The sequence below is a fragment of the Bombyx mandarina genome, chromosome 11 (genome assembly GCF_030267445.1).
Source record: "Bombyx mandarina strain Sakado chromosome 11, ASM3026744v2".
Taxonomy (NCBI): Eukaryota; Metazoa; Arthropoda; class Insecta; order Lepidoptera; family Bombycidae; genus Bombyx; species Bombyx mandarina.
The window spans coordinates 15245453-15368548 of record NC_143218.1 but is presented as its reverse complement, the minus strand read 5'-3'; the positions used below and the strand labels follow the sequence as shown (position 1 = coordinate 15368548).

Genomic DNA, 123096 nt, shown 5'->3' with positions numbered 1-123096 from the left:
TTTTGCCAGAACAGGCCGTTAAGACAGCAGCAGAATTTTCCTTGCGACTTTTGATTGACTTAAAGTCAAGCTACCCGAGACCAACATGTGATCTTTTTGACTTGTCAAAGCATCAAGATTAATATGACAGCTTATGTTTGTCAGAATCTGGTCAGCGCTAATGTGGAGATTGACATGCCCAAATCAGGGCGAAAAGGCAACCCTGTTCATGAGCCATTGCATTGTATATTTACAGTACTCAAAAAAATAATGTTTTTGATTTGTTAATTGTCTATAAAATAATATATATTTATAAAATCGATGTTGCCTATAAGGCTCCGAAACGACTGGACCGATTTCGTTGATATTTTCAGGAAATCTTCGGATTGGTCTAGCGGGTGAAGCTTGGTAGCGGTGGTAGTGGTGTGGTATGATACCACTGGCAAATCAAAGATTGGTCAGCGAAGCGGGTCGGGTTTACTGGCTACATATCAATGAGGTAGTGAGATTTCTAAAAGAAAAGTAAAGGTTTCATTCTAAATTCATTGCGAATAATACTGCAGACAACACCTAATGTATTTCTATATATCATTACGATGATGTGCTATAAAAATATAATAAAATTAATTCAGCTACAAAACCATTCGAATTTTTTTCACAAGCTAAATGTAACTTCTTCGAGCAAGATGAATCATTATAATGGAAGAGCATCGAAAAATTTCCGTCCGTTTATCAAGTCAATCTAATTTACGTTGCACGGTTTACATGGATTTGCGAGAATTCTGTAGTCCATAACGACCAGACAAACAGAACAAATTCGTCTGGACGTTTAAAACCTACGCTTTAATACATATCGGTTGATTATTTAGAGATCAGCCTTGTACTATTTCAATCCTTGATCAAGCCGTGGTAAAAATACGTATGAAATTTCAAAATGTTCGTATAAAACAGTCAAATAAAGCCCACCTGGAATCGAGGCGGTTTTGGATGTTAGCCAGCTCAAAAGATCCCTAGCTCGATACCGTTACCTTCTCACTGCACCAATTTCAAAGAATCTCCTATATTTTGTTAGGTGTGTATGTGAAGATTTTCCGAACCTGTCACTACTATTACCTTCTTTGTGTTTTAATAATGTATTGGCTATTTCTTATGAACATATGTACTTTCCCGCTATTACTATAAAATTTTTGAGTTTCAATGCTGTATAGTTTCATAAAACTGCTATTGAATGTTCAACAGTGAAAAATGCATTATGTCTGCATCGCCTGAAATCCTCGTGAGAGCTGCCAACTTTTGTGCCATGAATTCTTTGGATTTATTCAGCGCCAACATTTAATTTTGTTGTGAGAATAAACAATGGAAAAACAGTTTTATTATTCTTTAAGCGCTACTTTCGACAGTCACAAAATAAATCTGGTCATCGCGCGAGATATATTAACTATGATGGGTTATTCAGAGACGTTATTGTATTAGGCGATCTTTGTATCGATTTTCAAATGAATTCTTTTTTCTTTTTTTTTTAATTTGTTCTTTCTTAAGTCTTGATAATTTCCGTAAATCGTTTTTTTTTTCAGCAATGCATAGTTTGATTTAAAAAGTATTAAGACCATGGAGGTGTTGACCGATTATATATTCTTAAATAATTGTACCATCCTTATTCTCTTTTTGAGATTATTCCAAGGAAACTACACGCTTTAAAGTTCAAACGGTATAAATAGTACGTAACTATTCGCCTAAGGGGCTAAGACCGACCATTCCATAGACGAAAACATTCACGTTCTCACTTTTCAAACATATATATTTACACAAACACGTATTCCGTTTACATTTTCTGTGAAATGATATACAAAACACTATTAATACGGCATGAGTTTGTCGATGCCAAGAATCATATAGAGTTTAGTAACGTTTTACTTTTAGTTTCGAAATTTAAGTGAAACCTGTTTACAGTATATCGGCGAATGGTTATGCTCTGTACCATTAAATATAGGAATTGGTTTTGTTTGAAATTTTTAGTTACAGAAAGCAATAATTCCAAAACCAATCCCAATATACCTACAATATATACAATACTACCTACTGATTTAGATAAAAAAATAATTAAAACATTTCTATTACAGAATACCCTACAATTGAAGACAACGTGAATACACTTCGTTAAGGAACGAACAATGGCGTTGAAGAGAGAATATAAAAGTTCTGCATAAATTTGTCTTTTTCCGCTTTGCTGCTGATTTTTTTCGTACGTCAACGGCAAAGTGAAAAGGTCTCCTTTATGAGAACTGGCACCGATATCCAGCTGTACCATTCGGTAGAAGAAAAACATAATAATTTTTAGTATCTATTCTGTTGACCTCGAGTGGTCATGCTAGATTCACCGAACGGTAGGTGAGCTCACGGGGCTCTAACCAGGGAGTTTGCTAATACTAGCCCTAGCAAGAGCAGTGCTTCGCAGAATCTACCACCGGATCGGAAACACGACTCATTGAGAAAATCTGGCGAGAAACTCAGTAGGGCTGTGTCTGAGGGTTAATTTGCTCGCCGAGCCCTTTGTCGCAAGCAACGAGTTCAACGGGAACGGTGACCCACGCTTGAGGTACCTAAAAATAAGAAAAGATAGTGGATCGGGAGGATCCGAAATGACATTGAAGATGTTCAGTTTTAGAATTTAAGAAGCTTTGATTATCGTGTTATCTAACCTAACCAAAGTTAAGAAGTTTTTTTTTCTTTTTCTTTATGGCAATAGCTTTCACTTTATGCAAAGTTAAGAAGTTCAATTTTCAGCTTCGTGTTTATGGTATGGTCTATATTTAATATGGTATTATCAGGATAGCCACGTAAGGAGTTATCACTGACAGCAATCTAATTATGCTACATAAACACAATAAATACTTACTTCAGATGGAATATGTACTTTGAGACACATTAATTTCTTATCTAGTTTAGTTACTTTAAGTTTTAAAATCGTTCATCATTGAGGACAGCATAAAATAAACGTTACAATGATCGAAATGTAGAGTATAGATCTCCGTAAGCGTATCTTTTTCTATCTTTAACAACAATTAACTAATTAAATTAACACTGCTCAAGATATGTTCGGCATTTAGCTTTTGAAATGAATATTATCAATTATTGAACAATCTTAATCCAGAGAGCGCATACTATGTAGTATAAATATATCGTCGATATTTTTATAATACTTCGTACCAAATATCTTCGAATACATGTTTTAAAAACACACATAAAGGCCTCAAAGTATTTTTGTTTTCGTTCGTCGGAATCATCTTATATGATTTGTCGGTATCGCAGCTCTTTGGTTATAAATAACGGGAGATTATGATTTATGATACATGATCTGTTTAGAGTTATATATTATTATATTTTCGGATTTTACCGATATAGAAAACTATATCAAGGCTGTCTGAGTGATCTAGTCGGCACTCATAACTATCACGCTGATTTTCGTGAAACTAGTATTAGGTACATATTTTGTGAGCATCCGTTGACAAAAAAAACATATTAAAAACCGAATAATTTATGCTACAAGGTTTTCGAGAAACGTCATCAGATAATGAGGTAGTAAATAAAAAATTCACTGGTGGTAGGACCTCTTGGGAGTCCGCACGGGTAGGTACCACCGCCCTGCCTATTTCTGCCGTGAACCAGTAATGCGTTTCGGTCTGAAGGGTAGGGCAGCCGTTGTAACTATACTTGAGACCTTAGAACTTATATCTCAAGGTGGGTGGCGCATTTACGTCGTAGATGTCTATGGGCTCCAGTAACCACTTAACACCAGGTGGGCTGTGAGCTCGTCCACTCATCTAGGCAATAAAAAATAAAAATAAAATGAGTGAATAAATAAAAAATAATTATTATTTTAATGTTTTGTAGAGCAATTTCGAGCAAGTAACATTGCGCTCGGTATTTTCGCATGTTTTATGGAACGCAAATTCTGATTTGTCTGCCTCTGGCTGTCTGTAACCGCTCAACATCTGGTCAAAGGCTATGAGGATAAAGAACAGAACGCTAATTAAAAAAAGCACACAATTTTTCAAAGATCTAAATCTTCCGTATTAAGTCTACAACTGTATGGCGAGATTTAATCATATTTCAATATTATCGTTATTTACATTATACCTAGTCGATATTATACCTAGCTAACGTGACAATTTTTTTTCGTCTCAAAGCGGGACGCCTACGGAATCTCGAAATATAAATAAATACAAATATAGGGTACGTTGGGGTAAAATGTCATATTTAAGTACAAAATAAAAAATATGGTTTAAAAAATGACTTGAAATAATTTATTATGGTATCTTACCCTCGCTGGCACCTTAATAATTCTTACACCAACTTGCCCTTCAAATAATATTTATAAATTATTGCGCATCAAAAAACTACTTTTCTACAGCAAAATTAGAGTTACTTTAGTATGCATTTTGTAATACAATAAGGATTTGAGATAAGTAAGTATTCGGTAAGTTTCTAATAAAACATTTAAACTTTTTAACAAACATGCACAACAGATAAATCCTAACCCATGAATCAGCTCGCTGAGTTTCTCGCCGGATCTTCTCAGCGGGTCGCGATTCCGATCCGGTAGTAGATTCATTCGCGACGCAGCTGCTCTTGAGTTGTTAGGTCTCCTTCGGAGGCGCTCGAGTAGCTGTTAGCAAATCCCACCCCTTCTGGCTGAGCCTTTGCTCGCCCACCTGTCCTGGTGAAACTGGAAAGGCCTCCGGGCCACCAGTAATCCTTCAATCATAAAAAAAAAACAGATAAATGAAAGTGGGACATTTTTGTTCTCGTTGGGGACAGCGGGACGGACAGCCTAAAAGCGGGACAATCCCGCCCAGAGGGACGTATGGTCACGTTATACCTAGCCGATATTATACCTACTCGATATTATACCTAGACATTACGAATGGCATTATTAGTCATCTAACGGTGGTAAATATTTCAATGCGCGTTTGTTGTAGAGAATCGTCTTTAAATTTGGAATGCAATTAGTTCACGGAAACGGATGTTTACTATTATGAAAGGATGAAACTGGAATGTTCCCGGTAATCTCGTTTTATGTTTAATATTGTATACTATTTATTAGGTATTACTTGCGAACTATTTTATACGTGAACTTGGCTCTGCACTTTGTTTATTTAAATAGTTCCTTTAAAATATGTTTTGTAGGTACGAAATATTACGGTTCTCCAAACGACCGCGGTACGGAGCACTGTCAGATATGATAATAATTGAGCTCTGGGTCCGAGCTGATGTACCGCTTTTCACAAATTATTATTTAGCATATTATAAATATGTGTAATAGTTTAAAACTTAAAAAAATGCGCTTAAATAGCAAACCCAAATAACAATTAATCTTGATTAAGTTTAACCTGTTAATCCCGGTCAGGGTATAAGAGGGAATTTAAAAAGTTATACCTAGTATTGTCATCTGTCTTAAGGGTACAGGTTTTTTTAACAGCTATTTTGAAGTCAGTGAAAATGATGTTCGAAGATTACTCAGTAGAAAGATAATAAAAGCGTTTTACAAATCATTTTATGGTTTCTAACCAAAAGACATCTAGTGTTAATATTACGGTATTTCATTAAACTAGTTCATAAGCTATTCGAGATTCGACTTTCAGGGAGTCGGAAAAATTCAACGTTGTCACCATAGAGCCAGACCTCGCGGGCTGTCAATCGCAAATTCGCTACTGATAAGAAAAAACAAACTTTTTGTCACACGTCTTACGATATGTTTTTTCTTTTCTCCTTATAGGCAGACGAGCATACGGCCCACCTGATGGTGAGCGGTTACCGTCGCCCATGGACTTCAGCAATGCCAGGGGCAGAGCCAAGCCGCTGCCTACCGCTTAATACTCTCCTATCTCTCCTCCTCATAATGTTTTCGACTTATACTAGCTCTCAATTTTGAGTATTATTTTTTTCTGAATAAATCAGTATTTATTTTATACCGGTCCGTGAGTGGCTGGAATAGGGTTGGTCATTTGGTTAGAGCCCCATGAGCTCACTTACTCGCTAGGTTATGCTGATATAACCCTCTAGGTTACCTGCTTAGGTAGGAAAAAAAGCTGGAAAAGCTCTTTAGGCTAGCAGCGATTAGGTAGGGAAAAAATTTCATCCAATTTGTTTTTTTTTAGTAGTGTTGCAATTTTTCGTAGCCTCATGGTATTGTCTCTTTCTTCTTTTCAATATTTCTAGCCTATTTCTGCCGTGAAGCAGTAATGCGTTTCGGTTTGTAGGGTGGGGGGAGCTGCCGTTGTAACTAACTGAGACCTTAGAGCTTATATCTCAAGGTGGGTGGCGTATTTACGTTGTAGATGTTTATGAGTTCCAGTAACCACTCAACACCAGGTGGGCTGTAAGCTCGTCCACCCATCTAAGCAATAAATAAATAAAAACTCACTTTTAACAGAGCGATCGTGATCGTCATGTAGTGTTAGAAGGGGGTAGGGGTGATGCGTCTCACGATGTCCCGCCATCTCTCCCTGTCCGGTCATCGTTCTCGTCGAACCCGTCGCTTGCGACGAAGGGCTCGACGAGTAAATTAACCCACACACAGCCCACTGAGTTTCTCGCCGCATCTTCTTAGTGGTGTTAGGAACGTCGTCGGGTTTGAGCCCCGTGAGCTCACCTACTAGTTAAGGTTACGCTGAAATAGCCTCTCAATAGTATAAAAAAAACTCCCTCCCACTGCATTGTTGCTTAAATAACTTAAAATAATCAACTATTTTAGGGGGAACCTAATATAAATCAATTTCTCTATTTTAGTCTATAAATATACAGGGCTCTTAACTTAATAAGAACCTTCTTGAATTTGTTATTTTAAAGTAAATTTATAGATCTATAATACATTCATAGCTATGTAATTAGCGCGGTGTACTTACAGCTATTTATCGGTAAAGTAAAACCGAGCACTTGTCTTAAATTAGCGAGCGCGTCGTAAATCAAGGGATCCAGGCCAACATTACGCCATAAGAATTCCACAAATAATTCTGTAACTACGTGTTTATTAATTTGTATCTTCCCAAATTGTTTGATAAATATTTTTGTTCAGTATAAACAGTTACGTAATCTAGTCCACAAGACTTTAAGCTGATTTATGTTTATTTAAATTAATCTTATTCGTTTTAAGTATACAAACGAATGTACCTATTTACTGTACGATACTGTTCTACATTGCCTGCCTATTTCTGCCGTGAAGCAGTAATGCGTTTCGGTTTGAAGGGTGGGGCAGCCGTTTTAACTATACTTGAGCCCTTAGAACTTGTATCTCAAGGTGGGTGGCGCATTTACGTTGTGGATGTCTATGGGCTCCAGTAACCACTTAACACCAGGTGGGCTGTGAGCTCGTCCACCCATCTAAGCAATAAAAAAAATTAAAAAAAAATTTTTTTACCACATAATTGATTATGACCTTAGACTTCCTAAAGTTCGTTAAAAGTTTTTTTTTTCTCCGCCTTATCCCACTGGGTGGGGTCGGTACAGCTAATTTTTCTCTTCCATTCTCTTCTATCAGCCGTCATCTCAACACTCACTCCTCTCTCTCATATCGTCATTCACATACTCCATCCATGTCTTCTTTGGTCGACCTCTTCCCCCTCTACCTTGCACTACCATTTCCATACATCTCCTAGTCACATGCATCTTCTCTCTACGCATCACATGTCCATGCCACGCTAACCGTCCGCTCCTTAATTTGTTGCTTACCGGGGCCACTTTCACACTTTCTCTGATATACTCATTCTTTATCTTGTCCATTCTTGTCACTCCACACATCCATAAAAATGAGACACATAAAATGCATAGCGTTCCGGAAACACCTACCTCATTCCATAGTTACGGAGATTGAATAAAATTGACCCTAATTCATTACTTTCAAATTGAACTATAATAAAGCATTCCTTAATATAATTTATTCAAACATGGGCTTCATTTTCCTATTGCAATTGTTACGCTTAAAGAAACGATTTATAAATTAATATCCAAATTTTATTTAGGAAATAATCTTAATACGTATTATGCATAACCTAATTCGTTTATTTCATATATTTCTCTTAGTTGCACTAATAAAAAAATACATAGGAGAAACAAGGATAAACACATGTATCACACTAGCTATTCAATGTTCGTCCAGATGGGCGTATACTCTTCTTAGCTTCTCTCGTTTGTTTTTGTTGGCGTGTTTCTTCTCTTGCTTCCATGGTTTGGTTACCTGTCTCTCTGCTGATTGAGCACCGGTAACTCTAAAAGCAAACAAATGATCTAATCGTTAACATTATGTCTAGAACAGCTTCAAAACAAAATATTTCAGCCGTGAAGCAGTAATGCGTTTCGGTTTGAAGTCGGTTCGGGCAGCCGTTGTAACTATACTGAAACCTTAGAAATTATATCTCAAGGTGGGCGGCGCATTTACGTTGTAAATGTCTATGAGCTACAGTAACCACTTACCAACCAGGTGGGCTGTGAAGCACGTACACCGATCTAAGCAATAAAAAAAAACATGTTACTATTATTTAAAATCTGAACTGACTCATTTATTCTAGTAAGCTTGGTCATATTATAATAATTATATCGAGGGGTGAAAAGTTGGTTGGTTTAAGCAACATTTTTGCAACTTTACACGAGGGCCATTTAAAATTTGGTAAACATATCATAACAAAAAAACTTCTTCAGCTATTTCAATGGAGTAAACTTAATTGAAGCTCAATTGAACATCGAACTGTTGATACTAATACCAAATAAAATGCATCATTAATCACAAAGACAAATATCGCGTGCTGGTGGTAGGACCTCTTGTGAGTTTACTGATGGTAGGACCTCTTGTGAGTCCGCGCGGGTAGGTACCACCATCCTGTCTATTTCTGCCGTGAAGCAGTAATGCGTTTCGGTTTGAAGGGTGGGGCAGCCGTTGTAACTATACTGAGACCTTAGAATTTATCTCAAGGTGGGCGGCGCATTTACATTGTAGATATCTATGGGCTCCAGTAACCACTTAACATCAAGTGGGCTGTGAGCTCGTCCACCCATCTAAGCAATAAAAAAAAAAAGCATTAAGCGAAATGTCGCTTAAACCAAATAGCATTTCACTCCTAGATATTATCAAGAAAGACTTCTTTACGTTGGTATAAATTAGCTTAAAGTATTCAATTACATCCATAATAATATAAATAAAGGTACAGATCAAGCTAAGAAAAGCGCGTTGAAGACTTGAGATGTCAAAACAATTTCGAGTTCCCAACTGGGAATTTGTTTCACACAATCGAACAAAATACAAAACTACCCTCCAACAGCCAAACGAGAAAGTTCATCAATTAACGACTGACTCGCTGGTGCAGTAGTTAGAGGCTCGGACTGATGCGCCGAGGGTCGTGAGTTCAATTTCCACATCGGCCAAACATTCGTGTGATGTACAGGTTTGTATGCTCTTCGTCTGAGTGTTTATCATCTATAGTCTCTAGTGCCCATAACAGAGGGAATCCTAATTTGAGTTTTTTTATTGCTTAGATATGTGGACGAGCTCACGGCCCACCCGGTGTTAAGTGGTTACTGGAGCCCATTGACATCTACAACGTAAATGCGCCACACACCTTGGGATATAAGTTCTAACGTTTCAGTATAACTACAACGGCTGCCCTACCCTTCAAACTGAAACGCATTACTGCTTCACTGCAGAAATAGGCGGGGCGGTGGTACCTACCCGTGCGGACTCACAAGGGGTCCTACCACCAGTAAGGATGACCAGATGATCTTGCATCATTTGTTCTCAAATATTAGTTATTTTTTAATAAGCTACATATCTAAAGACGGTCGACAGTTCTGTTTTACCCAACTACGAGAAAAGGACGTGATCTCAGCGGTTTATGTAAAGAGGTTTCTTTTCTGATTTTCTTGAAACTTTTTTCGGTGTATAAGTAATGTACTAGATATAACACAAGAGTTATTCCAACACATCCGTGTTCGTTATCAGGGCAATCTTAGCGACCGTTGACGCAACCGTGTCGTGCGGGCAAGTCAAGAGAAACTTTATGAATTAACACTTGGCTTACATCCAGTCGTTTCGTTACTAAGTTTATTTAGGCTTCCCTTCTAATTGATAATAACGATATCTTTCATCTCGGACGTTTATAGAACGTTTTATTTTCGTAATGCACATTTGAAGGTCGGAAAATTTACGTCACACATGTACATTATAATATGAGGCCGCTGTATCGATTCTTCTATTCTATTTCTAACGTATAACAACTGACAGATAATAAAACAAAAAAATAAAACAACAAAAAAATATGTTATGACGCCGTGTAAAAGACGTCATTCATTGAAACATTAAATATTGAAGATGGGCTAAACTTGAAACTTATTACCGGGAAATGTTAATATTTCCTACAAATTTCGCGATACGTAGGCATAATAAAAACTTTAGCAAATTAATTTTGCGTTTTTAAATTTCTCAGTATAAAGTGGTTAAAATACGAAATTGACGATTTGTACTGAAAAATTAAAATTGTTTTTTTTTAAATTTAATATATTTATTTAATAAAAATATCTACCATTATTATCTCTATACAGTGCTGCCATCTAATAGGAAGGTCATTTATGCCTTTGCTATAGAACTCTGGTGATCTAGATTCTACAAACTGTACAAAAGTATTTTGTACTGCCTCCTAGGAAGAAAAGTTATTGTCACGTAGAAAATTTACCAAATCACAAAAAAAAAAAAGGTAGTCCGTTGGAGCAAGTTCTAGCGAATACGGATGTTGACGAATGGTTTCTAATTGCAGTTGATTTGATTTGATTTTGATTTGATAATGTGATATGCTCGAAGGTGTGGTAAAAACGATTCAAGTGTCATTAAGTAAAAAAAAAAAAAAAATTTGTAAATACCCGCTATAGCTTCGTGGTCGTCCGCATGAAATATAGCAATTTACTACTTAAAAGATTAATATATTCAACTATGAGGGTAGGATATCAGTTAAAACAATATGATTCCCAGTCATGTCTCAAGATGGGTGGAGGTATTTATGCTGCCAGTTGTCACCTAAATTAGCTTGTATTAGCATCGAGATTAGCCGATGTCACTTCTTTACTTAATTCAAAGAAACATAATTCATCGATACACGCTATCTTTTGATGGCATGCATTGCTATGCGGATGATAAATAGCACGGGGGATGCGCGCTATATCGGCCATCAGAGTCTCTCTCGAAGCGTTGTACACGAGAGGCGATTAAAACTTGTGTCTGAAGTAGAGAACTCTCTGGGCCGGGTCTCCAAGTGTGGTGAACTGAATTCAGTTCAGCTGAATCAGGTGGGCCGTAAGCTCGTCTGCCTACAAAGGCAATAAAAAAAGAAGAAAAAAAAACCGGGAACCATTGCGCTCATAGGCAGTGCGTTTTCAAAGGCTATTTGAACTACGCATTATCCGACCGGCAATTCCTTCCACGGTGTGTAATGAACGATATGACATGTCCTTCTTCAAAAGTCGTTCGAGATCAGTCCCGAATGAAGGTTATAAACGACATCCCGCTGTGCATCCCCGTGAGAATGCACTGCCGCCATAGTACCACTGGTAACCGTAACGCCATCTATCGCCGAATAGTCGAACGAATGTCTAAGGATCTAGTAACATCTAAAACGCTCGAGAAGTAAAACCTCATCTATTGTCAGATAGCGGAAACACACATCGAAAGTACTCTACTTGTGAGGAATGTTCTCGATGATTTTAGGGATGTCGTATCGACTATAAAAGCGTTGCAGAGATATTACGCAGTTAGTCAGTAATCGGAACTACTCGAAGCGAAACAGTGAACGGATCACCTGAAGCGAATTGAGAATTTTAATGTGTTTGTGGAGTGTTTTAAGTGCAAATACAGTTTTAATTTATACTTCGGTAGAATTTTTATTTATCCCGAACCCCAAAGCGTAACAGTACTTATGTTCAGAGTTCAAAGTGAAATAATTATATAGCATATTTTCCAGTAAAGAAAATTGATTAATTCAAGTTGCATTTGATACGTGATTAGATTCGAGAATCTAGAAAATTCTAAAATGAAATAAGAACAAATTAGAAGCGTTAAGGTTTGCGATTTTCAATATTCGCCCTTTAATCTCCCTAATCATTAGTCTAATTTTTTTTTTATTAAATTAAATTACACTACTCACGAAAAAGTCGTCGTGGCCTAAAGGATAAGACGTCCAGTGCATTCGTGTTGAGCGATACACCGGTGTTCGAATCTCAGGCGGGTACCAATTTTTCTAATGAAATACGTACTCAACAAATGTTCACGATTGACTTCCACGGTGAAGAAATAACATAGTGTAATAAAAATCAAACTCGCAAAATTATAATTTGCGTAATTACTGATGGTAGGACCTCTTGTGAGTCCGCACGCGTAGGTACCACCGCTCTGCCTATTTTTGCCGTGAAGCAGTAATGCGTTTCGGTTTGAAGGGCGGGGCTGCTGTTGTAACTATACTGAGACCTTAGAACTTGTATCTCAAGGTGGGTGGCGCATTTACGTTGTAGATGTCTATGGGCTTCAGTAACCACTTAACATCAGGTGGGCTGTGAGCTCGTCCGCCCATCTAAGCAATAATAAAATAAAAAAATAAACGGACCGGAAACCTTTGCCTGGACGAGTTTCGTGAATAAACATTAATAGCTGTAACAAATGTAGTTAAGTAGTTTGAAAATTAGAAACACATTCGTTAGGTCGTTCCGTATCGAACTTTATAGCTGCCGGGAGTCGTTAAACTAATGGTAATATTGTTCATCGCCGCATATATCACGGTACGAACATATGTTGGCTATTTATTTATTTATTAGCTTACCAGGCAGACTTCGTAGTGCCTCAATCGATAAATAAAGGACCTAAACTTTTGTATAAAATAAACTTAAAACAAACAAAAGGAATCCGTCCGACGGGGGACACATCAAAGGGAAAACAAAATTGTTATTTTTATTTAATTCCGAGCATTTTCATATTTATCTACCTTTTAAACCTTCTCTGGACTTCCACAAATAATTCAAGACCAAAATTAACCAAATCGGTCCAGCCGTTCTCGAGTTTTACTCGTTAAAACTAACGAACAGCAATTCATTTTAGATATAGATTACACTTCATGTAAAACTTACATCGGCGGACTTAATGCCTAAGGCCTTCTCTGCCAGTCACCCAAAGGTAGTGCACAGTAAATAGTGGTAATTGCAATGAAATTTATATTAAATTACAAATACACAAAAAATATGTATGTACATATATACACAATCACATATTCATACATACATATAAATAGTTTGTAATTAGTATTAAAAGTAATGTATTAATAAATTCATACAGGCTTTGACACATTTTTTTTATCATTATACAGTGCCCGACTATAGATATCGCACATCGACTGATTTATTATAAGTTTCGTATAACGTCATCTTTGTCGCACACTACACGTCACGTCTGTCAGTAGTTGTTCAAGTAAAGCAGTGTGCAGACCTAACCGATACCACACTGTTAGTGATTCGTGCGACAGAGGTAACGCTCTAGGAAACCGAAAATAGACGATTGTCTCTTTCCATAGGTCGATGGGCGACATTTATTGCCGGGTACTGTACACGCTTTTATTTAACGTATTCTTAATACGACGCAGATTGTGTACCTATGAACTCATGAAATGTGAAAATCGTGGTAAGAGCCGATTACGTAGCCGTTAAATATATAATGTGTTTAATGCTGATAAACGCGAAAGTTTAAAACAACATTTTTGTCAAATTCAAATTAATGTTTGAAACGATGAATCTAATTCCAAACATATCTCATATATAGGTACATTAACTGACATACACAACTAAATTTGTTCAGCTGTTGATTGAATGGTTAAATGGCAGAAAACCTGACAACAAGCATATACACATTTTTATCTTATATGATTCAATTTTACTTATAATATTAAATATATTTTCGTGCAAATTTTTTAATGAAGCATCGGTTAATAATTCGAATATAAAAATGGCAAAGAATTTCGAAATTTGCATTAAATTTAAATTAGTTTATTTGATATAGCGAGTATCAAACAGTGTTAGTACCACGTGTACTGGTACAAGACTCACCCGATAATAGGTTTTCCTTTAACGTGCGCTGTACTTTTCTTCATAGCGAAGAAAGCGCTGTCTATCTCTTCAGACTTGTTTCGCCAACCCTGTTTATTAATTTTTAATTTATTTATAATTATTGTCTAATTTTACAATAAATTTCAACAATCATCCCGACATGGAATTTTAAAATAATAAAATTGTTTTTTTTACTGCACAGATGGGTGGACGAGCTCTCAGCCCATCTAGTGTTAAGTGGTTACCGGAGCTCATAGACATCTACAACGTAAATGCCGCCAACCATCTTGAGATATTAGTTCTAAGGTCTCAGTACAGTACAACGGCTGCCCCACCCTTCAAACCAAAACGCATTACTGCTTCACGGCCGAAATAGGCAGGGTGGTGGTACCTACCCGCGCGGACTCACAAGAGGTTCTACCACCAGTAATAACGCAAATTAAAGTTTTGCGGGTTTCATTTTTATTACACGATGTTATTCCTTCACCGTGGAAATCAACCGTGAACATTTGTAAAGTACGTATTTCATTAGAAAAATTGGTACCCGCTTGCGGGATTCGAACACCGGTGCATCGCTACATACGAATGCACCGGACGTCTTATCCTTTAGGCCACGACGACTTCAGTCTGCGTGAAACGAGCTACAAGTACACCGCACCTCGACCATCCTGGCTTCCATGGGCGTGGGCTTCCTCTTCTCGTTCCTCCTGTCTTCTATGAGTTGTTCGAGGGGAGGCGGCTGGTAGCCCGGCGGCAGCTGCTCCCACCTGAGGCGTCCGCTGGCGGCGTCCTTGAGCAGCAGCCGCGCCGACCTGGACCGGTCCGGCTGACCCGCCGCCGTCATGAAGCCGCGATTGTCTGGAAATTAATGAGTTTTAGGCGACATTTGTTTTCAAGAACAGCTTGTACGAAACATACAAACAATAAATAATTTTATAGAAAATCTATGATAACTAAAAAATGGAAAACAAATTTTAATAAATTTAACTTAAGAATAGTGTAAGAAAAAAGCGTGGCGGGCTTTTCAGGATATAATCAAAATAACCCTTCTACTCATATCTGTTCATAAAATTTTTATAACTACTGATACCATGCACCCCACGCTTTTTTTTTTACAATAAAATCATTTTTTCTTACACTATTTTTAAGTCAAATTTATTAAAATTTATTTTCTATTTTTTAGTTGGATTTTCTATAAAACCGTATTTTGTTCGTTTTTTTTAACTATTATTTAATTTTAATTTTTTAGGTGAATTTCGACGTTCTGAAGGGGGTCAAATCATGTTCAAAGATTCCGTTACATACATAAGTCTGAAGCTAATAAAAGCGTATTCAAAACGATCCTTGAATTTGTTTCCAATGTCATCATTCTCCTGCCCTTCTCCCAGTCACCTGGGGTCGGTGCAACATGTCTTCTCCTTCCATACTCCTCTATCGTATACCATTTCTTCGCCCACTCCCCGCTTACACATATCGTCTTTCACGCAATCCATCCATTTCTTCTTAGGTCTACCTCCACCTCTATATACTTCCACATTCACAGTTAACCATGTCCATACCATCCTAAACGCGCACTTCTCAACTTCTCCGTCACAGTTGCCACTTTCAGACTTCCTCTAACATATTCATTCCATATTCTATCCATATTCGTTACTCCACACATCCATCGCAACATTCGCATCTCTGCTGCATGCAATCAATCGCCTTTCATCCGCCATTTTAGTGGTCCAACAAGCTGATCCATACAAGACGACAGGCCTTATTAAGGTTTTATTTATTTCGAAATATTAAACTTCAAATGACTCTCCTAGAATAGAATTGAATAGAAATGTAAAAAATATAATAGAATTGTAAAAATGTCGCTTTCACCCCTTGATATGTATTACAATAAATTAGCGGTTAGAAGCGCCGGCCAACGTTCTCGTTGAACCTGTCGCTTGCGACGTAGGGTTCGACGAGTAAATTAACTCACAGATACAGCCCACTGAGTTTCTCGCCGGATCTTCTCAGTGGGTCGCGTTTCCGATCCGGTGGTAGATTTTGCGAAACATGGCTCTTGCTAGGGTTCATGTTAGCAACGTCGTCAGGTTTGAGCCCCGTGAACTCACCTACTAGTTAAGGTTACGCTAATATAGCCTCTCAAGGTTCTCAGCTTAGGTAGGAAAAATAAAAAAAGGTTAGAAGCGGTTAGGTAAACTCACAAGCGTGCGCGGTCAGTATCTGTTTGTAGTCGAGTTCGTCCGCGTCGTCGGTCCGCGGCAACAGCAGCCCGTACTTCTGTTCGAACGTGAACTTGCTCACCAGCTGGCACAGTCTCGCCATCGCCGCGTCATGGGAACGCATCTGTTTTACATTTTCATTCATTTAGAGAGAGAGAGGGGGAGAGAAAGAGAGAATACACTTTGTTGCACACCAAAACACATTTTTTAGGGGATTTTATGACCTGGTAACTAAGACCTTTAGGTCAGTCTTATTTTAATTAATATTCTTATTTTTATGAAAAATGGTAATATGGAGTGAAATGAAATGAAATTAAATGAGATGAGATGAGATAATATGGGATGAAATATAATCTCAGTAAAATGAAGGTCATTTACTGAGATTTATTCAGTGGACTATTTGGAGGATCCCAAGAAGTAACTCCAGCGACTTTGTTTAATTTTTCCACATTTGTGCATTTTCACAGATATTACACAGTTAATAAACCTGGCTAGATTTTGGACTATGACTGTCGGCTGAAGACTAATTTTTTGTTAGTCATAGTGACCACGATAACTAACTAAAAATGAGTCTTCAGTTAAGTGTCAACATAATAATATGATTCTTTAAGTAAAGTTCTTTAAGTAAACCTTTGTATTACCGTGTTCAAACAAATCATGAATTATTACCTGGTCAATCGGTAACACGGCCGTTAGTAGTAAATCTGGTGCAACGGCGTACGCGGGCAACACCAATCCGGGACAGTCTAAGAGTTCAATGTCATTGTCAAGGATCAACGATTGTATGTGCCGTGTGTGACCAGGCATTGAGCTCACGCTTACCTGAAATTCGAAAATATTGTTATGCCAGTACAGGTAACGCTATCTAATGTTAATTGTTTTAACGGTAGGCAGCGGCTTGGCTCTGCCCCTGGCATTGCTGAAGTCCATGGGCGACGGTAACCACTCACCGTCAGGTGGGCCGTATTCTCGTCTGCCTACAAGGGCAATAAAAAAAAAATCAGCCAAAACGGATAACGAAACAACTGAAACATATTTCGAATATTATGGAAAAAAAACCGAAAGTTCTAGAACATAGAACAGTTTTATCAAGTTGCTTCCTAGTGTTCTAATGGCCCTGAGAAAGTTCTCGTCATACGCAAGATGAATATAGAACATTCCCGAATATTCTAGTTCTATCGCGAATATCCAGGAAAAAACGACTATTACAGCATTACATAAGCGATTTCAAGAGAATTGTATTCGAAGCCAAGTGACGAAAATACCATAATTGTTGTAATAATTGAATTGAATTTTAATAATAATTTGAGTAAAGCGTTCCGATCGGCTCATAACAATATTAATGATGCTTCTGTGATGCAACTCACATCTATTTTAGAAAAGTATGAACAACTTATTTCTATTATTGACTTTATGTTATAAATATTTTAGAACACATAAAATATGTCATGTTATAAAAAAAGTTAGAGAACATTGATTTTTACTTTTTAAGCTGTAAGTAGTTTACTTCTACCTTGCTCGTAGTTCACATGGAGACAAATTGTTAATTTAGGGAACTGATTGACAGAGAAATAAAATGTTTTAGCTTCTAAATTCATTATCACCTTACCTTCTTAGTTTGCATAAGTATATTAACTGTACTAGATTTCCCCACATTTGGGTAACCAATCATACCGACATTCAATCTAGGAGGATCTTTTAATTTATCAACCTCAATGCTCTTCAATAATTCCAACAATTTAGTTCTGTCATATATTTCATGTGTATTTCGCATTTCAGTTCCAAATGAATCATTTTCAACTGTTTCTAAATCAATTTTGGGGTCATTTTCGTTTGTCGTTAGTTCTATAGATTTACCAAGTTTAAAATTCTCAAGTACTTTATCTAATGTTTCTTGTATCCTATTTAACTTTACAGCTGTATCTGATACTGCCTTATCTATTTCACTGAGTTGTTTCTTGAACAATTCAATATCATCCTCCGTAGTTTGGAGTAAATCAATTTCTTCAATACCTTCATCTTCAGAACTGGCCGTATCTGTGTCGGAATTATTTTCATTTTTTACTGTTTCATTCTCGGATTCAGATATTTTGCGCTCATTCGTAGTTTTGGCGGCCGAAAAAAAGACTATTTGAATGTTCTGAAAGCAATTAATTTTTAGTTCGGTAGCTACATTTACCTTGTGATATCTATGGACTCTGTTAACTACTCAGAGGCGGATTATCCGTAAGGCAAACTAGGCACGTGCCTAGGGGCGCGCGAACTCAGAATTTTTAAATAAATAAAGAAAATAACATATCGACGATTAAGAAAGAAATGCTGATCTATAATCTAAATCTATAATAGATTATATTGCACAAGCATCGATATACTCATATTATGCAATATTGCGGGTTTGTTTGTATTTCATTCGCGCATTAGCGTAAGTACAAGGCTCCTGGTCTACTAAAGTCTAGGGTTTGATGATACAACGTCATCGTAATTGCAAAAACAACTAGTAAACATTTAGAGTATTATGATGGCCATTTATGGCCGGTACAGGGGCGCCGATAAAGTGATTGCCTAGGGCGCTCTGGACCTTTAATCCGCCACTGTAACTACTTAATTAGGTGGGTGCAAGATCTTTCTCGCATAATCTTAAACATATAAAAAAGTTTAAAAAAATATTACCTCCTTATTGAAATATTCAGCCCAACACTTTCTTTCATATTCACTTGTAAGATCAGCTTTGTTCAGCAATAATATACTTTTGCATTTTTGTTCTTTCGCATACTTTTCTAGATCCACACACCTGATGATAATTTTTTTATATAATTATTATTATTTTTGCTTCGCGTATTAATATATAGATTATTTATCTACTCGCATTGTATATAATATATATTATGTCTGTATTATGTATGTCTGTGTTGCTGTTGTTGTGATGAGTGTTCACTAGCCAAGAAATATTTGCATTAAAACAGGTGCAAGCTTAAAAAATGTATGCGTTGTTAATGAAATTGAAAACATAGTAAGCCAACATTATGTATGATGTACATACTCATATATAATTATTAAAATTAATAGGAAAATAAGTTTTAAGTAGCTGTAAATTGAAAGTGGTCATTCCAGTGTATCAAATCTAAAATAAACGACATTAAGTACCAAACTATAGAGGCACAATATTCTACATAATACCGAATTTCTATTATACCGATCTCATTCGGTATGAAATAATATAAAACGGAGCTCTATATTCACATTATTTACAAATTAATTCACCTACAAAATAAAAAAGGGGTCACTGAATATCTAGACCTAATGTAATGTCAAGATTAAAAAAAGGCTGTGTTCGTATCCACAGAAATAAAGTGTAACATGAATGGATGATGAAATAAAGTTTAGCAATTTACCTAAACAATAAGGGATTCCTTGCATCTAATAATATCAATACAATATCAGATTTTTCTAAAGTCCTCCACAACTGCTTCCAAAGTTCCAAGTTTCTCTCGTAAGGTGTCACTGCTGCACCAAGCTTGGCTTGAAGTTCATTCAAATGCCGACGCCAATCTAAGAATGTTTCTCTCTCACGGTTGAGCTGTTCTTCAGCTGTTACTCCAGGGTGCCACTGGGGTCTGAACAGTAAAATTTTACCTTTAAATGTTATTGACGAATTTTTAAGTATTTTTATTTTAATAAGATTAAAATGGCCAGAAGAAATTAAAATGAGCCTACTAGATTTTAGGCCAGACCAGAGCACATAGGTACTCGAATGCCCATTTGTCCTGATCACGTCATTACAAATCTTCCCGATCGATTAACGGTGCTTTTAAGTATCTCAAGCACCGGTCACCGTCCTCGCCGAACCCGTCGCTTGCGACGAGTAAATTAACCCATAGACACAGCCCACTGAGTTTCTCGCCGGATCTTTTCAGTGGGTCGCGTTTCCGAAGTGGTGGTAGATTCGGCGAAGCACTACTCTTGCTAGGGCCAGTGTTAGCAACATACCCGGTTTGAGCCTCGTGAGTTCACCTACACGTCAAGGAGAAGCTGAAATAGCATCTCAAGGCTATCAGCATAGGTAGAAAAAAAAAAAACACCTTAATATTAAAATCTCAACTGTATTTGTATTACAACTGTTCTACCTCGAAAGAGTTTTAAATATCATATCTGTGAAGGTACAATAGGCCATTAACTGGTAACCACTGAGGTCGAGAAAGGGCTGTGAGGCTGACGGCACAAATTGATAACCCGTATAATAGAGTACATGATAAACATTGGTGTTAAAAATAAGGTGATTACCATAAATAGAGCAAGTGAGAATATGTTAATGAAGACACTGCCATATCTTGGATAATAAGCCATGAATGAAACTAAGGTTTACCTTCGTGGAACAGTGAGAGGCTCGTCAAAATCAGGTTGTGATGTTATAATGGCTACTTCACTAGGTACAGATTTTACATATTTTAGATTAAGTTTCTCAGCAGTGAACTCTCTCTGTGCCAGTTCAGCTGTGGAGAGAAATTCTTGGAGTGAAGACTCCGCAGTTACTGACTGAAGATTCAGACGTCCCCAATCATATCCATCATTCACCTCTGTAGTGTGGAGCTGTAAGTATTTTAATAGATCTATTTGACACTGACATACTGTTAAATACATAGATATGAATATTTATTAACATACACTACTGTTTAAAAGTTTGGAATAACTCATGTTTTAATATGAAAAAGGACATCACCAACACTGTGTCATCAAAATATTTATTGCGATGTTTTAAGTTTTCTCACACAAAAACAATAGGACTATCATTTAAAATGTTCAAGTTTTAAGGAATTCCTTTACTTTTCGAAGCATGTGTTTTATGTCTTATTCCATGTGCTGCTTTCTTTTACGCAAGTGTCTAGTGTTATTGAATATTTTTGCTAATTTTAATTTTTTTGGGCCCTATTTAGTCACACACTTGGAACATTGGTATAATATGATGGTTGTGATTTAAAATTATCTGTGTTCAGAAGATTTTGATTACTACTTTGACCATACTAGTAGTGTACAGTAGGTAGTGTGTATCGACAGTTTGAGTGCATCTTTGTAAGTAAGTACTACAGTTATTTAAAAAAAACAGCACCCTATTTCCTCTACCAAATTTCATGGGAAGCTGATTTTGTCGTAGTCGTGGCCTAAAGGATAAGACGACCGGTGCATTCGTATCGAACGATGCACCGGTGTTTGAATCCCGCAGGCGGATACCAAATATTTCTAATGAAATAAGTACTTAACAAATGTTCACGATTGACTTCCATGGTGAAGGAATAAAAAAGAATAAAAATCGTGCAATAAAAATCAAACCCGCAAAATTATAATTTGCGTAATTACTGGTGGCAGGACCTCTTGTGAGTCCGCACAGGTAGGTACCACCGCCCCGCCTATTTCTGCCGTGAAGCAGTAATGCGTTTCGATTTGAAGGGTGGGGCAGCCGCTGTGACTACACTGATACTTTAGAACTATATCTCAAGGTGTGTGGCGCATTTACGTTGTAGATGTCTATGGGCTCCAGTAACCACATAACTCCAGGGGGGCTGTGAGCTCGTTCACACATCTAAGCAATAAATAAAAAAAGAAATACAAATTCCTTGGAGAACATTTTTATTAAATTTTATTTAAATATATTTCGACAGCCCTATTGTAATGTAAACATTGGGCAAGGTATCTTTAGTTCATAACCTATTTCGAAATAAAAATAATTTGAAATCAAATTTCACGAATTCATTCCACCGATACCTTAACTTCAATTTTTTTTGGCATGTTAGTCCATGAAAGGAAGCTGCTAAAATAAATAAAAATATAAAACAAACCATGGTATTGTCTTCGACATGTTTTTTGTTGCGATTTTTAGAGAATCTATCTTTGATGAGGGCTCTCCCAAGAGACTCTTTATTCTTCTTGCCCATTATCTTAACTTACACTACAAAACAGGGAGAGATACAACTTCCTTTAACTTTTCTATTAAAGTATAAACAGTTCGAATAGAACACATGGAATGGATTTCTTTGACATTAACAGCAAAGACACATGACAACAACCTTTTCTGTGACAGCTTCAAACAAGAAAGTTTTTTTTTTAACTGAGTGAACAAAGAAAAGTCATGCCATTAGTCAGGTTTCATTTCGGACTTATTGGTGTGCAACGCAACGACATACCCCGAGAACTATAAGCGTGTGAGTAAGCTGCTTGTTTGCTTTGTGTAAGCTTACTTCCGAGATAGTTTCGGTTTTTACACAAGCTAAAAGCAATAAAAAAAATTTTTTTTTGCAAAGTGAATACTTTATGGATTCCAGAACTCTGTTGCATAGGTACCTTTATCATGAAATTATTGTTTAATGAACAATTTAAGCCCTTAATATACTAAATGAAGGTACTGAAATAATGTATAGTAAAAGGAATTAAAATGCTACTGTTAGTAATCGTTACTGACTATAAGCCGTTGTCTTAGCGAATCAATATTGTTTTGACAGTATTTTATAAAAGTTATGTCAAACGGAACGTACAACTCAACAAGGATGAGCAAAATATTCGATTTTTGTTGAAATCTAAATTTCCAAAATATTCAATAAAAACTTATCTAATATTGTGCCTACTTATGTTTAGCCAATTACTGACGAAATTATCGTAAGCCGAATTTAATTTCTGTTATGATGTCGGAATATTATGATCACTATCATCGTTGGGAGCCACTTGCAGAATTTCATTTTAGCATTAACAGCGACGACGAATATGATGAAGACAATTATCTGTATTGTCTCTGTAGTAGAGCTTTTATCAGGTAAGCTTTCAACAATTGTTTTTTTTTATTGTGTTTCTTTTCTTTAAAGTGGTGTATAGAAGGATGTTAGTGGTCAATGATCAGTTTTAATCAACACTCGTGGAGTAAACACGTTTGAGAACATAAACGCAGTTTACAATTGTGTGGTTTAATAATTATAAGGTAAAATATTACGATATATTTTTATATTAATGAACAGAGTATTATGTTCATCTTACTCTTGTTTTTTGTTTCGTGAATTCTCTAAATAAACAACTAAAATTTACATAAATACATTATTTGATACACATATTATACATTAAACGTAATAAATACTCATGCACTATGCACAATACTATATTAAATACTGAAATATCACAACAGAAAAAATAACACATACATATCTCTGATATCATACATCAACAACAACATGTGTTTTTAAAAGGCACCTGTTACCCATTTTCGTTTTTCAAAATGAAAAATAGTTAATAATATAAACCATTTTGTTTATAAAAATGAGTTTCTATGAGTAATTTTGACTGATGGCATCAAGAAAAGCCTTAAATACACATAGTAAAAATACCACACAAAATAAACAACAATACAGTGTTTCATTTATGTATTTAAGTATAAAAGACACTTGCAAAATAGTTATGATTGTTGATCTTACTTAACTGTTGATCTGGAAGCCAGTTTCACCCCTAAGATGGATAAGTTTCCAAACCACACATTGCACCTCAGAAAATTTACAAACTAAATACAACAATATTTATATTATAAGATAAGAACTATTAAAATAAATTATAATTTTCATCACCATAACTAGGGATTCTGTTAAAACATACTACATTGAAAAAGAAGATGCAAGCGAGAGTGAAACAGAAATCCTAGACTCCCAGGATGGAGAAGATCATTCCCATGTACATTTCTCTGTAGATACATCTTATAAAGTAAAGTGTGAGGTAAGAAATCTATACTATTTGCTACAACACAAAAGTAAAATATTGACATGGAAATGCAAATGTAAGCTTCTAGAGGTTGGTTCACATGAACATCAGAGATGCCAGGGGCACAGATAAGCATCAGTTTAAGATATATATATTCTACCTACCCTGATTTCTTTTTGGATTTTGGTTTCTAAATTCATTGATTTTTAGTTCTTATAAATGAACACTGTCATCTAACTTATACTACGAAATTACAAGGGTCATTTATTTTTGCCAGTTGGCAAATAGACCATTAAAAATATCCAATTTAGAATTTTTATTAATTTGAATCTCAAATTCCACAGAAAGACGAAGGTGCCAGCTGTTATTGTAGTGCTTCTCACACTGAAAACTACTGTTCAACTGATGAGCATGATCCAACTCAAATTCATGGTATTTCAAATGCTTTACAACCTAGCGACAGTGGTGCTGATCTCACATACCAAGATTATCATTCTGATTACATTTCTCATGATAAACTCGAACAGTTGGACCATGATACAGAAGCCCTAATTGAAAATGAAAATTATCTATCAGAAGACACTTGGGAAAAGTTTTGGGCTATCCATGGTGAAAGACTTATCTGGGCATCTTGGATAAAGAAGTACAGTAATTACATAAATCCTGCTTTCTTAAACGAAAACAATGATTTGACTATGGATGAGAATGGTGTACCAACACAACACTCAGAGGATATATACAAAGAAAATATAGAGAACACCCCTGGAGCTGATGGCATACGTGAGAGGAAATTTTCATATGATTCAAAAGTAAATCCATACAAAAAAAACAGTGCTATTGAAAAAGTAACAGAAAAGACTCCTTCAGTTAAAGACGACCAATGGCTACCAATAGCCAGACGTCGGTCCTGTTCTGAGCATGATAGAATATTGAGTCCGAGAACAGTGACAGGTACAGATTCAATGACTAATGTAACAAAAATTACCTTATCGAGTTATGATATAGGCTCCAGTCATGTGACTTCAGAATCAACCCCCACCGATGACTACAGTATGTCATCATCTTCAGAAGATCAATCCAATGATCAAACGAGAATTGCCACTGTTTATGACAGTTTGGATAATGTGCCAATCACTGAAATGGACACAGAGCAGTATTGGCAGTTTTTGTGGAAACAACATTTCGGGGAGCAGTTTGCTGCACATTATGCTAATTATATTAACAAACACGGTGAACTAAACAATGATGACCCTCCCATAAACTTAACATCCATGGATAAAGGAAAACTTGAGAAATCATTAGACATAGAGTGTGAGAATAGTGAAGGTAATTCACAAGAAATGCCAACAGTTATTGAAGTGCAAACAAAAGTCGAACAGATGAAATTAGATGACAAACCAAAAATTAAGAAGCGCAATAAGAAAAAGAGTTTCCGTTATTTAGATTCTGTAGGTGTTTTACTACAAAATCTAATCAAAGATGAAGAAATAAAATTGGAAAATGAAACAACAGTGGAAGTAATAGAGGCAGGTGATGAAATAGAAAAGAAATCAGTACCTGCACAGTCCGATTCTGGAGAAGGAATTCATATAAACAGTTATCAGCAGTCCGACAGCAATACTAGTTTTAAATCTTACAGCTACGACGATGGTGACGACGATCCGCCCGAAGAAAATCCAATAAAATTAAAACGAAGGTACAGTAATTTTATTCGATTCACTCCAACACCAAGATATTATAATCTGTTATTTTATAACTTGAGTAAAGTAGTGTGAGATTAGCAATATACCACAAACATTCACAGGAAATTGTTTTTTTTCCTAATAATTGGTTTAAACAAAAGAAGGCAAAAGTACAATAGTCTTAATTCTTAATGTAATCGTTTCGACAGTAAGGATATTTTGTGTCAGAAGTATGGTGGTACTTCCAGACAAGTAAAGTCGTAAACCAAAAAATAAAATATTGCAAACTTGAAATGTTTGTGAGCGAATAATTAAAACATTTGTAATACTTACTACAATAATACTACATAATACATACAGTAGAGTAAATAGCAAAATGTATTATTACATACATGTAGTCTATACTAATATTATAAAGCTGAATAGTTTGTTTGTTTGAACGCGCTAATCTCAGGAATTACTGGTCTGATTTGAAAAATTATTTCAGTGTTAGATAACCCATTTATTGAGGAAGGCTATAGGCTATATAACATAACGCTAAGTCCAATACAAGCGGAGCACCAATAAAGAATATTTCAAAATCGGGTTTTTTTCCTTTTGAGAGCTTCCGCTGCGTGCGCTGCAGAAACGGTTAAAGTCTCGCTAAAATAATGCATGACAGAATTGTTCCCCTTTAAAATATGTAAAAAAAAGTCCGCGACGGCATATTTTTTTTTTTTTTTTTTTTTTTTTTTATTGCTTAGATGGGTGGACGAGCTCACAGCCCACCTGATGTTAAGTGGTTACTGGAGCCCATAGACATCTACAACGTAGACGCGCCACCCACCTTGAGATACAAGTTCTAAAGTCTCAGTATAGTTACAACGGCTACCCCACCCTTCAAACCGAAACGCATTACTGCTTCACGGCAGAAATAAGCAGGGCGGTGGTACCTATCCGCGCGGACTCACAAGAGGTCCTACCACCAGTAATTACGCAAATTATAATTTTGCGGGTTTGATTTTTATTACACGATGTTATTCCTTCACCGTGGAAGTCAATCGTGAACATTTGTTGAGTACATATTTCATTAGAAAAATTGGTACCCGCCTGCGGGATTCGAACACCGGTGCATCGCTTCAACACGAATGCACCGGACGTCTTATCCTTTAGGCCACGACGACTTCAATATGACTATATGTTAAGGGTTGGCTCACTATAACGTTTTTTATGTTAACCAAATTTGTTCTAAAATAAAGCATTATTTGTGAACTATTCCACGTGGACGAAGTCGCGGGCAAAAGCTAGTAAATATAGTAAAATGAATGTACCATATTGTAAGTAAACAGATTGTTTTTTTCAGCCATGAATACGACGACGAAGAGACAGCTTCAGAGACGATTAAATCTACATTTGAGATAATGGGTTTCTGTTTGAATTCCGATAAACTACTGAAAGGTCACATGGTTTATAGAAAACGATTGGCCCGCTTACGTCCCCCCAGAAATAAGAAATATGGAACTGGAAAGAAAACATACTTTGACGATGACGGTAATGCACTCAATTTGGATGAGGTGAGCCATTAAGATAACACAAACCTGTAATCTACATAATTTTTTGAACGTCTATGAAACGATATAGTAAGTTAATTAAGATTCTTTAAATGGTGGTAGGACGTCTTCTGAGACGTAGCACGGGTAGGTAACACGATCCTGCCTATTTCTGCCGTGAAGTAGCTATACGTTTCGGTTTGAAGGGTGCGGCAATCGTGGTACTTACTGTAAAAACTCGAGACTTCATGTTTCGAGATGGGTGGCGGCATTTACGTTGTAGATGTCTATGGGCTCCGATAACCCCTTAAAACCATGCGAGCCGTGAACTCGTCCAACCACCTAAAAAAAAGAAAATAATTCTGAAAACATGGAAAGTTTGAAAGGTTGTTTTTTACTTTATTAATTATTATTTTTGACTGTTCAAATATTTTGTAGTGTTATTTCACTAACAGTATGCATCAAATTCCGAAAGAAGGGTTGTTTTAATACCATCTTTTACTTACCAAAAGCCTAGAAATAATAAATCCATTCTTATTCTTGGTAATATAACAAATGCAAAAGTGAGTTTTGTTATTATGTTTTCACCTCACAGCTATTCAACCGATCACCATTACATTTAGAATATATCTACATTGTCAATGCACAGAGTTACATATAGTACCTGATATTATAAAAATAAAAAGTACTATATCTGAGGGATATATATTTTTTTCTAACGCGATTAAAGCCACTCGCAGAAGCTAGTAATAAGATTTATTTATTTTATAGTATGAAAAACAAATGCAGCATGTCGAAGAATGCACTCAAACGATATCGGACACAGAGAGAAAGAGCGAACACGATCCTTCAGAAGTTATTGAACGTAAGGACGAAAAAGACAAAGGATATATTGAAGGTTCGGAACTTGGGAGCCACGTGGAAAGCAGAGTTTTCGAACGGACTATGAAAGTACAAGATACGTGTGATGCTGCTGAGATGCCACAGGATTCAGAAGAACAAGTAGACGATAATTCAGGTATACTTTATCTACTGACACTGAGAAATTGCTTTGAACGTTTACGAGTAAATTAGCCCATGACCTGGTAATAAGTTGGCATCGGGGCCCGTGAGCCTTAGAACGTTGAGGCGAATACGCGCTTCACCGCATCATATCACCAGTTGGAATGTTATTATCAAATAACGTGAAGATATTAACATGATTTAATGGTACAGACGTGGGAGCAGCAGTTTTTAATACGCTTTTATTAGCTTCAGACATGTATGTATGTAACGGAATCTTTGAACATGCTTTTGACCCCCTTCAAAACGTCGGATTAACTCGAAATTTGGTATATTTATTAAGGACCGATGACAATTCAATATTTAAAAAAAATATTGAAAAAATTGAAATTTAACAAAAAAATAAATAATAATAAAACTAACAAAACACGCTTTTATAGAAAATCCAACTAAAAACTGAATACCCTACTGATAACCCTTCTACTCATATCTGTTCATAAGATATTTTGATAATATCCTGAAAATCTTCCCACGCTTTTTTACAATAAAATAATTTTTCCTTCCACTATTTTTAATTCAAATTTATTAAAATTTATTTTCTAGTTTTTAGTTGGATTTTCTATAAAAGCGTATTTTGTTAGTTTTTTAAACTATTATATTTATTCAAAGCTGGGGAAACATACAAGTAAAAATTATTATTAAATATCCCTAATCCTCTATAATTTTTCCATTAATTCGAATGTCTCATTTATCAACAGTAACACAACAAGAAACGTCGAAACGTAAACGACGCCAGAAAAGATATTCGAGGGTGGAGGAGGATGCATCCGAGATGCCCCAAGAATTACAGGACGACCCTAAAATGTTTAAGTATTGGAAGAAAAGGCATTCTCTGTTTCACAGGTATCTTTTGTTTCATCATATTAGATTTACGGTAGTCGAGCTCACAGCCCACTTGATGTTAAGTTGGTAACCAGGAGCGCATGGTCATCACAAGTGACACATATCACAATCATGACTTCGGAGTATCTTTAGCACTACTTTTTTTTATTACTTAGATGAGTGGACGAGCTCACAGCCCACCCGGTGTTAAGTAGTTACTGGAGCTCATAGACATCTACAACGTAAATGCCTCACCCACCTTGAGATATAAGTTTCAAACCGAAACGCATTACTGCTTCACGGTAGAAATAGGGAGGTTGGTTGGTAGAGGTCCTATCACCAGTAATTACGCAAATTATAATTTTGCGGATTTGATTTTTATTACACGATGTTATTCCTTCACCGTGGAAGTCAATCGTGAACATTTGTTAAGTACGTGTTTCATTAGAAAAATTGGTACTTGCCGGAGGGTTTCGAACACCGGTGCATTGCTAGACACGAATGCACCGGACGTCTTATCCTTTAGGCCGCGACGACTACTATTGTTCCTCTATCTTTATATCTTTATCTATCTATCTATCTATCTATCTATATATATAAAAATGAATTGCTGATCGTTCGTCTCGCTAAAACTCGAGAACGGCTGGACCGATTTGGCTAATTTTGGTCTTGAATTACTTGTGGAACTCCAGAGAAGGTTTAAAAGGTAGATAAATATGAAAATGCTCGGAATTAAATAAGAATAACAATTTTGTTTTTCCTTTGATGTGTCCCCGTCGGACGGATTCCTTTTGTTTGTTTTAAGTTTATTTTATACAAAAGTTTAGGTATTTTATTTATAAATTGAGGCAATACGAAGTCTGCCGGGTCAGCTAGTCAACAATAAGACCACGGTGTCTACCTGTGCGAGCTCATAAAGCGCCTTAATGTCGATAGTTAATAACAGTGCTTAAATACAAAATCGAGATCGATTTACTTCCACAGATTCGACGAGGGTATAAAGTTAGACCGGGAGAGCTGGTTCAGCGTGACCCCTGAGAACGTGGCCCGTCACATCGCCGCCAAGTGCCCGTACGACACCGTGGTGGACGCCTTCTGCGGCGCCGGCGGAAACACTATACAGTTCGCCAAGACTAGCAAGAAAGGTACTGACGTCTTCGACTCTTGTATTAGCTGATGAAACGACCTTACGTTGTTACTTGGTACTGGAGCCGACCTGAGAACCTCTTCAAATAATTTCACCCTCGGCAACAGTACAAAAAAAAAACGTTATTTTTTCTGAAAGCTGATGATGACAGAATTTTATCTATAATGCCCGTTTTATTTATTGCAATGACGGGCCAACGACCTTATAATCCTCTATAATAATGTTAAGTGGTTATAGAATACCATAGATATCATAACGTGAATGCAGTCATCTTAGGAGATTTTGTCGAAGTGTCCATTTGCGCATAACAGCTGCCCCACTCTTCAAACTGGATAGTATGACTGCTTCGTGGTACAAATAAGCAAGGTCGCTGTACCTAATATTGCGGACTCCTAATTTTCATGGGTTTTTTTTTTTTTTACGATGTCATTACTTATTTTTTCTGCTTATTCTAATAACCTCGAGGGGTTATTCTCGATTCACCGAGCTATTAGGTGAGCTCACGGGGCTCAAACCGGAAGTGTTGCTAACACTGGCCCTAGCAAGAGCAGTGCTTCGCAGAATCTACCACCGGATCTATGGGTTAATTCGATACTTAATCGTTAAAGTCGCTCGTCAAAATTCGGTACCCGCTCATAAGAGTCGAACACCGCGCGCCTTATCTTATAAACTTCTGTTACAGGTGGCGTGACAACACCACGATGACTGTCTATACTAATCTTCTCATTCATATCTAAAAAAAAATTATTGCTTAGATGGATGGACGAGCTCAAAGTTCACCTGGTGTTAAGTGGTTACTAGAGTCCATAGACATCTACAATGTTAATGCGCCACCCACCTTGAGATATAAGTTCTAAGGTCTCAAGTACAGTTACAACGGCTACCTCACCCTTCAAACCGAAACGCATTACTGCTTCACAGCAGAAATAGGCAGGGTGGTGGTGGTGGTGGCGCGGACTCACAAGAGGCCCTACCTCCACCAGTACGTGAAAGTGAAAGTGAAACATCTAATCTAAGGTTATATTTTTGTTTCCAGTCATAGCGATAGATATCGATCCGTTGAAGATAGAGATGGCGATGCACAACGCTCAGGTGTACGGCGTGTCGGATCGGATACAGTTCATCGTTGGCGACTTCTTCGAGCTGGCGCCCCAACTCGCGGCCGACATGGTGTTCCTGAGCCCTCCGTGGGGGGGACCCAGTTACTCGAGCGTGAGTCGTCGTTTCTTTGACACGTCATGCCGAATTGCGGCGAAACAATGGACTGCGTGTCTACTAGATAATAATTACTGGTGGTCCTACCACCTCTAGTGAATCCACACGGGTAGCTGAAGCAGTAAGGCGTTTCAGTTTGAAGGGTGGGGCAGCGGTTGTACTGTTAAAAGTGAGACTTTAGAACTTATCTCTCAAGGCATGCGGCAGCATTTACGTTGTAGGTGTCTATGGGCTCCAGTAACCACTTAACATCAGGTGGGCCGTGAAGAAATAAAAAATTGGAACGAGGGATTACTCCTTTACTTCCCTGAATAGATGGCGTAGTAGTTGTTGGTGGGGACCTTTCTCACGTCGGATGAACTTTCATGTGACGAACAAATTGGGTTGCTCTTTGCCGTATATATACGTACTATATATACGTACATAAGTATGTATCCTTTAATATAACGAATCCTAGTTTGGAACCAGATAACCGCGTGTCATTAATACAAGATCTTTTTTGTTCCTTCGTTTGAATTTTACTGCTTCACGGCAGAAATAAGCAGGGCGGTGGTACCTACCTGCGCGGACTCACAAGAGGTCCTACCACCAGTGAAACAACAGTCCTACAACCATTCTCACGGACTTTCGCATTTATAATATTCAGCAGGATTGATTCGATGTAGAAAGGGCTTGTTGTGTTTGACAGAGCCGCGAGTACGACCTGGAGACGATGCTGGAGCCGAAGCCCGCGTCCGAGCTGATGCGCGTCGCCCGCAGCGTGTCCGCGTGCGTGGTGCTGTACTTGCCGCGGAACTCCCGGCCCGACCAGGTGAGAGAGAGTGAGAGAGAGAGAGAGAGAAAGTATTCTTTATTCTACACCAAAAAACAAATAAACAGTGCGATACATTAAATACAAAAAGTACAATTGGCGGTCTTATCGCTAAAAGCGATCTCTTCCAGACAACCTGTCAGGTGGACAAAAATCATTTGGAAACGAGCTACGCGCGGTGTCCCAATCCAGTGAAATACACCAGTGACATATGTACACATACATATGTACATATATCCGTAAATATACATACAATGAGCGCACTACTCCTCCTTGCGACGTTATCTTCATAACTGACGGTCGTGACTCTCCCACTGCATCAGTTTCTCCCGTGCGATTTCCTCCATCTGCTAAGATCCTTAGCTTCATGAAGGGCGTCGTGGAAGTTGATGTTCAGAGAAGATCGTATTTGGTCCGACCATCCCGTGGGACTGCGTCCTCTGGGACGTTTGCCATCTACCTTTCCTGTCACCATCAGCTGTTTTAAAATGTGACCCTCTTTACTACGCACTACGGCTATTAGCTTTTTTTATTTTTTTATTGCTTAGATGGGTGGACGAGCTCACAGCAAACCTGGTTGTTGAGTGATTACTGGAGCCCATAGACATTTACAACGTAAATGCGCCACCCACCTTTAGATATAAGTTCTAAGGTCTCATTATAGTTACATTGTCCCTACGTAGGTAGGTAGGTGAGCTCACGGGCTCAACCTGAGAGAATTTGCTAACACTAGCCCTAGCAAGAGCAGTGCTTCGCAAAATCTACCAGCGGATCGGAATCGCAACTAATTGCGCGAATAGTTTAGCAGTTTAGAAGTCGTCGTGGCCTAAAGGATAAGACGTCCGGTGCATTCCTGTTGAGCGAAGCACCGGTGTTCTAATCCCGCAGGCGGGTACCAATTTTTCTAATGAAATATGTACTTAACAAATGTTCACGATTAACTTCCACGTTGAAGGAATAACATCGTGTAATAAAAATCAAACCTGCAAAATTAATTATAATTTGCGTAATTACTGGTAGTAGGACTTGTTGTGAGTCCGCACGGGTAGGTAAAATCACACTGCCTGTTTCTGTCGTGAAGCAGCAATGCGTTTCGGTTTGAAGGGTGGGGCAGCCGTTGTAACTATACTGAGACCTTAGAACTTATATCTCAAGGTGAGTGGCGCATTTACGTTGTAGATGTCTATGGGCTCCAATAACCATTTAACACCAGGTCGCTGTGAGCTCGTCCACCCATCTAAGTAATAAAAAAATAAAATAAAAATAAAATTCGGATAATATTTTTTCTCCTACGTTAGTTCGTTATTGCTTAAAATTGTCATTATTTGCGTACAATAAACATAAACGCATTAATGCCGTTATCAATAAGCAATATGATTAAGTCGTAAATAAATTGTTTGCGCGTTACTGAATATACCTAAAACAAGGTTAAGGTTTTTATTTTGTTCTCAGATAATCTCGTTAGCAAGAAGCATGCGCGGCTCATTGGAAGTGGAACAGAATTACCTCGACAGAAGATTTGTTGCGATAACAGCATATTACTATTGAAATTCAATAATTACATTATGAAATTGTAAGCAATATTTAGATTAGTCGATGCTCAAAGTGAGAATGTTATGTTACTCTGTGTATTACCGATTGTTCTGACACAAAACGTCAGTTTTAAAAATAATGTTCACGTGGACGGCGTTTATTTGTTAGTTTTAAGTTGAGGTGAATTTATCCGTTTATAAAGAATATTTTGATAAATATTGAAATCATAATTTGATCGTGTTTGCTACAGATTTTAAATGATTATGTTTTTTTATGTCCTTTATGTACAATAAATTTACTTATTTCAAACCTTCGATTTGTGATTATTATTTTCGATTTACCTAATCCTTTTCCGGAAATGTAAATTGATTAAATGTTCAGTAAGTAGTATTTTCACATTACAAGATACTATATAAAAGTTATACACAACAGTTGAAAAATGTAAACAGTGGTTATTGGTATTTCAGGGAAGGTTCATAGTACTACAAAACAACGAGAGGTGGTGCTCGATTACTTTTAATAAATGGGTATTTCTCATAAATCTGGAATTTATCAACAACTGCCTGAACTCTTCCATAGCAGGCCTAACACATCAAGAGCAGCTGTTTCGCTAATGAATCTATAACGACATTGTGATAGCGATCCGCTGAGAAGTGCCGGCGAGAAACTCAGTGGGCTGATGCATTCTCGCTTTACTGTCGAAGAAGGTGTTTTCGACGCTGTTTTTATCCTCTCACAAGTTTGATGAATATTTATACCTCGGGCAGACGCTGCAGATGGGTAAACACAGCTTGGAGAGGGAAGTCAAGAGAAGGATCCAACTGGGCTGGGCGGCGTTCGGCAAACTGCGTGGAGTCTTTTCATCGCACATACCACAGTGCCTTAAAACGAAAGTTTTTAACCAGTGCGTCCTGCCGGTAATGACTTACGGAGCCGAAACGTGGACACTCACAGTAAGGTTGGTCCGTCAGCTCAAAGTCGCTCAGCGAGCCATGGAAAGAGCCATGCTCGGAGTTTCTCTGAAGGATAAAATCCGGAATGAGATTATTCGACAGAGAACTAAAGTCATCGACATAGCTCAAAGAGTCAGCAAGCTGAAGTGGCAGTGGCCTGGCCATATATGCCGTAGGACTGACGATCGCTGGAGCAGACGGGTGCTCGAGTGGAGACCGCGCAGCGGAAGACGTAACGTGGGACGCCCCCTGGCTAGATGGTGCGATGACCTCCGCACGGTGGCCGGCAAGAAGTGGATGAGGAGAGCAGCAGACCGGGCTCAGTGGTGTAGATTGGGAGAGGCCTATGTCCAGCAGTGGACGACTGTGGGCTGTTGATGATGATGACAAGTTGTGAAGATTTCAAACCACATCTGTCTTCAGCGAAACGGTATCATCTTGTGCCGAGTAATAGGCAGATTTTTTGAACAATCTGATGAAACCATTTTATTCATTACAGTGATTTTATTATGTTACCCACTCACATTTTAACAAATACTTATACAAGACAAACAGAGGGATAGCATTTTGGCGTGATTAATCGATAAGTATCGGCTACACGCACGAAAAAATGTCACGTTACGTCTGAGCGTGCAAGCGAGAGCAGGGAACAAGCGATAGAGAGGCACGATCGGCCCAAGTGTTGGCTTGTGACACATTTATGTCGCGTGACGTCAGAGCTAGCAGTTCGAATAGTGAATAGTTCTGCTACTGACGTTAACATGTAAAATTATCGTCCGTAAACCGACTTTACAGACAGCTGATAATTTTTTTTTAGTATTCCCTGACACCAAGGTACTGTTGTCTCGCGATATGGACTATAAGAATTTCACAGCCATCCGTGCACGAAAGACTAATGTAGGAGATCAGTTTTTGAACTATCTTTAGGTCGTCTCTAAATATGTTCCAATGCTTGTTCACCGACATCCACAATCAATAGCTTATCCTGTAGGCGTTCAAAATAGATATGAAAATGTTTATAAGTTCGTAATTCTAAGTGGAATGCGGGATAAGCATGAATGAGATAATATTACTATCCTGCATTCTGTACCTCATGCATCAAGGCTTAAGATGAGTGATGATTTATGTAGTGGGCTATGGCAACTACTTAATACCAAGTAGGCAGTCAGCTTTTTTCTTCATCCAGAACAATAGAAAGTGAGAAATTCGCAAAATGTAGAAGTGTAAGCTGCAGGAGTTTTCTATCTCGTTCTCTCACAGACTAGACCCTATAAATTAATATGCATCTCTTTTTAGTGTCAGTTCTATAGCTTTAACTATATTAAATTAGGTTGTATTATTTACTTTTCAGTTTCAAATCATAACCAGAATGAAAACCAAATTTTTTTTAAATGAAAATGGTTTTTGCGAAACTTTGAGGTTGTGTTTTTAAACGAATTTGGAATCTAATACCCAAAGGCCAAAAAAGAGCAAGAAGGAATGGGATAAAATAGATTGAAGATTTTTAATAGATTTTTAACATATAATTTTCAATATATTTCACTGTTTTCACATGCTACTTTTTTGCAAGGACAATATAAATTGCAAATCTTTTCCTGTAAAGTTAGTGTTGAGAAAATAAAACAAGGTTATGGTGAAAATTTACTTATAATTAATTATACAAATTATGGAATTCATGCTGAAGAGGTTGTTTCAGACATAGTTATTATAAAAAAAAAGTATTAAAGTTGTTTCATTTAAACATTGTATAAAACAATAGTTCCAATTAACATTTTTCTCCTCAATCATTAGTATTTCGGGATATATACCTAAGGTAATTTTACTGCTAACAGAGTAATATGAAATTTCTATTTTTTTGCTTAAAATTTCCCTTTTGCCTGTTATTCTTAAGATAATTCCTTATTCTAACTTATGTAATAATTACTAATTATTCTTTCATTTCTCCTTCTTCATCTTCTTCATCAGCTCCTCTTACATACAAGACATTATTGCATCTTATTAAAACTTCACCTAAATTACCTGAAAATAAACCCAATACTTAAATTAAGTAGCGTTGTTAATTTAGTGCTTTGTATGTATGGACTAACAGAACTAGTATTCAAAACAAATGCTGTTAAAGCTTTACAGAACTCTGCTGAAGTGACTTCATTAAGTTTGATATAACTTGGGACTGAATTACAACAAACTATAGATTCATTAAAAAATAAAAATTCCCAAAAAATTTGAAAATGTTAATAATTGATTTTTAAATTTTATTTTACTAATTTAAATTAATTAAATAAAGGGTCCAACACCAGCGCGCAAGTCACTCAGTAGGGCGCTACTGTTGAAGATCCGTCAACGGAGCAATATTTAACAAGACTATTCACAACCAAAAAGTTTGGTTTGCATTCTTGTAAGTGTCAAGTTGTCTCTTTATTAGGTATGTTTTTAGGCATTCATTGCAAGCAAGTAGTTTTTTTTTCTTTAAATGGGCAAATAAACCCTGTGACATTTGGTGTTAAGTGGCTTCTAGAATTTATAAGCTTATTACAATATGAATGTTAAATCTACTCTTCAAAGCAGAGAAGAAGTCGTCGTGGCCTAAGGGATAAGACGTCCGGTGTATTCGTGTTGAGCGATGCACCTGTGTTCGAATCCCGGGAGGGTACCAATTTTTCTAATGAATTACGTACTCAACAAATGTTCACGATTGACTTCCACGGTGAAGGAATAACATCGTGTAATAAAAGTGAAACCCGCAAAATTATAATTTACGTAATTACTGGTGGTAGGATCTCTTGTGAGTCCGCGCGGGTAGGTACCACCGCCCTGCCTATTTCTGCCGTGAAGCAGTAATGCGTTTTGGTTTGAAGGGTGGGGCAGCCGTTGTAACTATACTGAGATCTTAGAACTTATATCTCAAGATGCGTGGCGCATTTACGTTGTAGATTCCATGGGCTTTAGTAACCACTTAACACCAGGTGGGCTGTGAGCTCGTCCACCCATCTAAGCTATAAAAAAAAAGAATGCATGAAAGCTTTGAAGTCGAAATGGGTGCAGAATAGTGTACTCATAATAGACCAAACAAACAATGAACGTCTCACTTTTAATTCAATTTTGGTCCAGGTCCACTACCAGTAGATCCTAATCTCTTGCTATAATATGTTTTCGGGATTACTTAAAGTTGTTGAAATAAATACTAACCTGTACAAGTTCCATCGACAAGTTCTTCAGTATTAGCAAGTTGCAAATTCATGTAGCCATCTGTTGATACTAACAATCCTTTGTATTCATGACCCCATTTTAATTTAACTAGCACGGATTTACCCGTTAGACTATTAAGAAATGGTTTGGGGTTTATTGGCATAGCAGCCGCCATTTTTGCAGATTCTAAAAAGAAAATTGGATGTTAATTTATTTTCAAACCACTTTTATTGTTTTCATTGCTTATTTAAGAAACACCAGTACTTACTTTAGTCTCGGCTAACAAGAAATACAAAATATAACCTCAAAACTTATCGGCTTCGCTTCGAAGTTCGAGTTCGACGCTCAACGCTAATTTGCTAATTTCTACTCTTTTTTTTTAAGGGACTTTATGACCTGGTAACTAAGACCTTTAGGTATTTCTACTCATACATAATACACTACCATAGATAAAACATAATATAATGGGGTTGGCCGGTTAAAGCTTTTCTCAGATGTCGCCAGCGTAGCTTGTTCCCTTGTCACAGAGAGCCGCCATTTTGTGTGTTTTGCGTTCGTGATATTTCGGCATTTTGTGACTTTGATACGGTTCTTATTACTTTCTAAGTAGTGCTAAACAATTTTACAACATGTATTCCTACTGGATAGTTAAAGAATTAAAGGAGGAGTTGAGAAAACGTGGTGCATCTTTACGAGGAAAAAAAGTGGATTTTGTCGAAAGGTACAATGTTGATGTTTTATTTTAACTTAGAAAACTTCTCTCAAACTGTTTCCGGTAGCTATTATAATAATAATATTAAATTGTGTACCTTAGGAACTTTATTCCTTGTAGCATGTGCAAAAAGAATTGCTCATATTACACACATTACCTACCAACTAATGTGTTATTTTACTTTTTTCAGATTAGAGCTATATGACCAAAATTTTAATTTTGAAACAAAATGAAAAAATTGCTCTAGCAAAATATGCTAATATATACGATTTGCTAGTGGAGCCATGTGGCATTTTCATTAGCCAAGAGCGCCCATATCTTGCTGCATCTCCTGATGGTGTGTTGGGCGAAGAAACTATAATTGAAGTGAAATGTCCATACGCTAGCAGAAAACATGAAATAAATATAACAACGGTGCCTTACTTAGAACAATGTAACGGGATATTGTCTCTAAAAAAAACCTGCCCATATTATTATCAAATCCAAGGGCAGTTATACTGCTCAGGCAAAACATACTGCAACTTGGTCATTTACACCTACAAGTACATCAAAGTGATTTATGTTGAAAAAGACAATAATTTTATAAATAATATGTTAAATAAATTAGATATCTTTTATGAAAATATTTTCAAAGAAGCATTGTATGAAAAATATCTGTATTATAACTATACACACTTGTCCAAATAAAAAATCAGGAATATTTTATTGACATTTCCTTCTCTAAAATTACATAACATTACACATATGAAATTAATCGTTCTATGTGAACCCTCTGACTAACTAATTTTTGATCTATCTTTAACTGAACACCTGGGATTTGTGATTTACCTTTTAAAAAAAATATGGGATATTTATACTAATTCCTTTAGAGGCAAACAGATCCTGTACATTAAAACCTCTGTCTGCCATAATACTATCTCCATATATTTTTATGTTTATAAGAACTAAATGACGCTTTTTGAGCATCAGGTTGACTAGGCTTCTGTATGCCCATTTCAGTCCCATCTATAATCACCCTTGTGGAGGGAAAATGTGTTCTAAAACAATTAGGCATATAATAATTTACTAAGCTGGCTAGGCCGAATGTCAATTAGGCTCTAGATATCACTGACAAAATTTATCCATGTTACAACAATATTAGACACTTCAGTTTTACTTACACCGAAAATTTTACTTAATTCAAAATCTGTTGTGTTTCTTCTAAGCTTAATTAGTAACATTAAAAATTGATCTTCTATTGATATGCCAACCACTCTACTCCAGCAATACCTTATATCATTTGCCATTGGCAAAGTGTGATTAAAACTAATGAAAACTTAGATGCTGTTTCCAACCCGGTGTAGTATTGCACTGTCTCATCGTCTGCAAGTAATAGCTCTGTAGAGAACAATCTTAATATATTGGATGTTTGAGTTCCAATAGTAATATGATGCTTTGTAATTGTTTCATCTATACTAGAGTTATTATTTTCTATTAGAATTTCTTGAGAGACATTTGAATCAAAATGCAAATTGCTGTGTTCTACAAGGGGTACTATATCTTCACAGTATTGGGAAGTGTTGGGCAGGCTAAACAAGGGGTACTATATCTTCACAGTATTGGGAAGTGTTGGGCAGGCTAAAAAGTTGTTTTTTAAGGTTACGAGTTTGTAACCTTTATTCTCTACTTTTTGTTTCTTCAGAAACTGGTTTCATATTCCATGAAAATATAGATGGTACAGCACCTTTCTTCAGATATTTATGTTAATGTTTGACACCTACAACACAAAAAAAAACATTTAAATATACTATCACAAGGAAACCTGACCATAGTTTCAAAATATTTGTTATTACAATGGATGCAGCGATTTAGATAGAACTTTCAATAGTAACAACTGATAATGAACAACAGCTCATGAGGAATGTGTTTCCTCCAGTCTGATTTTGTATTTGTTAAAAGGTTCCTTATAACATAAATCTACTTGCAAAATATGTTAGCAACTAATACTTAGTGTGCCTAACTAATTATTATTGGTTTTTTTTTATTAAGAGAACAAAGATGTGTGCTACACCTAGTCATGCATTATAAATATTTGACAGAAAGAAGCATACCTGTGTATTTACTAATGTTTTCATAGTAAGATTCCACAAAGTGTTTACGACATAACCTAGAACTTTTTGTGTGAGTACTTTTTTCGCGTCAAATGGCCTTTAATCACAGTCTTCCAATTTTCTTGTCCTTCGGGAATTGATGTACTCCAATTTCTGAGCATATTGGCACAAAACAACGCGTCATTGTGTTTAAAATAATTTTTAATCAAAAATTTCAATACAAATAATGAATGTTATGGGAACAATGCACACCAGCGCCACTTTGACAGTTGCCAACCCCATTGTCTAGAATTTCAGATAAATTAGTAAACTACAGCAATGTAGTTTTTGGTAGATGCCAGTTAGAAACAGATTCAGATATGCAAAGGGAACGCATATAGCGCATTTGTTATTATGATTGAAGCCCAAGTGAAAAAAAAAATCTACAGAAAATGGTAATTACTTTCTTTAATTTCTATAAACCTATAGTTCTGAGAACCTTTCTTAGAACTTTATATTAACATTAAAAATATTTACGTAAGTTTTTTTAATTAAAGATATATGGTATGAATGTATATCAACCAATTGAAAGTAGGTTCGTTTTTTTTATAAAATTATTTTGGTGAATAGATAACGAAAACTTCAACATCGAAGCGCTTATGCTGAGAGTAGAGCTATAACACCAAACCATTTTAAAGACAAAATGTACATATTGTTAAAAGAAATGTTAAATGGATTTGAATAATTGTTTTCGGCTTAAAGGACCATAATTCAATCTATCATGAAAAATACAATTTCCAAAAACGTCATTTAACGTCAAATCGTCAACGTCAAAGTTAGTATTGCAGAAGAGTAAAAATTTGATATGAATCAGTGTTGAATTAATGAAAATCTCTATTTTTACATTTACGATTTACCTATGAGTTTTGCAGTTTTTTAGATTAATGTACCATAAATGAAAAACATAGCCCTGACATATCTAAAAACAAATGAAACATGTCACAATTTACAGGCTTTAGTGAAGATGACTTGGAAAGAATTAAATCTGGCGAAACTGCCGACGAGAGTAAAAACAGTACGTGGAGTTTAAAATATCCTTTTTTTTTAACATATCAATAGCTGAACGCTTATTCAGAATTTTAAATAGTAGCACACGCGATAAGAATTCGAAATATTAATATCTCAACATATATAAGTAGATCTAAGAACGATTTTTGGGTATAAATCAAAGCTTCTTCAAGAAAATTAGCCTTATTCTAAATAATAAAGATGGCCAAATGATTCTAAGAGTTTCAAGAAAAATTATAAATGATAAAAGTCACTGAAGCTAAATCGTGCAAGCAAAATTCAAAATAATAATAAACTAAAATTGATCACAAATCTGCTTCTTTATTACAAATGTCAGTGAAGCATAATCGTATCTACTAGATATCTATAATTTCTACTTCAGTAACAATTGGACTGGCCTATGTCAGTGCCTTGCACCACCTTATTATTAATGGTGTGTGTAATGCAACAATTTTTACTGCCTATGAGACAGTCTACATTTAATAACAACTACCATTTTAATTACAGAGTACATAAAAAATTCAAATATAAAACGAGTTAAATTATCAATGAAAACCAAGCCATATGAATATAAGACAGCCATTAATCTGAAACAGGATTCAGACGATGGAATAGACAGCATAGATTTTGATAAATGTAAGCTTAGTTTAAAAACACCAACGTCACCCTCCAAAAATGCTAAAATGGAGGAGGACAAACAAAATCAAGTTATTTTACAAAATAATGTAGAGGGAAATGATGAAGTACAAGTAGATACTATCGAAGCAGACAAGAGTGATATGACAAGTAGTAGAAGGAGTAGTACTGCTCCGGACATAGTGAGAGGTGTTGATTTTCAATATACAGAACATGAACTGGCCTCTCACAAAGTGAAGTTAGGAGAATTGCAACTCAAACAGAAGATTATGGAAGAACAGAATAAGAAAAGAAAGGAAATGATTGCAAAAGCTTTAGCTGACAGGTTCGATTGATGAATTAATTAATTTAAATTCATATTATTTATGAATAATTATGTTTAACAAATACTTTTAATTTTAATTTAACTTAATTTTTGGGTACACTTGCATTTTTAAAACTACAAAAAATTTACTAGGAAATTCTTTTTTAAAATTGAGCACTATAATACTTATGGTTGTGTCAATTCAATGCAATCAGAAATCTGTCTGAATGTCACCTAGTTATCAGTTATCAGAACTGAGAGATCCATTATCAGTGTTGAGATACAAAACAAGATAATTGCTAAACAGATGTGTACAGTGCATATACATTTTAAATTGCTAAATTTATTTTATTTAAAAAAAAACATTATTTTTGAAATGTCTTAAAAAAATGGTGAACAAAAAGTTTTTCCAGCTCATCACTAAAACAATATGGTATGTGTCATGTACATTGCCAACAGTGTTATAATGTGAAGTTGTGATTTCAATTTAGAATTATGTTACAAACACATGCAGTGATAAGGGAAAAATTACATTGAAGTTGATAAAGTTTACATAAATGTTGAAATGATGAAATATAAATGTTTTTATAAATTTTTGCTTTTTGCAATGAAATATTAGTGTTTTAAAAATGTAATATAATAATATATTTGTTGAATAATGTCATTTAAAAAAAAGTACACATCAATGTTAATCATTTAAACTATGAATCATATAAGTTAATATATTTTTAATATTTATTTATTAATGATACTAATGTTTACATATTTTAATATTTATCATTTTATTGTTATTATTTTCTTACATAGACACTTTTTTTGCTATATTCAATACTTATGCCATTTTCTATGATTTAGGTATGCATTCTTATTCAGGTGTGAGCTGTTCAGTAATAAACGGTTTTAGTCAGTTCCACTCTGACATGCCCTGCCTACCACCTCTAATATGGAGGCAGAAAGCTAGTTTTTATCTTGACCTAAAGAACATTCTACACGTAAATCAAGGTGTATTGTTTTACTAGCACAGAGTAGTCTGCTTAATTACAAACTACTGCAGAGTATATCTTTCACAAGAGTAACACAAAAAATTATTCCAGTAGGTGTATTGAAAAGAAAGACAAAACAATTTACACAGGTATCAAATTAAAATTTTAGGACGAAACAGACAGAAGAAGAAGTAATGAAACTTGAGAAAATCAAGAAAGAACTACAAGTATTGGACAGTCAATTTTCACAGGATGTGTCAGTATTGAGGAAGAAAATAGATCAAGCCTGCTTAAGTTATGCTGATGCTGAGTTAGTATTGATTTCTTATTTCCAGAAGGGTTAATTAACAAAAATCTTCTTTAATATTATATTTTTACGACCTACATGCAATAATCAATTAATTCTGTTTAAATATGTTTCAGGAAACAATACTTACGAGTTGAAAAAGAATTTCTTAATGCGAAGATTCAGCTGCAAAAAGAAAAGGATAAGAAAGAGCTGCTCACAGAACATTTATGCGCCTTAATAACACACAACGAAATGAGGAAGGCTCAGAAACTTGAAACGCTCATGCTCGAACTTGCTAATGAAAAGAAAAATGAAATTAATGAAGCATTAACCCTCAATGACGATAATCCAGTTATAATCGATGGTGTTGATGAGAGGACAGGTAAGATGGTCGAAATTAATACCAATAAATCATAGCATAATTATGAAATCAATAATTCATTACCAAACATAATTAGTTTGGGTAACAGAGAAATTAAAAATTCAAAAATATAAAATAACTGAGATGTCAATTAATTTAAAACTCATTGAAAATAAAAATGAATTTAGAGCCAGTCAATTTCAATAGAGGCTCCCGATTGTAGTATTCTAGTAATTTTTCTTGTTTTAGACTTATCATATTACCATAAATTTAATTGTCAAGGACACTTGTGTCAATAGTATGACGTTTTTGGTTCTCTCTTTTAAGTTAATCTTTTTTATAAAGTATGTCTTCCTAAGATTTGTGAACTGCATGCATGAAACTCGATATTTGATTATGAAATCATAGGAGGTTGAGGTATATTTAATCTTTGATCATTATCACTTTCGTTCAACTACCAACTACGCAAAGTGGACCCAGTCTAATATCTAATGTAACCATAGACTTACATAATCTGGTAAAGTTATTTTGTATCAAGCCATGATTCCTTAACATTTTTAATTGATTACTATACTAGAAACATAAATTATAACAATTGGTTAAAAAATTCAAATATAATTTAATTAATAAGATCGCATAGAATAAAATTATGTATTAAGTATACGCTAGAAACTATTTAATAATTTAAAATGTTAGAGATTAACAAATGATTAAACGCAAGTAAAGTAACTATTTTTCTATTTTTACAAAAATAAGTTTAAGTTTGTTATATGTGCCTTATGTATGTGCCTTGTTGATAATTTAAATCCATTAAAGATAAGTAGTAATTATTATATTATAGATCCATTATAGATAAGTCGTGTTGAACATGACAATAATCTTAATTAAATAATGTTTCCTATTTTTTGTATATTATTATGATTGTCCAGTACTTTTCTAATATTAAATGGTGTTAGTTCACATTAGAACTGCCAAAGTTTTAAAACGATTTTATAAAAATACTTAAAGTACTTACCTAATAAAACGAAAGTTTATAGAACAATGTATATTTATTTCTAGAATATTCGTAACTTGAAGGCATTTACAAATTGGAAGTATCTTTAAAATACTTTTTGAATGCCTCGCATACTCTTAATTTTCTTAACCTATATCCCCTTAAAGTACCTTTGCATTTGCCATCACTTTGTACTCAATATTACAAATATTTTCGTGATCTTGAAAATACTGAATGTGAAATTCACAAACCCGCTTCATCCATTTGGGTTTTTTTATTGTGCTTGTGACGTGTGTGACCATTTTCTTCAATATTGATGAGATTTCAACTATCAATACAGTACTTTGTTAAAAAATTCCTATTGTGGCGGTAGCCAACGTAGAACACAAGATATTTGACAGATGCCTGAATCTCGTTGACTACATTTTCAAGATAATCTTGCATATAAGTTCTACTGAGCAATATCACCCACCACTTCGATAAAGCGGCACGATATGAGAACCCTCTCATCGTGGCTGCCGGTAATTACATTCCCGATCCTGCGGAAAGAATGGAAAGTAGTCGACGTCGCCCCAAACACGTCATTTTGGATCCTCCCGATCCACTAACGGTGCTTTTAGGTAACTCAAGCACCAGTCACCGTTCTCGCCGAACCCGTCGCTTGCGACGAAGGGCTCGGCCAGTAAATTAACCCTCAGACACAGCCCACTGAGTTTCTCGCTGGATCTTCTCAGTGGGTCGCTTTTCCGATCCGGTGGTAGATTCTGCGAAGCACGGCTCTTGCTAGGGTTCGTGTTAGCAATGTTCTCAGGTTTGAGCCCCGTGAGCTCACCTACTAGTTAAGGTTCCGCTGAAGTAGCCTCTCAAGGCTATCAGCTTAGGTAGGGAAAAAAAATATCACCCGCTTGGTGGAAGATCTTGTCGTCGTTAAGCATTCCACGCTAATTCAATCGCAGGAACAACGAAATGCCGTGGCAATGATAATCTATATTTTGCTAAATTGAAAGCTCGACATAGTAATATTCCAGTACATAGCCTTATTTAATTGATTTTTGTTACAAGGAATGGTTCGAAGTCGGGATGTTTTAAAAGTTTGGTCACAGAAGAACGTTCACCTACGTTTCGTGAAGAACATTCTTCTTCCCGTATGCTATCCCCAGTTCCAGTATGAATATTTTTTATCATCATGATCTTTGAGTATAGTTCTAATTTTCGTGTCGGCGTTTATGAGTTCCTTTCTTGTGTCTCGTTCCTGTCTAATAAGTTCAAGGCCCCGTTTGGCAGCGCAATGGTATCTTTGGCTCAACGATGCTTCCGATCCCTTGATGCGTGGTATATGGCCCGTGTAGCCAGCTATTGGTGGAAACTCGGGCGATATTGTGTTTTCTGAAATTGAATGTAATTTAAAAAAAAGTGTACAGCTTTGATAATTGAGCAGTAGAATTTCTATAGAATTTGTTCGATTTTATTTCGAATTAGAAGTTGTCGTGGCCTAAAGAATAAGGCGTACGGTGCAATCGTATCGAGCTTTACAACGGTGTTTGAATTCCGCAGGCGGGTACCAATTTTTCTAATGAAAAACATACTTAACAAATGTTCACGATTGACTTCCACGGTGAAGGAATAACATCGTGTAATAAAAATCAAACCCCGAAAATTGTAATTTACGTAATTACTGGTGGTAACTTCTTGTGAGTCCGCACGGGTATAAACCACCACCCTGCCTATACATTTCTGCCGTGAAGCAGTAATGCGTTGCAGTTTGAAGGGTGGGGCAGCCGTTGTAACTAAACTGAGACCTTATAACTTATATCACAAGGTAGGTGGCATTAACGTTGTAGACGTCTATGGGTTCCGGTAACCACTTTTGACCAGGTGGGCCGTGAGTTCGTCCAGCCGTCTAAGCAATAAAAAGAAGAAAAAAAAGATTTGGAATACTTAGCACTTAATAGTATTCTACTTGTCTTTTTATCCTTGGTCATTTACATCATCATCATCATCATCATCAGCCTTTTTCTGCCCACTGCTGGACATAGGCCTTCCCCAATGCTTTCCACATAATGCGGTCCTCCGCCTTCCGCATCCAACGACTTCCCGCCGTGCGCACTAAGTCGTCAGTCCACCTGGTTGGAGGACGCCCCACGCTCCTTGTACCTTGTACACATCATTTACATAGATGCGATTAATTTTTTCCTACCTATTAGTTGTTAGCCTAAAGGGCTATGCCAGTTACGCTCGAACGGGGAGACGCGAAGCGCTTAACCACAACGGTAGTGGAGTAACAACCGACGTAATGCAATCGGAAATATGTACAAATTAACGAGAGTGCTGAGTTAGATAATACATAACGTATGCTATTTGGAGGTTACAATGTAAAAGCTGATGCTAAACCTAGTTGGTCAGATCATGGGATAACCTCTAATATTAAATATGTACATTTTGACTGACTCGGTGGCACAGTATTTAGCGGCGCTGATTGTTGCGCCGAGCGTCGTGGGTTCGTTTCCCGCATCGAGCCAATATTATGTGATGAACAGGTTTGGTTGTTCTTTGTCTGAGTGCTTATTATTTATATATGTATATATTTAAACGTATTTAAGTATCTTTGTCAGTCTCTAGTATCCATAACACAGGGAATCCTAAATTGGGGTAAGATTATCGTGTGTGACTCGTTCCCAGTTGTTTATATTATTTATTATTTAAATTTATTATTTATTTATTATAATTATATATTATAATTATATATTATTATTTATTATTTAATTTATATTGACTGGTCATAATCTTACCTTTATATTTATTAATCTCCCGGAATCTACTAAGATCCCTCCGTATTTCGTCCCTAGAATGTACAGTTTCCATTTTCGGTGCACTTCTTGATCTAATATAGCTTCTGTTCAAATCAGATTTACGACGTAATTCACGTTGGTTGTCCACGAAATTTTCCATGCAATCGTCCGCTGTTCGTCCATATGACTTGCCGTAACTGGTGAAGGAAATTATAAATAACGTACATTTAATTGTTTTTTATTCTAGGAAGAAAAAAATAGAATAAGAAAAATATTGCTTAGATAGGTGGACGAGCTCACAGACCACCTGTGTGCTTAGTGCGAGTTTTGTAACGTTCTCGATAGCGAGCCAGTTTGCTCAAATTTGTATGCAATTGGAACAGCGCCCCTAGCGGCAAACGTACCCGGTGTTATTTTGTGAGTGCAAGTTCATATTAACGCTGTGATCACGTAACCGAGTAATTTTACCGAAATGAGTACCACGAATGACATTTGTGCGAGTGCGTGTTACAAATTAGTGGATTTTAACGTTTCGATCGAGTATTTCTTTAGTAGTTCTATTTTTCCAACTACAGAGGCAAAAGTATCATGCCATAGAGCCTAATCTTTTTTTATGAAAAATGATAATATGGAGTGAAATGGATTTGATTAATTTGAAGCATTAATCTATTGGCATGGAATGAAATGCAATGAGATCAGATAATATGGGATATAATATAATCTCTGTAAAATGCTGATTATTTACTGAGATTTATTTCAGTGGACTTTTTCGAAGACTTCGAGAAGCTACGTCCAGCGGTTTTGTTTAATTTTTTTACATTTTCGCACTTTCACAGATACTAAACAGTTAATAAACCAACGTTATTTTATTATTGCATAGATGGGTGGACGAGCTCCCGGCCCACCTAATCTTAAGTGGTTACCGGAGCCCAAAGACATCTACAACGCAAATGCCGCCTCCCACCTTGAGATATTAGTTCTAAGGTCTCAGTATAGTTACAATGGTTGTCCCACCCTTCAAACCGAAACGCATTACTGCTTCACGGCAAAAATACGCAGGGTGATGATACCTACCCGTGCGGACTCACAAGACGTCCTACCACCAGTAATTACGCAAATTAATTTTGCGGGTTTGATTTTTATTACATGATGCTATTCCTTTATAATGAAAGTCAATCGTAAACATTTGATAAGTACGTATTTCATTAGAAAAATTGATACCCGCCGGCGGGATTAGAACACCGGTGCATCGAAAGATACGAATACACCGGACGCCTTAACCTTTAGGCCACGACGATCTCAAAATTACACTTATACACGAAGAAATATTAAATACGCATTAACTAAGAAACATTAAATAGACAAAATAAAACAATTCACACAATTCAGCTCTTCGCGGTCCCTCCAAAATGTCTTGTCATCTTTTTTTCCTAGTTGTTCAATTGTAAATAAATAAATCAAAATCAAATCGAGTTTACGTTCTGTACGGTGAAAAATGAAGAATTGTGAGTGTGAGTTGAGATATGCTACTCGATTCGCAGGGCGTTTATTCACCGAGAGCAGCAATATTATTATTTCTCGTATATTGGTAGCACATGGTGTTTTGGCATTAGACCGTCTAAATGAAATACAACGCATTTTAACAGTATTTTAATAGGAACCTACTACTTTCAAAATTATTCGGGTAATGTCACGTGTTCAATACTATTTTGTACCTTTAGAATTAAAGTGGCTCAACCCAAAATTCTTATTTTCTGGTAAACTTCAATATTGTAATACAATAATTGTATTTTTTTAGTTTTTCGGTTTAAACACTTTAAGGCATGCCATTTTATTTGAAAAAGACAGAAAGAGTACTTTGTCCTTTTCTAGACTAAAAGAGACTGTTTAATTTTATAAGCTGATAGAATAATATAGAAAAGAATAATAGGATACCCTCTAATCGTCACATTGGAAAAAGGTATGGCTTTATCATTTTATCATTTAAATTATTTTGTATTGCACTTATAAAACTAATTTAATTTACAATATGTAACTATATCTATAACTAATCCGTACTTGTCAAAATCCTCATAAATTGTCAATATTCTTAATAAAATTCCTATTAATAATATACAAGTGCAAATGTTGAGCTGCTTGCCAGAAATGATATAATAGTGCTTTGTTTTTTTGTTGTTTCCTTGTAAGCTACCTGTAATAATCTAAATCTGTGTGAAAGGCAATAAATGATTTTATTATTATCTACTAATGGTAGTCCAGTGGTCGAAATTAGACCATAATTTATTTAAATTTTAAGTTTGAACATTATTACAGTTCTATTGTCACCTTTCTATTATCATCATTTCTATAATAATCATTGCTCTATGTCGCTAAGGCTACATTATAGAAAAATAATATTAAAGACAAAAAATATTAATCTATTCACAATTTGCCACAGATTGATAAATCAATAAACAAAAAACGTATAAATGCATGTGTTTGTGTGTGTCAATACATGGTATTGTGTGTAAGGTTTTTTTATTGATTTAGTTTATGTTTTTATTGTTTATACACAATTAAAAAAAAAATTAGCAATCTGCACTACTTCTCTATATTCTCTATAAGTGGGAAATTTCATACTTCTCCGTCCGCGCAATTTTCGTAAAAAGGGGTAAAACATTTTTGCTTCATGTATTATTTAAAATGTAGGTTCTTAATAATAATACATAAGTGTTTTGAAATATAAAACTAATCTTAAATTTTTTAGTTATACCAATTCCATTCTAAGGGTGCTATTTCGTAAACAAACTTTGCCGTAATGGCCTAACCTTTAAAATACACGAAAACTGCCCAGCATAAACATAATTTTTTAGTAACTTTAATAGAAGTATTAGAATTAGAAGTTTATTATAGAATTTAATTAATTGTAATGACATATTTAGACATAGGTACTTAACATAATTAATCTTGGAATAGGTAATTAATTATTTCAGCTTTTTTTTAATTAAAGAATTTATGTTTTATATAGGTTTAATCGTTTACCCGTTGAACGTTTATAAAATGATTGTATTTACGGTAATAGTGTTGATGATCTTCATTAGGTGGCCCAAATATACTAAAATTATTACGAGCATCCATCCTTATTTATAAATGTGTAAACAAAAATGTGTAAAGCAAAATTATTATTACATTGTTCAAATTTCTATATAATTTATAAATATATATCTGTACGTATGTATGTGTAAATATGTATATGTGTGTGTGTGTGTGTGTGTGTGTGTGTATGTGCGTGTCTGTTTGTGTGTGTGTATATATTTCAATAGATAGGTACACAGTGTGCAATTCATTTCGAAATTATTCTTGCCCATCTAATGGTTGTCTGGAAGAGATCACTCTTAGCGATAAGACCAAGAATTGTACTCTTTTTTTTTATTAATATTGTTTCGCAATATTTATTCATTTTGTGTACAATAAAGAATACCTACTCCATCTCACTCTCTCTCTCTCATCAAACAACTCTCTAAAAAAAAGCAATGATTTAATAAGAATTAAATGAATGAGCAAATAATTAATATGTATTTACAACTAGCTAGACGTCTATAAAATTTTCTAACCGAAAAAGTATATGTGTATATTGTATTGTATTGTATGTAAAAGTATATTGTAATAATAATAATAATAATAATAAAGCCTTTATTCAGACAAATACATTTTCTTTTTTTTTTTTTACATAATATACGTACAAGTGGTATTAATATTAATTAAATTTTTTTTTTTTTGATTATTTTTTTTGAACCATTATAAACCATTAGAATAGATAAAACCTTAAAAAACAACATTATTATTAAAAAGGAAAGAAAAAAATCTTGATATTGTATTGGTTTCACGGCAAAATTTTTAGTGACTACTTAACTTGCTTGAAAGTGAAGAAATACTCTCAAAATCCATTAATTTGCAACTCGCACTCGCACATACAATAATCGAGAGGCTCACTTCGGTAAAGCTATTCGATACATGAGACAGCAACATAAACAAACCTTCTCTCTCCCACAAAATGAGATTCATATGCTTACCACTAGGTGGCACTGATACAACCTCACACAAATTAAACATAACATTAACATCGACTGAGTAATTAACAAAACTCGCACTAAGCACAGGTACATTACCCATTACCCGACTAATTATAATTATCGTTAGAAAGCTTGGCATTTCAATTAAACGCCTTAAAAAAAACCTTACGTGCTACCAATATAAAAGAAAAAATTATTGCTTCTCAAGATGAATAAACGTCCTGCAAATCGAGTAACTCGCACTCAGAGCTCCGCACGTTTCACCGTGAAGAGCGTACACTCGATGCGAGTCATTCGATTCGATTTTTTAAACTCGCACTAAGCCTACTGGTATTAAGTGGTTACTGGAGCCCATAGACATCTACAACGTAAATGCGCCACCCACCTTGATATAAGTTCTAAGGTCTCAGTATAGTTACAACGGCTGCCCTATCCTTCAGACCGAAACACATTACTGCTTCACGGCAGAAATAGGTAAGGCGGTGGTATCTACCCGCGTGGACTCACAAGAGGTTCTACCACCAGTAATATATACCACCAGTGTACTATATGCTTGAGAGGCGATATCAGCGTTACTCTAGCGTGTAGGTGAGCTCTCGGGGCTCAAACCAGGAGGTGTTGTTAACACTAGCCCTAGCAAGAGCAGTGCTTCGCAGAATCTACCACCGAATCGGAGACGCGACCCTCTGAGAAGATACACGTCAAGGAGAAGCTGAAATAGCCTCTCAAGGCTATCAGCATAAGAAGGGAAAAAAAGAAAAAAAAATGAGCGCCAGTAGTCGCTTAATCAGGTGGACGGTACACTGAAGCTGATCTGTATTACTAAGTTAGCAATTAAATTATGTACATCTATGCACTAAGTTATACCTAGTCAGGTCATAAGTATTGTCACACAGTAAAAACGTTTCTTTTAGAATGCTGGCCACAAAAAAGTTTATTGAATTCGAATTTCGAATTGTTCATGAAAATAAAAATGTATACTTTTAGAATTTTACTCATTTTTAAATATGGAGTGGACGCTTAAAGAAGACCGTGTTGCAGTTATTGCGTTGCAACGTTGCGGTTACGCGCCAATTTAAATTTTTAACATACTGAAAAATTTGAATATAACCAAAAGATTCGTTTATCGTACCATCAAACGATACAATGAAGACTCTAGTGTAGATGACAGGTCAAGAAGTGGTCGCCCTCGGTCTGTTAGGACTCCAGCAGTGATAAAAGCTGTGAAGGCGCGAATTCAAAGAAATCCCAAACGTAAGCAGAAACTGTTGGCCCTTCAGATGGGGTTAAGCAGAACCACGGTGAAAAGGGTGTTAAATGAAGACTTAGGGCTTCGGGCATATCGAAGAAAAACAGGACATCGTTTGAATGCTCGTCTAATGGACCTGAGACTGAAGAGATGCCGCGCTTTGTTGAAGCGGTACGCGGGAAAAAAATATCGGGAAATTCTTTTTTCGGATGAAAAAATTTTTACCGTAGAAGAGAGCTACAACAAACAAAACGATAAGGTGTACGCACACAGTAGTGAAGAAGCGAGCAAACGTATTCCGTGTGTCCAACGAGGTCATTTTCCATCCTCGCTCATGGTATGGTTGGGAGTTTCTTATTGGGGCTTAACAGAGGTACATTTTTGTGAGAAAGGTGTAAAAACGAATGCAGTTGTGTAACAAATACAGTCCTGACGAACCTTGTGGAACCTGTTTCTCATACCATGTTCAATAACAGGCACTAGGTATTCCAACAAGATACGGCGCCAGCTCATAGAGCGAAGAGCACACAAGACTGGCTGGCGGCGCGTGAAATCGACTTCATCCGGCACGAAGACTGGCCCTCCTCCAGTCCAGATTTGAATCCGTTAGATTACAAGATATGGCAGCACTTGGAGGAAAAGGCGTGCTCAAAGCCTCATCCCAATTTGGAGTCACTCAAGACATCCTTGATTAAGGCAGCCGCCGATATTGACATGGACCTCGTTCGTGCTGCGATAGACGACTGGCCGCGCAGATTGAAGGCCTGTATTCAAAATCACGGAGGTCATTTTGAATAAACTTAAGTGTCATAAGAATCTATGTTTTGTTAAGTTCATTTTGGTATATGAATGGTTACATAATGAATAAACTTGTTTCAATTATTTTACATTAAACATGTGACAGAATTTATGACCCGACTAGGTAACACGTTTTATTGTGTATAGGTCGTGATTCAAGATTAAACTAACAATATACCTACACTACAATTCAAACAACAATCAAATTTAACAACTGCGAAACTTTGTCAGTGAAAATAGTTCACATAAATTTCTTACGTAAAATTCATTCCGGGTACGTATCCAGTGTATCCAGTCACATGTGAGGTTTGACGGTTTCCTATTCCGTCGTAGGTATCTCGTTGCGGAGCGTCGTGTCGCGGTAATTGGTTCAACTCGTAATGGTCGCCGGTGCGGTATTGGAATGGTTTACTAGAAAAATAATAATTAAGGTAGTTTATTTAAGATGGAGAGAGAAGGGTAGACCCTTAGCCTGCTGGGAAGATGATCTGAAAAGGTCAACTGGCATAAATTCACTCTTCATAGCACAAGGCATCTTTGGAGGAGGTATTTACACAAACCGGGATTTCTCGTTAATTTATAATTATTTTAATACACATACTTATATTACTAACATAATTTAAGCTCTATTACATAAAAAAAAAAAAAATTTAATTCCAGAAAATAGAATAATCGATTATTATTTAAAATCTCCAAGGAAATAAATCGATTAAATAATTTTGATTATTAATTTTTACCAAAAATGCCAAAACAATGGCACAAATAGGTAATGGATGAATAGAATTTCTTGAATTATCAATTAAATAGAAATTTATTAATTAAGAGAATTCATTAATTAAATTGAGCAGTCTTGATAAGGCTAAAAAATGTTTATTCACTTTAAAAAATTTGCCGTCCTGAGCACTTGCCCTGACTGTCCCTAGTGTAAATCTTCCACTGCCTAGGGGGCACGCAAGGTAGGTATGTGGGACTTGACGGTCTGCAGGTGTCTGGAGCAGACCGCGGGTCCTAGGAGCCTACGGGACTATTCCAACTACGCGCGTACGGGTAGGTCAGCTCAGGAATTTGCTAATACTAGCCCTAGAAAGTGCTTGGCACAATCGACCATCGGATCGGAATCGTGACCCACTGAGAAGATCCGGCGAGAAACTTAGCGCGCTGTGTCTATAGGCTAGGTTGCACGTCGAACTCTTCGTTTCCATGAGAGTGGTCACTAACGGACTAATCATGGCTATTAAGATTTTTTCGCGACTGTTTTCAATTGAATTAAGTTTTTATTACTTTCCGGTTACTCTAATTCCAGAGATCCAAAGTTCCAGAATCTTGTTTGCCACGTACCATCAGACTTTCGAATGAGCTCCTCTCCACGGTGTTTCCCGAGCGCTATGACATTTCCTTCTTCAACCGAGGCTTGTAGACAGTATTAATCGGTAGGCAGCGGCTTGGCTTTAGCCCTGGCATTGCTGAAGTCTCTATGCGACGGTAACCACTCACCATCAGATGGGCCGTAAGCTCGTCTGTTTAGTTTCACCTCGGATGACTAGACGTGTCCACCTTTCTAAGATATTAAAATTGAGCAGTTCATACAAAATGCGTAGATTGCAAAATCTCACTTGAAAAGTCCTTTGGTTCGGATTTCACGTAGAATTTGTCGTGTGTTATCACCGTAGCATTTCCCGTAACGAAACTTCAACATGGGACAGTGACCAGTGTATCTGTAATCAAGAATATATGAGTTAGAATTTAAAAACTACAAAACAAAACTGTGATGTCGGTTCTATCAGACCAAATCGGGTCCTTAAAAACGGTAGAGTTGTGTTTATCGGCTATCTGCATATTGACGATGGCAGTTATGGTGAAATGATTAAGTATGTCTACCATCACCCTGGTAGTAGTGTCTGGTCTTTATTTATTTATTGCATAGATGGTTGGAGGAGCTCACCGTTCACCTGGTGTTAAGTGGTTACCGAAGCGCATAGACATTTATAACGTAAATGCCGCCACCCACCTTGACATAAGAGTTCTAAGGTCTCAATATAGTTACAACGCCCCACCCTTCAAACCGAAACGCATTACTTCTTCACGGTTGAAATAGGCTGGGTGGTGGTACCTACCCGTGCGGACTCAAGAGGTCCTACCACCAGTAAAAAGTGGTCTTGTGAGCCACGGAATAGATATCTATTAGGTGTTGTGAGCTAACGTACTTATGTTGCAGCGTAGATTGCTGTGTCGTCTCTTATTTATCGCGACTAATCTCCGTAATCACCCTAATCCACCCTATTAGGGTGTCAGTGACAGTAAAGTAGTTTATTGAGATAGGTTTTTTTTTTTTTTTTTTGTCAGTAGGAAATCACCGGACTTCCGCCCTCCGCTGGGGATGGAGGGCGGGGCATGTCGGAGTTGAACCGACTAAAACCTCCTGTCGCTCAACAACCAACGTCCAAACCTCGCATGAGACAGAACTCATGAAAAGGCAAAGGGGGGAAAGTGAAGCGTTTAGTGCGGAGCACATCTCTCCCATCACCCTCCCCCTCGGGACGCCGGACTGGCGGTCGTCGGCGCCAACCAGCGTGAGTTGAGGATAGCCGGCCTTCCATCACCCGGACGCTCTTGCATAAAACGCGTGCAGAGCAGCTTGCACGTCGTCTTCTTAGGTCCCCTTCGTCGGTCCCCAGGCCGACATGTGAGAGAGACCCGAAACACTTAGAGGGCCAGGGCTTGGGCGAAATCCGCCTCCCTGGCCCCCGCTCGACGGCGGCGGGCCTGCGCGTCTCGCACGCGCCCCGCCGCCTCCTTCTGCGAGATGGTGCACTCGCAGAAGTCGAGCATCGCCTTCCACGACTCGTCGTCACCGAGCATTGATGCCACAACACCCGGCAACGACAAGTCGTTTCCTATTTTTGCGACAAGGACACGGCGCCACCCCTCCCATGCGGGGCAGGCGATGAGCGTGTGCTCCGCCGTGTCCAAGTCGCAACCACAATGGTGGCACTCTGCCGTCAGCTCGGCTCCGATCCGGTGCAGGAACTCACCGAAGCAACCATGCCCAGTGAGCACCTGCGTGAGCCGGAAAGTGAGGCGTCCTCTGTCACGATTCACCCAATTCACAAGAACCGGGCGAATCGCCTCGACGGTCCTACGACCAGCCGAAGGATCGGCCAGCCGTCTGGACCATGACTCCAGCACGGACCGCCGAGATTGGGCCCTCCGCGCTCTGACCACACTGGGGCTGGGACGTGCCACGCCCCGTGCACGAAGGTCAGCCCGCCACTGATAGTCAGCGGCGAGCGCCTCCGCTTCCAGAACCCAAGGCGGCGTCCCAGCCAGTACACACGCCGCCTCGAAGGAGATGGTGCGATAGCCGCGGATGACCCTGACCGCGATGGTGCGTTGCGGCCGTTGCAGCAGCTTCGCTACCCCCACGGCCAGGGACTGGCCCAACACGGGCGCCCCGTATAGGGCCATTGATCGCACCACCCCTGTATAGAGACGGCGCGTCACCTGGTCAGGCCCCCCAACGTTGGGAAGAAGCCGGCTTAACGCGCCGGCCACCCCCTACAGACGAGGGACCAGATTTTGAAAGTGAGCACGGAAGGTCCAACGACTGTCCAGAATGAGGCCGAGGTACTTCAACTGCACCCCGACCCCGATACGGACGCCTCCAACCACGATCTGCAGCTGCCGAGGCTGGAGACGCTCCGTGATCGGGGGGGCCCATGGGCGCATTTTATTGCGCACCATATGATAGGGCCGCCCCCACGGATCCTCATCCAGCGTCTCCAGGAGACCCTCCATGTGTTGGTTCTTGGCTCTTCTGATGGCCAGCTGCAATGCCCTCTGCGCGACGCGGAATGCGCCGTGCAGCCGGGCCTCTGCCGCCGCGAACTCAACCGGATCATTGCGCCGCGGCAGGCGGCGGCGGCGATGCCTTTTTTTTTCGGGTAGAGGGCCGAACCTCCTACGAGGTCCCCGCGCAAAAGGGGCGCGCGGGGTATGTGAGACTCAACGATCTGCATGGTGTTGTGAGCAGACCGCGGGCCCAAGGATTTTAGAGCCCACCCACTAAACGACTCCTCTGCACTCTTACACCCGACGTCCGATCCCCTCCGAGGTCAGAACCCGGATGAGGTAGGGGGGCTACCGCGGTCAACTTTACAACCAGACGGCGCGGCTCACCCCAAGGACGCCCAGCCGACGGAGCCTTCGAGGCGAATCGAAGGCTCTGAAACGTCGGCCGTCTCGGTACGGCAGCCCGTCGGGCCGCCCAGACGGTGCCGCTGGTGTCCCGGAATACCCCGCTGGACCAGAACCAGCCTGCCGGGTCGGGACGCGATACACCGTCGACCGGTCGCTCTAATCACTCCACGGCAGCGCGCTAGAGTGGCGGCGGCGATGCCTGGCACACTCGCGCCTCGCCCGAACGCACTCCACGCGGAGTTGCGCAATTTCGGGCGACCACCAGTACGCCTGGCGATTAGGAAGTCGAGGGCCGATCCGGGGCATCGACGCATCACAGATGCGACGCATCGTGTCCCGGAACCACCCTGCCTCTCCCTCGACCTCCACCGGGTGTGGACGCATGGGCGCCCACGCCGCCACCGTAGAGGCTTCCATCAGGAGCTCCTTATTCAGGCGCTTCAGTGCCCACTTGGGGAATGATCGGGACGCACTACGGGGGTGGTCCCCGTGGACGTCCGCGACTGCGGAGCGGGCGGAGAGATCAAACCGAATATATCGGTGATCTGACAGCGTCTCCGCCCCCTCCAAAACCCTCCAGTCGCGGATACGGCGCGCGATGGCCGGGCTTGCGAACGTAACGTCCACAATAGACTCGCCCTGCCACCGCACGCACGTCGCAACCGACCCTCTATTCATCAGACAGAGGCCGGCCGCATTCGCCCACCTCTCCAGTAGCCTACCACGAGCGTCCGAGCGGGGCAGCCCCATGCGACAGACTTAGCATTGAGGTCCCCCGCGAGAATCAGTGGACGAGGAGCGAAGCGGCGAGCAATCGCCCCGATCCCGTCCAGGAAATGCCCGAACTCGACGGTAGGCCTGTTCGGAGAGAAGTACGCCCCGATCACGACGGTTCCTTCCACAAAGCGCAATGTGGGTCAGCCGTGCAGGACGCCGCTTTATGTCCCGGCTGCCCGCAGCGGAAACACAAACCGCTGCGGTCAACCGAGCTGGTGCACCTAGCGAGGCCGTGCCCCGTGCTAAAGCAGCGGAGGCATCGCCAGGCACGTGGTTCTTGGAGACGCACGTGGGCCGCTATCCAGCCCACGCGCAGTCTCCCCGGATCCCCCGCCGATCTTCCCGGTGGAGGAGTGGCAAAGGAAGTGGCTGCCTCCACAGGGCAGCGCGCCCACGCCGACCTGGCCCGGAGTACCCTGAGCGAAGTTCACCGACGGTCACGCTCTCCGGGGCACATCCCCCTGAGCGGCTATCGCGGCTGCCACCTCCTCCTTGGTGGCGCAGTCGTCCAGGCCGGTGATCCTAATCTCTGCCATCCTCACCGGCCTGTGCACGCGCACCTCTTCCTCCGGCAACGCCACGCGGAGCGTCGCCACTAGTTTATCCGCGATGCCAGAACTATCGGCACCGGGACACTCCAGTAGCTTCGCCCCATTGGCGGTCTGCCGGAAGCGGAGGCCCTCCTCCTCTGCTCCAATTTCTTTGAAATTTACGGCCGCGCGCGCCCGGGCCATAACCTCATTATAGGTGAGGCCCTTTTCGGCGGCGGCCGGCAGCAACGTCACTACAACGGCAGCAGACCCCGCTGCGCGCGGCTTCTTCTTTTTGTTTTTCGTCTTGCTAGCGACCGGTGCTCGACCCTCGCGGGGAGCAGCCACGGCCGCCAGCGCTGTGTTTCGTGCTACAGCAGTCGGCACTCGACCTCCTTGAGGAGCTGCCAGAGCTGCTGTTTGTCGCCATGTTTTGGTGCCCCGCTTCACCACTTCCGTCCAGCCCTCGTCCATGCTTGACGGGGGAGGAGGAAGGGGACGGGGCTGTGGTTGGGATTACGGGGCGGGATTCTGGGCACCCGCACCTCTGTTATTCCGGTTCCGGCCTCCACGTCGTGCCACCCTCCCGGGTGGGGTACAAGTTAAGGTCGGCTGGGCAGCCTGGTCGCGTGGGGCGGTCGCGGCTGTTGGCACCGGGACGCAATTTCTGAAACTAATCGAGGAGCGGAGCATCTCCTCGAGGCCAGCAAAGTGTTTGCCGACTTCAACCGCCACCACCCGCGAGATGCAGGCCATAATTTCCGCTCTGCTTGGGACGTGATCCACCTCCCTCTCCTCCCTCTGCGACCCCACAGCACGTGGGGGTGAAAGAGGCGGCTCCGCAGGCCTAGGCCGCGGCAGCGCCGGCCACTCGTCTACCATCCTCGCCAGTGGCGAACGAATGTCCTCAGCCTGCGCTGGCACAGGCCTTAACCGTCCTGTCTGTATGGATGCCGATATCCGGGGAGGCGGCGCAGGCCTTAACTCAACCCTGCGAGGGGGGCGAGGGAGCGCGGGAGTAGGCACTCGTGGAACAGCGGCCACAGAAGTGGGCGCTGGCATGGGCGCCGCCACACTCATCACGGCCCGCGAGGGCACGCTGGTGTCCATCTTCCTCACAGGCGGCTCAGAGCGTGCCAGCCTAGGCATCGGTGACAGGGGAGTTCCCTCTTGCAAAGCCGGGGAGTCCCCCAGACTGCGACTCTCCCTGAAGTCAAGCTGCGCTACAAGTTTGGTCATGGTGGGAATCAGCTTAGTCCTAACCATAGCCGCTCCCTCCCGGAGCCTCTTCCGGTAGCTGCTGCCTGGCTCGGCGCCCTTGGTAGCCACGGTCGACAGCAGCTTAGCCAGATTGACCAGCGCAAGGTCGAGGTCGCGGAATGCCTCGTCCCCGCTAGCCAGGGACGCGGCCGACGTCGACATCGACTCCACTGACGTCGCCGGTGACACTGCGCCCCTCCTCCTTACTGGTGCCCACTGGGGAGCGGGCATCGCGTCTTTCGTTGCGGCAGGCCCCGCAACCACTGAAGCCACCTCCTCGATTGTCATCGTCTTTTCCGGCACCTCGGTGCTGGAGGATGACGCGCCGCCGTCGTCGGACGTTGGTAGTGGGGTCTTCCTTCGTCCCCTCTTTTTCCCCATCGATAGTCTGATAGGGTTGATCACACCCGAATCGCTGGCGAGCGCAGAGCGCATCGAGCCGGCGATCGGGGAGTGCCTCGGTTCGACGGGAATTCCGCTGCCCGTCGCACAGCCTCCTTCATCGTGGCAATTGTTGCCCCCCCAGAGTACGTGGGGCAGCGTGCTTCCACCGAGGTGGAAGCACGGAGGGATTCTCCGCCCGACTCGCGGGTGGTACCCTCCTGGGGTATTAACTTTAAACAATTGGCGATCATCATGAGATCCTTTTTTATTAACCAAGGGTTTGGTCCCCTGGGATCTATGACACCCTCGGGACTGGAATCCCTCCAGCCATTCATCCCATCGCCGGGTGTCGAGCTTGGGATTGGGGTATTTTTGAAGAGGTTTGCGTCCTCGCGGCTCCGACCAGTAAAGGCAGGAGCCCCCGTTCCCCATGACTGGGGTTTACGGTTTGGCCGACGGTGGCCGAAGCCTGTCCGTCGCCCATAACGCGGTGTGGAGCCACGCCGGCGAGCCGGTACCTCCCATATCTGGAAGGCTTTCCCCTGTAGCCAAAGCCGGGGACATGGCAACCCGCAGCCGGAAGACACAAAAGTGCCGCCAGCTCATCAGGCTCCCGGAGAGCCAACCCCTCATCCCCTGAATGCCACCCTTTGCCAGTGCAAAGGGCGTGGGGAGAAGGTCCCTCGCTGTCTCTCAAGGCAGCACCCCCTGAATACGGAGGCAACCGAGGAGAGCTGGGCGCAGTTCTCTTTGTCGCGCCATCCCACACAGATTCCTCTGCACGCGATTTTAGGGACGCACGCTTAAGCCCCACCGCCACGACAAGGCGGAACTACATTCGGTGGGGTATTGAGATAGGTACACTAGATGTTGCCGGCGGAGCGTACTGTCAAGGATTTATTTAAGATGGGTCTTCGCTATCAATTAAGTCAGTATGGCCTCATCTGTTGCATCCTTCTCGGACTTTCTTCGTAAAAAATCAATGGTCAAATGAAATGTAGAAATACTTGTAATATAGGTACTAAGTATTATTAAAACATGTCCAATAATTTGAGAATCACAAATAAGAAGTTATATATTTAAATAAATGAGAAAACTAGGTAATAAAATCCCCAAGTAAAGAAAAATACATTTATTTTACACAAGGAAAATGGTATAATCCAAAAACCTCCGATACTCCGAGGTAAATTCCATTTTCATTTATTCGGCATAGCGATGGAATTGTTCAATATCAAATTAGGGACAATCTTCAAGTAGGAAGCAAAATCCAGAGCTTGGATGCAGGACTAGGGGGAAATCGCAGTCACATCGCGACCAGCCGCAAATTATTCCTAAAGAAATAGAGACTGGTTCATCACAGGTCCTTTGTGATGGAGTCGCGCGACATTCGCTGTTGACGCGGTGCATGTTATCGGGACATTGTTCTACACCTGGAATTTATTAGAATTTTAAAGCTAACCTAAAAAAAAATTAACTTAAAATTTTATTGAATTGCTGTGTTCTAGTATTTTTAAGCGAATTTTACGAGTATTAGTGTCTTGATTTAGATTTTTCAGCCTCGTAAGTGCAGTAAATCACGCCAAATTGTCAACTGACAAAGAACTTGTGCTAATTATGAATGTGCATTTAGAATCGAAATATTGCTTACGTCAAGATGCTTGCTATAATAAATAATATATATTTTGTTACGTAAATAAAAATAGGAGCCAGATTAAAAAGAGCCCTTTTAATTTAACTTTACCCTTTGCCGTGTTCTAAATAGACATATTTCTGGCGTTGAATGTTAAATTTATAAATTTAACTCACATGTTCCATTGTAACTTAGACAACCACGTTTACCAACATTTCCATAGTAAAGGGCACTAATGCCATGCATCATCAATATGATCAACATTAAAAAGTTCATAACGTCTTGCCGGTATTCAATATTGTTAAAATGAATTGAAAATGAGAGCTATTGATGTGACGATGCAGAGTTTATCAATACTTAATGTTGCCGTTCAATCTTTTGTACATATTCTGTTTGTTTGTTAAACATTAAGTTTCCTATGTTTGCTATAAATCATTTCCTTCAGTAGGAGGGTAATCATTTTCAATTTTATATACAGTGTACGTATCACGCACGTTATTGCAGTGTCGGATGAAATGTTAAACTATTTTTAGTTTCTTTTTTTTATAATTCTATTTCCAAAAGTCTATTTTTATTTAGACTTATTGTTCCAGAATATTAAGTCCCTACTTATTTCCTTTAAATTGCCGAATGCTATATTTTAGATATATAAGCTATATATCTAAATGCTATATTCAGAAAGAAAAAAAATACATGTGTGCAATTCACACGTGGTAGAAGTGAAACCTTCCAAAATTAAAATACAATTATCCTAAGCGTCTTAAGTATATGTAAAATTTTGTCATTAGTAAATAATTGTAAGGTAGCGCCCTCTGTGAATTGATATTTTAATTTCACGTATAATCCTAAATCAAAATTCACTACAAGAGCTTTCATACACACGTTAGTATTAAAAAATCTCACAGATGGCGCTGTATTAAATAGTATGTATATTTCTGTCTCATTCTTTGCTGGCTTCATCCTACACATTTTTGTATTTGTGTCTCTTACCTGTCGTTTTTTCCGTTGCATCCGGTTTGAAATCACAACGATTCTATAGAAGTTTTCACTTCAAAAGTATTTTATATATGAGTCGTCTATTATCAAAGGTGGCAATCTGTGCATTTGGACAAAATTTTTTTATTGATATGTCAATACAGATTGATTTGAATATAATCGTCTCCTTCAAAGAATACGGTTCAAAACCTGCACTAAATAAAGGTTAATAGTTAACCTGTTATTTATCTAAGATGTCGTTCCGAAGAGTTTTGTGACTGCCAATGGAATACAAAGTCAATAATTCGTTTTTCTGATTTACCAATCATTGTCCAAAAGTCAGATTGCCGGCTTTGATAATAGTCGACTCATATAAAAGAAATTCTCTCAATCAATTTAAGGTAACCACCCATAGTATCGAGAGATTTCTGCCAGCGCAGATCCAATAAGTTTTGCATTAGACGCCTTCACTTCTAACATTAGGAGCAGGATTAGGGAATCTGGTAACCGTACCGGTCGAACTGGAAGAGTTCGACGTACAACCTAACTCATACGTTGGCCAGCTGAGTTTCTCGCCGGATCTTCTCAGCGGGTCGCGATTCCGATCCGGTAGTAGATTCATTCGCGAAGCAGCTGCTCTTGAGTTGTTAGGTCTTCTCTGGCGCTCAGGCAGCTGTTAGCAAATCCTACCCTCCTGGCTGAGCCCGTGCTCACCCACCTGTCCTGGTTTAATTGGAAAACGCCTCTAAAAAGGCCTCCGGGCCAGAAGTGATCCTTCTTTCACAAAAAAAGCTATGTTCATTATTATTGTATTTTATTGATTAATAAACAATATGTCATGATAGACAGTTCACTTTTTTAGGTTTATCAGTGTTTTCTGTTTTTTTTTATTGCATAGATGATTGGACGAGCTCGCGGCCCACCTGGTGTTAAGTGGTTACTGGGGCCCATAGACACCTACAACGCAAATGCCGCCACCCACCCTGAGACATGAGTTGTAAGGTCTCAGTATAGTTACAACGGCTGCCTCACCCTTCAAACCGAAACGCATTACTGCTTCACGGCAGAAATAGGCGGGGCGGTAGTACCTACCCGTGCGGATTCACAAGAGGTCCTATTACCAGTGGTGACCATAAAACGTAAGCTGGGCCGTGACTACCTATCCATAGTAAAAAACAGAAAACGGGCCCACATTTGCCCATTGTCTCTTTTGTAATACGAACTCGGTCTACAACTATTCTCATCCACTTTCTGACGGGGAATTCTCATGCTTGATGCTACGTTAGCCGATTTGCTGTCTCCCTTTTGCTGAAATCGGCGTTTACTCGGCAAACACTGTTACTACACCTAGCTAGTTAGTTATGTTGGTGAATTTTGTTTGTCTTCTATATGATTTCGGTGAAATTTAAAAGGCGATAAGAGGAACATAAATTACTAAAGGCAGGCAGCCATGTTTGATGTTCCATTTAGCTTACTTCCCTTTCTTGAAGTAAACAACAAAGTACCTAGGCCATGATGATTATCTCTGGTTTTGTTTTATTAGATAAGTTTAGATTTATTTAGATAAGTAATTCAGAGTCATAGATACTTAATGCAGAGTAGGTAACCTCGTCAGTACCAACGTGTCGAATGTGAATCTCTACATGGGTAAATGATATTACCATTAACAAAACAGTGAATTTTTTTATGCTATTAGCAAAACGTTTATCTATACTTCTATACTAATATTATAAAGAGAAAAACTCCAATAATGTAACTCAAGGTGTAAAAAAACACCTAACATATTCTTTACATCGCGTGCCCTGCGTAAACTATTGATGATAGCATAAAATAATGTACTACGGCTTTGTAGAACACATTATTATTTACAAAAGGTGTCGCGACAGCATATGTCTAGCTATTGTAGTTATGCCGCAATAAGTGTTCTTATATAAAAAAAAACAACGTCAAATATCGTTGAAATTTTTGTTAAAGACCCGAGCGCAGCCGAAGCGGGCCGCTAGTTATTTGATATACTTAATATCGACAATATATTAACATCATTACACCGGTCACTCACATGCGCACGAATACGCAAACCCGCAAGTGTAGGACGACATTTGCAAATGAATATGCAAAGTTTTCGCTACATTCGTGGTTTTCCAAGCTGTGTCGGTTTTTTAACAGACATCAAAGCGCGCGAACCGCGAACCTTCGCGTAGTCTCCCACACATTCGTTTGCCCAGTTGCGCCCAGTTGCGCCGACGATTGCGAAGGTAACGGACGTATCGCCATTTTCATAGTTCGTGACGTCTACTGTGTAGCGTATCTTCATCAAAAGAAATCCCATAAAAACAGCATGGCTGTTAATGATGTCTGGGAAAGAATTCAAAACTCTTTTTCTCTTTAATGTTCTATTGACGAATTAAAAAGGAGGAGAAATTCGTGAGACATTCGTAAACAAGTGTAGGAGGAAGCGCAAACGGGTTCGCAAATTGAGTATGCGAACCCATTTGCACAGCTGCTAAGTTTGCGAATGAATGTTTGACGGCCCTTCACATGCGCGCAAACATTCGTACAATGTACGAATATTTGCCCGCATGTGAGTGGCCGGCATTAGAATCAGAGTTTGCATTTCACGAAGAAGCTCTAACGATTGCATTCGTAGTCGAGATTCTCCAATTGGGTTCTAGTTGGGTTAATAGGCAATTTCAGTTATGTGTATATTTGTATTTGGACAATGATTTGCCGAGATATCCTAGGTATGATAAAGCTGCCGGTGGCTATTGTTATCGGAGTTTTCCAATTTATCATTACTACCTACTACTAATATTATTATATTATTACCTACGTCACTATGTACTCTTTGAGATAGACGCACGCATATGGCAGATTTACAGATTCAGTAATCAGATTTTATTTCGAAACAAAGAAAATCCTCATAACTCTTATAATTTTTTTTTATTACATTTCCCAAAAACACATATTTTTCCTTATTTTGTTATCCAAATATCATAATACTAAAACTAAACTATTCACATTTGTCGGATAGGATTGTCTTCATCATTGTCAACTCTTAGATTCTTTCGTAACCCGTAAGACTTTCTTGATTTAGATTTTTTAGATTTGACATTTTTAAGTTGGCAAGCGTCCAACTCAACGCAAAGTCCTGTTTCTTCGTCTAGTACCAAATCACCATTGCAATCACACCTAGACCATCCACAAGTATAACCTAAAAAAATTAACCACTAGTTAACGAAGATTATGTAAATAATATAAACTATATATTATAACTAATATCATGTCACTTTTTTCCCACGTTGGTAACTTAAGGGGCTATTCCACCTACACGCGGACGAGTAGGTGAGCTCACAGGCTCAACCTGAGAAAATTTACTAATACTAGCCCTAGCAGATCAGTGCTTCGCAGAATCTACCACCGGAGTCGCGACAGACTGTGAAGATCCGACGAGAAACTCAGTGGGCAGTGTGTATGGAGATGTCATTGAAACGACAGGTATGCTATGCTAAAAAGCGGAAAATCAAGAGGAATTATGTAAGCACCCGTGAATGTACTTAGTGCCCTAATCTGGAAATGCAATAGATCATACGTAATTTTGCTAATAGCTTTGAATACAACGCTTAATTTTTGAAAACAAAGTGTTTAAAATTATTAATTTGAAGTTTTTTCTGATTTATATCGTTACCATACACTACCCATTTCGTAAATTTGTGGATTGTCGCAAGTCCTTTGAGAAATTGTGTTCGCATCACATCTTGTGTGATACGGATGCATCAAACGTGGACAGTACGATACGCCTGAAAATGTAAATAATAAAAATATTTATTCCACCCACATAAACAATAAAAAAAATATGTTTTTTAGCATTTTGTAATTGACCGTTTTGTGTTAAACGCTTAAAGATTTTTTAACGCAAATTTTAATTTACAATAGCTAGGTACTTACAACGCTTGTTATACAATAAACATCGCTGCTGATAGTTAAACCCATTCACAAGAGATAGCAAAGAGATGAGACCAACGACCTGCAAATCCATTGTGATGTCGTCCGCGTAACACGAAGGTGAAAACAATACGAATTATTCCCACAGTCGACTCCGAATCAAATTTACCACGGTTGCGATTAACGTTTTCAAAACATTGCCGTAATTGTAGACGTTGAATCCTTATTCACGAGTAAAACTGCCTTGGTTAATATAATTATTCCGAAAACGTTGTTGTAATATTAAGTTGCTTTTTTAATTTATTGCGATCAAAATTAGTGTGTGATTTAAGACGATTTTAAGACAATTTCCATCAAAATTAGATGTGATAAAAGAATGAGTTTATAAAATAGTTAATGACAATAAAATTTCATTATACGAATTCTTTATTGTCATGTAATTATAAATACCTACGGTTATAGTAAACGAGTCGGTTATCATGTCTAGTTTCAAACTTTTAAGGTTATGACATAAACTTTTATCATAGCCTAAAGTTAATGCAAAAACGAGCTGTAATCACGAAATTACGACCTACTTAACCTTTGAAATTAATATAGCAGGCGGTTACGTCGTGTATTACGAAGTTCAGAATCGTCCGCGGTAGGGAAATGTGCCTGGCACGGAATTCCTCTGCGTGCGGCCTAAACCGCTTCGAAAGATAAGGTTCTATTCATTACCACCACGATTACTGCTGTCAGATTTTCCTATTGCATATTACAAAACCGTTTAAGTCAAAAGCCCCAAAACCTTATAGTTTCATTTCTATTTTTATTTTGGGTACCTACCTATTTAAATACTGCAAATTTAACATCGTCAAATAATTTTCATAACGTTCATGTCCATATTGCTTATAAAAATAAACAAACTTATTATATAGCCGCTTAACACTGGGTGTGGCGTGAGCTCGTCCACCCATCTAAGCCATAAAATTAAATTAAAAAAAACTGATTGGACGAATTGCGTAGATTACTATATATATCACGGAAATACAATCTAAATGGATTCACCACTATTGACCTAGTTCTACTTACTTACAAAGCAGGCACCGTAAGCTATTGCGGAGGATTGTTTTTGGGTCTTTACTTACTTATGAGTCTCATTTGTTAGAAAGCGATGAGGTATAGGATTAAAAAACACATTAGGTTTATTGATAAAAACCTTTTTAGGATAATTTGTTCAGCTCCGGTAACTTCAAGTGCTGCAAGAGATCAATTACGTCATATTAAAAAATAAAAATAAAAATCAATCATTCTAACAAGGTTAATGATATTTTAAATATCTAAAGGTTATAGTGTCAGGACATGATTATTAAGATACCGTTTACTATCGTGACAGATTTGAGTTAGGAACCTACTAAAAAACAAACAGTACCATTTCTGACCTTGACCTCTTTTAAATGGGTGATTTTTATGTTGCGCTAGGGTACGCTCAGCATTTTTTTTTATTTCATCGATGGGGCAAAGTGATTGCCGTAGTCCATAATGCCTGATGGTAGGACCTCTTTTACTGATGGTAGGACCTCTTATGAGTCCGCACGGGTAGGTACCACTACTCTACCTATTTCTGTCGTGAAGCAGTAATGTGTTTCGGTTTGAAGGGTGGGGCAGCCGTTGTAGCTATACTGAGACCTTAGAACTTGTATCTCAAGATGGGTGGTGCATTTACGTTGTAGACGTCTATGGGCTCCAGTAACCAGTTAACATCAGGTGGGCTGTGAGCTCGTCCACCCATCTAAGCAATAAAAAAAATGCCAATGGAAGCCAGACGGCTTAGCGGTGAACACAAGCAGGGTTATGGTTTCCACGGAATTACGGAAAGTTGAATTTTTAAAACACGATGTTATTATTTCACGATTAAGTATGTATTCCCTTAAAAACCGGTCACCGAATTACCCCATAGACACAGCCCACTGAGTTACTCGCCGGATCTTCTCAGTGGGTCGCGTTTCCGATCCGGTGGTAGATTCTGCGAAACACTGCTCTTGCTAGGGACAGTGTTAGCAACTCTCCGGTTTGAGACCCGTGCCCCGACTTCAGATTTCAGCTTCAGCGATTTATTATTATTCAGATTAAATTTTGTGATTTTCAATGATTGGCCGCCTAAGAAATACAAACACCAATACAAAAAATAGTTTAAACTCATGAAACAGAATACATATAAATAGAAGAAATGAAGTTACTAAAAGAATTCACTATTGTTCCAAGTTTTCAGTTTTGTACATTATTGTTTAGGAAAAAAAACCTAATATACATATAACGCAGGAACAAAAGGCGTGAGTTAGTAGGCACTTAGGTATTAGGTATTTTTATCTACTAAGATTAAATTAACATATCGCATGAACAATATCGAAGCCAAATAACTTATTGACATGAAAGAATTAAATTTTTTCACGAAATATAAAAACCGTTTTTGATTTCAAGCTAGAATAAGCATGAACAATTGCTGTAATGAAATCTACGACCGTCGCGTCGGCGATAAAATACAAAGTGATTTGTATATTAACGAGGCGACATGAATATTATGTGACGTCAGTTCAATAAGTTGAATAAAATAAAATTTTATTGACTACCTACTTCTATTTTTTTAATTTTTCATTAGTTAAAAATAGAATACCTACGTATTTAAAAAAATATATATAAGGATTCTGTGCAACGGCGTCCTGCGACAAGCTCGAACCGATATTGACGGGCGATTGGCAAGTATGTACCTATGTACGTAAATGTAAAACAATTCAACTGTCCAGATTTTTTCTCTAAATTATACGGTCTACATCTACCCATTTTGTTTTTAATTCCCTGTTGTCTCTCTTATCAGATATCAAAGACAAGTGACGAAAGCACTGCACTAATAGCCAAGTAATACTAACTTGGAACGGCGTTGAAATAGGGTAGACCGAGGTGAATCGGATCAAAATTTTTTGAGGTTATGTAAATCATACAAAAATGTAATTTATGAACTTTTATTGATATAATTGAAATCAGCAACAATCCAGCTACCCGATAAACATTTTAAAACTTAAATTGTTCATAAATTCTTTAAATTATAAACTAAAAACTTGAAACACAGAAATATCCGAATCGCCCCAATTCTCGGGGCGAATGGGATCGTGCGAAATAAATATTTAAATTAAAAATTTCTTAAGACTATGAGCTTTGGAATCATATATTTTTTTATAATAAATAATAAGAACAATTAGTCATTACTAATACATAAATCACATACATTGCGCCTTTCCCCCCTCCTATATAAGCACATTTTTCATGGCACCATTCTTCGTATGCATGGCACTGAATCCAATCTGCTGATGGTGGATGAATGAATTTTTCAGTTTATTAATACAATGCGAATCTCTCTGTTTTGAAGATAAACCTTTGATTTTTATTCTAAGCGTTCTGTTATTCTTCTCCTTTACATTGTCATCGGTCATTTTTTCTTTATCCACAGCTTTTTTGTCAGTCTTTTGTTTACTGTTAGCGTCTTATTCGAGGAAATTACTCTTACTCTGGGGTGATGTCAAATGTAAAATTTATTTTGTAATTTTCTCGTCGACATTGTACAATCATTCCAGACTTCCTTTTAAATTAGTCTTGTATAATACTGTTTCCAGCCTTATAGAATTCAGCTACTTTTCCCTTTTCATGCCGTCTATTCTTGCTCTTGACAATCCTTCTGGTTTCCGAAAAGTTAACTCCTTATTTATTTTCATAAAGCGATGAAACCAGTCCTGACCAGCCATTCCTACTTATTTGTTAAATTTGCGTTGAATGTTCTGACGTTCTGCGAATTGAAACAAATATTTATGAACCAGATTGGTTGTAATTCGAAAGCCACAAGTCGCCAAGTACAGTAAACGGCAGCTAAAATCTTTTCAGCATCTTCAGCAGTGTCTCATCTCAGATTGGCTGTCTACCACGTGTTTTAGTGGTATTGACACCCCCGGAGAAAGAAACTACCTTTTGTAAACTTGTGTATGGTTATTCGTAAATCATAGCAGCCCGACGTAACGTGAACTCTTTGGCCAGGATTTTATTTGCAGCTTCTCTCAATTTACTTGGGACCATTCTCCCACATTTGTCTTTATTGTATACCTGCGAACGATCTACGATGAAATAAAAATGTATCTATTAACTTCATTTAAAAAAGCGATCCAATTCGCCCCCGAAGACGTGATCCGAATAACCCCATATTAAAGACTTTTAAATGCGTATTTTACACATTAACCAATGACATTGTGCTTAAAAACTATATTTTTTTCTAAAATAGAACCCGTTCCCAATCAATATAAGCCATAAAATTCAAAGTTTTAATACAAATCCATTAATACCAAATTTTTTTAGTAAGTACTTACCTTAGATGAGCGCGAAAATTGTAACGCACACAAATACCTTGCTTAAGCGAACAGAGCTGACACACTGATGTACTAATTTAATCAAAGCACTACCGATGGTGGGAGATGCGGGATGGTAGAGGGTCAAAAAACAGTAGTCGCCTGTATTCTATTTCAACGCGTTATCCTAAATATTTAAGAATTTCTTATTTTGATCCGATTCACCCATTGATCCGATTCGCCTCGGTCTACCCTATAGGGAACTCATTAAAACTAAAAATCGTTGTAAGAACACATTAAATAATAATATTTTTCGTTAAACATGTGTCGGTGAAAAACGAATGTAGTCTAAATACATTTAATACAACAGTATTTTTGTGGAAGCCCTAAAACGGAACTCTGACAATCGTGGCGCATTACTCGCCAAATATAAAATCACCCCCTCTGACGGTGCGTCCTGAATTTCGTAATTTATTATGTCAACAATATTCATAAGGTCGGCCTTGGTCATGATATCATACCAGGTTAAATTGCTAAGATAGCTCGGTATTAGTGTTAGGTAACAACTTGTGTATTTATTGTGTTCCACAAAACAAAGACATTACAACTGGCATTATTCAAACAGTGCAAAAGAAATTTACATTTGAATTTCCTACAGACATTTGTTTTTTATCAACTGTTACTATGTTATGTCAATGTGTCAGGTGTATTACCTATCTAGTTAAGTGCACCGCAGAATCTCTCACATATATTGGACTTTTTCGCGGGAACACGAGGAGTGAAGTTGTGTGTGTGATTTGTTTTAATTTGTCTATTTAGTGTTGCTTCAGGCTTAAATGTGTTCCAACGGTAGTTTATTAACTGCTTAATATCTGTGAAAGTGCAAAAATGTGGGAAAATGAAACAAAGCCGCTGGACGTAAATTGTCGGGATCCTCCAAAAAGTCCACTGGAAAAATCTCAGTACTGAGATTATATTTCATTCCATATAATCTCATCTCATTTCATTTAATTTCATCCCAGTTGATTAATGTCTCAAATTAATCACCTTCATTTCATTTCACTCCATAATATCGTTTTTCATAAAAATAAAAATTTAAGTAGATTAAAATAGCACATGACCTAAAGCTCTTAGTTACCAGCTCAGAAAATCCCTGAAAAAAATCTCACTTAGATTAAGTTTGTAATAATCTATACCTGGGAATTTCATGCAGCGTCTGGCTGCTCTCTTCGTGTTAAATTTCGGGTCCACCAAATATGTAATTCATGAGAACTGTAACGGTCTTACCCACAGTTCATTTTCTTTGATCGCCATAGTTTTCGCGAATAATAGACGTAATTAAAAGTACTTTCACTTAGTTGTTCGCTACCACGAAAACTCGCTCAGGTTTTTGAAACGTTGGAAATAATAACATAAAAAATAGACCCGATATTAAATCATGAAAATCTTTATCTCATTTATAATTAGCTTTCTGCTTGCGTGAACTTCACTTTATTACGCGTGGACGGTTACTGGCAGCAGTACGAAATATAGCCCATATTATTATTCTTTTCAAAGCTTGATTCTATTTCCATACAATATATCATCAAAATCGGCTTAGTGGTTTTTCAGTGTTGATTTGGTCAGAGCGCGTGAAAACGTAACAAAGTTAGTTTGGTATATATAAAATTAGTATGGGTAAACTAACGGATCTTTATTAAATACAGATGGTGTTATGTAATATCAACACTTAAGGCTTCGTCAAACAGAACGCGTAATTAGCGCGCGTCAGACCGCTAAACTGACGCCGCGCTATGACGCCGAGATGTGTTGTACTACTATGGTAACATACCGTCAAACAGAACGCCAGCGCTATAAGCATAGCGTAGTCATATATAAGCGCTACGCTATAAGTCATAGCCTAGCGCTCTGACGCGCGCTAATTACGCGTTCTGTTTGACGAAGCCTTTAGCTTAGTAACGGAATACTGTGTACTTTATGTATGTAGTTTATTCCCGTTTCAACTTCGGGAATTACATAGTTAAGCCTAGTAGACCAATAGTAGGTCATGTCATAACCTACCTACTTGATTACCTTATGCAACAATACGTAAAAGTAACTATAATTTAACAATCACGGGATTTGAACACGTAGACAGAGAGGTTTTACCCCAATAATTCCCAAAATTAAGACGATTAGAGTAGATGACCATTGAAGGATTCATTTCCTTAAAAATTATCGAAGTTAAATTAATTTCAGGTGACTTCTTTTTATAAATCTATACTAATATTATAAAGAGGAAAGATTTGTTTGTTTGTTTGTTTGTTTTTGTTTCGAATAGGCTCCGAAACTACTGGACCGATTTGAAAAATTCTTTTTCCATTAGAAGCCGACATTGTCCCTGATGAACATAGGCTACTTTAAAAAAAAAAAAAATTTTTTTTTGGTTTCATTTGTGTTTTAATGTTTCCGAAGCGAAGCGAGGGCGGGTCGCTAGTACTTTATAATATAACAATACTCCTTTCGTAATTTTATAGTAAATTACTTACTATTATTGTACAATTTTATGATGTTACGTGATCTTCTTCAAGTGCCATCTGATAATGAAGGTCGGCGGACATTGATGCTATTTGGATAATAAATGCTTTAAACATATTTTTCCAAAATATTGATGCAGGTTTGTCGGCCACAATATTCTCCTTCTCCCTATGGTCCAAATTTTTATAGCAAGGTCTTGGATTACCAACTATATCAGCTTCTATTTAGGATTTTTCATTGTGCCCTAATTACCTACCTACTACAATTTTCGACGCTTATGCCGAGTAATTCATATTTTAAACGTCGTAATACTTTCTTATTCGTGACCACGATTTTTTGGCATCCGTGTTGAAACCAGTGTGATGGACATAATATTATATACGCAAAAGAATAAGCTCTGAGTTTTTGCCGGTTCTTAGCGATTGAAAAACTGCTTAGGTACCAAATAAGTCGTTACATTAAAACGTTACAAAAGCTTTTTGGAATATATATTATATTTTAAATTTTATAGTAATACATACTATCTAGAATATTTAATCAAAGTAATAACATAAGTTTACACGATTTAATACATTTTATATTAATTTAGCATCCATTTACGTAACCATAGCAACGTATAGCGAAGGGCGGCGCTTAATCACTAAGGCTTTGTAAAATTTCAATAGGTAGTCCAAGGATGTTTACATTGAAACACGGCCTGTGTTTTACTACAAAGTTTAATGGTAAACATTTTCTCAAAACAACAAATTCGGCATTGAAAATTCTGTGAAGCCTCAACGGTGTTTCTTTGAAATTGTATTGTTTCAATCATAATTGCTACATACCCTGTTTTAAGATAATTATAAACTTTCGTTGTTTTTGTTTTATATATAACATAAAGTTTTTTGTAGTCGATATATTGTGAAAATATCCAATGTACTTTGCAAACAGCGATAGCTGAAGGAAAACACAAAGAATAATAAAAGGAAAACATGATAATTTGATTGTTCTCTTGCTTGTTTTAATATACACACACATATCAACAACTTTTACGGTTTTGATTTCGAATTTTTACTACCCATTTCATTTTTATTTTATTTTATTTTACTATCATTATAATATTTCTGACATACTTTACACATTTCGTGGAAATAAACGAAAAAGATGTTGTTATATTCATCGACACTTGACTATTGTGCTAATCAACGTGTATTGATCTATCAAAATGAAAAAATAATATAATATGTCTATTACAAATAATATATAAATAATAGGGTGGCCGCTATCCCAAAGAAATTGTTTTTTTGTATGTGTGTTGGGCTTGGACAGATAATATATTGTAAAATAATATAATACCTATACTCTATAAGCTCTGGTAACAAGTCAACATCAAGTGGGCTGGAAACGCGTCTACCCACCCATCTATACAAATAAAAAGTATTTGTCCTCAGGAAGTATTTTACACGATCTACATAGCACATTTACAAAATTTCTTCTGCAAAAACCTTTCACACTCACGAAACTATGCTAGTAATATTATATGTAATAATTATAATGTAAACTCAAATTTAAAACTCTATGAATCCAAATCTAAAAAAAAGCTTGCCCGCAATCAAACACAAAACAACTTTCAACAATTCGAGAATTAACCGATACAATACTTACAATGCGTAAAATAGAAAGTAAAGTGAGACGTTGAAAAGTTTTAAAAATACTGGTGTCTAGATAGAGATTTATTTTTAACTATTTAAGTACCGTATTATTTATTTATTTTTAGTGTTCACACTATGCACCAAAGGAACAATAATAAAATTCTTAATATTTGTTAATGTTAAATGTTTATTTAATTATTTTGTGTCGTATTAATCTTTTCCAAACAAAAGTAATATAACTTTCTAATGAAGTTTTTTTCCACTCACCCCGGTATAAAACATCCATTTGTCTGCGTCATGTAGTTGTGCTTTTCGCGCCCACTCACATCTACCCACATGTTAGTTAAACTTGTTTTGAAACATTAATGGTAGAGGCTCATTTTGCACTGCGTCGCGCCAGTCGGTTCACTACGAGACTGACTGAGTGCTATGAATGAAAGTTCTTTTACTATTGTACATGAGAGAAAATTAGAACGATAGATTGCGCGCGCAACATTTTAATGAAAACAGTAGGAAAAATAAATCATTCTAATTGGAATCTTTTATGAACACCTACCCTATTAATCTGTGGTCAATTTTAAAAGCTTACTGGAAATAAATTATGTATGAAATATAGCAGTAGGTAATTTCAGATTGTAGTATGTAAAATTTTAAATTTGAGGAATACCAAAATAATTATGTACATAATATATATTTTTTTAAATTTTAGTATTACGCGAAATATTTATATTCCACTAAAAAAGTATACTTTTTTTGCACGCGTAGGCCATATTAAATTAATATTGTGTGCTCGATGTTCGATTTTAAGATCTTTACATATCCCTGAACATCAAGGTTTAATATTTAGTTTTATTCTTCAAATTTTGAAGTAAAACCTAATTACTTGCATAAAATTTGTTTTATTAATGTCACTAAAATCGGCAATATTCAATAAATATAAACAAAGAAAATTGGTTGACAAATATAACCAAAAATGGTATTTAAATATTTTTGCTTCAATATTTATCATCTTCATAATCTAAAATTATATTTTTGGATATTTGATAAGATAAGAGAACATCGTTTCTATTAAAATTGTGGTAATTTTTTTTATTTGGTTATTTGATGTGTTGCTAATGTACAGATAATCCTAATTTTTTTTAATTTAAAGCTTACACCCGTAAAATGACGATGGGCGTGTAATATTAAATTATTTCGCTCACGCACATCGATCCGTAGTTTCACTTAATGAGACCCACAGTTCTGACTTCAATATTCATTCACCATAAATTTTAATTGTTATGGTGGGAAAATGACTTCACATTCCACCTGATGCTATACAGATACTGGAGCTCATAGACACTACAACGTGAATACCGTTGGATACATCAATAAGATTAGTCTGATTTCTTTTTAGGTATTGTGACACTGTAATTTACTCTCTGCATGGTAAAATGGCAAATGGTACCCACTCATCATTTAGGTTTGAAGGGTAGAATATCAATATTGATCAATATCGACTGTACGCCTCAAGCGACAGTTACGTTGTCTATGGATTTCAGTAATCACTTAACATTAGATAGGTCGTTAACTCTTATCCCGTCTCTTTATTCTATCTACACATACACATAGCATTTAGTCGAAGGTCTACAATTCAAGTTAATTAAGTTCGGTGTTTTTTTTAAACTGCTGACCCACCAATTCCTTAGTGTCAATCGTCTTGTCAATAAAAATAATGTCAGTGTATTGTCAAATTATGTCAAAATTCAAATGTCAATGACATTTCAGCAGTTTTGTGAGTCAGGCCAGATACGAAAGGCACAGAATTTATAATCGTTGAAATCATATAGGCAATTGTGAAGTAAAATATATTTCAATGCTTTTGGAAATAATGTAAAATGGCTATAAACCTAGATAAACATAAAGAAGCTTTAATCAGTGCGTGGAGAGATGTATTAGACGAAAAAACCGAAACGAACTGGTAAGTGTACATAAAATGAATGTGGTCTCGTCCTAATTGGTGAGGAAGTTAAAACATACGCTCATACGATTTAAGTAGCGAATTTCGAACATTAATTACCATGACCATTTATGAACTCACAGTGTAGATTGCCTTCTGACTGTGTAACTAACTGTACATCAAGTCACTGGAGTAAATTATTTTAAAATAATCATTTGCAGTCTAATAAACTTGTATAGTTTAGGTTTTTTGTATTGTATATGGAGGTTTCAAGAATCAAAATTTTAACATAAGAAACCTCTCATTTTTATATTTTGATTTCAGGGCCTTGTATGGTTATGAAGGGCTCACAAATGATCTCAAGTTCGTCAGCAAAGGAGATGGAGGCTTAACTGAGTTGATTGATGACTTGAATAGTGGGAAAATACAATATGCATTCTTAAAAGTGGATGTACCAAATGGAAGCATATCTAAATATGTGCTTATCAACTGGCAGGTATAACTTTCCCATAGATAAGACGTTAGATAAAGTACTTTGTCAATATGCTTAGTCTCATATTATTTAAAATATTCTGTATACATATATTTTATCTTAAATATTATTTAGAATTAACGAGGTTCAGCTTAAAAATCTGTTAGAGAATTCCTAGAAGTTATAAGAAAGATAGTTCTAGAATTTTATTATGACAAAATTTTATTATGACTTCAATGATATCTGAGCTTTCATCAAAATATATTTTAAGGTTATACATAGATTTAAAGCCTGTTTAAGGGCATATCATGAGGCCACGATAAATTTGGAAGGCCTCAATTATTTACAAAATAAATTTAGAGATAGTTAGAAGGAAAACTTAGGAAAAGTAGGCTTTCAAAATGGACAAAATTGGGAAAAAGGGATGAATAAGGGAAGACAATTGCTAGAATCCTCTCTTCTATAAATTCAGTAAGAGTGGGGTTGTTGCTTGCATTCAAACTGCAGGATATTTGAAAAATAAAATTAAATGTATATATTACGTAAATATAATGTAATAGTGTGATATACAGGGAAAAAACATGTTACTATAACTTTATATTAACATATTTTTTCCCTTTTTATCTACCTAATCTTATACCAACCTACCTTATACCTAAAAAGGTGAATGGTCTATCCTGATAAATTGTTTTTTTTTATTTTTATTGCATAGATAGGTGATCAAGCTCACAGCCCATCTGGTGTTAAGTGGTTACCGAAGCCCGTAGACATCTACAATGTAAATGCGTCCACCCACCTTGAGATATGAGTTTTAAGGTCTCAGTATAGTTACAATGACTGCCTACTACCAGTAAATACGCAAATTATAATTTTGCTTTTCTATTACACGATGTTATTCCTTCACTGTGGAAGTCAATCTTGTAAATTTGTTAAGTATGTGTATCATTAAAAAAAATGGTACCAACCACTGGTGCATCGCTTAACACCAATGCACCAGAAGTCTTATCCTTTAGGCCATGACAACTTCAAAAACTCTATGAAAATCATTTAATTGTGTAAATCTTGTTAGTTATCTAATAGTTTTGCATGTTCATGTTCAAGGGTGAAGGTGCACCAACTGTTAGGAAAGGAACCTGTGCAAATCACATTAAACATGTGGCTAATTTCTTCACCGGTTTCCACTTGACCATGCACGCAAGAACCGAAGATGACTTAGATGAAAAGATAATCCTAGACAAACTGGCCAAAGCTGGTTCAGCATTTAATTTCAAGTCGAGTAGACCCGAGGAATTACCGCCAAGTGGACCAGTTGGGACTGCATATCAGAAAGTTAATCCGGGTAAGGGTATAGAAGACCAGAAATATCAATAAGATAATTCCATATTTTCACGTATAAATTTTATCAACAGTAATTTATATCACCTGTTTATGGCAATGGCTTTGTTTAGCTTTCATAAGATTTCTTGATGCTGTAATAAATTACTGTTTAGTGATAAGACAAGATTTAATCAAAAATCCTGACCAAACTTGGTGATATTGTTTACAGTTCATACTGATACTGGATTACAATTTATTATTTTTTTATTATTTTTTTTACATTTATTTTAACCAAATTTTGTTTTTTTTAGTTAAAGAAATCAATTCAAAAGAGAGAGACCAGTTTTGGCAGAAAGAAGAAATTGAAGAGAAGAAAAGAATAGAAGCAGAAAAGAAAAGGAAAGAGGAGGTTTGTTGACTATTTAAGTACTTTCTTGTCATTTCATAAAAAAAGGAAAATGTTAATTGACATGTATGACAATATACTGAACTGCACCCTTGCTAAATGTCCAAGTGAACTACCACGAGTTCCAAAAAATACCTTTTTAAAGATTCAATTTGTACAGTGGGGTGTGAGGGATATCAAATAATGTATCTGAGACAGAGATTTATTTTTTCCATTTTTATTATTATTTTTTTGGACGGAACACGTTCCAAGGACGTCTGTAGGCTGATCGAGCGAGAGAGAGAGAGATAACTATTTATTTCGCAGAGGAGCTCAGAGCCCACTTAGTTTTAGAGGTTATTGGAGCTCATTGACATCACAATGCGAATTTCGCCACCCATGTTGAGGTCGTACTCTCAGTTGTATTTAAGGGCTCACCTGGAAACTAGAACGAATCCCTTTTTTTCTTTCTTTCCGCGGTTCCTTTCTTTCAATTATCACATGATTCTGGCCTTGAATTCATCTATTTAACAGGATAAAAGAAAAGCCGAGGAAATGGTCAGAAGAAGAGACGAGTTAGAAGCACAGAAAAGAGCCAAAGCCGAACACGACAAGTAAGTTTCAAAAAATTGCTTCTTTTTTTCCTACCTAAGCCGATAGCCTTGAGAGGCTATATCAGCGTAACCTTAATTAGTAGGGCTTAATTAGTAGAGCTCACGGGGCTCAAACCTGACGACGTTGCTAGCACGAACCCTAGCAAAAACCGTGCTTCGCAGAATCTATCACCGGATCGGAAACGCGACCCACTGAGAAGATCCGGCGAGAAACTCAGTGGGCTCTTAATGTATGGATCAGCTTATTGGACCACTAAAATGGCGGATGAAAGGCGATTGCATTCAGCAGATGCGAATGTTCTGATGGATGTGTAGAGTAACGAGAATGGATAGAATATGGGATGAATATGTTAGAGTCTGAAAGTGGCAACTATGACAGAGAAGTTGAGAAGTGCGCCTTTGGGATGGTATGGACATGTGATGAGACGAAATGAAAATGAGGTTGGTAAGAGAGTGCTAACTATGAATGTGGAAGAATATAGAGGAAGAGGTAGACCTAAGAAGAAATTGATGGATTGCGTGAAAGACGATATGTGTAAGTGGGGAGTGAGTGAAGAAATGGTATATGACCACCATTTTACTGAGAATATATTATATTTCATCCCATATCATGTTATTTCATTTCATTTTGCTCCATATTATCATTTTTCATAAAAATAAGAATATAAATTAAAATAAGACATAACTTAAAGGTCTTAGTTACCAGGTCATAAAATCCCTTAAAAAAAAAGTAAATAGTGGTAGCTGCGAAAACAGACATCACGCAGTCTCTGACAGTGGCCTAGTCACTCATGCGCGTTCTGGCTTGTTGTTAAGCAGAAGTCCAGTGGAAACTGTGAGTCCTACCGGGGTGAGTGCGAGCGAGGCGCTCCGGCGGCAACGGTCTGCGGAAGCGAGACAGTTGATCGGCTCCTCCACCGCTGCTGCACGAGCACTCTTCCAACAGAACTTGGCTCAAGGACAGATCAACACTTCAAGGTCACTACTATACAGTAACATCTGTACTAATATTATAAAGAGGAAAGATTTGTTTGTTGTATTGAATAGTCTCCGAAACTACTGAATCGATTTGAAAAATTATATTATTTCACTGTTTGGAAGCTACACTATTCCCGAGTGACATAGGCTATAATATTTTTTGAAAAAAATTAGAGATCCTTATTAAAACTCCAATAATGTAACCAAAAGGTGTAAAAAAAAACCTAAAAGATTCTTTACATCGCGTGCCTTGCGAAAACTATTGATAATAGAATAAAATAATGTACTACGACTTTGTAGAACACATTATTATTTACAAAAAATGTTGCGACAGCATATGTTTAACTGTTATAGTTATGCCGCAATAAGTGTTCTTTTATTTTTGAAAATAAAACAACGTCAAGTATTGTCGGAATTTTTGTTAAAGACCCGGGCGGAGCCGAAGCGGGCCGCTCGTTAGATAATATACGTATACTAGCCGTACTCGCCCGCTTCACTGGACATTTAAAATTAACATTATTATGTATTTATTGTCATTATTATTAGGGAGTCCAAATACTCATATAAATATTAGCCTATCCATTAAATACATGTATTTTCTACATGGATACCAAGTTTCAAATCAATCGGATGCATGGTTCGGTAGTTATAACGGAACATCCGTAAAAACCACTGTAGATTTATGTATTAGTATAGAAGTATAGATTAAGGCAGTGTCAACATTAGAGGCTATTTTCGCTTGCACCGTTTAGAAGTGAAATTTCCAGAATTAAAACGTGACCTAGTGAAAATAATATAATTTTTTAATCATAGACGAATAATTTTTATGATCATGAATCAAGCGAAAAGTGTTGGATGTTTTTGTTAAATTGTAATAAACTAATCTCGTCATACAGATAAATGCAGAGAAGATGCAATCATTAATCTCATTATTTATCTAGACAACAACTAAGTGATTAACTATTGATGGACACTATAAACGATTTGACAAAAGCTTTGGTGCATAATACAAAATTAATTGAAAAAAAAACATTTCAGATCAAATTCGATCCCAGAAAAGCCAGTACGTAGTTCAGTGATCGCGCAACGCATCAACACGTTCACGCGAGGTCAATCACCCCAACCGGTTTCGCCGGTCAAAGCCCCTACGAAATTGGACACGAACATTCCGGAAGTCGGGGGGCAGCCCGAAACGAGTCCCCTGAAGAACATCGATAAGATCAAGATGAGCCTAGAGAGTCCTTCCCAGATTCAGTACGAGCCGATCATCGACCCGTCGGACTTGAGTCCCAGCACTGACGTCGAGCCGGCCTCGTTCGGTGACGTCACGTACGCGGAATGCAAACGTGACGACAGCTACCGGGACATCGGAACGGACTCTTCGAAGCAAAGCGAGCCGATGATAAAGCAGAACATTCTGGAAAACGACATGTTCGACGCAGCGTACTCCAGTTCGAACGAAAACGACGATGACGATAGTGACAATAAGTTCAGCACGATCAAACGGTCGCCGTACAGCAAGAGTAGTGCGGCCGAAGACACCGGCAAGGAGCTCAGCCGACAGAACACAGTCATAGAGAATGTTAATTACAAAAAAGAAGCCAACGGTACCTTAAATGAAGGTAAGGCCTGTCATTTTATAAAACTCCCAAAAAAAAATTTTTTTATTGCTTATATGGGTGGACGAGTTCACAGCCCACCCGGTGTAAGTGATTACTGGAGCCCATAGACATCTACAACGTAAATGCGCCACCCATCTTGAGATATAAGTTCTAAGGTCTCAAGTATAGTTACAACGGCTGCCCCACCCTTCAAACCGAAACGCATTACTGCTTCACGGCAGAAATAGGCAGGGCGGTGGCACCTACCCGCGCGGACTCAAAAGTCCTACCACCAATTTGAAATTCGACCTTATTCACTGATGCCTAAAGATTTAGATTCGTTTATGTATTAAATTGTCTTATTGTTTTGTGATATGCAAGTGATTAGTAATTCAGATTTTTAGGTAAAGAGATTCTTGAATTATCTGCAGATGCATCTCCTGAGGGTTTAGAAGAAGAGGGTACAATATACGAAGATCTCAATGAAGATCCTGGACTGACCGCTAGGGCGCTGTACGATTATCAAGCTGGTGAGTTTACTTGTAAGCAGCGGCTTGGCCCTGCCCCTAGCATTGTTGAAGTCCATGGGCGACGGTAACCACTCACCATCAGATGGGCCGTGCGCTCGTCTGCCTACAAAAATAAATAAAATAAAATTCATTTAATTCAGACCCTCTTAAGTCCATATGTTGTAAGTAGAATAATACTTAGAACTATGTTAGTAAAATTAAAATTAAAATTAAAATTAGCAATTAAAACATTTAAACATTTAATTCATAAATCTGCGCTGCTTTGAGGCACCTGGTATATGGGTATGTATATGAACCCAGTGTCTCAAAACAGCACATTCGGGTTTATTACCTATAACCATGAGGATATTATTAGTACTCGCACGAACCCCACGCATCAGTGAGGCCGTTCGTTTGCGGATGATTGATGAAAAGTCATCCACGTGAGCATCCGCAAACATACCTGATGCGCTACAGTACCGCGGGAGCCCCAACAACACCCTGAAAGCATTATTATATTGCACTCGGAGAGCATTGTATGCCCGCCGCGCATATCGAACCCACAGGGTACAGGTATATATGGACTGGCAAAAGGCCTTGAACAAGGTTACCTTAACCTGTGCGGTACAACGGTAGAACCTGCGGGCCAGCATACTGCAGCGGACAGCCAACGCTCTCCGTTCCCTTTCAATATCTGCATCATCTTTAACAAAGGCAATAACTAAAAAAAATAATCACTGTCTGCGTTCTATGAAATTTATTAGATCTATCAAAAATATGTAAAAAAAAAGTAATATAATGAAATTATAACTGACTTGTTTTTTATCATTTACTTACATTAAATTACAACAACGAAAGCCGATATTATAATTGAATTGTTTTATCATAGGTTTACCTAAGACATAAACAACGTCATATTTGCGGCATTTATGGAGATGCTCTCTAACAGTACCTCCTGGCAGCTGAATTAAATAAATAAATAATAATTAAAAAAAACTTTTATACACATAACAGCGGACGAGTCTGAGATAACGTTCGACCCGGGGGACATCATATCGCACATCGAGCAGATAGACGCGGGCTGGTGGCAGGGGCTCGGGCCGCGGGGGGAGTTCGGCCTGTTCCCCGCCAACTACGTGGAGCTTCTGCCGGCGCACCCCCGCTAAACACCCCACCCCCCAACCCCCCGCCTACCGGTGGTAAGTCACCTCAGACAGAATGTATTAAACGCTCCCATACATATGAAAAAACAAAGCGGATTAGTCACGCTTTTTTTCCCCTACCTATTCTTGTTACCTCGAGGGATTATTCTGGATTCATCGAACCGGGAGTGTTGCCAACACTGGCCCTAGCAAGAGCAATGCTTCACAGAATCTACCACCGGATCGGAAACGTGATCCACTGAGAAGGTCCGGCGAGAAACTGTGGGCTGAGTCACGCTATCAAACACGCTGTGCATCACGCGGTCTCGTGAGGTTAAAATCAACGATCAACTGTGGTTACTTTGCGGTATCGTTCCTGTCAAAATTCAACACATGACTCAATGCTAGTATTCAGACAGTATTTTATTCGCTTACATTTTTCTACAATGTGTATGGAAATGTTTTAAAGGCATTTGTTAGGCATTGTATAAACAAAGCAGTTTATTATCGATGTCGTAACATAGTAAAACCGTTTAAAGTTCAATGCCGAATACAATAACGAGACAAATGTTTCTACGATCATAACGTCGGTTGTATTATAAGGGAAAAATATCGATAAATTTGTGACCTTGTCAACTAGCGGTTGAACAAGGTTTGATTGATTAAAATGCTTTGAACGATTTTTAAATTTTTATTGCTCCACAATGGGAGTTTTATTACAACGACCGATGAAACTCTAGGATTAAAAGTTATCAGTTTAGTTGATATTATTTTTAATCTCCGTCAGTACATTCTAACTACTAAATTAGATTGAATGTGCCTTATCATAATGATTGCGATAATGTTCCCTTCAATATTAAAAAAATATATCTGATATTTGTAAAACATTGTAAACGGCTTATATGATTCTTAAATAAAGACTGCTTTAATTGGTATGAAATTGAAAGCACATTATGGAAATAATTGAAACAATTATGATACGAGATGTAAGTTGCCCTCCTCCTTCGTGTGGAATTAACTAAATAGTTCAGATAAGGGATGGGCACTTGAAAATTAATTAAATAACAATATTTGAGTGGTATAAAAATTAATAATGTCAAATGCTATGTCAATAATTTTTATTTGAGTTATCTTACCACAGAATATTGCGTTAATTATTTAATTAATTAACATTTTGGAACTTTTCATTCTAGATTTATTTTTGTCAACAAAATATTCGAAATTTTGATTTAATTTGGCCAGCATAAAAGTCATTGAGAATTAAATGTATGAATATTTTCATAACTAAATATAATAAAATTGAAAAAACTAGTATAAAAAATGGCCGAAATATGTAACATTGGAATGCATTGGACTGAATTATTGTGCATTTCTTTAGTTTTAACTCTAGTAGATCTCACTAGTAGTGCAATGTGAAAATTAGATTATTGTCGATTTTGATTTATGTAAATGCACATATTTTTTGCACACTTGAACTTAAAATTGAAAATGTAATAATGCTTATACAAAAATATTTCAATCAGTTTTGTGAGTTTGATCATTTCTATTTGAATACAATCAATAATGTGTTAATTTTCTTTAAGTGAAATTGTAACTAAGCTCACATATAATATTGTCATTTTGTGTCTGTCCTATATGATAAGATTTATAGGAATGGACCTTACCAATGTTAAAGCGATATTTTATTCATTGTTTATAGTTAGGTGATACAGTGATGCTTCCATGCTTCAGTATAATGTGAACTTATTTATAAGCTTGGAATATGTATCGGAAGAATTATGAATAGTGACTAATTAGCATACTAAAGAGTATGATGCATGTTTTTTTATCTTTCATATGTCGGTCGGAATTTGAATATGCATAAATACATTTATTAATCTATTTTAGCGATGGTAAATAAATTTAAGTGAATTTTTTAACACTTATTATGAACACTTTTGAAAATCGCATTATTTACAGGAGTATTTCCTACCGTTATCTGCATATTAACGTCTCTCTCAATATATATTATGAAGTGTCATGTGTTAAGTTAAAACAATAATAATTTTCCATTTTAATTCCGAATCTACATTTATTATGCTTTATTTTTGTAATCATCGGCTTTATTATTCGCTTTTTTAGATTTAGGTACTTAGAATTATTATGAAATATGAAGCAATATGTAGCTAATTATATTAGTTTACGTTTATACATTTGTTCTGATTGTTTTAATGTCGATTTTACTTGTGTATGTACGTAGCGCCATATATTAAATGATTATTAAAAAATAATAATTTCGGACTTGGTGATATTGTCGTAACAGTATTAGAGAATGCTGGGAAATATTCAATGTAATATTACAGAAATACGCCAGACAGATACGCCTTATAATGATATTTTCTTGTGTTTCTTGTAACGCTATTTTAAAATATTAATAACTAAATTGTCAATATAACATTTAACAAAACTGTAGTTTCCGGTATTGTGGTAATAGTTTGTTTTTGTAAGTTTGCAAATAACGATAAGAATACGTAATTTGCTACCTGATATTATCTCTATTAACCTAATTAGCGCCTACGGCTAAATTTCGGACGATAGTCTAACAAGAATCGATGTCTAGAAAAGCCCTTTTAATAAATTAATGGAACAAAAATCAAGTTTCATATTTCAAATAACGTACTTACGGCACGACCGAAATGATTGTATTTTTACAATAATTTGACGTATTTAGAGCATACGTTAATTTTGCCATCAGAGATGTCGATTCTATTTAAAAAAGTTATAAATAATAATGTGGACTTTTTGTAATTTTTTATTAAGGGTTAGTGAAGCCCGGTCGTGCTCCCCTTAAGACAGAATTCTCTAACTGTGCGAAAAACATAGGTTTCTGGAAACTACTCGCGTTGTATGACAGAAACTTTCTCTGCAGTGCCAACAATACCTGTATCAAGTTTCATCAGAATCATATGAATGGTTTTAGAACGCATAGATGACAAACATACTTAAAAAAACGAACAAAAGTTCATTACTTTGATGGTCCGAACACTTTATAAAAAGTTTATCTGTTCTTATCAGTATAGGGGGCTTGTAATATGTACTATCAAATAAAGACGAAAGAAAGATGAGATACGAATGGCTAATGGATTTGACGAAATAGTTTTGTGACACCGACGGAAAATTTGACATCATCAGAATTCAAGTCCATGATGAATTTTAAAGAACTTCACAAAATTTTGTAAATTCCCAAAAAAAAAAACAACCGATCGATATATAAATATGCGTGACGTATCTTATTCATTCGGCACCTTGCATTTTACACTGTGCCTGTTTGTTATAAAATAGTCAATCGATGATGCTAAAAATATCGTGTGCTATGTATGATCCTAAATGCCTCATTCGTAAAAACCTAACATTACACCTAAATAAGAATTGATCGATTAGAAATTAGATTAGTACATAAGAGAAGAATGTGAATATTGGTGGGTGATTGTAACTCTACAAAATAGTGTCTTAATAGTGCCAATTCATTAATCAATTTTACTATTTACACTAATAAACAATAAACTGTGAATTTTGATTCATTTTAAGTAATGTAAAAATGGTCACAAACTGAACCTTTCTTAAAGAATGCTATAATTTTAGTAAGTACTGCACAGTCTCAATTCTCCACTACGGAGATATTTTAGCACTTACAATACTCAAGGCGATGTCTGAATTTGCCCCAATTTAGATGTTTAAGAATAATCACTTGAATATACGTTCAAACAAATATAAACGAGCAAGAATGATGTTATAGTGACGTTATTTGTATACTTTTGTACTCGAAACTAGGTATAAACAATCTGTTGCCGATAGCTCATAAAGTTACAGAAGTTTAGTGTGACCAGGAATGTGTACCTCTACAATTGCAGTAGAACTTTTGTATGGTGCTCCATTGTATTATGGGTTTACATATTGTATCCGATTATGAAAATAAACAAGTCCTATAGTCCGTAATAGTTGTTTTATTGGTTCAGATCACTCTTAAGTGAGTCGACTATTATCAAAGCCGGCAATCTGACTTTTGGACAATGATTGATAAATCAGAAAAACGAATTATTGACTTTGTATTCCATTGGCAGTCACAAAACTCTTCGGAACGACATCTTAGATAAATAACAGGTTAACTATTAACCTTTATTTAATGCAAGTTTTAAACCGTATTCTTTGAAGGAGACGATTATATTCAAATCAATCTGTATTGACATATCAATGAAATTTTTTTGTCCAAATGCACAGATTGCCACCTTTGATAATAGACGACTCAAGTGCTCTTTCACGCGCCTTACATCTTATTTTTAGAATTAATGGGACATTTTGCAACGTTGCTTTTGTGTAGGCGATGTTAGACGAAAAATCAATTCTAGATTTTTTATTATTACTAGGCTGCACTAAAAGTATCGGGAATGGAATATTTCCACTGTTCCTGTCATATTAAAATCTTTTTAATTGAAAACTCCTTGGTTTTAAAAATCGAATACCATTTATTTTTTAAAAAAAAGATTCTTTTGTCTTGTCACGAGGTTTTGTCAAACTTGTTTAGTCGTTGAGAAAATGGAATTGACTCGAGAAAATTCAAGAGCGATGATTTATTATGACTTTCGAAGTGGTTTAACACAAAAACAGTGTGTTGACCGGATGATTTCTGCATTTGGTGATGAAGCCCCATCCAAAACCACAATTTATCGCTGGTTTGCTGAGTTTCAACGTGGACGTGTCAAGCTCAGTGATGATCCCCGTCAAGGTCGTCCAAAAACTGCAGTCACCCAAGAAAACGTTGATGCTGTGCGTAAGCTGATTGAGGAAGATCGACATGTCACATACCGCGAAATTCAGGAAACTTTAGACATTGGCATGAGTCAAATACAAATAATCTTGCATGAACAATTAGGTGTAAAAAAGTTGTTTTCCCGATGGATACCGCATTCGCTCTGTGAAGAGCAAAAAGCGACTCGCGTTACTTGGTGCGTCAGAACTCTCGAAAGATTCCACGCAGGATCCTCAAATGCTGTATACAACATTGTATCAGGTGACGAATCCTGGATATACGCGTACGAACCCGAAACAAAAAACCAGTCACGAGTTTGGGTGTTCGAAAATGAGTTAAAGCCAACAAAAATTATTCGTTCACGGAGTGTTACAAAAAAAATGGTGGCCACGTTTGTCTCCAAAACCGGCCATGTTACGACTATTTCTCTTGAGGGATAAAGAACGGTTAATGCAGAATGGTATGCTAGCATTTGTTTGCCACAGGTCGTTTCTGAACTCCGTAAAGAGAACTGCAACCGCCGCATCATCCTCAATCACGACAATGCGAGTTCTCACACCGCGCACAGAACAACAGAGTTTTTAGAGCAAGAAAACATAGAATTATTAGACCATCCGCCGTACAGCCCCGACCTAAGCCCTAATGATTTCTATACTTTCCCTAAAATAAAGAATAAATTGCGTGGACAGAGATTTTCATCACCTGAAGAAGCTGTGGACGCCTACAAAACGGCCATTTTGGAGACCCCAACTTCCGAATGGAATGGTTGCTTCAATGATTGGTTCCATCGTATGGAAAAATGTGTCAAATTTCGCGGAGAATACTTGGAAAAGCAATAAATACATTTTTAAATAGTAATGTTGTGTCACTTCGTTAATTCCCGAAATTTTCAGTGCCGCCCTCGTATTGCTTAGATGGGTGGACGAGCTCACAGGCCACCTGGTGTGAAGTGATTACTTGAGCCCATAGAAATTTACGACCTAAATGCGCCACTCTCCTTGAGATAAATTTTAAGGTCTCAGGCATAGTTACATCTGCTGCCCCACCCTTCAAACCGAAACGCATTACTGCTACACGACAGAAATAGGCAGGGCGGTGGTACCTAACCATCCGGACTCACAAGAGTTCCTACCACCAATAATTACGCAAATTCTGCGGGTTTGATTTTTATTACACGACGTTATTCCTTCACCATGGAAGTCAATCGTGAACATTTATTGAGAACGTATTTCATTAGAAAAAATGGTACTAGCCTGAGATTCGAACACCATTGCATCGCTAGATACGAATGCACCGGACATCTTGTCCTTTAGACCACGACGACTTCAGATTGGATTCAGGTAAAATTCGTCACAGACTAAAAGTATTATCTGTCGTATCACTCTTGTCAGATCGGTTGTGATCGTCATTCAGTATCATTACTGTGGGCAGCTATGGGCCTCACGAGTAATCGCCACTTCTCACGGTTTGTGGTGAGCCTGATACACTTCTCAACACTCAACTGCCGACCTAACTTGGCCGGTCCATCGCATGGGCAACTAAACTAAACTACACTAAAGTAGCTATACATAAATTAGTAAAGTAGTCTAGTCGATGAATAGTATTTTTCTTTTATATAAATGAGGCCGTCAGCGCAGAAGTGGCCTAGCCCGAAATTTTCATATTCGTGCTTATACTATACTGCAATTTATTTAAAACATGAATAAATTTTGATGCAAAACCGGCCTACCTATAGTTTCACACGTAGATAACAGATGGATTTGTAAATATTATTTTTGCGCGTATTGTTTTTGCCTACAAAGCAGTGTAAAAGTAAATTCAAACCTCATTATCTCCATGCGAACTATGGTAAGCTTAAGACACTTTTGCGCTGACGGCCTCATATAGAAAATGGAGAAATAAAAAAGTTAACCTACAAGGGAGCATTACTGTGTAAGAAGCGGATTTACTCGCTGTAACGCGCGGGCGTAGTTCTTATCGACGCCGCTAGTTTGTTTATTTTTTTTCCATTCTACACTACCCGTTTTTTTTTGTCAGTGGGAAATCGCCGGACTTCCGCCCTTCACTGGGGATGGAGGGCGGGGCATGTCGGAGTCGAACCGACTAAAACCTCCTGTTGCTCAACAACCAGCATCCAAACCTCGCATGAGACAGAGCTCATGAAAAGGCAAAGGGAGGAAAGTGAAGCGTTTAGTGCGGAGCACATCCTCCCATCACCCTTGCCCTCTACACTACCCTAGCCACAGTATTTATACAACAGGCTCATTTCGTTGCTTTAGATTTCGATTTTCACTTAAATTCCCGCATATAATTTACTATTAGCTTCATAGGTGCTTTACAGGATCCTGTTATTAACATTCAGGTTAGCATTCTAGAATTTAAATTTAACTTTCCCAATAAAAAATATCATTCCTATTAAAGCTACCTATTTTATTGGTTTTGTGTACAATATTCCAATTTTTTAGTTTCCAATCATGCGTTATTTTTTTTTTAAAACGACGTCATATTGTTTAAAAACTTACGATATCCAAATCAACCGCTCAAGTTCTGGTTGTTTATATGAGCACGTACACATCCAGTCCGCTTATGTGTTACGAAATTTATGTGAAATTAATGAGTTTTAAAAATAATTCACGGTGTGTTCACCATGTCCACTACTTCAAGTTGTCAAAGAAACATCTACATTTTTTTCTAACGTATTTAATTATCAATTAGAATCACTTCATTTTAAATAGAGGTCAACAACAATAGTTCAACTAAAATTACGCATGTAAAGCATGCCCACTTAGAATCTCAGAAAAAACTCCGTTTCTTGGTATCGTGATCTTGTTCACTATGTCGGGTACGACCTGTAATTTAAGTTACATTGCTTTATTACACTACACGGTTTCAAGCTAGTTAATTGAAAATATGAAAAAAGAAAAAACAGCTTACTTTAACCCTTATTTCTCGGGGCATAAAGTCGTGGAAGAACTGATAGAAGTCAAAGTGTGTTTTGACGATATCTAAGCGCGCCATCTCGTGTTTGAGCACGTCTACTGCGTCGTTAGGTGCCACCTCGTGCTTTTTTACCTCTTTAGTGAAATGGTAGATCGTTTCAACAAGCTTCTCGGCTCGAACTCTGGCCTTGTAGTCGTATCTAGAAAATAAAAACAACAAATGTAACCACCACCCTGTAGGTACCACCGCCCTGCCTATTTCTGCCGTGAAGCAGTAATGCGTTGGGTGGGGCAGCCGTTGTAACTATACTTGAGACCTTAGAACTCAAATCTCAAGGTGGGTGGCCATTTACGTCGTTGATGTCTATGGGTTTCAGTGACCAAATAACACGAAGTGGGCTGTGAGCTCGCCCACCCATCTAAGCAATAAAAAAAAAATGTGTGGCACTCGGGATCTGTCGCTGTAAAGCTATTGCATAGCATTTTTTATCAACTTATGCAATTATAATTAGACAATGATAATTTAATATTAAAACAATAATAAAACAAGACCACGCTATATTAAACATTAATAAAAGCAAAACCTTAACTGTCCCCCTCACACTCATAAGCTAGACCGCGCGAGAGAGAGATGGGCAGACTTTTCATTATGCGCATGCAGTGTGACGTTACGCCACGCGCTTATTCCCAAACACTGCACAAGCGCAACGTGTGAATGTGTTGAACGCGACCTACATGGTAGGCGGAGTGAGGGGTGTAAGGTTTTTTTCGATACGGAATTTCATGATTCGGTCGCCGCGCTCAAGGCCCGCGATAAAAGCTATGCAATAGCTTAAAAAACGTTGAAGCAGTTTATCGACTGTTAATAATAGTGCTTTAACAATTGCCCTTTCTGTTATTGCTTAGATGGATGGCATGGTGTTAAGTGGTCTATGGAGCCCATAGTCATCGTCGACTATCGCTTCGACGACCCGTCGGTCGGGCGTCTTCGAGGTGGCGCCGCGTGTCTGGTTGTAATGTTGACCGCGGGAACCCCCCTACTCTGACCGGGTCGTGACCCCGGACGGAGATTGGACGTCGGGTGTAAGAGTGCAGGGGAGTCGTTTAGTGCGGTAGGGCCCTAAAAACATCTTTGGGCCCGCGTCGCATTCGTTGACCAATTCCACATACCCCACAAGCCCCCTAGGCGCGGGGACCTCGTAGGAGGTTTAGCAACCAGCCCAAAAAAAAAAACTCAGTCATCTACAACAACGTAAATGCCGCCACTAATCTCGAGATATGAGTTCTAAGGTCTTAGTTTTTACAGTACAACGGCTGTCCCACCCTTCAAACCGAAATGCATTACCGCTTCACGGCAGAAATAGGTAGGACGGTGTACCTACCCATGCGGACTCACAAGACGTCCTACCAACAGTAACATTAGCATAAGCCTTAACATAAGCAGAAAAATTCATTTGCTAAGTTAACAACTTCTCGGTTTGTTTTAGCAAGATCATAAATTGTTATTATATAATTTATGATAAAGGCAACTTGCAGACTTTAGTCCATAACACGAGATTGGACTACGTGTCTCAGTTAATTAACAAACAGATCTATTATTTCCATCACAGTTTTTTATTGTCCTATTCAGGAATCACTGATACCTTTTTCTACAGTAAAATATCTCTTATGACTAATTTATTTCTGATCGTTACTATAAAATATTTAACTATAGCGAAGTTGTTTTATAGTCAACTTATCGTAGTTTTAACAATTTCGGAAAACGGCGAAAACTTACTTCGGTTCTAATTTGTCTTCCAAGTACTTGTACAATCTCTTTGTAGTCCATGAAGCGTTCTTTGGTTGATATCTTTTTGGTGGTTTATATTTCATATCCTCCAGCAGTTCAGGGGGTAGATCACCCAGTGGCATTGATGATTTCATTTCTCTCCCTTTATTTTTGTTTTGAACTGGTTTTGTGGAATGTCTTGCAAATAATGGCTTGGAGGGGACTTTGAAAATATTTACATCTTGTTTGCATTGTTTCATGGCTTTAAGGGAGTTTCTTACTTCTTTTTCCTGGTAAATAATAAGGTAAATTAATTAAGTAATACTAGACTTTTTTAAATTATTTATGTTGTGAAAATATGCAACTTATAATAAGTTAGCACATAACTTACTATTCTCATGTTTTTCTCCATGTTGCTTTTCTTTATTTTCTGCAAATATATTTCTAAGGTTGCTTGACGAGTATTTTTAGATATTTCATGATTTGTTGGTTCGATTGATTCCTCTGCTTCATGGTAGTCATCATTAAATTCCGGGATCTCTGTAGAATTTGCTTGTGGCATTTTAGAAATTTCTTTGGCATCAACAAGTGCAGTCTGTCTCTTAGCAGACTTTTCCATTACTAACGCTCGTAAAGATTTTCGAGGTGTGAAATCTTTACCAAATGTTTGCCGTAGTGTCCTCCTTGTAGTTCTGTGAGAATCCCATCCAGACCCCTCAGCACTAGAATTTCTTGTCCCATCTGTCATACTTGTACTTTCTACGGGCGGTAACAAACTTGGCCTGATACTCATGAGCATCATGCTTTTAGTTTTTCTAAGGTCAGTATTGTTACCCTGCATGGTAAATAAGTCAGACTCATTTTTCTTATCGTGTAAAATAGCTTCAGGTAAATTTACTTTTTCAAGAGTTTCACTTCGATTTGTGATTTCGTTATTGTCAATATTATCAGTGTTGGGGCTATTATCATTTACATTTATATCAGCTCCGGCACTGTTTTCGGGTTCATCATCATTATCATCACTTAAATACAAATGCTCATCGTCATTACTTGCGTTGGATTCGTTTCCTAATTCACTTCTTTCCATATTTTCATCAATTTCTAAATCTTCATCTGATTCTCGAATTTGGTCTCCACTTCTCTCATGAATTTCCGTTTCATCGTTATTTTCGACAGTCGAATCTTCTAGTGCTCGTTCAGAATTATTTTCTTCACTTTCACATTCTTCATGAACCGTTTCTTCTTGTTCTTCTTCAGCACACGACGCTTCTGATTCTGCGTTTTGATCCGATTCTTCTATACCAGTCTCATTTCCATGGCTGTTCATTTGTTCCTCCTCATTTGAAGCTATTACTTCAGCATTTTGTTCAGATGATATATCAGTATTATTAGAATGATGTATTTTTTCTTCAGTTTCTGCATTTTGATCAACTTCTTCAACATGATTGTTTTTTTCATTATTTGCGTGTTTTTCAATATCAATATTATTCTGACTACCAATATTCTCTGGTTTTATGAAGTCATTATTTTCATTTACCTGCTCGACAATTTCTTCATTCTGTGGAGTAAAAATATCGGCCTGTTCGCCAGAATTGTCGACATTACTTATATTTCCTGCGTTTTTCTGTTTGTTAGTAATGTTTTGTTGATTTTCTTGAAACTCGTTGTGACTATGTTCTACTTCAACTGCTTCTTTTTGAGTTTGATCCTTGTTACTAGTATTATTTCCTCTGTCATTGTTGTAAGGCGTTATACCTTGTTGTCTGTTATCTGTTTCTTTATCTTGAAACATTTTTTGGTCAACATTATTCTCGCATACCATTTCGTGATCCTCATCATTTGGTTGTTGAGCATGTTGAGTTGATACTTGTTTCTTTGGATCGTGTTCTTTTAAAACTATAGTATTGGCTTGGGTTTCTGTGAGATTTTGGTCATGACTTTCAACTATTGTAGAAGATGGCAGATATTTCCAATCATCCAATTCCATATCAGTTGTTATACTTGATGCAGGTGAAGTCTCTCTAATAGGTCTCGAATTAGAAACCCTAGAGCGTCGATGTTCGAATTGCTTTTGATATTCAAAGACTTTTGGTTGAATTTCGGAAATTTCGTCTTCACTCTCAGAAACAATGAACTCTGCAAACATGTTCTTTCTTTTAGCCGCTGGACGATATCCGAATATGTTTCGAGCTTGGTTTTGTGGAGGATCTACAATACATTGCTTTGTTTTGTCTACTGTAGTTTTATTTGGTGATAAGTTTAATGCAGCTGCTGGAAATACACGCTTTCGTTTATTGTTTTGAAAGAGGCTTTTCGTAGTTACAGTGACTGATTTCTCATGAGCTGTTGTTTTATCAACATTAGCTAATGATTCTCTATTGTCAATGAGTTGCCCAAATTTTTTTTTAGGTACATTTTCTTTTTGTATGAATAGCTTTCTTTGTGGCATAACTATACTATTAATTGATTCACTGTCACTACTGTCTGGTAAATCTAAGGTGTAGTTCTTTTTCTCTTGGCTGAAAAAAAACAATGAAAGATTTACGGATAAATGAAAGATTATATTAAAGCACAAGGCTCTTACAACAGTTTGATTTGTGTTGAGTGTCTGTGTCACATTAAAATAGAGCTTATAGCGAAGTGCTGGTGCCATAGTTGAACTTACTGACTGATTCACATTGTGATGTAAGCATGACGCAGAACACACCGACATGTTTGAGATGTTTGTTGACAGGTCTTAGAAGAATATTTAGGGTATGGCATAACTCTTCTCTCTACACTAGTGGGATTAGGATAAGCACCCTTCGTGCGGTTCTTTTCGTTATTTGAGTTTTGGATTGGTAAAAGATCGAAAATGACAACTCATTCTCTCTTTGCATCTTATCATTATATTAAAGTCTTCTCTCACTTATAATTGTTCTGACTCAATCTGGTATACAGGCCGCAGATGCAGGTGGCGCCCTCTGTGATAGGCCATAGTAAGTATAGCCAATCATCACTAGTCCACTATGTTATAAGGTGATAGTGGTATTTTGCATGATCCAGCTCTATCCATCTTCTTCTTGTGACTGAGGTCTTTCTTAGAAGTGAAGTGCAGAGTTGTTTGTAGTTGGTTCAACTCTCACAATTTATATTAAAAAAAAACAGTTTATAATACATATTTTACTGTTGCTTTAATCAGGTAAAGATAATGTCTAGATTGTGATACTTAATAGCACTTATATTAAATATTCACCTCAGTATTTCCACATTAAGTATTTCTTCAACTGCTTCATATGTTTCTCCAACTTTATTTCCTTCCAATACTTCGAGAATGTCTCTGGAGTTTTCATCCAATTTTCTCCACCAGCTCTTACCTATAAATAATTCAATTTCCAAAGTTAGCAACAAATGATTAAATAAAAGACATATTCATCATAATCTCAATGGTTATGAATTATAAGTACAATTTTGATATTTTATTCTACTTAATTTTCATGAAAACTCTTTTCAAGGTTTACTTCTTTTACATTCTCAATCATTTGTGATCATGAAAACTAAAATATTTCTAAAAACAGAAATAATTTGATGACAATAAAACATGGAATTAAACTCTAAAACTAGTTTAAGCTATGTGTATGATATGAATTCTAAAAAATGCAAAAATACTATTTATTCATTTGTGAAAATGTCTCCTTGGCTTTTGATTTATTATTATTTTTCATAAGTTTTTTCCACTAAATATTTATTATATTTTATTTCTCGAGTTGGATAGTTCGTAGTGCATAGTTACTACAACACGTAGTGGAGAAGAACTTGGTTATTTTGTTGTTAAGCATATATCAGATACTTCATAACTTTCACCACACTGTAAAAAATGTCACCTGCTGTGGGAGATAACGTAAACTAGTACAATGAAGGAAGTAGAAATATAAGGTAGATATACTAATAATAGATGATGGGGAAATAATTGCAGAGTAAGGTGATCAGCATACATACCAGTATTAACTGATAAATAACCAAGCTGACTCATTACTCTCACTTTTAGGATCCTCTGGTTTCATTAGAGCATTTTTAGAATCAGTTTTATTTTTGTATTGGTTTTTCTTTATGTTAATTTTTGTATTGTTAATGTAAGGCTTGGTTGACATCACAGCACGGATGAAGATGTGTTTTAATTTCAATTTTTAAGCTTATTCTTCAACTTTTTCTATTGATGTGGCATATTTCAATAGACCATCTATTATATAATTTATTATTCCATACTGATATATGCTATTGTGAAGCACTTTAGCTAGAAACTTAAGTTTTTAAATTGAGAGGTAAAATAAGTAACTGTATAGTATATCATGTAAACTACAGTATAAAAAAAATAAATTTAAGTAATATGCTGAAGTATAGCCAAACAAAGTGTGATTTGTATTATACTGCATCTATTGAAATCATTTCTAAAAATTAAGACAAGCAATGCTAGAGATTTTCCTCGTTTTATACACTAACAAATGTAAATACACCACAAATCAGCTGGAGCAAAAGGTTCTAGCAATAAGCCCATTAAATAACACTATTTATAGAACCACAAAAGTTTAGAAGTGAACTCAAGAAAAAACAAAAAGAAAAGTGCTTTCACTGTATGCTATTTATGTTTAGCTTATAAACAAATATTGTATACACTTTATCATTTCCATTTTGGAGTCAAAAGTACCTAATTATCTTAGACTGTGTTCAATTTTTAGCAAGTCACAAATGTATGAGCTGCCTTCAAGCTTGTATAGCTGTGTTACAATAAAACTATCTCTAACCATTTTGTAACACAAGAGGAATATCACCAAAAGAGATCAAGAGGCTTGAAAAATAGTACAAACTGGGCTTGTTAATTATCTCTTTACCAGATAATTTATCTGAGAGTAGCAGGCAGGGACGTCCTAAATTAGGGCCCTTGGGCACACAAGAATTTGGGGCCCTTTTGGAAAGCAAAAAAAGCGAATTATAATAAAAAAAATTTACTGAGTATGACCATTTGTTATAGGTAATCAAATACAGTATGATATAATATGTCATTAATGATATTAGAATGCTGCTGGTTTTTTGATTACGATGGTGTACTTAGTAAATTAGGTAGGATGCGTTCGGAAATATTATTAATTTGTACATTAGGAATAGTGCAGTCATCGATGGCGTACATACATGTGTACATACATACATATATAATGCCATACATAATGGCGTAGTATATGCCTTATAAATACCATTTGATAAGATTAGTGATTTGTGAAAAAAGTGTAATGTGCCCGACAAAAATGTTTTGAGAATAAATGTGTGAGAGAAATTGTCGGTCCTTCGGGGCCCCCTGAGAATGGGGGCCCTGGGCACGGGCTCCGTGTGCCCTTATGGTAAAGACGGTATTGGTAGCAGGGCCAGAGAACAAAAGAATGTTTGAATTTATGAATAGTCATTGTGCTTACTTTCTTGATTTAAATAGCTTTAATACTTAATTTAAATATTTCACTTACGTTGTGGTTCTTCCACTTCAGTGTCATCATTTAATACAGATCTTCGGGTTGGAAGTGGTGATAAGACGAAAGATGGCTCTTTGTTTTGCATGATGATAGCAGTCAGCCGGCTTGGTGTATTGGAACGAGCTGGGGAGCCTACGCTACGGGTACTGCGTGTCCTGTGGCGGCGCGGCGTTAGCAGAGAACCTTGGGAGCGCGCGGGCGATGGTATCTTTGAACTTGGCATTGTTGCTTTTATTAAACTCTACAGAAGAAAATGTAACTGTTCCGTAGTAACTGTAAATTATCAGTATTCGGTTTGCTTGCTTGCTGAATTTCGAAGAGTTTGAACATTATAAATTCAGTGACACCCTCGAAGTCCGTATCGGGTTACACACAACATTTCGGAGAATGCAATATGTTTTAAGGATATACTACATATTTATATTTGGTTGATGTGATTAATTTTTTTTTTGACAACTTTAAGATAACGCTTCGTTGAAATCTATCATCTCACGACAACAAACACAAATATAATAAACACTAACTATAAATCGTGGTATTTTTTTGAATCATTAATCGGCTTAAGCTGCTCTAAACTAAATAAATTAACACACGTTCTACAGTTATTTACGTTAACAACCAACTTTTTATGAATACCGTAACCGTTTTAAAGAAAATTTGAATTTGATGTTGAATTGTCTGATTAGTCAGGCAAAGGGAACCTAGCCCATAATACTAAATCTTGGAATTGGAAAAAATATATTGGAAGAATGTCTTTCATAGGAAAAGTGGAATGAAACTAACGTGTAAATATATTGAATGGAGTGAAATAGAAATAGTTATAGAATTACATTTTTTTTAACAACTCGTGGGCTACTTTGACGAGGTCGGTGATTTCTATTTCAGCTACTGCTAGCGTTAGCATTAGCGGTTGCACGAGAGTGGACATTGATGAGTATGGTAACCGCCATGGGGAATGAATGGTGTAGGTCGTCTACTAGGAATTGGGCTATAGTCAGGCGCGGCCACAATGGGGTTTATTGTGTCGCAGTGATGCCATGAAGAGGTAGCTACTGGAACAATGGCATTTTGGGGTGGGTATACGAAAATGAGTATTTATTTCGTTGTATAGTCTAGTATTATGATTCTTTGTCAGGAACGCGAGATGTAAAGTTAAGCAAATTGTTTAATAGACATAATGCTACTTACTACAGATTAAGCGTATAACAAGCAATTTCTAAGCAATAATAAAAATCGTTTGACAAACATACCTTTGGGTTTTAAAACTTGGTTGTTAAGGGTAGGATATATCGTACAATTTTATTAAAGATAAAAAATTACAAGCTTTTTGTTCACTATCTAGCAATGGGATTATAGCCCATACCATGTATTGTGCTGTACTGTCCTGAAGCTGTAATTCTAGGGACGTTCTCAACGCACATAATTATAATAATAGTAACAATAGGAAGCCCGCCAAAATTGAAACATCTAAAACTATACTCTTAATATTTTAATTGTATAATATTGTATACTAATTATTCACGTTAAACACGACTTGCATAATTGTTGCGTTGCCTATTTAAGCATCGACATGCACACGTTAGGTCCAAACATATAAGTTTATTTATTTAAATTCTAACAATATTTTAGGGTGAACAGTTTATAGGATTTGCCTGAAACGTAAAGATCTGCTAGAGAAGGAATATATCGTTTTTGAGACTTTATGGCGGGAACGCCAGGACTAAAAATTTACATAGTTATAAATTGTTAATTTAACTGGTGGTAGGACCTCTTGTGAGTCCGCACGGGTAGATACCACCGCCCCGCCTATTTCTGCAGTGAAGCAGTAATGCGTTTCGGTTTGAAGGGTGGGGCAGCCGTTGTAACTATACTGAGACCTTAGAACTTATACCTCAAGGTGCGGGGCGCATTTACGTTGCAGATGTCTATGGGCTCCAGTAACCACTTATCACCAGGTGGACTGTGAGCTCATCCACACATCTAAGCAATAAAAAAAAAAGTATTTCTCTTAAGTGAAATGTGTAATAATTGTGACTTACGACGGTAAGTTTTTTTAAAAAAAATTTTTTTTTTTTATTGCTTAGATGAGTGGACGAGCTCACAGCCCACCTGGTATTAAGTGGTTACTGGAGCCCATAGACATCTGCAACGTAAATGCGCCACGCACCTTGAGATATAAATTCTGAGGTCTCAGTATAGTTACAACGGCTGCCCCACCCTTCAAACCGAAACGCATTACTGCTTTACGGCTGAAATAGGCAGGGAGGTGGTACCTACCCGTGAGGACTCACAAGAGGTCCTACCACCAGTTAAAAACCACCAGTTGCATTAAAATGAAACAAATTAATTCGGAAGCAGTGGCTTCTCGGGTTCTTTTTCAAAAAAGTCTGCTAAGGAAAATTATAATTTTGCGGGTTTCATTTTTATTACACGGTGTTATTTCTTCGTGGAATTTATAGTGGAAGTCAATCGTGAAGATTTCTTAAGCACGTATTTCATTAAAAAAAAATTGGTACCCGCCTTTTTTTTTAACGCTGGTGAATCCATTATCGGATACCCGGTCGAGGGGGTAACGGACCGGGTTATGTCGGACTTATGAGAGGAAAAAGGGGAGAAGAGAAGGACCGAGCTCCTCCACCTCCTCCAATTTCTCACAGGAGACTACGCCTTGAAAAAGGCGCGCGAGGCACTTGCTCCGCAGAACCGACTACCGACTAAACCCCATCGAGCTCCACCACACCGACTACACAAAACTTACGGTCCTGCGGGATTCGAACACCGGTGCAACGCTAGATACGAATGCACCGGACGTCTTATCCTTTAGGCCACGACGACTTCGGTTCGCCGTCAAATGGAGCATGGGGAGACATGTTTTATTTGACCACGAGTTTCTAATTGTATACATAATCATGTGATGTGTTGGAAGCTATTTACTAGATTTTTATTCTGCTTCCGTCTTAGATTATAATAAATAATATAATGATAATACTGTGTTGAAAGCGAAACAAAAGGTAACTAACTCCTTTTAGACTATTGGCATCTTCTATTAACAATGAGATCAGTACTGTATAAACTCTCAGGTTATGTCGCAACATGGATTTGACATTATCTGCCTTTCTACATTCTTACAATATTTTTAGTTGAAACGTTCCGAGCCAAATAAAAAAAAAAACTGTTTCATTTTGTAGTTATGTATTTTGTATATATTACTAGCGACCCACCCTCGCTTCGCTTAGGGACTGTAACTAATTATTGATAACAGTATTTCTCCACTATTTAATGGATGTTATTATACATGTAAACCTTCCTCTTGATTACTCTATCTATTAAAAAAACTGCATTAAAATCCGTTGCGTAGTTTTAAAAAATTAAGCATACATAGGGACAGACAGATATAGGGACAAAGAAAGCGACTCTGTTTTATACTATGTAGTGATAATGTTAGATAGTCATGGGGGCAGATGATTTTAATTGAGAAACTCAATAAGAACAATCGTTACTCGCTTTTCAGTTAGCAAGATATCGGAAGTTGAAGATGTTTCCAAATAACTCTGAAGAACATAATACTAAATCAGAACTGCTATTAAATAAATTGTTAATAATTAGCGAAGTTAATTCTGCAGACCATAATATTACAATTTATTAGGTCCTTCCTCTCTTTTTTTAGCAGAGTTCAAAAAAGGAAGGGTTTATCATTTGTTTTCGTCTCTTATCTGAGTACTTTTTCCTAGGTGAACCGATTTTGATGATTTTTTAAAATCGAAATCTGGTACTTTTCATTTGGTTTATCAAGACTAGTAGTTATTGAGTTATCCTTAATAATTGTATTTCTAATTGATTTCGACTATATTAATGATATTCTCATTTTATTTTGTTGAAGCCGGTTTTACTTTTTGTTAAAGTTTGTATTGTATTATAAATAAATACAGTCGGTTGATAATAGGTAGCATTGAGTCACTGCTTAGTTTTTTGTGACTTGTCTTGCTTGCATTGCTCTTAGGTATCTAAATATAGTTTGAAGGAGATGCTTGTCACGTATTAATACTTTCTTCTAATACCTTCAGACTAGAACACTCGAATATTTCGCGGAAAATTAAGTATGTACATTATCTTGGAGGATGTTCATTGTCGTTTTAATTCAAATACTTACATCGTCCTCAGAATATTAAATCGTTACTTGAACAACAAAGAAGCATGACATTATTTCAATGATATTCTTTGTAAACATTCATGCACTTAAAATAGTTTAATATTATTGTTTGTGTTTATTAAAGCTTTACTGTCTCAATAAATTGTTTGATCTGCCAAATGCACGTGCGTGTTGTTCTAATGATAGGATGTGCTTAACAAATTTACATCAGAACGTTGAAATTATAAATTATATCGAGAAGGTACATGTAAGACGTGTGTCGTGTAGCCCTTAATGGATCTAGTTGTTATTTAGAAAAAATGAGTGAGGAAAAATCGGTTGGCACCAGTAATGGAGTGAATAAGGTTTTTTGCTAAGTTTAAAAGAATGTGAATATTTGTATACAGCATTTTGTGACAGTAATACTTTAACGAATTTATTTACAGAGTTCGGGTCGTTTTCCCGGAATTGTTATTATTATCATTCTGGCCGAATTTTGTGAACGATTCTCTTATTCGGGAATGAGAGGTAATTAGATTTTAGGTGCTTAGTTTTTTATTGATTAACTGAAATAATAATATATTTTACCACCTCCGATTTTTGCATTTTGTCATTCTGAAGTAAATTTCAAGCTGTTTATTGTTTATTACAGCTTTTTTAACATTATACTTAAGAAGTAAGCTAGGATATACAGACGATGGTGCGACTGAAACATATCACGTTTTTAGTACTTTAGTATATGTTTTTCCGATTATTGGGGGCATATTAGCTGATAATTACCTTGGAAAATTCAGGTGAGGTTCGCTTTTGTTGATTACTGCCATTCCTTCTTATAAGAGTTAGAGCTGTGAAGTGTTTTAATTTCGGTCATCGTTCTCGTCAAACCCGTCGCTTACGACGAAGGGTTCGGCGAGCAAATTAGCCCTCAGACACAGCCCAATGAGTTTCTCGCCGGATCTTCTCAGTGGGTCGCGTTTCCGATCAGGTGGTAGATTCTGCGAAGCACGGCTCATGCTAGGGTTCATGTTAGCAACATCGTCATCTCACCTACTAGTTAAGGTTACGCTGATATGGTCTCGCTAGACCATCAGCTTAGGTAGGAAAATATAAAAAAAACATATTTTTGTTTTACTGTCAATTCTGTGGGCAACCCTGATGAATACAAATAAATAAAATTTCTTGTTACCTACTGTATTGTAGGATAAATAATTGTTCTGTTTTTAAAACAAGTTTTGCGATTTTTAGGACAATTTTGTATATGATGTTCGTGTATGCGGCAGGTAACATTTTGGTCGCAATAACTGCAATACCGCATTTCGCTCTACCCGGAAGGTAAGGACACAGCTAGTATATTTTTATGTTTTATATAAACGTAATAATAGGTACCATCTTTATTAAATACGATAGTTTTTAGGATTTAATACATTTATTACGTTGTTTCTGACGCGAAGTAGTAATACGTTACGGTTTGAAGGGTAGGGCAGCCGTTATACCACACAATAGAGACTTAAATCTCATGACTCAGAGTGAGTGATGACATTTACCGACCTGTGCGCTCATTGCGAATTTTTTAACGTTCTCGATCGCGTAAAAGTTAACTCAAATTTGTATGGAGTTGGAACGTTTGCCTACGTTTGCCGCTAGGGGCGCTGTTCCAGCTGCATACAAATTTGAGTTAAGTTTTACGTTATTGAGAACGTTATAAAACTCACGCTAAGCACACTGAGTAATCGATTAACATTAGTTGGACCCTGAGTTCATTCACCCGTCTCTTTTTTAGCTGTCTAAAAGATAACCATATTGTTAATTAAAGAAACGTGATTGTCTAGATATATAGTCGTTATAGAATATCAGTAGATAGTATACAGATTGTGAATTGTCGATTATTAATACTTTAGTCATCCGTGATGATTACCAAAATTGTGAAGCATTCGAAGCGTCGGAAAAAAAGCGAGATCATAACGTCAATTACCTTAAATTATGTTAGTGACTAGTGAAAACCGAAATAAATGCTTATAGTCTTAATATTTTTATCAGTCGCATTTGCCATGATGACCCAAAGACTACGAGTAAGTATGTGAGCAACCAAGGTTTTGCTCGAGCACTAAATTAGGCATGATTTATGAAAATGTAGTTATCCGTAATTACAGATACTTTTTTTGACGGGTTTTTATCGCGAGCTTAACGTGTAGCAACGCACGTGTAGACGCTTGCAATAGCATCGCACTATAAAAATATCACGAATTTATTTTGGGTAAACTGAATTTGCGATCTGACGAAAACCATCTGATAAGCATTCCCCGATGGCGTCATCCGTGTGAAATTAAGCTGAATTAATACGTAAATCATGTTTTATCGGTCAAAATGTTGGACCTTTTTTCAGTATCCTTTTTTTTTCACGAGGCCCAGAATGTACTTGTAAGTTTCACAACCCAATGCGGAAAATGTTAGCGGCCCGGCTTTAAATTGGGAAGTGGGGCATACATTTTACAGGGTTTAATTAACTTTTAGTGAGATAAAGGCCTTCGTGGGTCCGAAATTCTCTGTTCTTTATTTGGGCAACTTAATTTAAGCCGACTTCAAAAAAGAAGAAACGACTGTTTTTAGTGTGTTAGTTCAGAAGTTTTTTCTACATGAACCACTTTTGATGATTCCTCTTTCTATTTAAAAGTTGGTGCTTCTCATGTGGCCCCATTTAATCAAGATCTGAGTAGTTCCTTAATAAGACGAATTTAATTGATTTCAACTATATTAATGATCTTGTCGTTTTATTCTCTTGAAGTCGGTTTTTCTTTTTGTTCAAATTTCGTATTATGTTATTTACCCAGAATACAAAAGAATGGATTTACATTCAAAATGCTTTTAAGTTTTAATTATTAAAAATCATATACCTAAAAGCTGTGCCATATCCAAATAAATTAAAAAAAATTATCAATGTGTCTAATTTCCTTAAGACATGATGAACGATCTTGTCTGTCCAATCACGAGTATACTTAGCCAAATATGTAAGACGCTCGATAAACTATTTTTTTAAATGATTGTCGTATATGTAAATTAGCACTTTTCCATGCTACGAATTTGAATGGATGAAATATTAAAATCCTCAAATAGAATTGCTACGATACTCAGCAGTGTTTTTCATTTATGATTTAAACTCAAAAAACTGGATGTTCCACAACCGCTGACTGTTGACCTTTGGCTAAATACAGCTACCAAGGCAACTTCAATCTTTATTTCGTTTGGAAAATGGTTAGTTACCACGATGATAACTTTACGATTATTACTCAAAAGATTTAGTTTTTCTTTTTGATCTAAGCAATAACACAGATACACTTGATGTATGTGAGCGATATTCCTATTCGTGTTTACGCTAATACTTTGGTGTGACGATTCGTCTATAGCCTTTTCCTTTCGCAGATTATGCACTCTGATCGGTCTGTTCATGATAACAGTAGGCACGGGAGGCATAAAGCCCTGCGTCACCGCTTTTGGAGGGGATCAGTTCAAAATACCCGAACAGGAGAGCCATCTCGCTGCGTATTTCAGTATAATGTATTTTAATCTCTGTGTGGGGAGTCTCATTGCGAAGACCTTGTCGCCCATCATGAGATCCGAGGTACATTGTTTCGGAGAGAAAGATTGTTATTCGTTGGCTTTTGGTGCTCCCGGACTAGTTGTGCTTATGTCTATAGGTAAGTGAAAGATATCGTATTAATGCTGTTGTTAAATGAAAATATGGTGGTGTAATGAGTAACACTCGCGTCGACTGTATCGAGGTTCAAATCGACTTGTAAGCAAAAGTAGATGCTACTGCTCTCTTTATTGCTACAGCGAAGAACCCAATTCAGATTTTAACTTCACGTCTCAAGGTGGGTGGCGCAATTAGCCATGTGATCATGATGATGATGTTCTAGCATTAGGGTAACAAAGATTTATTATCATGCTACAACTACTACTAATGAAATAATATGTACATTTATTGAAATTTAAAGCCCCCCCCCCCCCATTAAAGGCGCACTGGAGCTTAGACACTTCACAATGTGAACACCATTATCCACTGTAAGCCACATGAAGTTCTTTACATCGGAAAGCATTATTGCTTTGCGGCAGATTTCGGCAAGATAGCGGTGTGGGCCTATGTCTGCATGTATTTATTTCCTGACACTAAACATACCATAACGGGTTAAATGACCCGTTTTGAACTTTTGCATTGAAAATGCATGTTTTTATTATCTTATTGCTTTTGCATATTTGACTTCATGACTTTTTCTAACCAATTTATCTACAGTTATTATACTTTTTATTATTATTTTGTTTTGTATTGTTTATTTTGTAATACTTGTTATATACCGTTATCTAACCGCTACGGTAGAAACAGGTACCGATAAGTGATAATAAACTATTTAAAGTGCCACCGCTTCATAAACGAATGTCATTATGGAAAAATTATGTTCCCTTTACGTTTTCCGTAACAATATCGTTGTTATCAATACAATAATTATCTTTTAGAGGTGAAACGAATCTAATTACGTTTATTTGAACAACGATCAAATACGTGTTTGATTTCATTGTTTAATGTATAAATAAAGTCTTAATATATCTCGGTTGCAAATAAAGTAGTTTAATGAGTAACAAAACAAATGTTGTTCTTGTTTGGATGTATTGGGTTCACATACGTTAATTTTATAGGCTACGTAAACGTATGCAAACATGTTCTAAAGCGAGCTAACATAGACCTCAAAACTAACTTAAAATCAGAATGTCCAAATTAAGATTATTAAAAAATCAAATATCGTAGGCGGATACCAATTTTCATTTCCAAACGTTATACATATATTGTAATATAGATAATAATGAGATATAGACCTATATTTTATTTTTATTGCTTAGACGAGTGGACGAGCTTACAGCCCACCTGGTGTTAACTGGATACTGGAGCCCATAGACATCTACAACGTAAATGCCGTAACCCACCTTGAGATATGAGTTCTGAGGTCTCAGTATAGTTACAACGGCGGTCCCACCCTTCAAACCTAAACGTATTACTCAGGTCAGGTTGAGCTCGTGAGCTTATTCACCGGTCCGTACGAAGTTGGAATAGCCCCATTAATCAAAAATTAGGTAGGAAAAAAACCCGAATAGAACCTACATCTTGAATGAACCAACCTTTTTTGTAATATCCTTGCCCGGGCGAAATATCGGTATAGAAGGCGGTAATTCAATGGTTCCATCTCAGCAAATTTCAGAGGCATAGCATAAATATTCAAAGCGCATTTAATAATATAACTACAATTTAGATTTTCATCTTGAACGTCAAGCATTCCGCTTTGAATACACAAAGTCGTTGGGAACGTATAATGTTCGTGAAACTCACACGTAGACGCGAATCCCTTTTCGAATTCTGATTCAACCACCTTTGTCTGTCAACGTTCAGGAAATTCATATTAGTGTAAATACATTAATCGAAAGCTGGTTTTCCAGAGAGGTATAGATTTTTTATTTATTACCGAGATCAGGATTTATATAATAGCATTGTGATTATTGACCGAAACAAGTTCGAATTTATTCGCTAGTAAAAAAAAAAAATTATTTATAATAGCCCAGATACTTTTGTGCGTAAGTTGTTCGCGTTTCTTCTTCCTAAAAGAAATAAATAGACTATAATAATATATTATTTTAATATTAAATTCATTATCTACTCCCGAACCGTTGGAAATATAAATTTTCCCGCTTCAATTTATCTGTAATTTAAGGATTGCGTTAATTTTATTTATGGATTTGTGACTGTATAAATCGGAAATATTAAACTGGATTAACTCATTATTATTATTATTTTTCAGTTATATTCGTCAGTGCAAAAAATAAATACATCATAAAGAAACCCGAAGGCAATGTTGTTATCGATTTCGTCAAATGTGTATCTGTGAGTATTAGTTACGATTTAATTTACAAACTAGAGATCCCGCAGTAGTCGAAATTCGACTATAATTAATTGGAATTGTAAGTTTGTACACTATTATGATTGTATTTTATACTTCTATAATCACAAATCATGCCAAGACTACACTATAAAAAATATTAACAAAGACAAACAATATTTAATCTATTCTCAATTTGACAACAGACGTCAAGTACAAAATAAATAGTATGCATGCATGTGTGCGTCAAATACATGGTATGTAGTGTGTGTAATGTTTTCTTTATTGATTTAATGTATCTTTTAGGCATTATTTAAAAAAAAGAATAGCATTGTGCACTTCTTCTCTATATTCTCTATAAGTGTGGAAAATTTCATACTCCTCCGTCCGCGCAATTTTCGTAAAAAGGGATACAAAGTTTTTGCTTCACGTATTAATATATAGATAACATTTCGAACCAATTCATCATAGCTTCACCCCAAAATAAACTGGCTTGTTTTTGTGGCTACATATAGAATTGAATAAACATCATAACATATGCACGGCAATGTTATAGTTAAGCTTAATATTAGGATTAGACGAAAGTATATTAATATACGGTGACTGCTTAGTTACGCAAACTTTGATGACAGACCGGTATCAATTTGCGAATGAATAGTCAAAGCAGATGTGTACTGCGAACTTGTTTTAATTTAAACGATCCCTGATTCGAATATAACTAGAAGCATTTGCATAAGTGGGTACACGGTCGATACCCGTCCTTAACGAAATTGCGCGAAAGCGAAAATTAACATCAACATTTTACTGGTCGTATTGATTGTTTTTATTTATTTATTGCTTAGATGGGTCGACGAGCTCACAGCCCACCTGGTGTTAAGTGGTTACTGGAGCCCATAGACATCTACAACGTAAATGCGCCACCCACCTTGAGATATAAGTTCTAAGGTCTCAGTATACTTACAACGGCTAATCCACGCTTCAAACCGAAACGCATTACTGCTTCACGGCAGAAATAGGCATGGTGGTGGTACCTATCCGTGCGGACTCACAAGAGGTCCCATCACTAGTAAATGTTCGTTGTTGTAAACTTAAACGACAATAAAACATTTAACGCAGGTATTTCGCTGTTACAAGACGTCCTACCACCAGTAAGGGTGTGTAAGTGGATAGTAATAGATTTAAAAATATGTATAATATTCACTTTCCCTTTGTATTCTGATGCAAGACAATCGTTTATCCATATTATTATTTTTGGAACGAAGTTCCTTATGGGACGATGCGGAGGGTACCCTAACCGGGAAAAAACGTCCGTAACGTAAGATTTTTATTAGTAATGCACACAGTATACGACTTAACTTTGTAATAGCGTACAAAAAATAACATATTTTTTTTATCATACATTGACAACGATCTCAGAGCGTTCGTTTGCGCAATACACTAACTCTTATGCAAACAACCGTGAATGAAGTGTACCACAATCAGTTCGCACATTACCGAATGGCCGTGGGTTGTTGCGAAAACTCCAGTTTTATTTTCTTTATACCTCGAATAGAACTTAAAATTAATATTTTTATAATAACAATACAGTCAAAATATTTAGTCTATGTATTAAGAACATCATAATAAAATTCATAACGATGTTGTCGACGCCTCCTGAGAGACTTCTAAAGCAGTCTTAAGTAGACGCGCAGTACGTAACGATAGTATCCGACATTTATCCCCGAAAAAGAGCATAAAATGTTCGTACGAATAAAGTAAGTCGTATCTGGACTGTTGCAGAGACTTGGGTCCTTAAAAAAATATATACTCCAATTTTTATTCTGAGCACTGTGTAATGAAAAATAATATTTTTGTAATATGCAGTGTAGAATGAACTATCACGGTTTTTTTTTCAAAAACCATTTTTGACGTGACAACGTCTTATAATTCGATGGAGCCGGCTGCACGCACGAAAAAACATACTCATGCGGCGTTACCTCGCTCTGAGGCGTTCCATTTAAAGCTTGAAGTGCAAGCGAGAGCGCGCAACGTGCGACAAAGAGGCACAATCGGCCTCGGCGTTCGGCAGCGTTCGGCATCTGTCGAATGTGGTGTCAATTGCTTATAGCAACGGTAATTGCGATAATTGAAAAATGAAACCATTCCAGCAGTATTTTCTTATGACGTTGTCACGTTCAACTATCGTCAGTAAACCGACTTTACAGACAACCGATTTTTTTTTTCTATTACTTGATGTCTATCACAGCTATGGTCAATTCGTACCCTGTTAGCAATTAACATTAGCTAGATATAGTTTAGAATTGTTGATCTCAACCATCTTCTAAAGCCATAAACAATCTAATAACGTACCAACTAATAAGTAAAGTTGTTCTGTGTTAATTGATCACTGAATTTCTGGATTCGTTTAAAATGGCACTCAAATTTGCAAACGAATATTGTTTTCTGCTTAAATATCTTATTTACACAGGGTGGTACATTACTCTCTTTTCGACTGCGGTAACGACTGCAATACACCCTGTATACATCTATATATTAATACGTGAAGCAAAAACTTTGTATCCCTTTTTACGAAAATTGCGCGGACGGAGGAGTATGAAATTTTCCACACATATAGAGGATATAGAGAAGAAGTGCACAATGCTAATATTTTTTTTAAATAATGCATGAAAGATACATTAAATCAATAAAGAAAACATTACACACATTGCCATGTATTTGATACACAGACGCATGCATAGATACTATTTATTTATTGTCAAACTTTTGTTCTTGATCTGTGGTCAAATTGAGAATAGATTAAATATTGTTTGTCTTTACTAATATTTTTCTATAGTGTAGTCTTGGCGTTGAAAATACAAACTTAATAGTGTACAAACTTACAATTCCAATTAATTATAGTCGAATTTCGACTACTGCGGGACCTCTAGTTAAAGATAATACTGTTTTTTTTTTTTTAACCTACCTAAGCTGGTAGCCTTGAGAGGCTATTCCAGCGTAACCCTAACGTGTTTGTAGGTGAGCTCACGGGGCTCAAACCTGACGTTGCTAACACGAACCCTAGCAAGAGCCGTGCTTCCCAGAATCTACCACCGGATCGGAAACGCGACCCACTGAGAAGATCCGGCGAGAAACTCAGTGGGCTGTGTCTGAGAGTTAATTTACTCGTCGAGCCCTTCGTCGCAAGCAACGGGTTCGACGAGAACGGTGACCGGTGCTTGAAGTAACTAAAAGCACCGTTAGTGGATCGGGAGGATCCGAGATGACGTGTTTTGGGCGACGTCGACTGCTTTCCATTCTGTCAGCAGGATCGGGAATGTTAATACTGTATGTTTAATATAAGCGAGTTACTGGCACAAAACTGTGACAGCCGGTTTCGCGACCGCCGAATTATTTGTCTCTCGCTTGTGTCACGTAGTGAGGGGAATTCCAGATTAAATGTAACTGCACGTTTGGAATGCTATTGTTTATACGTATTCTAGAATTGTATTCACTCGCTTGAAGGCTTGCTCTAGTATTTAATGATACGAATTGTTTTAATCGCTCGCTGTTATTTACACTACACATACTATTATTTAATGGGTTTTTACCACGGTTTTCATATTTAATGAGTTCACGATATTTCGGAGATGTTAACAGCGCCACGATCACGCATGTATGTATTTAAAGGATATCCAATTGTAATCTATTAAGTTTTTTTTCAAAAATCTTTCTTTTTTATTGCGTAGATGGGTGGACGAGCTCACACCCTACCTGGTGTTAAATTATCACTGAAGCCCATAGACATCTACAACGTAAATGCGGCACACACCTTGAGATATAGTTCTAAGGTCTGAGTACAGCTACAACGGCTATCCCACCCTTCGAACCGAAACGCATTGCTGTTTCACGGTAGAAATAGACGGGGTGGTGATACCTCCCCTGGCGGACTCATAAGAGGTCCTACCACCAGTGAGTGCTTACTTTGGCTGACTTGTTGGTGCAGTAGTAACATTCCTAGCTGCTTCTCAGAGAGTATTGGATTCTATTTCCACATCGTGGGAACATTCGTGTTATGAACATTTTTCTTTGCTCATTGTTTGGGTGCTTAATGTCTATGTTTATGTGTATATTTAAAAGAATATAAGTGTGTTTCTAATTCCCATAATTACACAGAATCCTATTTCGGAGCTAGACGTCCGTGAATGACTTGTTCCCTGTTGGAAGTTATGGATAGGTTAATTGTGAATAATGAAAAATACGATCAGTTTACTTTTAATCGATCCTATAGGATATGCATTCTTTATTGAAAAGGATTACGTTTAGAGAAACGTTCTTGCGCTCGAGAGAGTCGTCAATAACTGATAACATTAAGGAAACAATGTTTATTTTATAATGAGGCCTATGTTTCTTTTCCCACGCATGGAATTTGTTTTTTTGTAGGCATGACCGTAGTGTTCGAGAAATTATAATAAAAACGCTGAGTTATGACTGCAATCCACTTCAAAGCCATTAGAGCCAAATGTTGGATTGATAAAATTATAAAGCAATTTAATCTTACAAACTACGATTAAATTTTGTACAGAGAATTCAACATTCCCGGTTATCATAATAATGTCTTCCAATAACTACGTTACGTGACATAAAGTTGAAATAAATGTTTTTTTTACTTCTAGTATTATCCGCACCATTTCTATTAAGAATCTTAAGAGAACACATTAACTTAATCGTATGAAAAATATAAACTAATCCTTATTAATATTACCTTTTTTAATTACTTTTAAATTAGACCTTATTTATTTATAGTTAGGTGTCAAAAACGCAGTATTAAAACGTAACAGAGGCAATAAGCACACGCATTGGCTGGACACGACGCAGAATCGTTACGATAAACGCTTCATTAGGGACATCAAGAAGACGCTATCAATAGTAATGCTGTTCACAGTACTACCAGTTTTCTGGTCTTTATTGGACCAACTGGTGAGTATCAAAATATTTACTATTTTATTCCATTGTTCTTTGTAGGCAGACGAGCATACGGCCCACCTGATGGTGAGTGGTTACCGTCGCCCGTGGACTTCAGCGATACCAGAGGCATAGCCAAGCCGCTGCCTACTGGTTAATGCTCTCCACAAGCCTCTTTTAAAGAAGGACATGTCATAGCGCTCGGGAAACACCGCGGAGGGGAGCTCATTCCATAGCCGGATGGTACGTGGCAAGTAAGTAGTGAAAAATTCACTCATTCATTCATTCGCTCGTAGCCTGAGGGGCTATTCAAGCTATTCCCGGACACCACTGACCCTAGCAAGAGCACTGCTTCGCTGAATCTACCACTGAGAAGATCCGGCGAGAAACTCAGTGGCTTAAAGAAACCAAAGGAGGTCAAGATCATGTACTCGTACTTATTTTATTGCATGCTTATGCGTTCATCTACTCTTAAATATTTAGTGTCACCACACGATGTGAATACGGTCGTCCACCTTGAGACACGAATTGGAAGTTTATCCTACAAGGCGGAACGGATGGCTGGTTCACGCTAGAAATAGGCAGGATAATGGTACCTACCAGTGTGGGCTTACACTAAATGCCGGTTAGTGATCGCAGTACAGTAGTAGTAGCAGTAGTAGTACTAGTAACAGTAGCAGCAGTAGTAGTACCAGTAGTAGTAATAGTAGTATGTTGTTGTCCGTTATCCGGTAAATCCTTAGTAGTATTTGTGACACACGCGGAAAGAGATTGGACGATAGTTTGGCCCAACAGCACAGAGCCAAACTGCCCAAACAGCCCATTGGTACATGTTAATTGCTTTAACATATATTTCACAGTTAAAATTGCATTTCAGGGCTCACGATGGACATTACAAGCAACGAAAATGGACGGAAGGTTCGGTTTCGTTACAATCAAGCCGGACCAAATGCAAGTCCTCGTTCCGGTTTGGATATTGATATTAATACCCGTATCGCAGAAGGCAGGTTCTTTTGGTTCAAACGTTTGTTTTTAATTAACGATTCTTAGAATCAATTGTATTTGCAACACGACAACTTGTGAAGTTTAATTAGAATTCTGCTAAAATTAATTTACGCCCACTACATACGACTTCCACAATTAACGACATACATGTAGTAGCGTACATTTCAGATATGTTTTTATTAAAGTAGACTTTTTTTATTGCTCACAGTCCACATGGTGTTAAGTGGTTAGTGGAGCCCATAGACATCTATAATGTAAACTAGACGATGACCGATGAGCTTTGCTCGGTTTTTTTTTTATAAAGTCTTTAAAGCAGTTAGTTGCTCTCAATTAAGAAAAATAGTATTATTATTCGCCAATAGATGTCGGGAAGAGTCATAAAGTTCATTATCGATAAAGTTGATCATTGAAAACACGAATAAAACAACATTTTCTGAAAATAAATCGTAGCTAGATCGATTTATCGCCCCCGAAATCCCCTGTATACTAAATTTTATGAAAATCGTTGGAGCCGTTTCCGAGATTCAGATTATATATATACAAGAATTGCTCGTTTAAAGGTATAAGATGCGCCACCCACCTTGAGTTATAAGTTCTAAGGTCTCAAGTATAGTTAGACAAAGATTGCTATTCCGAATATTTGTCGAATCTTTCGTGTGTTTTCGCGGGAAGAATTTCTCAATCTCCCAGAAAATTATCATTTTATAGTGTGAACTCAGTGATAATATCAATACCAATATCAATATATATAAACTCAATACGAAGATTTATCATTTTCAGAAATCAAAATGAAAATAGTAATAATATTTTTTTGATTTGGCAGTTTGTGTATCCGTATTTGGAGAAACGCAATATACTAAAAAATCCACTGAACAAGTTAACGCTCGGCGGAGTCTTGGCCGGAGTGGCTTTTATAGCTTCAGCTCTCCTTGAAATATATCTGAAGGTAAAATAATTTATTAATATATTCCTTTTAATACTGTATAAACTATTGTATGTATGTATGTATAAAATATGTATATGTATGTGATTGTGTATGTATGTACGTATATATAACTATATATATTTTTATTGTGTATGTTTTTGTAATTTAATAAAAATTTCATTGCACCTACCAATATTTATTCTGCACTACCTTTGGCTGACTGGTAGAGAATGCCTTAGGCAGAAGTGTAGTTAATAAATAAATAAATAAATAAAAAAATCCTTAAATTTAGACTATCTATTAATATCTTTCACAAATGTGGACCATTTGGACCAGAGTTGGCTAGAATAATTAAGTTTAGTTAAAGTTGTAAAATTTGGTAAAGAAGGAGAATCGAAGAATTACTTAAATGGTTATTACCACGATTTTCATATTAGAATGAATCATTTAACGAGTTATCGATGTTGATGTTGTCAAGCGTCTTGATCACGGCTAGACTGAACAGTTAAGGCTATAGGAGCAGATAAATCGTCTACCCTCTTTTTAGTGTTAACCACTGGATTTCGATGACATGATTTACACTCACGGTACATAAGTAGCGGCTAGACTGAACAGTTAAGGCTATAGGAGCAGATAAATCTGTCTACCCTCTTTTTGGTGTTAACCACTGGATTTCGATGACTCGAATTGCACTCACGGTACAAAAGTAACGGCTAGACTGAATAGTTAAGGCTATAGGAGCAGATAAATCTGTCTACCCTCTTTTTGGTGTTAACCACTGGATTTCGATGACACGAATTACACTCACGGTACAAAAGTAACGGCTAGATTGAATAGTTAAGGCTATAGGAGCAGATAAATCTGTCTACCCTCTTTTTGGTGTTAACCACTGGATTTCGATGACACGAATTACACTCACGGTACAAAAGTAACGGCTAGATTGAATAGTTAAGGCTATAGGAGCAGATAAATCTGTCTACCCTCTTTTTGGTGTTAACCACTGGATTTCGATGACACGAATTACACTCACGGTACAAAAGTAACGGCTAGACTGAATAGTTAAGGCTATAGGAGCAGATAAATCTGTCTACCCTCTTTTTGGTGTTAACCACTGGATTTCGATGACACGAATTACACTCACGGTACAAAAGTAACGGCTAGATTGAATAGTTAAGGCTATAGGAGCAGATAAATCTGTCTACCCTCTTTTTGGTGTTAATCACTGGATTTCGATACCACGAATTACACTCACGGTACAAAAGTAACGGCTAGACTGAACAGATAGACGCAATTTACACTCACGGTACATAATTAACGGCTATGCTGAACAGTTAAGGCTATAGGAGCAGATAAATCTATCTACCCTCTTTTTGGTGTTAACCACTGGATTTCGATGACGCGATTTACACTCACGGTTCATAAGTAAACTCGAACGAATACAACAAATGGTTCACTCGAAACGTCAGATTGTACTGCAAGTGGTTTTCAGACGACGTACCCGGTCCTTCCACAACCGGGCTATTCGCAGCTGCGGGTATTCAACAGTAACCCGTGCTCGGTATCGTTACAAAGCGACGAACAGAACATCACTTACACGATCCCGGCTCTGGCCAGCGTCACGAGAACCGTACGGTTTAACGAACGGTTCGATTTGAAATTGGGCGGTAGTTGCATAGAACCGAGAGATGAAGTGATCCAATTGAAAGATGGCGCTGCCGTATCGTTGTTTTTGGCTAATGATGAAGTCTTAAGCTACGAAGATAAGTTGGAGAAGAGTAAATCTGGTTTTCCATTTGTGAGGTAAGTTGTTTTTGTTTGTTACTTGAATAGGTAGACAGAAGAGTTCATCTGGTAGTTTTCTTTATGTTGATAATGTTTCTATCACTATTTCGACGAAATCATATATTATGACGTCTTTGTATTTAAATTCAAATAAGGTACGTATATTTAGATCTAGAACGAGTTGAAGGAGAATTATGTATAGAGAAAAATTGATTAAACTTAGATAGAAATTTCAAGATACATTTTTATTAAGTTTTTCCATTTTTGGCAGAAATAGTGTTAAGACTTATTAGTTCAAAGTGTCAATTGAATAATTATTCCGATCTCTTCTTCATCAAGTCGTACGGACTAATTTCTTGTGAAATCATCTATCGATAGTAATCGCCCAAATCCATTAGGACTTCGATCATAATACTTAGTTTGGTATTGGAATTACTTTGATATGTCTCTGGGTATTGCTTTGGTGTACGTGTTTTTCTTAAAATGGTAACTAATTCGGATTTTTTATTTTTTTATTGTTTAGATGGGTGGACGAGCTGATAACCCACCTGGAGTTAAGTGGTTACTGGAGCCCATAGACATCAAGCACGCCAATGCCGCCGCCCATCTTCGGAAATTAGTTCTAAGACTCAGTTTTTACAGTACAACGGCTGTCCTTCAAACCGAAACGCATTACTGCATCACAGTAGAATTAGGCAGGGTGGTAGTACTAACCCGCAGGGTTCACAAGACGCCCTACCACCAGTAGTCTGTAATTGATACAAGAAAACTGTGTTTCAAATTCCATTAACAATTACAGGTTCCTTACACCGAATTTTATTGACACGAACCTAACATTATATAACGAAAGGCAAAATGACATTGAGGCGTCCATACGTCCGGGAGTGTCCGAACAAATCGAAGTATTCACATCGACTTACTCGGTGATAGTCGATAATCAAGTGATCGGCAGTAATATCGATTTTGGTAGCGGTGGAGTTTACACTGTGATCATTGGATACACTAAAACTGGTTTTGTAAGTATGTTTCTTGTTCTTTATTCGAAATTGAGAGATATCGATAAAAACAAGCAACATTTCAAACTTATTTTTTTCGATTTAAAACAAAAATCCCATGAATGCTATATAGCGTACCTACGTATATTTATTGTACTTTATATATATTTGAACACATTTACAGATTTAATGCCTTAATTGTTCTTTATTGATAAGCTAAATTCGTTGCTACCAGCTGTTAAAAATAAATGTAATTTGAAAAACGAATATGTTTTGTTTATTTCAGGAATTACAGGTGGTCACAATAACACAGCCGAATTCAATAACTATGGCACTGTTGGTACCGCAGTTCTTTATAATGGCAGTTGCAGAGGTAAGCTCTGATTGGATTGCGGTTTGGCTGTACCCAATTAAAAACAGTTGAGCTTTAAGCTCGTCTAACTTCGATGGCAATAAAATGTAAAACTTTAGCTTATTTCCGTTGTGAATCTGAAATGATAACATTGTGATTAGTCGAAGATTTGTATATATAGTTTCTTGTAGAGGCTCTAACGCTAATGATCAGTATTGAAATGTATGTTTCAATAATTATCCAGTGATTATTGAACTTATGATTCGTTTTTTTTATATGAATTGTAGAATTTCTGACGGTTTGAGTATTTTAGTTCATAATTTTTAGTGCGGGTGACCGAGAAGACGAAATTGAAAATTGTAAGATTAACGTGTGGGGAGATATATGACAAAGGAAAGATCTTCCTCCGAGCGAGTGCTCGATATTGCTCGGTAGACCGAAGGTCCAAATGTTATTGTTCGGAACTTGTATATATGCAAGCTTATCTTGAAAATGTCGTAAGCGAGATTCAGGCGTTTGTAAAATATCTTGTGCTGTATGATGTCTACCCGCCACAAACGGAATAAAACAGTTCTTTTCCAAATACAGTGCAAATAAATTTTGCCTAATAATCAACAGTTATTATTAATAATGATCATCTTCTTTTTCTTCTAGTTCTTATCCCACATAATGTGGGGTCGGTGCACCAAGTCCTCATGCTTCATTGGCATTTCTGTTATTAATTACATCATTAAGAGAAATCGAATTTATTTATTACCAAAAATATTGTTCAAGCTCTCAACGGCTCTGTAGTTCGCGAATACGTTTGGAGCGAATCACGATGGTGGTCTATTTATATCTCACTCGCACCTTAAGACGTACTATATTTTTGTCTGACTCGCACTCATGCACTATCGTTGTTAATGGGCTGTCGGGTCTTTAACTGTGCGTTCACGTGTGGCGATTTGCTTTCACTCTTTTTTCTTATCTTACAAATTCAGCGCTGTAACGATGATTTCGTATATTGTTTTGGGAAGAGTCTTTTTTTTTTTTTAAATAACGTTTTGGAATTCGGGAATACCAGATATATGAGAGTCAAGTTTGTATTTTAATACTCAAAATGATCGAGCTACGGAAAAATAATAATAAAAAAAACGGAAAAAATTAACAGGGCAATAAGTAAATATATTCCTTAAGTATTGGAGAATTTAGAAAAAAAGTCAACCCGATTATCTATGCCCGAAGCGAGATCATACTCGATTGCGATTTGAATCTTTTTAGAAATAATGAAACTTACCTGAAATATGTAGTAATGTTTGATAGTCAGTTATCGTAGAGGTTATGTAGCACACGTAGCTACGTAGCTACACGTGATTGCTACGGGCGGCTACAGACGTAGACGTCCTAATTTTTTATTCTAGTATGTATGTATGTACATATCTTTAAACGTGAAGCAAAAACTTTGTACCTCTTTTTACAAAAATTGCGCGGACGGAGGAGTATGAAATTTCCTACACTTATAAAGAATATAGAGAAGGAGTGCAGAATGTTAATATTTTTTTTATTATATAAAAAAAAAACATTAAATCAATAAAGAAAACATTACACACACTACCATGTATTTGACCCACACACATGCATATATGCTCCATATATACTCTTTTGTTTATTATTAAAGTATGTGGTCGAATCGAGAATAGGTTAATACTGTTTGTTGGTCTTTAATATTATTTGCCTATAATAGTGTAGTAGCCTTTGCGAAATATGTGATTAAAGAAGTACAGTGCTTGACCATAGAGCCATAATAATGTTCAAACTTATAATTTAAGTTAATAATTATAGTCGAATTTCTGTGCGACCATACATTACAATTTTTTTTTTATTGCCCTTGTAGGCAGATGAGCATACGGCCCACCTAATGGTGAGTGGTTACCGTCACCCATGGACTTCAGTAATGCCAGGGGCAGAGCCAAGCCGCTGCCTACCGCAAATTTAATTAATGTATGTATTGGATGAAATTAAGTTGTAACTCAAATACAGGTACTGTTTGCTGTAACGGGCAGCGAGTTCGCCTTCAAAGAGGCCCCGGAGAGCATGAAGGCTGTTATGACATCAGTGTGGTTGCTTACGGAGGCGATAGGGAATATTATCATTATCGTCATCACGAGACTTTTTGCTGATTACAATCAGGTAGGCGATCGCTATTAAGAGATTATGAAGTGCTTTATCTAGTAGTGTTTCATAAACTGGCTATGTGGTGTTGGTCTAGAACAGCTTTTCCTAAAGTTGGCGATAACGCCCCCTTGTGGGCGCTGCAGGTCTAAAGGGGGTGGTAAGAGACCTAAGAAATAAAAATGGGGCGTTGTGTAGAGGCTTGGGAGGTGGGTTGTAATTTCATCTAGGAGGACTCTTAGACACCGACTGAGCTCTCACTATAGTGGTTTTTAAGTAGATGAAAAAATGGGGGCGCTAAAAAAGTATATATTCTCAAGATGGGCAGTAGACAAAACAAGTTTGGGAGCCCCTGGTCTAGAACAACACCGCTCTATGGCGGTGGTGTTAAAGGTTCTGTGGTGGGTTCTAAGGATTTTATAGAAGAATGCCTGCCTATTTCCGCACTAAAG

At 37.2% G+C, this 123096-nt stretch overlaps 10 protein-coding genes and 2 long non-coding RNA genes across 13 annotated transcripts in view; 5 read left to right on the top strand and 7 right to left on the bottom strand.

Annotated features, from left to right (window-relative positions):
- Window positions 1-7967: 7967 nt before the first annotated feature.
- Ns3 (nucleostemin 3) lies at window positions 7968-22541 on the bottom strand. The gene is made up of 10 exons (XM_028172218.2): window positions 22151-22541; window positions 20683-20906; window positions 19712-19933; window positions 18990-19110; window positions 17929-18459; window positions 16989-17141; window positions 16302-16443; window positions 14759-14958; window positions 14101-14189; window positions 7968-8243 (listed from the first exon to the last, which is right to left on the bottom strand). Exons 1-10 carry the CDS (start codon window positions 22244-22246, stop codon window positions 8120-8122), a joined length of 1902 nt encoding a protein of 633 aa, XP_028028019.2. The 5' UTR covers window positions 22247-22541; the 3' UTR covers window positions 7968-8119.
- Window positions 22542-22803: 262 nt separating this feature from the next.
- On the top strand, window positions 22804-34161 carry Tgs1 (Trimethylguanosine synthase 1). The gene is made up of 10 exons (XM_028172188.2): window positions 22804-23118; window positions 23924-24059; window positions 24389-25740; window positions 27069-27279; window positions 28027-28273; window positions 29016-29160; window positions 30124-30284; window positions 31323-31498; window positions 32190-32312; window positions 33765-34161. Exons 1-10 carry the CDS (start codon window positions 22988-22990, stop codon window positions 33858-33860), a joined length of 2778 nt encoding a protein of 925 aa, XP_028027989.2. The 5' UTR covers window positions 22804-22987; the 3' UTR covers window positions 33861-34161.
- Window positions 34162-36426: 2265 nt separating this feature from the next.
- SmF (small ribonucleoprotein particle protein SmF) lies at window positions 36427-38388 on the bottom strand. The gene is made up of 3 exons (XM_089731067.1): window positions 38253-38388; window positions 37985-38170; window positions 36427-36817 (listed from the first exon to the last, which is right to left on the bottom strand). Exons 2-3 carry the CDS (start codon window positions 38157-38159, stop codon window positions 36726-36728), a joined length of 267 nt encoding a protein of 88 aa, XP_089587193.1. The 5' UTR covers window positions 38160-38170; window positions 38253-38388; the 3' UTR covers window positions 36427-36725.
- Window positions 38389-38400: 12 nt separating this feature from the next.
- LOC149502080 (uncharacterized) lies at window positions 38401-39398 on the top strand. The gene is made up of 2 exons (XR_016323805.1): window positions 38401-38705; window positions 38887-39398. It is a non-coding gene; the product is annotated as an uncharacterized LOC149502080 (long non-coding RNA).
- Window positions 39399-40362: 964 nt separating this feature from the next.
- LOC149502079 (uncharacterized) lies at window positions 40363-41004 on the bottom strand. The gene is made up of 2 exons (XR_016323804.1): window positions 40787-41004; window positions 40363-40452 (listed from the first exon to the last, which is right to left on the bottom strand). It is a non-coding gene; the product is annotated as an uncharacterized LOC149502079 (long non-coding RNA).
- Window positions 41005-41573: 569 nt separating this feature from the next.
- Window positions 41574-45445, top strand: Gorab (Golgin, RAB6 interacting). The gene is made up of 4 exons (XM_028172228.2): window positions 41574-41840; window positions 42341-42794; window positions 43926-44066; window positions 44180-45445. The coding sequence occupies exons 1-4, from the start codon at window positions 41762-41764 to the stop codon at window positions 44460-44462; spliced, it is 957 nt and encodes a 318-aa protein (XP_028028029.2). The 5' UTR covers window positions 41574-41761; the 3' UTR covers window positions 44463-45445.
- LOC114241419 (ciliary microtubule inner protein 2B) lies at window positions 45437-76901 on the bottom strand. Its single transcript, XM_089731064.1, has 5 exons — window positions 76766-76901; window positions 55902-56003; window positions 54547-54699; window positions 48190-48386; window positions 45437-46786 (listed from the first exon to the last, which is right to left on the bottom strand). The coding sequence occupies exons 1-5, from the start codon at window positions 76834-76836 to the stop codon at window positions 46551-46553; spliced, it is 759 nt and encodes a 252-aa protein (XP_089587190.1). The 5' UTR covers window positions 76837-76901; the 3' UTR covers window positions 45437-46550.
- LOC149502078 (uncharacterized) lies at window positions 62487-76880 on the bottom strand. The gene is made up of 2 exons (XM_089731066.1): window positions 76766-76880; window positions 62487-62866 (listed from the first exon to the last, which is right to left on the bottom strand). The coding sequence occupies exons 1-2, from the start codon at window positions 76782-76784 to the stop codon at window positions 62673-62675; spliced, it is 213 nt and encodes a 70-aa protein (XP_089587192.1). The 5' UTR covers window positions 76785-76880; the 3' UTR covers window positions 62487-62672.
- On the bottom strand, window positions 66685-70235 carry LOC114241420 (uncharacterized). Its single transcript, XM_028172255.2, has 3 exons — window positions 67987-70235; window positions 67737-67838; window positions 66685-67252 (listed from the first exon to the last, which is right to left on the bottom strand). The coding sequence occupies exons 1-3, from the start codon at window positions 68075-68077 to the stop codon at window positions 67056-67058; spliced, it is 390 nt and encodes a 129-aa protein (XP_028028056.2). The 5' UTR covers window positions 68078-70235; the 3' UTR covers window positions 66685-67055.
- Window positions 76902-78254: 1353 nt separating the features above from the next.
- On the top strand, window positions 78255-89430 carry Abp1 (Actin binding protein 1). The gene is made up of 9 exons (XM_028172143.2): window positions 78255-78458; window positions 78762-78933; window positions 80011-80248; window positions 80538-80635; window positions 81146-81225; window positions 82045-82203; window positions 83242-83825; window positions 84236-84334; window positions 85328-89430. The coding sequence occupies exons 1-9, from the start codon at window positions 78376-78378 to the stop codon at window positions 85477-85479; spliced, it is 1665 nt and encodes a 554-aa protein (XP_028027944.2). The 5' UTR covers window positions 78255-78375; the 3' UTR covers window positions 85480-89430.
- Window positions 89431-92899: 3469 nt separating this feature from the next.
- On the bottom strand, window positions 92900-101124 carry LOC114241417 (uncharacterized). Of its 2 annotated transcripts, XM_089731063.1 has the most exons (7): window positions 100971-101080; window positions 100441-100687; window positions 98184-98304; window positions 95340-97467; window positions 94958-95238; window positions 93176-93380; window positions 92900-93090 (listed from the first exon to the last, which is right to left on the bottom strand). In XM_089731063.1, the coding sequence occupies exons 2-7, from the start codon at window positions 100667-100669 to the stop codon at window positions 93004-93006; spliced, it is 3051 nt and encodes a 1016-aa protein (XP_089587189.1). In that variant the 5' UTR covers window positions 100670-100687; window positions 100971-101080; the 3' UTR covers window positions 92900-93003. The 2 variants fall into 2 exon arrangements, with proteins under 2 accessions (XP_089587189.1, XP_028028052.2); XM_028172251.2 differs by having other exon boundaries at window positions 100441-101124.
- Window positions 101125-104815: 3691 nt separating this feature from the next.
- The window catches only part of LOC114241304 (peptide transporter family 1), an 18810-nt gene continuing 529 nt past the window's right edge, over window positions 104816-123096 (top strand). Inside the window, exons 1-13 of the mRNA XM_028172090.2 lie at window positions 104816-104940; window positions 105022-105103; window positions 105228-105369; window positions 105821-105907; window positions 107993-108267; window positions 110416-110498; window positions 115276-115449; window positions 116312-116437; window positions 117263-117385; window positions 118854-119164; window positions 119946-120162; window positions 120428-120514; window positions 122513-122662. Of these exons, the coding sequence (XP_028027891.2) occupies window positions 104896-104940; window positions 105022-105103; window positions 105228-105369; window positions 105821-105907; window positions 107993-108267; window positions 110416-110498; window positions 115276-115449; window positions 116312-116437; window positions 117263-117385; window positions 118854-119164; window positions 119946-120162; window positions 120428-120514; window positions 122513-122662 (1902 nt within the window). The 5' untranslated portion in view covers window positions 104816-104895. The remainder of the gene's footprint in view (window positions 104941-105021; window positions 105104-105227; window positions 105370-105820; window positions 105908-107992; window positions 108268-110415; window positions 110499-115275; window positions 115450-116311; window positions 116438-117262; window positions 117386-118853; window positions 119165-119945; window positions 120163-120427; window positions 120515-122512; window positions 122663-123096) is intronic.

What these genes read in the sequence shown, in the direction of transcription:
- LOC114241417 (XM_028172251.2), bottom strand. Translation starts at nt 100,669, where the DNA reads ATGCCAAGTTCAAAGATACCATCGCCCGCGCGCTCCCAAGGTTCTCTG. An exon ending in CTTAATGTGGAAATACTGAG is followed by an intron (nt 97,468 to 98,183) that starts GTGAATATTTAA and finishes GTTTTTTTTCAG; the next exon opens with CCAAGAGAAAAAGAACTACA. An exon ending in CCCGAGAAATAAGGGTTAAA is followed by an intron (nt 93,091 to 93,175) that starts GTAAGCTGTTTT and finishes CTTAAATTACAG; the next exon opens with GTCGTACCCGACATAGTGAA.
- SmF (XM_089731067.1), bottom strand. Translation starts at nt 38,159, where the DNA reads ATGGCGGCTGCTATGCCAATAAACCCCAAACCATTTCTTAATAGTCTA. An exon ending in TGTCGATGGAACTTGTACAG is followed by an intron (nt 36,818 to 37,984) that starts GTTAGTATTTAT and finishes GTTTATTTTCAG; the next exon opens with GTAATTTAGGTGAAGTTTTA.
- LOC114241419 (XM_089731064.1), bottom strand. Translation starts at nt 76,836, where the DNA reads ATGTGGGTAGATGTGAGTGGGCGCGAAAAGCACAACTACATGACGCAG. An exon ending in AATGGATGTTTTATACCGGG is followed by an intron (nt 56,004 to 76,765) that starts GTGAGTGGAAAA and finishes TCTTGATTACAG; the next exon opens with ATACACTGGTCACTGTCCCA. An exon ending in GTACCCGGAATGAATTTTAC is followed by an intron (nt 48,387 to 54,546) that starts GTAAGAAATTTA and finishes TTCCTTCACCAG; the next exon opens with TTACGGCAAGTCATATGGAC.
- Tgs1 (XM_028172188.2), top strand. Translation starts at nt 22,988, where the DNA reads ATGATGTCGGAATATTATGATCACTATCATCGTTGGGAGCCACTTGCA. An exon ending in CCAATAAAATTAAAACGAAG is followed by an intron (nt 25,741 to 27,068) that starts GTACAGTAATTT and finishes TGTTTTTTTCAG; the next exon opens with CCATGAATACGACGACGAAG. An exon ending in ACAAGTAGACGATAATTCAG is followed by an intron (nt 28,274 to 29,015) that starts GTATACTTTATC and finishes ATTTATCAACAG; the next exon opens with TAACACAACAAGAAACGTCG.
- Gorab (XM_028172228.2), top strand. Translation starts at nt 41,762, where the DNA reads ATGTCACAATTTACAGGCTTTAGTGAAGATGACTTGGAAAGAATTAAA. An exon ending in GCAAAAGCTTTAGCTGACAG is followed by an intron (nt 42,795 to 43,925) that starts GTTCGATTGATG and finishes TTAAAATTTTAG; the next exon opens with GACGAAACAGACAGAAGAAG. An exon ending in TTAAGTTATGCTGATGCTGA is followed by an intron (nt 44,067 to 44,179) that starts GTTAGTATTGAT and finishes AATATGTTTCAG; the next exon opens with GAAACAATACTTACGAGTTG.
- LOC114241420 (XM_028172255.2), bottom strand. Translation starts at nt 68,077, where the DNA reads ATGGATTTGCAGGTCGTTGGTCTCATCTCTTTGCTATCTCTTGTGAAT. An exon ending in TTTATTGTATAACAAGCGTT is followed by an intron (nt 67,839 to 67,986) that starts GTAAGTACCTAG and finishes TTACATTTTCAG; the next exon opens with GCGTATCGTACTGTCCACGT. An exon ending in TCCACAAATTTACGAAATGG is followed by an intron (nt 67,253 to 67,736) that starts GTAGTGTATGGT and finishes TAATTTTTTTAG; the next exon opens with GTTATACTTGTGGATGGTCT.
- Abp1 (XM_028172143.2), top strand. Translation starts at nt 78,376, where the DNA reads ATGGCTATAAACCTAGATAAACATAAAGAAGCTTTAATCAGTGCGTGG. An exon ending in ATATCAGAAAGTTAATCCGG is followed by an intron (nt 80,249 to 80,537) that starts GTAAGGGTATAG and finishes TGTTTTTTTTAG; the next exon opens with TTAAAGAAATCAATTCAAAA. An exon ending in GGACAGATCAACACTTCAAG is followed by an intron (nt 82,204 to 83,241) that starts GTCACTACTATA and finishes AAAACATTTCAG; the next exon opens with ATCAAATTCGATCCCAGAAA.
- Ns3 (XM_028172218.2), bottom strand. Translation starts at nt 22,246, where the DNA reads ATGGGCAAGAAGAATAAAGAGTCTCTTGGGAGAGCCCTCATCAAAGAT. An exon ending in ATGTCGAAGACAATACCATG is followed by an intron (nt 20,907 to 22,150) that starts GTTTGTTTTATA and finishes AAATACTTACAG; the next exon opens with CTCCACACTACAGAGGTGAA. An exon ending in CCTCTCACTGTTCCACGAAG is followed by an intron (nt 19,934 to 20,682) that starts GTAAACCTTAGT and finishes TTTACTGTTCAG; the next exon opens with ACCCCAGTGGCACCCTGGAG.